Genomic DNA, 144,179 nt, shown 5'->3' with positions numbered 1-144,179 from the left:
CAAAGATTTAATATTGAACATTCAATTTGTTGTGGATATAGGATCTACTCACCCTTCCGGAGCGACTGAGGTCACCCCCAGTGTTTGCTGGGGTCCGTGTTGCTTATTCTTTATATGCTTTGTCATGTGTAATATTAGTTGTCTGTTCGTCTTTTTAATTTCTAGCCATGGCGTTGTCAGTTTATTTTCGATTTACGAGTTTGACTATGCATCTGGTATCTTTCGTCCCTCTGTTAAACCTCTAGAATCAGTTAATTTGAAGGTTGGTGAAGTTTACTAGGATTGCAATAAATGGGTGGGCTCGTTTACACCATCACTATAAAATTAAGGATTTGCTATTCCATAAAAAGGTCACTTGTCCAAATTTAAACACACAGTTTCCAGCATGGTTTATTTTCAAAAGTCATTTGTTATACATGCAACATGTACAATGTTAACTAATGTTCAGTTAGTCATGTTAATTGATAAATTGAATACAAACATTCTGGCAAATATCGCGGAATATAAGCTCAAGCTTCTCTAATGGAACCATGCTTCGGTACACAATACCCTTCAGTAAATACAAGGGTTGGTGACCTTCGTGTTGCTCTATGACTAACTATAGTTTTCTATTGTTTAATTGATATACTATAAAATATATAACAAACACCTTCACATGCAAACAAATATATTTTACCCGTACATTTATGGCATTTGAAGGTATATCATTAGTTGATAAACATGTTATACCATCAATATATATAAAGTGCATAAACATCTTTATTGTATCTTGTTGTTTTTCAGATAATGTCATGTTTGCAGTTTTGTTTATCTTTCGCGATAAACAGTATCCTATCCGAACATGTCGACACTATTTGATTTAAAGCAATGAAAAGTCTCACTGCTCACGTTTCGTTCTTAGACAAGTAGGAGAAAATTGATTTAAAGTTATCTTAATTAATAGAAAATCAAGATAAAGAAGGATAAAAGTGACAACTGATCATTTATCCGCTATTAAGACTGTAATGAAATCGATTGATTCACCTGACAAATGTTGATCATGTAACATCTAATAGATAACACCTTATTCGCAAATTCTGAAGTCTAATTAATTAAACGCATAAAAGAAATATAGATGCTATTGATTAATATTCATCGTTGAGATCATTTTCAATTTTGATTCTGACGTTGTCAGTCAAATCATATTTTAATATTCGATAGAGTCACGTGGAATAGACTTCACGTTCGCTACAATTTTTAATTCCTATTAAGGGTTAAAATGCATGTACACTGTAAGGATTGTTTTTAGAATTGACGTTGAATGGAACATTATAGGATAAAAAGTGTCATTTTTCGATATTGTGACAAATAAATATAATACTTTTGTCATACATGTCTATTGATAGAAAAGGATAAAAAAATAATCATTCCAGTATTTCAGATTATATTCTCTAAACTGTCGATATAAGATACATCATATGGATGGAATAGCGTTAGATGATAAATGTACAGAGATTTAATTATAGAGATGTAGTTCCAACTGAATTTATTCACGAAGAAAATTGGCGAATCTTCGTTGACAATTGTTTGAGACTAATTAACGACAAAAGCGAAACTCTTATTTGGTTGTAAGAAATAGTGGCTATGAACTGCACACACAATGACACCGTTCCAACAGACAACGGTGTTACATTTGCACAGTTTCTAGTATGGACTATGGCGTTAATGTCTGTGATGACATGTGTGACAAATATTTTGGTTGTTGCCACCATTCTAGGAACCAAATCATTGCGAACTTTATCGTCCGTCTTTCTACTCAATCTTGCTTTCTGTGATTTTGCGATTGGCCTTGTTATAATGCCGTTAATGGTGAACAATCTACAGAATGATCGTTTGACATTAGACGAGGTATTTATCTTTATATAGTTTCCGAATATACATTATAATTATACTTTTTTCAAATGTGTTTTTTTTTTGTTTTTTTTTTGTTTTTTTTTTTGTTTTTTCAATTTGATTAAATTGTTACGTTTTGGTAAATCCATGGATTCTTTTCACATGAAATCTTTCGAGCATGTTGATCGTAAGCTTGAAATCTTGATGACTTGCACGAGCATTTTTTTTTAGTGTATGAAATGAATCACTGTATGTCAAGTCTCTTTTATTGTTCATTTATCATTTCATAAATCATTTTAATTGATAAATGTACTAAAATCTAAAATATCAGATGACAGAGGACCACACTTTCAGAAGTTTCGTGATGTTGGAATACAAATTCCGTCCTTACTTTAAAATCATTGAATTTCATAGTCTTTAAAAAAAGTAAAATCACAAAAATACTATAATAAAACACATCAAACAAATCGACAACAACTGTCAAATTTCTTACTTGATACATGCATTTCCAAATGTATAAAATGATGGATTGAACCTGGTTATATTATGCTAAACATCCCACTTTTATAAAAGCCGCATTAAATTCTGTTATATTTACAACGATGCACGAACAAAACAGACATAATTGGTAAAATAGTCATAATTGAACTTTTCTTATCTGGTATCATACTTTGTTTTTGCTCGATAATGTTTTTAACCTGGAGAAAATCTGGAAATGACTTAGGTAAATTTGAAAGACAAACATATTCCTTAACTTAAATACGATGTAAATTGTGGAAAGACATTTTGTACATTGCTCTAGTTTTGACTTAAATTCAATTTATCATTAAAACTTATAACTAGTGCCATATTTACGTATTCATATTTAAATAGAATGTGCTTAAATGTCCTGCCCCTTGCACGTAATAATTTGATAAATAAGTTTGCAAAAAATTAGAAAATGTATCTTCCTTCTGAATTGCCTTACAAGAATCTGATAAAGCTCCGTTTGATATTCGTATTCAAAAGATCATTTTAGGATTCTCGGATTTAGATGTAACGAAACATGTACATATCATGAAACAAAACAAAAATCGTATCCATAAAATCGTGTGGTCTAATTTTATTGAAATATGACAGTCATGGCCAATGTCTTTCTCTTTGTTAATGATCACCCTTTTATTCGGAATTCAAATATGGTCGCAACAGGTATAGCATTCATAATAAGGATACAACTGTAGGTTGCTGCTTTTATCTCAACGGTCAAGGCAATAAAAACGAAAATGATGAAAGTAAACATGATCATAAGGGGGGAAATATAACTATCCTGTTTCTGTTAACATAAATTGTCGGATATTGCTATGATTCATTATTCTAAACTACCTTTTCCTGAAAGAAAAAGAGTTAAAGCATTTCAAATTATATCACATAGTGAGTTATGCAATTTGTCATATCTTTTGTAATGAATCGATTATAAATTAATTGGAATACTATAAAAGCAAGGTTGGACTGAAAGGAAATTTATCTTCAAAGTGTTCATACTATAACTCCGGACGAATTAATTTGATTAGCTTAATTTATCTGTAAATAATAAAGACAAACTGTGTTAAATTTTTATTGTTCATTGAACCGGTCTGTCTGTCAATTTTTATAGAAACATAATCATCTCATTAATTGTTTTGAATTAATGTGTTAGACACTTGAATAAACTTCAAATGTATTGCAGTTAAACAAAAAAATAATGCAAACATATAAATACCTTAATTTTCAGATGTAGGTTAGAATTGTAGAACATGTATATTTAAAACAAGTTCCTTGTGCTAAATGGACCACATTTGATTACATAAACATAATCACTGTGTACTACATGTACATATATCTATTGATATAGTTACTATAAATATTTCCCGCCAAACCAATTATAAATGACGAAATTATAAGCACGACTAAGATTCTCCTTGACAAATTTTCCCTATATTAACATTTGAAAATAAAACCATGCATTTGTTGACATTTTGAAAAAAAAAAACCTTGATCGACTAGGAAAGTTAGTGTTCTTTCCTTTGGTTGCTTGTTTTCTTGCTCTAAGTTAAAAGTTTCAATGAAGGAAGACAAGAAACAGCTGCGTGTTAGTCTCTAGGTCTTTCTTCACCAATGAAAACTAATCATCACCAAATAGTAAATAGTGTTCAAAGTGTTTTTACGCACCAATCATTCAATCAGTTGAAGAAAATTATAATATTCAAATTTTCAAACGATAAATGACTAACCGTTTGCCCAAATTCTGCATGTTAAAGATCAGTTGAGGTGCAGTGTGGTTTTGTTTTAACTGGTGTAGGATACATGCATTTTTTTTTTGTATAAAAGGCTCGGTTGAGAAGATAAAATATCTAAGCCATGGCGTTTTTTATCTTGAAGAACGCTGATTGGTCACGAATTAGGTTAGCAGTTCTAGAGTATAGACTGATTAATCACTCCTGAAATACGGAAACAAGTTCAAGTGAACAATAAAGTATTTACCTCGTTTTCTATAAATTGATTATGAAGTACTAAAATGACCAAATCACATTCATTAAGTCATTAAAGGTGTTATTGGTGAAAGCGCTTCCATGTTTTTGCATGATGTATATTAGACTGGTGAAATTGTTTCTATTTTCACTTTATAAACAAACCATTATGTCGCTTTATCGGATAGAATTAAACATTAACGTTTGAAAGCAGTGCAAAATGCCGTTTAAACATGATGGACATTAGTAATAAGATCACGTCAACCTTTAATTACCCAAGTATTGTTTATGTATTGATTCAAATGTTTTACTCTCGTTCGGGGAAGATCGGTTGGGTGTAAAGAAACATTGACAAATGTAGTATTAAATCCCATAACACTGTTATCAAAATACATGAATATACATGTATATACGTAGTTGCTGTAACAATGTGTTCATATAAATAAGCAGATTTAGTATGAGTGTCAATGAGACAACTCTCCATCCATGTAACAATTTGTACAAAGTGAAAAAAACAATTGAATTAGTTTATTATAAGGATTTGATTGAAGAAATGAATGTTATATAAAAATAAAATAGTATTATCTCACGTATGCTTGTATCAGAATCGTTCAACTTTTCAAACACTCATTTAGAAGTTTTAACAATTATCACGTACTAATGTGTCAGAGGTCAGTTTTTTTACGAATTACAAATACTAGAAGCCTCTTTCTTCCATGATTTGCATCCTCAATTCATATTCAACCCGCATTTAAATTCTTGCAACATAATTTTATTAGTGAACATGCGCATGCATTCATAGAGTCCTCTTAATACTACTGTTAAGTATAATTTCATACATTTGCTATCAGTATTGTTAGAGCCGAATATTGCAGTTGTGTTATGTTAGAGTGAAATAATTTTTTCGTGGGCTCTCTATTTTATTGTTTCTGTACAATTTTTGTCTGTGTCGTTTGTTTATGTATCATTCTGAAGTCCGAAAAATCGACAATACTGTTGTTTCTTCTTAATTAAATCGGGTTTTTTTTCTTTCTAGTAACTGTTTTGTTATTGTTTCTGTGAAGGGAATATTTCCTATCACGATAGGATAGGGTAATTATATGTACAGCTGAAATATTTCCCTAAAAAGTATTTCAAAAATAATACCGCTTTTTGTTAAGCATGTTAATGATGACATATAAAATTACCGCTACGAAGACGACAGTTGCTACATTTTTGCCGTACCTTAAGTGTTTCTATGATATATGTTTAATGATCTCCTGTTAAATGGTAAAAAAAAATATTCATTAATATATGATCGTAATAAGATCTATCTAATCTATATTTTTTTGTTTCAAAAGATACTCTTTGACTTGTTTGTACTCTGATATATATATAAAAAAGGAGATGATGGTGTATGCCAATGGGACAACTCCCTAAAAAAAAAATGACACAAAAATTATTAATAACTATAGACCACCATACGGTTTTCTTCTATGAGCAATCGCCTATAGCATAGCTATTTACAATAGACCCTAAACTGACAAATGTAAAAACAAATCAAACGACAAAACCAACGCGATTACTTTTTTAACAAAACAATATGCATCTGTCGAATAATTGTGAGGAGTTTCGCTTTATATGAACATAAAAGTTACTTGTTATTTTTAGAGGGGATGTTCCATAAAATTCCCTTAGTATAATTTGCTAATTGGATTTTTTACTAATGTTCAATAATGTTCCGTGTCAAATTGTTGATGATGTACATATTAACTTATTATAGAAAGAAAGGGCTTATATTTAACAAAAATATACACAATATTAATCGGATAGCATATAATAATAGAACGCACATGTGCGTAAACATGTGATTACCGAACAATACCATATGTATCACATACACCGTAAACAAAGGATCTGATTAACAAAAAATAATTAGTAATAGGCTTGTGTTAGTCTTGTATGATTTTAAATTTCATTTTTGGTGTATAATTTCGAGTTTAGGATGGCGTCCATAATCACAAAACTTGTATATATATTAAAAAAAACCGTTATGGGCCAGCTGAAGAACGCCTATGGATGCGAAAGTTTCTCGTCGCATTGAAGACCTATTGGTGACCTTCTGCTGTTGTCTGTTATATGGTCGGGTTATCTCTATGACTCATTCCCCATTTCCATTCTCAATGTTATTGTTTAAGCCTAAGGATTTTCTTATGATTAAATAATAAAAAAAATTGTATTTCTAACAAGCCAAATATCTCCATTCTGTTAGTATTTGTTTATTTTGATAAGAAGCAATGATACAAAGAACATGAAGAACAACATCCTGAATATAGGATTATACAATAATAAAAAAAAAAAAAAAAATTATTGACCAAATGAACAACAAATACAGTAGAGATACATGAAATGTTAAAGTGTTAAAAATGTGCAGCGTATATTAACTTCAATTATTTTCGAAAGGAACATAATTAAATATAACACTGAGCGAGACAAAATAATGTAAGACGTTTTGATACTTTAATGTGAGATACTAGTAGTTTACAAGATACAAAAAAAAACACGTACATCCTCTTTCTCTCTGGCTTTCCTCTGATTCCGTCACTGTCACGTGTCTTTGATCGTGCTCGAAAATGAAACGTGTACAATGTATTTATAGAAGCATTGTCCCACTACAATGTTTTATGTTAATAGCATTAAAATAATTCCGTCAATAAAGTTTATTTTAGTAACGGTTTAATTATAAGAAAACATGATGCAAACACCACACCTGCTGTTGGAATATAAGTCATTTGCAACGTCGCTTATTAGTCATTAACGCGAGGCATGACAAGTGAAAGATTTCAAACCTAGTTTATCCTAAATACCACGTCAAGAAAATGGCCATTGTTATATCATAGTTCATTTCTGTGTGTGTTTCATTTTAATGTTTCGTTTCTTTTGTGTCGTTGTTCTCCTCTTGTATTTGATGCGTTTCTCTCAGTTTTAGTTTGTGATCCCGATTTGTTTTTTCCTCGTTCGATTTATGAGATTTAAACAGCGGTATACTACTGTTACCTTTATTTGTATAAAATAGCTAAAATCGTCATCGTCTGATTCTTAGTACAAATGGGTGAAGATACTAAAGGGTTTATTTCTGATCATTTCTTCTTCAATGGTATGAACAACTATTAAGAATGCACGTTCATTGAAAATGCATGGCCTTAAAAAGTAAAAATATTGTCCTATGTAACATCTTTTATATTTATTCTAAAAAAACAGATGAAAGATTAATGAATATGTTTTCGGCTTCATTAAAGCGCAACTATGATTGATCTTGATGGACGCAAAGAACTGAAAATGACATACTGACCCAGTGAGCTAAATGAAAATGTGGTCAGCGAACGTGGTCATTTGATTTGATAATTTTAAGTAGTCAATAATTATTTTTTTTTGTTTTATTTTCAGGATGTTTGTTACGGATTTGGGATTTTAAACCATTTGCTACAGTCTGCTTCGATATACACAGTGACAGTTATATCAGTGGACCGTTACGTTACAATTATTCATTGTTTGAAACAATCGTCTTGGTCACAGTATAAATATATCTTGGTACTTCTCCTCTTTGTTTGGACAGCCTCGTTTTCAGTTACATTTCCGACACTTTATAAAGATTACGGACACATAACTTATGATTCAGAACGATATGTGTGCGTACCAAACTGGGAAAAGAAAGGGCATATTATACTAATTAATGCGCTTTGTTTGTATATAATACCAATTTTTATCATGGCATTTTGTTATATAAAAATAATAGGAGTTGCAAGAGACCATGCAAGAAAAATTAGTGACATGAGTAGACAAATTAACAAAAATGTATACGACAGAGGGCAAAACAACTCAGGAGTATTTGGAACAGAAATGATAGGTTCGGTTCATAAAATTTCGATGATCAGTTTTCCATTAGGCAAAAGCGTCAAACCAATCAATGATGGTTTTCTTCAAATGTCTCACAGAGTGAGCGAGAGAAGTTTGTCACGATTTGAAAGGGAAGCACGTGCAGCAGTACGCTTAGTAGGTCTAGTTATATCTTTTTTATGTTGCTGGACACCATATTTGGCTATAAACTGTGCCTTAGGATATGGTTATCCGAAAGAATCTATACCGAAATGGCTTTTGGGACTATCTGTTTGGTTATTATTTTTTCATTCTGCATTTAATCCGTTTTTGTATGCAATTATGAGCAAGAGATTTCGATTTGCATTGAAAAGACTTCTATCAAAATGGTTTCGTTCAATGATTCGAGCTGAGCCTGATTTAAATTGTTCTGAGGTAAGATCAAAATGGAACGATACAGAAAATATGTTTAAAACTGTTTCTATGGCGGCTCACGCCAAACGAATGACCAAGCTTAATACTATACACGAGGCTCCCAATAATAAACTCAGTATTACGAATTTAGACAATGATGAGATAAATGTCCATAGGTTGTCAGGAATGTCAAAATGGAAATCAACAACAACTCCTCAGACAGACTTGTATCTTTCTGTTCCACAAAAGTCATTCACAAATGGAAAGGGAGCATTACGTATTGAAACGATCAAGTGTGATAACAATGGCGATGAGACAATATCCTCCAGGATAATCAAAGTCCATGAATGCAGTACGCAAGAATTAGCAGACGCAAACAATGCCTCTAGTAATATAGGCATTGAATCAACATCTGCAAGAATCATTCGTGTCAGTGAATGTAGCAATCAGGAATCGTCTAAACCTTCGGATAGTACAAAAATAAGAATTTGCGTAGATTTTACACCTTGAGGGTTTAATACAGTAATGTATTCTATATAATACACATATAATAAAATGTTTGTAAATATTGCTCGTATAATTATATGAAACTTTTATTTTTGTAAAATAAGAAATACATAATTTGAAACAAAGATGACTTAAAGTTATTTTTTGGTTCAATCTAGTCTAAAAAAGGAAACAAAGCTTTAAAAAAAATTAAGTGCATGTTTCGTTTTGTTAATGTCTCAAATGTATAACGCATAGAAATGAAGAAAACATTTCCACGACAGTGACTCCAAGGTAGTATATTGTAAGTTTCAAGTGGTTTTATTAAGATATGAATATACTTAAATGTAGCGTATATGCAATATCAGAAAGACGGACTTTCTTCGTGCTATTTAAATTCATACCGTAGATATAGAGAAGCAAATTCGTTATTCAACTTCTATAATACTTAAGTCACCATTCGGCTTAGACGGCTTTCCGTTTCACTTTAAGATAATACGTTTTTTAACAACAAATGACACTAACATGCTAAAACACTTCAAACTTAAGGGAATAAGTGATAAGTAGCTATCCAAAACAAAATTTAAAATAATGATAAAATAGGGGTGCCATAAATGGGCCTTATGGTACCTAGTCCTTTATGCTGTTTGTTAACTGTAACACAATATACTGCAAATATACTTTATCATTTCTATAGTTGGTAATTAGACATGACGAGCAGTGTCTCAAAATAGTAACACCAACGCGATCTATTACACCTTTGGTGCATGCTAATTAAAATTGACACCATAATATGAAATTACAACCAAAATAATATTATATGTAGAACACTATAAATACTGTACCTTTTACCTAAATATCAAAACTCAAATTAATATTTCTAAATATAAATAAACCTGACAACTAATGTTACCAATCTTGATATAGGGGTCTGGGATTAGACAACATAAAATAGAATAATGAACAAAAAGTGACGATTAAATGTAAAATCAATGAGAACACACAGAAAGAAAACACAAAAAATAAATGTAGAAAAGAGAATGAAGAATATATAATCAGGGGAAAACAATATTAAAGTGGTACCCAACACTTTCACTAAAATTAATTTAGCTCGTTTAATTTTCATTAAATTTTGTCAAAGTAAATACTAAATAATTAAAAATAAAAAATTTGAACCAACCGTTTTGTCAGAAAAATTACATTGGTCATATAGCAATTTGACAATCACCAATTTTGATCATTGAGAAGCTTAATATTCCTTTTACAACACAACGTAATTGAACGTTAAGAAGACTTTACAAAGTTATCTTCCTGTACGTAATGTTAGGTACCACCTTTAGAACGGCGAAAATGGTCGGAAATAAATTCAAAAAAATCCAGACCATGTTTTATCTTATCTTACACTATATGATCAGTGTTTACTGATGTCCATCTGAGGCTCGTATATAAATCCTTAATCTATTATAATCGTCTTCATATCCTGAGGAAAATAAACGAAAAGAAAATTAATTTATATCATAATTGATTAATTTACATCGTTTTAGGATATTGCAGCTGTTACTTTCTGCTGTCGAAGACTTAATCAGTTTCTTGAACATTACAAAAGGAAGGTTGAGATTGATTTTGGGAGTTGAGGTCCCAACAGTTTAGGAATAAGGAGCCAAAAAGGGGCCCAAATAAGCATTTTTCTTGGTTTTGGCACCATAACTTTAGTATAGGAAAATAGAAATCTATGAAATTTAAAAACAAGGTTTATAACTATAAAAGGAAGGTTGGGATTGATTTTTTGGGAGTTTTAGTCCCAACAGTTTAGGAATAAGGGGCCCATAGGGTCCAAAATTAAACTTTGTTTGATTTCATCAAACATTGGATAATTGGGGTTGTTTGATATGCTGAATCTAAATATGTATTTAAATTTTTGATTATTGTGATTGTGCCAGTTTTCAAGTTGGTCAAAATCGGGGTCCAAAATCTAACTTTGTTTGTGAATAATTAGGGTTCTTTGATATGCAAAATCTAACTGTGTATGTAGATTTTTTATTTTTGGTCCCGTTTTCAAATTGGTCTACATTAAAGTCCAAAGGGTCCATAATTAAACTAAGTTTGATTTTAACAAAAATTCAATTCTTGGGCTTCTTTGATATGCTGAATCTAAACATGAACTGAGATTTTTTATTATGGGCCCAGCTTTCAAGTTGGTCCAAATCAGGATTCAAAATTATTATATTAAGTATTATGAAATAGCAAGAAATTTTCAATTGCACAGTATTCAGCAATAGTAAGAAATCTTCAATTGCACAGTATTGTGCAATAGCAAATATTTTCAATTGCACAGTATTGCGCCATAGCAAGAAAAATCTAATTGCACAATATTGCGCAATAGCAAGAAATTTTCAATTGGAGTTATCTTTCTTTGCCCAGAATAGTAGTTGAATCAACTTAAATCATTGTTTTATACAATAAACAATGTATATTCACTTTTACTACCAACTGATAAATTAAAACAATATTTACCATTCAGTGATAACAAGCACTTTTTTTTACATTTTAATATGTATTTAAATGAGTAGTTATTGTTGCATTAGAAATTTGAATTGGGATCAATTTTGGAATAAGGGAAAGGGGAATGTGAAAAAAAATGAGGGGAGGAGCGTGGTTCAATTTTTTTCATTTCAGATTTCATAAATAAAAAGAAAATTTTTCAAACATTTTTTTGAGAGGATTAATATTCAATAGCATAGTGAATTGCTCAAAGGCAAAACACAAATTTTAAGTTCGTTAGACCACATTCATTCTGTGTCAGAAACTTATGCTGTGTCAACTATTTAATCACAGTCCAAATTTAGAGCTGAATCCAGCTTGAATGTTGTGTCCATACTTGTCCCAACCGTTAAGGGTTCAATGGTCGTATAAAGCTGCGCCCTGCGGAGCAACTGGTTACAACTGTCATTTAAAAGACGTGTATATATTTTTATAATTATGAACACATATGTTTCTTTCCTCGGACTTATAACTTCCAGAAATGCAGAAAGTTATAATTATAGATATTGTTATCTTCATCACCTGTTTTCAAATTTATGAACAGCTTCAAAACAAGTTATGCATGGCATTAAAGAGAAACCAACAGAAAAGAATATAATGTCGGACGCCTGTATCACCCTAATAGACCACTTTCGAGTTCATCCGTCACCGGACAAAAACTCGTCAGTTATACGCGCCTTGGTAACGTCATTTACCAGATAGAGGGGGTCGCCTGTATCCCTGCACTATTTACGTTCATCAAGCGTCTTAGTTATCGTCATTGTGCAGGATAAACTAGAAATAAGGGTTGTTCTGTAGGCACTCAATGACAATTCCCTAATGACAGCAGGGCTGATCATTTTCAATTTTGAGAATTGAATTTGCCAAATAATCTGTACAATATAGAATTATTGTTTTTTAACCACTCGCTCAATATTGGATGGATGTGACGACGCCCCTAAACGCACACATGACGTTCACTAAAACCAGAATTGTTGACGGAAATTCATCGAACTCGAAAGTTGTCTATTGCCTTTGGACTGTCTTGTCTATTTTCATACGTTATTATGTGTTAAGTCCGGAAACCTGTAATAGTTCACTAAATATTACAAAGAGCTTAATTATTGCAAGTAAACGCAAGAAAATGACGTGTCGTTCGCAATATTTCATAATGATTTAAATTAATATTCCGACTAGTTAAGTGTACTAGAAACATCTTTATTTATCAACACATCTATAGCTTACATCGAATATCATACATTTAAAAAAAATACAGCGGTTTTTCTATTAGAAGAAGAAAACAAAAGGAGCATAATATATCAGAGGAACTTTCCAACTCATTTGTCGAAAATAATCAGACAACGTCATGACTAGAAAATTAAAATACCATTAGACAAACAATAGTAAATAAAACACAAAATAGAAAACTAAAGACTGAGCAAGACGCGTCCCATCAAAAATAAGGGGTTGATCTCCGGTTCAATAAACAGATCCTGCTCCACATGTTGCACTAAAATGTTGCTCATGTTATTACAAACCCAGTATTAAGTCTAATTCCGTAGGTCACGTTTCAAGTTCAGGTTGCTGAAGTGTTTGTTGTCAAACAACTCGTTAATGTTGTACTGCACGCGAAAAAAATGTACGAGTTGGGTTTCTTACTAAAAAATATTCGGTCGTACATTTTAGTCGATATCTACTAAGTAGATATTCAAACTCATAGTCAAAGTCTACAAAACAAATTATCAATATAAAAACCTAATAAAAGATATACCTGAACATTTCTATTTGTTTTGCATTTAAAGTAGTTGTATTCAGAGAGAAGGTGCATTTATTGATCATGAAATAAATAGTCACTGTAAAACAGAATGAAAAAGTGCAATATAACTAAATGATTCCACCAAAATAATGGGACATTCTGTAAGTTGTATATAATTTAAAACATCAAGAAGCTACATGTTTGGTACATGTCAGATGTGATTTTTGCATTGATTTTTCATATATATGTACCGTATATATCAGCAGAGTAAAAAGTAATGTCACAAAAATACTTAACTCAAATCGAAAAATCAAAAGCTCAAACACATCCAACGAATGGATAACAGCTGTCATATTTCTGACTTGGTATAGACATTGTCTTATGTAGAAAATGGTAGATTGAACCTGGTTTCATAGCTAGCTAAACCCCTCACTTGTATGACAGTCGCAACATAATACATTATATTGACAACAATACGGGAACAAAGCAAAAAGACATAATAGGTAACAAATACAGCAGTCAACATTGTGTTACAATCTTAGTCACTAACAAAAAAAAATATTAGCACTTGTTTGTCAAAGATATTCGTATTATGTTGTTCTATTTTTTATTTTTCATTTTTTTTTTAATCAATTACTGTATTCCAAAAAGCTCAACCATATAATAAATAATATCATATGATCATGTTTTTCGCTTCTTTTTTTTTCTTTCTTTCTCGGACCAATGTATTACTGCTTTTTAAGAATATAAAAACTGTATTATTCAGATTACAGATAATGCGACAAAAGTTATGTATCTCATACAAAGTAGAATATAATTACAACCCACATTTTGCTCATACATGATTTCGTTTCAGACATCTTGATATATATGCTTGTATGATCGAAGTCATGTATCACGTAGAAACAAAAAGATCTATGTGTTTACTCTGCGCAGGTTCAATTAAAAATTGTAAATATGCTGGCATGTCTTTGAGAGATACATGAATCTGCTATTTATCTTGATTATCACTTTTAACCCTTCAAGGATATTATGTGTTCATAATATGAATTCCCATGACATGGCTGTCCAATATCTAGACATATTAAGATGATTATGTCTTTAGATCTTTTACTTATAAACCAATAATTAAGGATATCATGGCATGTTTCTTAAGGTTAATCCAATCAAAGACAATCATGTCTAGAAAGTAGGTTTGCTGGAGACGGTGATCTTAACATCACTTTTTGTCGGGCGGTGTTTGAATGTCAGTATTATTTAAACACTTTCCCTGTAAATACTGAAAAAAATGTGTGTGTATCTTTTAATATGTATAGGGTACTTCTATATGTATTGATGATTTTAATTATCATTTGAAATGGCATCAGCACCAAAATGCCTTTTACCAAGTCAGGAAAATGGCCATTGTTATATTATAGTTCGTTTATTTGTGTATTACGTTTTAATGTTGTGTTTTTGTTGTGTCGTAGATCTCCTCTTGTATTTGATGTGTTTCCCTCAGTTTCAGTTTGTAACCAAGATTTGGTTTTTTTTCTCAATCGATTTATGAATTTTTAACAGCGGTATACTACTGTTGCCTTTATTTAACTCCTTACTTATCCCTTATAAGCATGTAACCATTTAGTTTTTTTGAAATTTCCGTGATCCACTGAATAAGCAATTCTGAAAAAGCTTCTGTGATTTACCTTTTCCATTTAGACAAATTAACCAATTTATCAAAATTAGTCGAATTATAGTATTTGGTATGTGGCATTTGTAGCCCAATAGTTTAACTATTTTGTCAGTAAATGTCTTAAAATTTGAATATTCGCCGGGTGTGTAAAGTACATTTTGATGTCTAATTTACAAAGTAACCAGAAAAATAAAACTATTAATTAAATATAACGCATTATATTCCAAATATACTTTGTAGTTGCCGTACGCGTTTATATGACGAAGACTATCTCAACATAACAAAATTTGATCTGTTACACTTTTAATACACGGTAATCAATTGACACCACGATATAAAAGCAGAACCAAAACCAGGATTTCTGTATTCCATTTCTCATACCTAAATATCAAATCGCAAAAAGAACTTTCCATATATAAATAAACGAGCAGTTATAATTGATACCAATCATGATTTTTTGGCGTATGGATGGGGTTTACAGAGTAAAGAATAATGGACACAAAATGTGCAGAATAAATGGCAAAGCAAATTGAAATATAGAAATACACATGTAGGCAAAATATATTAAATGACAATAATAGGTAAACAATATAGTCGAGATAAGAGAAAAATTGTATGAAAATTTAAAAAAAAAAGAAATAAAGATCAAATTGAGAATGGAAATGGGGAATTTGTCAAAGAGACAACAACCCGACCAAAGAAAAAAACAACAGCAGAAGGTCACCAAGGTAAGAACCTTCATCCAGCCCTCTAATATCCAATCTAACACAATGTAATCAGTATTTACTGATGCCCATTTGCGGCTCGTATATCAATCCTTAATCTGTTATAATCGTCTTCTCATTCTATGGAATACAAATGAATAGAAAATTAATTTCCATCAGAATTGATTATTTTACAATTGTATTTATAGTTATGAATTTTTGCAGCTGTTACCGTTCAGAATATCGAAGAATTGGCTAGTTTATCAAATATGCTTAATGAGTATCTTGTTCTTAATCTTCGATCATCTTCTGTTTAAGAGGAGTGCATAACATTTTGTCTTTAGTTTTCCTGGTGTGTTGTGAAGACTGTTGTTTCTTTTTAGTATTTTTTTTGTTGTTATCTTTTTTCGTTTTTCGATATGACATTGTCAATTTGTTTGCGACGTTTTAGTTTATATTATTCTCTTTGTCTATTCCACCCCTCTTTGATAATCAAAATATGGCATTTTAAGGGTTATAGGGTGTCTTCCTCCATCTTGGATTTTGAAATACCAGAAAACAAGGTCTAGATCTTTTATAGAATGTTCAAATTTTTAGAGAAGTAGGTAATTCAGGTATAAGAACTTCCACTTCGATATCATATGTATGGTTGTATTGTACGAAAAACAGAAAACTTTGGTTTGATCATGGAAGTATTATATTAATAGTCAATATAATACTTCCATGGTTTGATAAATGTGTTTCCAACTTTGTCGCATAAGGGGAGGCAACTCAAATACAAGGGCAAATAATTAAAATTAAGGTACTTTTACAATAGAATGTGTTAGGAATTTACATATTTTATAGCAAGAAAACGGGTCCGGTGTCCCCATTGTTTCTTTTTCTTAACTGAAAGCATACTATTAAAGCCATCTTCTCATATGTTAACTCAAATTTCTATGGTGTAGATTACGCTTAATTGCAGAAAATTGGATTTGCATGCATAATCTATACAAAATTTGTCAAAAATTCCAAATGGTGAAGTTGAAATCATTCCTTCGTAAATTGTACGGACGCCATCACGAGTTGGTTGACCGTTATAGAATGACCGTTTCACAAATGATATCGGATATGTTCCTTACGTCGTAACTACAATCCTCTTCCATTTCATGTATTTGACCTACCGAATTAGACTATTTACCGGATTTGTAATCACATAAGCAACACGACGGGTGCCGCATGTGGAGCAGGATCTGCTTACCCTTTCGGAGCACCTGAGATCACCCCTAGTTTTTGATGGGGTTCGTGTTGTTTATTCTTTAGTTTTCTATGTTGTGTCATGTGTACTAATGTTTTTCTGTTTGTCTTTTTCATTTTTAGCCATGGCGTTGTATGTTTGTTTTAGATTTATGAGTTTGACAGTCCCTTTAGTATCTTTTGTCTCTCTTTTAAACACCGTGTAGCGTAAAAATAAGCCCGGTGATCCATTATTTGTTTTTATTGATAAAAAGTATAATATAAACTACGTTGATGCAAATTATTTAAAGATTCTATGGATTATAATTTAGACAGCCCATCTTCCTTAACGTGTAGTATAATAAAATCGAATATTACTAGTAGTATTCGCAAACTGCAATGACATAATTATTAAGAAACAGTTTTAAAATAAGATAAGTATGGCTATATCGAAAAAAAATACCAAGAACATAATATCGTACTAACATGTTTCATCCTAATTACCTTTGAACTTCATTTTTTTCTCAAGTAATTATTCGTTTAGCCCGGAAACCATAATGATTTACTAGAAAGTACAAGGAGCTTAATCAACGCAAGTAAAAGCCAGAAAATTAGGGTTCATAACGATTTAAATTGCATTCCAACTAGTGTAGTTCATCAAAAACGACAAAACATACAAAAAGTATAAGATTTTCTAGAGCTACAATCGAAGATCAAAATAAAGAAAAAGGCTAATAACCAAGGCTTACCGCGGTTTTTTCTATTAGAGGTTTCCGGGAAAGTATTCTGTCAAATTACTCGTTAGTGCTGTATGGCACGTGATAGAAAAACAGGAAATAACACAAATGCAGAATTCCAAGGAAAATTCAAAACGGAAAATCTATTATCAATAAGAAAATTAAAAGCTTAAACACATCAAATGAATGGAAAACAACTGCAAGGACAAAACAACTTACAAAAATGAATGAAAATCATGTATCTATTACAGATAAGCTAATCATAGATACCAGGACTAAATTTAGTATGTACGCCAGACGCGCGTTTCGTCTACAAAAGACTCATCAGTGACGCTCGAATCCACAAAGGTTCAAAGGCAAACGATGTGTTTGCATTGTGGTAAGAAATAAAAGCATACATTTACCTATAACTTTTTCCAATGACTTGCTCATAAATTATTTACAATGTAGGTAAAACAAAATGACCTTAGACATTGATGAAAAGATAAGTTTTTACTCGAAAAGGTAATCAAAAGATACTAAAGGAAGATTCAAATTGATTAGTCATATTGACAATTCTTATTAATTAACTGTTTACAAAATTTATAATTTTTGAAATACTGGGGCTTTTCTAAGGATTTGGCAAAACTTGTAGGAATTTTGGTCCTCTATGCTCTTCAACTTCGTACTTTATTTGGCTTTTTTTTTGTTTTAACTTTTTTGGATTCAAGCGTCACTGGTGAGTCTTTTGTAGACGAAACGAGCGTCTGGCGTATATACAAAATTTAGTCCTGGTATCTATGATGAGTTTATTTGCATAGCAAAAACAACAAACGACTGGAAGACCAAGCGTTAACTGTCTACTTAAAAAAAACAGCAAAAAATTAGAGCAACTCGAAACTGCACATATATATATATGTCTTCAGTACATAGTTGCTTCCAACCTATAAGTATTTATCATTTTAAAAAAAATGTGGTATGATTACCAATGAGACAGCTATATTGACAAGAGACCAAAATAACACAGAACTTAACAACTGTGAGTCACTGGACGGCCTTCAACAATGACCAAAACAAATTAGGAAAGTCAGCTATAAAAGGCCCCGAAATTATAATGTAAAATAATTCATTCGAGAAAACTAACGGCCTAATTTATATATAAAAATGAACGAAAAAACAAAAAGGTTACACATAAAAAACGACAACCACTGAATTGCAGGCTCCTGACTTTGGACAAGAACATGCATACACAATGTTGCGGAGTTAAAAATGTAAGCGGGATCCCAACCCTCCCAAAACCTAGCACAGTGGTATAACAGTACAACATAAGAACGAGCTATAAAAATCAGCTGAAAAAGGCTTAACTCGTCAGATGAATAAAATACAAGTGGACGTGGATCTTCAACATATACATTTGGTATAGAATGTGTAAAATTTTCTAAACAACTATAAATGCGATTTCGCGGTTTGACCGTACCATACCCATATGACGGGTGGTACATCGCAAACATTAGAGGGAGGGAGAGACACGAGTAACACATCATTAAATTTATAACATGTCATGCCTGTTAAAATTTAGGTCATAAAAACTTATTCTATGATGTTTTATACGTTCAATAATATGTTTGGGAAAGTACTTTTGTGTACTGGAGACCCAATGATGGACTTCGGGAGTTTTCTGCACTTTGGTCGGAATTTCGTCTCATTTGCACATTTCTCACATTTCCATTTCCATTTACAATTGTGTCTGCATCACAAGTTTCACTCATGCACATTGTTTAATTCCAGAGATCTTGAAAGACATGTGTGTATGATCAAAGTCATGTAAAACAATAGAGTTATGTGTTTATTTTGCGTAATTTTCTTTCAAAATTGTAAACACTCCGTCACATTTTGAGATATATCCGATTCAGCCATTTATCTTGATTATTATTTAATCTCTTCAATGATATTTTGTATTCATAATAGGAATACCCATGACATGGCTGTCCTACATCTTGACATACTAAGATGATTATGTCTATAGATCGTCAACTCATACTACGTAATTCATGTTCTCATGCCATGTTTTTAAGGTTAATCTTGACAAAGAAATTACTAGAAGGGTACCGAACAGACTTATGTCTAGAAGGGTACTATACCTATATACATGTAGCTACATGTATGTATTTTTAAAAGATGTGTTTTTTTTTGTGTGTTTTTTTAATTACTTATTTTATTTTTTTTATGATGTGAAATGTTTAACATATTATCTGTATAAAAAAATCTGTACAGTAGACAAGTATGTGACCCTTTTATAAAATGAATTATCATTATTATGATTATAATGTAAATAAAAATTTCACAAAAACATATAAAGGACTTTGAATTATAAAACAAATAAGTGTACACAGAATACGTTGAATTCCAAATAGCGTCGTGATTTTTTTTCTCTCATTAGTCCTTTTTTTTTTTAAACACCACTAAGGACTTCCTTCATCCGCAACACTAGTTTTTTTCAGATCGATATCGAGATTTATTGAAAGGTCTATTAATATGTAAAAGAAGGAAGTGATAAATTAAGGAAGAAGACGAGTATATATAACTTCCCTTAACTTTTAATTATTTCATTGTGTATAACTTCCTAAGACGATGTTTTTTTGTAAGTATCAACTTTAATGTTGTTTTTTATTGTGTATTAAGCAAATGTATTATATATCAGTTTCATTTTGTAATGAAATGATCTTCAATACTTATGTCTTTTACTTTCATATTGTGTCACAAAATAAGTTTATATTTTTTTTAATTTAAGTTCATTAATATGTTTTGGAGTTTAGTGTTACGTCACTTTTCACTATATGACATGTATATAGTACACATTTTTGCTTAGGGGTCAGCTGAAGCACGCCTCAGGGTTAGAGATTTTTTTTTACTCGCTTTGCTGAAGATCCATTGGTGGCAGTGTGCTGTTTTCTTCTCTTTGGTCGAGTTGTTTTTGACACATTTCCCATTTCATCCTCAATTTTACTGTTCCTGCGTTATTAGTAATAAAAATATGAAAAAAGGAGAAATGTAAATACAAATATACTTTCTTCTTCACTTTTCCGGACAGTCAAATTTGTTTTGAATTAATCAAAGGAGGTTGGTGGTTTACGTCAATTTAGTATCAACATATTCAAATGAAGGTGAAAAATGCATCTACATATCAACATGCGTGTGATGTTTCATTAAGCTTTACACTGTATGAACTGTCTCGATCCCAGAAACCTGTAAATGCATTTCACAGAAGCTAAGAGGGATCTATTAAAACATCAAATTACCCACGACACAGATATTAAAAAAGCCATATGTATGGAACGCCGTAGCTGCCTTGTGTGTACTTGTTTTTAGATACGCTTATACTTTTCAATATATGCACATAGTTTTTCTATATATGCACATACTTTTTCTCTATATGCACATAGTTTACTTTATATGCACATAGTTTACTTTATATGCACATAGTTTTTCTATATATGCACATAGTTTTTCTATATATGCACATAGTTTTACTATATATGCACATACTTTTTCTCTATGCGCACATACTTGTTCTCTATATGCACATAGTTTACTTTATATGCACATAGTTTTTCTCTATATGCACATCTGTTACTTATTCGTTTTTAATGCGCGGAGTATACGGTTGCACTTTGAATTAAATCGTTTTTCAATTGTGTTCATGTCTCTGTTGGTAACAATGTGTTCTTAAAGATGAAATGACCCTATTATTGCGCACGCACCCGTTCCAGACCTCGGTTAATACCTGTTACTTATTCACTTATAATACGTTTGTTGTACGTTGCACCTTTTAAAATAGGTTTTTGAATTGTGTCCGTGTCTCTTGTGGTAACAATGTGTTCTTAGAGATGAAATGACCCTATTAGCGCACATGCACCTGTTCCAGCACTCGGTTAATACCCTGTTACCTTTTCATTACCTATTCTTTACCTATTCACATATATAACGTTTGTTGTACGTTGCACCTTTTAGAAAAGGATTTTCAATTTTGTCCATGTCTCTTGTGGTAACAATGTGTTCTTAGAGATGAAATGACCCTATTAGCACGCATGTACCCGTTCCAGCGCTCGGTAAATAACCTGTTACCTGTTATATAAAATTAAAGTATTTACATGTTTCTGCTTTTGCACATATTTTCCTTTGAAAACCCTGACAAATATGGTTGAAAATCAAATATGATGAATAAAAGATAAAAATTTGCTCTTCTTAATGAACATTTATCACTGTCATAGAAAATTGTAGATTAAAGCAATGTCCCTATTTTTTGGTGGCAGCTTTGTGACAAGTACAGCTTTCTCTTAAATGTTAAATTTACTATTCTTATAAATTCAAACTCTGAATGTTTACACATGGAATATTTAAACAAAATCATCCAAAACGTACAAACAAAAATAAGTCTGAACATACTACACTACACATAAAAAGTATTACAAACGTATTATAAGCGAATAAGTAACGAATAGGTAACAGGGTATTAACCGAGCGCTGGAACGGGTACATACGCAGTAATAGGGTTATTTCATCTCTAAGAACACATTGTTACCACCAGAAACATGAACACAATTGAAAATCCTTTTCTAAAAGGTGCAACGTACAACAAACGTATTATAAGCGAATAAGTATCAGATAGGTAACAGGGTATTAGCCGAGCGCTGGAAACGGGTACATACGCGCTAATAGGATTATTTCCTCTTTAAGAACACATTGTTTATACCATCAGAGACATGAACACAATTGAAAATCCTTTCCTAACAGGTGCAACGTATAAAAAATGTATTATACGCGAATAATTTACGAATAGGTAACAGGGTATTAGCCGAGCGCTGGAACGGGTACATGCGCGCTAATAGGGTCATTTCATCTCTAAGAACACATTGTTACACCAAGAGACATGGGCACAATTGAATTTTTTTTTTAAAAGGTGCAACGTACAACAAACGTATTATAAGTGAATAAGTAACAGGGTATTAACCGAGCACTGGAATGGTTGCAATCGCGCTTATAGGGTCATTTCATCTGTAAGAACACATTGTTACAACCAGAGACATGAACACAATAGAAAAACGATTTAATTCAAAGTGCAACCGTATACTCCGCGCATTAAAAACGAATAAGTAACAGATGTGCATATAGAGAAAAACTATGTGCATATAAAGTAAACTATGTGCATATAGAGAACAAGTATGTGCGTATAGAGAAAAAGTATGTGCATAGATAGTAAAACTATGTGCATATATAGAAAAACTATGTGCATATATAGAAAAACTATGTGCATATAAAGTAAACTATGTGCATATAAAGTAAACTATGTGCATATAGAGAAAAAGTATGTGCATATATAGAAAAACTATGTGCATATATTGAAAAGTATAAGCGTATCTAAAAACAAGTACACATAAGGCAGCTACGGCGTTCCATACTTATGATATAATGTAAACCACACACTTTTGCACTTTTCGGACTTGTGCTTATTTTAAATACTATATGTACTTGTGTTTATATTTTCAGTTATCATTGTTCCGTGTTGTTGTCTGAGGTAAGTACTGTACTCTTGTTTTCATCATCATCATTAAACAAGCTCTTAAAAATGCTAACTGTGTAACTTCTACTATTATAATACAAATATCGTTTCAAAACTGGTTAAAATTTTGAAATAAAATTAAGAAATAATTGTCCGACTTTTAGCTCTTAACCTTCCCTTTTTGAGGGGCAGTTGTGTTATGGCAGAACAAAAGAACAAACTGTAAACATCGGTATCAAATGGCTTAAATTGATAAATCGGTAGGAAGAACCAAACAAAAGAAGAAAAAAAAAGAAAAATAACAATCACAAAGACAAAGACAAAGACAAAGATGATCCTAGTATATAAAAGTATAATTTTTTTTTGCAGTTTTTCTTTTTCCTGTTCTTGATAAGTGCAACTGACCTAATTTCATAAAATCATTTATTCATTTATCTATTTGTATGGAAAGGCTTTAATGATATATCTTTCTTTTTTTTAAGGCCTCTTATTCAGAAAATTAGAGAAAAATGGAGGTAGGTACATTTCAACTGTGTTATCATTCGTTGGTTGTTAATAAATAATTCTTAAGATCAAGTTGAGGAGTTTACAAAATGTTTCTGTGTAGTGAAGTTGGGCATGTTTCAACTTTGATAAATTGCTACACTTAACCATTCAACCAAAAATGCTAAAATTACTCAGCTTCGAAACGATCAACCATATATTTCAAAATTCAAGATATGGGAAGAAAAGTTGAGGGAAAAACTACAATTACCTCTATCCTGAAATGAACTTCTACTTGCGAATGTTTTAACCCACCTTGTGGTTTTACAAATTATGATCTCTAACGATGCGATATTAAGATTTTAACTTTTGAAAAAATATGAAGTTTTCCAATCAAAACCGCCTTTTAACATAATATATCTATATATTGTTATGTCAATGTATGCATAATGTGGTAATAATGCTAGTTTATTGTTTCTTTCAGGGCTAGAAAAAGGTAAATTGTAAGACTTGTCGTAAACTTCCAAAAAAAAACATAGCCCCCCCCCCCCCCCCCCCCCCCCCCCAGAAAATCAAATAGTTGCTGCCTAAAGCCTGTGTTACCATCGGTCCATGTACATTTTTTGTAAAAAGATGTTCAAATGGTTTTATTATAGTTTATGTTCTATCTAAGAGACTTATTTGCTTGCTCTCAATATGCAACTTAATGACTAGATGTTTTTTTTATTTTGTTATGGTTGCAACATGGAATGTTTCTAAATTCGTATACCAAAAGCTATCTCTGTAAAGATAAACTTGTCTTTTCTATTTACTAGTGCATTTTCCGCAATCTGCTTTATGCAATTTCATAATTTTCTTTTCGCGTCATCTATTCCCATAAACGGTTCCAATTGAATGTATAAGATTTTCCATACATACCAGTTTCGTTATAGCTGTTATATATAAATAAAAATGGTATACTATATTCATGACGTATATACAGATTTAGTAAAAGTATTCACCCTTAGAGTAAAGGTAGGTATTTCAAACCTGTAATCAAATCTCCTGTGAGCCTACGATATTGTCTAAAGTATTTCGATGTTCATGTTTTCTTGTCTGTGTGGTTTCAGTAAATACCAAAAGCTCAAAGAAGAAGAAAAAGCGAAGTCGTAAGTTATTGAATGTAATTAAGATTATCAACGATCTTTATCCAGTGATTAGAAATTGGACCAAAAGGATATGAACTATAATAATTCCATAATGATAATCACACATTAAACCTCAGTGGTTGTGATGGATTTATAAGGACATGTACGTCACCCGCCAGTACAATTTATGATTGGCTCGTCTTAAAATAGTAATGTGCTCATATAAATATAGGAAGATGTGGTGTGAGTGCCAATGAGACAACTCTCCATCCAAATATGAATGAAAAGATCACACAAAATCAATTGATAAGGGTAGGCTTCGATTATAAATGTTCTGCTGCTTTGTAGCTTTTAATATATTTCCCGCTTCAGTTAATACTATTTTCCCATTTGTATACTGTCACATCCTTCGTTTCACTTAAAATTACCATTCTTATTCTATCATGCATAACATTTCCACGATAACACTAAGTACATTTGAAATGATTAACGAATTTCCCTATACACAAAAAAAAACCAGATATGGTATGCTTGCCATGCATGAAAACAAGTTTAAAGATACCCACAAGGAACGAGGATATAAACAGCGATATGGCAATGTACATGTACATGTATGACCTTCAACAATTAGAAAAACCCATACAGTATAGTTTAGTATAAAATATCTTTATTGCTGCATTTGACGATGTCGTATGTGGTTTTCTCTGACTGTTATAACCCGATGTTGTCTGTACTTTTTAACCTTAGATGTACGATTTGATTAGTTGTTAGCTTTCAGTGGTTGCACGTATTTCCAGATCTGTAAACTTTATGTACTGTGTGTTCTTGTTAGTAACTGTTGTGTTTCTGATTTGTGAACATAAATCAGGTCGTAATTTGTTATGTGTTAATAATTTTCCGTTTGCCATTTGGGTGACTTTTGTAACGGTCTATTTTGAAAGAAAAGTCCTGGAAATACAAATTGTAAAATAATTCAAATGAGAAAACCAACAGCCTGCTTTCTCAAAACACAACACACGAAAAAAATATAAGGGAGACAGCCAGGCATCAATATTATAATTAGATAAACAAATATGGCCAAGAATAACTTGACAAGGGTTTTACGGTGGCTTTTCTTACGGATTTTAACAATATTAGAGTATATGGAATAAAAAATTCTGGAAAAAAATCGTTATGTTTAGTAATAAAAAATGATATTCTAAAGATTTTAAGGAAATCAATGCTCATGCATCTAATAATAAAATACGATACGATCGATGTCTTCTAAACAACAGCTTCCATTATCAATTCTGCAACATGCAATAGTTGTGATTAACATGTAATATACCATAATGATTCGATATATAGTGCAATGCAAATTTAACAACATTATATATAAAAAAGAGATGTGGTATGATTGCAAATGAGACAACTCTCTAAAAGAGCCCAAATGACACAGAAATTAATAACTATAGGTCACCATACTGGCATACAGTCTTCAACAATGAGCAAATCACGTACCGCATAGTCAGCTATAGAAGGCTTCGAAATAGTTGAAGCTCTTTATATTGTATACAAAATTCAGTGTCAGTGAAAGGCCGTTAGATAAGTATAATTAAACACCATTATGACAACAGCCATTAATAGATGAAAGGTGAAAATTATATCTTGTTTTTTAATTAAAAAAAATCTTATGTAAATCATATTACGCGTTAACTAATTATTGGCATTTGCCATGTTCTTGCGTGAGGTTTTAATTTTACTGTACTGCAGCTTATATAATTTATTCTCAGAAACTACGACACATTTTCAGACAACAGCTGTCCACAAGAACGCAGTCATGGTACGAACACGTGAGTATTTGACCGTTGTCTCTTTGTATAACGTGCTCGCCTCGAGCGCCGAGTTCAATCTTCTACCAAATCAAACTAAATATTTGAAAAATAATCATTGCTTCATTAACACAGTGCACGATGTAAGTATATGAACAAAGTCGAAAACTGGACGACCTGCTGAGTCGAATAATAGTTTTTGTTTATTGGAAAGACGAGGTTGATAGTTATGAGTGTAAAAAAGGGGGTCATCATAATTTTAGGCTATTTTTCTATAAACTGTTACAGTATACTTTTTGTCCATTTTTTCTATTCATTATATTTTAGCATCTCATTTATAACTTATCAAAAGTTTCTGTTCTGATATGCAAATAATTTAAGTGACACATATGGAACGCCGTAGCTGCCTTATGTGTACTTGTTTTTTGATACGCTTATACATTTCAATATATGCACATAGTTTTTTCTATATATGCACATACTTTTTCTCTATATGCACATAGTTTACTTTATATGCACATAGTTTACTTTATATGCACATAGTTTACTTTATATGCACATAGTTTTTCTATATATGCACATAGTTTTTCTATATATGCACATACTTTTTCTCTATACGCACATACTTGTTCTCTATATGCACATAGTTTACTTTATATGCACATAGTTTTTCTCTATATGCACATAGTTTTTCTATATATGCGCATAGTTTACTATGTACAAATGTATACACATCGTTCTCCGTGTGTATACTCTTCCCTTATTTTCTTGATAGTTCTTCAAGGATATACTTGTATTCAATATACTTTACTATTTCCTGATTGATTATTTAATAAGCCTGAATTTTTGTATTAGTTAAAAAAAATACGTTTTTATTCCAATTACTATTGGAACTTTTACATATTAATTTGAGAGTTTAGTTATGTTGAGCTGTAAATGAACTTTACATGCATTTGTAACTTATAAACTTAAGCAACTTCTTAATGATATTAATCAGATTATTTTGAAAAAGTACGCATACGGTCCAGACCGCACGCGTACGGTCCAAATACTCATACGGTCTGGAACATACACATTTAGTGGAGAAAAATAAATATATACAAAATGTACATGAACCCCCAAAATGTGAAAGTAAATATTTTCAGACAATCCTTTCCTTAGGTACTTAACTCTTTTTGCTTAAATACTAAAAGGAAATTTTGGATCATTGTGATTCTTCCCCTGCGGAAAGTTGACAATACGTATAGTAACTTTTTCCCCATGCCAATCTTTCCCCCATCATAGATTTCACTATGTATATATAGAGTCTGGAAATTAAACCGAACAGTGTTAGAATTAGATTTATTTATAAATATACAAATTTGTTGTTCATTTACATTAACACAAATCTGTCTACAGGTTTATCAGTCTGTCTATGAGTGAACACGTCTGTCTTTCTGTTAAACAGTCTTTCTATGTGCCCCCTAGTCTTTTTTACATTTTTAACTCACTGTCTATTTGTCCGCATGCAAGGAAAAAACTACTGACTGACCAGAAGTGGTTAAAGTAATTGTATTTATTTGGTCAATGATACCAAGGGTCCACGAAAGAGAATGGATGTGATCAGAATGTGCTTCGTGTGAAAAAATATACACATGGAAAAAAGTATTGCAACACCAAATTGAAATCGAATCATCGCTTCTGGTTATTGTGCGATAATACCATTTCGAAGACCTTTGTTTACGAACAGACACACAGTTTTCCGTTTCCAATGGAGTGCAGAGTTCGCCAAAGTTGGAAATAAGCATCGTGGAGGAAGATCCATTGTTCCAATGGAATTCGGTTCATCTTCCTTGGCCAGATCGTAGCCCGGATTTGAACCATATCGAGCATATATGGGACACTATTGAGCGGAAAGTGCGCGAAAGGACACCCCAGTTCAAACACATCAGGAAATAAACAATGCCCTTTATCAGAAATGGTTGCGGCTACCTTAGCAACAAATTAGTTGATTTATGTTAGGGATCAGAAGACGTCTAGATGCGGTTATATATATCCGTTTGAATGGAGGCTGCGCACAAAGTACTAATTCTTAAGCGTATAACGATCAACCATGATGTGAACTGTCATCTAAAGATTAATTTTGATATGTCTGACATTGTAAAGTTCGACTACAGTAAAAGTTGTAAATGCATTTTTTTGTACAAAAAACACCTCATTTTGATATTTAAACTGTGGTTATATAATTATTTTTTTTTCAATAATTTTTTGTTCGTTTCAATGCCAATGATATCATAAACTATGTTTCAATAATATTATACAAATATTTTATTATATTTCATTAAAAAAAAAAGGTTTTCAAGTTTTAAAAAATCGAAGTGTTGCAATACTTTTTTCCATGTGTATATATAACATGTATATAGATATAGGAAGATGTGATATGAGTGACAATGAGACAACTCTCCATCCAAATAACAATTTATAAAAGTAAACCATAATAGGCCTTCAACACGGAGCCTTGGCTCACACCGCTATAAGCTATAAAGGGCCCCAAAATTACTAGTGTAAAACCATTCAAACGGGAAAACCAACTGTCTAAGTTTTATGAAAAAAACGAGAAACGAGAAACACGTATACATTACATAAACAAACGACAACTACTGTTCATAAGATTCCTGAATTAGGACAGGTGCAAACATTTGCAGCGGGGTTAAACGTTTTAATGGTACCAAACCTTCTCCCTTTTTCTGAAACAATAGTATAACATCACAACATAGAAAAACACAAATAAATACATATAAAATGTATTTTCACACGATGAAGCTTTGGTAACTATAAACTGAGAAAAAAGTTGCTATCATTTAAAAAAAATTTATCGCGACGTCGCCGACGTCATATTACAAGGCGGAAAATTTAGCTTATCATGCTACTCACGGAGGAAAAATTGGCCTGATCCTAGTTTTCCCCTTATAACGCTGAGGGGGAAAAGTGGGATCATGCCAATTTTTCCGGGCGGAAATATTGGATCGATCCAGTATTTCCCCCCGGAAATTTTGGCATGGGGGAAGAATGGCTATAGGACACCGGTTTGACTATATTTTTTTTTTAAAGTACCTGAGTTTCATTAGACCTTTGATAACAGTAGCAAAAAGATTATTTAAAATTAATTAAAATTTTCTGAGAGAAGGGACTATGTACCAGTGAGAAATATACAAGCCTTTCTACGGTATTTATTTGTACAATTCAGGTAGTCTTGACCTATTCATTTGTCTTAAAAAAACAGTCACTTCACACACACACATATATAAGAATATCAATTATATGCTTACAAGACATGTTGCATTGTTAAATTAATTACGGTATGTGAAAATCAAGACTTGCATAAAAAATATCCCAATATTAGAGACAGTGGCGTCATTTTTCCTCAGAGCTTTCAGCTCTTTGATTCTGCTATGTTTTGGAATTCTTCATAATTGCTTGATTCTAACAACATGAACAAAGACAGACACTTAATTAGAAAAATTTCTTTGGGAATTTTCCAATTTATTTATTTTATTTTGATAGAATCTTTAAATGTGTGCAAGGGCATAACATGTTAGCATTATTATTTCATTTAACTACTAGATCTATAAATACTCATATTTCCAATAAACTTTTGATTAATCCCTTAATAATTTGTTGGTTTTTTTATCACTCAAAGTTCAGGGACAGATTTAGGGAACCAGGCCCTTTGTGGAGCTTGATTTATGGTTAATCAAGATTTTATTATTTTAAATACACCCCCTGGATCCGTCACCAGTCCAATGTGATCCAGTAATTACAAATTTTCAAAAAGCTTGAACACAGACTTTGGCAAAATCAAGAATTCAAATATTCACAAAAATATACTTTTCCCTCAATCATAAATCTTCAAAATGAAATTCCCAGTACTTAAAGGATTTGATAAATAATATTGTTGTTCTTGCTAGAGTTGGCCCACAGGCACTTGTCTCAATTTTTTTCCCCCTATATACCTTAATATAACACAAGGTACTTAACTATTTTTTTGAATAATGACACCCAGTCCCAAATTCCCGTTATTTTTTTATTTCTCGGTTGTCAAACCTACTAAAACTTAATATGCCGTAAATCTAAATTGATTTATCTACACAATGGTATATGACACGACTATCATTGTTATCGTGATCATTAGTAGCAGGCATCAGAAGTCGGCCAACGGGATGTTTTTTTGCATTCGTCTCATTTTTTGGCAACACCTAGCCCGCAGTGATTGAATTATTATAAAAAAATTATTATATTAAGGTATATAGGAATTTTTTTTTGAGACAAGTGCCTGTGATTTGGCCATAAATTTAAATTCCATAGACTAGTCAAAAGTGTTTGATATTTATATAATGTTGTCTTTTATATGCATTGAAGACAATGACTTTTTTTTTAGTTAAAACATATTGTTTATTTATGAATTAGGGTGATTTTTGAGCTAATTGATAAATGTTTGTTAAGTGAATGAAAATGTCAAGGTGTGAGCAAAATATAATTGTGTGTATTTTTAATAAGCCAATAAACAAGAAAAAAATGTGTATTATTATTGTGTTGTACAGCGAAGAGTTAACAACCACATATACATGTATCATTCATGTCATTAATCCTCTGTCTTTAAGGTGGTACCCAACACCTTCACTTAAATTAATTTGCTTTGTTTAATTTTTTTTTCTAATTTGTTTTAAAAAGTATTTACTTTGACCAAGGATTTGTATAGTTCTAACTATACAAATCCTTGCTTTGAACCTTTGAAAAAAAATATAAAAATTTCAAAATATTTGAACCAATCAATTCCTCAGAAAAAATTGGTTGGATACAAAGAAGTTTGACAAACACTGATTTTAATCATTGAGAAGCTTAATGTTCCATTTACAAAACAACGTAATTTAAACATTTAGCTGATTTTACAGAGTTAGCTCCCTGTAGTGTTAGGGACCACCTTAAATGAATTTATGTGCATATAAAGTAAACTATGTGCATATATAGAAAAACTATGTGCATATAAAGTAAACTATGTGCATATAGAGAAAAAGTATGTGCATATATAGTAAAACTATGTGCATATATAGAAAAACTATGTGCATATAAAGTAAACTATGTGCATATAGAGAAAAAGTATGTGCATACATGTATATAGAAAAAGTATGTGCATATAAAGAAAAACTATGTGCATATATTGAAAAGTATAAGCGTATCTAGAAACAAGTACACATAAGGCAGTTACGGCGTTCCATAGACACAGGTTACTCAGCATTAATTCATCATCATCACTACGACTATTCTAATTTTCTATGGGGTTAATAAATTGTATATGGTATAGAAATCAGAAGTACACCTATGAAAGAAAACTTAAAATGAATTGATATCAAATTGTACGCGGATTCTTATATTATCCAAAAAAGAACTACATATTCAGCAAACTTAAAAAAAAACTCGTTAGAAAAAACACAAGTCGGTTTCCTGTTCTGAAATATCGTCCTGAAAATGCATTAAATATTTGTCAATCGACGTTAAGCGACCAACAATCTATATAATAGCAATAAAGAATGCGAATATACTAAACAAAAATCTATATATTAGTATTCAGAAAAGACAACTCATGAATATTGTTAATTTAATTTAAACATATTTATTTATAGTGGATTGGACAACAAGTTTTGCAACTTATATTAATCCCGTTCCACTTTGCGGGTACGAGTGCTGCCTTGTAGCGGCATTGGCCTACTCTTTTTTCGAAATGTACTAGGGTGTCTTTAAGGTGCAAGAGATATGGCTCTTTCTTAACACGGGTCAGCCTTTTATCATCCCCTTCCGACGGACTATCATCGTTTGCTCAAGACCATACTGGCAAATGATGTCAAGTGAGAGCCGAAAATTGAGTTCCTGAAATTTTCATCCCGAACGGGAATCGAACCAGGAACCTTTGTATTAGTAGTCCGATGCACTAACCACTACACCACGGCTCTCTCCTCAATACATCAATTATAATGATACAAAATCGTGTGGCGGCTTTAATCGCCTTTTATCGTACGACAGTCCCACGTTTGTGGTAAGATACTCTCACGACAGCCACAAGACAGTGACACAACAAAAAATCGTAGGGCAAAAAAGGTGAATGTCAAATTTTCGTTCCACGACACACGACAGCGCCACGATGCTAAAAATATCGTGCGCCACGATGCTACAAATATCGTGCGACTGTCGTACGACGACCACGGATTACCCGCGATTTGACAAAAATTCATGTCGTGGAGCTGCATAGATGTGTCGTGGGTTCGGGTATATATACAAAATGTATATCGAAGTGATTTTGAAATTTCAGAGCATCTTGTATTTGTAAAAAAAATAGTTTCAAAAACAAAATGTTTATAGGAAATTGAATTTGGAAAGACAAAGGGCAAACTATTTGATCCTAAATTTTGATATCAGTGGAAATAACCGAAAAAGATAAAAACACATATTTATTTTGTTTATATATCCTGGCATGCTCAAAGAAGCTCAAATGTTCTCCACAGTAACTGTTAATTGTACGTCTACATTTAGGAGATTTCATGTTGTTATATCAACAAGTGTATAATTTTATATATGGTGACATTCCTTTTTTCCACATTTATTTCCATGCATGTGATCAAACATTTTATATTTCAGGGATATTGTTTCCACGGAAAATCCAAATACAGAAAAAAACAACAAGCAACATTAAAAGTCGATCAAAGAGATACCGCTGATGTATTTATATTAATTATTCTAGAAGTTGTGAGAAATTAACGTCGCTGATGATTCTTTGGATGTTGAAATAAACAGGGAAAAAGTTAACACCTGCAGCTTACATTCATTTATTTTATAAAAAGTTATTTTATTCAATAAAAAAAATACTGTCAAGACTCATTTTAATTCATAATCATTTATACTTGCTGCTTTTCTTCTGACACTATGGCATTAAAGAATAAGATTAAAGACTGGTCATTTCGTAGTCAGAATGATGTATTTAGTTACTAGTTAGGATTAAAGTCCTTTCTACAGCATGTTTTCCTGTCAAGAAGCAAAGAAATAAAATATTCGCCTCAGCGTGTCGTTTTAGTAAAAAGAAGTTTTTATATTCATTTAACATTCGCTTGTGTCTTCTTTTTTTAATCATGTGCATGTAATGTTTGCCACTGAACATCGCACACCTCATTAACATCTAATTTACAGCTATGTACAACTGAACAACTTTATTGCAATTTATGTATGCATTTATATCAGGTTATATTTAAATGTGTATCGGGATTTCAAAGTTTATACGTGCAGATAAACAAATAAATATCATCAGACGATAAAAAATAAAGCAGTGCATGATGGACTGGATGAAGTTTTTTTTATCCTTATACAAATTGTCTTATGTAGTTCGATTTCCATAAATTGCGGGAACAAATTGTTTTAGCTACATGTACATGTAAATAATGGATGATACAAATAGAACAACGCAAAATATTCACTCAATCGATTCCGCCTTTGCACCTGTCCTTAGTCATGAATCTGGTGTTCAATGATTGTCGTCTGTTTATGTGGTTCATAAAGGTTTCTCGTTTTCTTTTATATATATTAGACTATTGGTTTTCCCGTTTTAATGGTTTTACACTAGTAATGTTTGGGGCCCTTTATAGCTTGTTGTTCAATGTGATCTAGGCTCCGTGCTTAGGACCGTACATTGACCTATATTGGTTTACTTTTATAAATTGTTAATTGGATGGGGAGTTGTCTTATTGGCACTCATACCACATGTTCCTTCATCAATTTACGAGAAAAATTCAAAACATTTGTTAAGCAATTTCTATTTCCAAAGCGCATAACTTACATAAAACCATCAAAGGGAACAAACTCAAACATGATTTAATATTTCTCATAAAATATTAAGGTATCGCTTTAAACAATATGTTGTCAATTTATTCATGCATAACAGATCAAGATGGATTGCGGAAAAATTGAATGCTTCTCTTATTTTCTAAAGCAAAACTATTCAACTTAAATCGTTTGACTAGTGGGTTAAACTTTGCGGCAGTGTAATCGCGCCAAGTGCAAGCGGTAAGTGGTTCGATCCTTTGCCAGTTCAAACTCAAGATTTAAACATAAGTATTTTCTGCTTCTCTGCTGAGCATGCGGCATTTAGAAGTAAGAACAAAGATTGGTCGGCTCGGAGTCATAATTATATGTCCGGGTATTGTTACATGACTGCCTGTGGACTGTTCCATGGTGAACTGTAGCCAGTTCATAAAAACTTATAGTTTCGGTCTAGTACAAGACAGGTCTAGGGTCCATAGTCATATCACTTCATCATGTTCTCGTCCTATCACATTATCCTGTTCTCGTCTTACATGTTTAAAAAACTTCAAACTGAGGAAAATAAAGTACGACGTATTTTCATACATGCCAACACAGCAATCACGGCATATTGTGTATCCGATATTTAATTGATGGATGTCTGATTTACGTCCCTTTGCAAACATTTCATATATATTAAGGGCAATCTGGTAATTGAAGTAACATATCTCTTGAATAAGTGTTATAAATGATTAGTTGTTGCACAGTCTTCGTCAATATTGAGCGTTCCTGATTAAGACTAACTTGTTCAGAAAAGCGCTTCCGACGCACTGATGAAATAAATTGTAAATTGTGGTTTAATTGAGTGTTTAATTAATTCACATGGAATCCATCAATTTTTAAAAGAGCCCAGTTCCAACCCAGGAGAAAGGCTTTTTAAAGATATGTCCCCCATGATTCCAACACATCGATCGTCGAAAAAGGGGGAGTTCAAAACACAGACTCTTCCCCTTCTGTATGTCCCATCTCTAAATTTTGTGTTTTTGTATCCATTACTAGCATGTGCAAGTATTTAAAGTTCAACTTAAGTAAATGAGTACATAATTATTGAGAATTGCTGCAAGTTTTGTTTCTCTAAAAATCGATTTTACATTTACCCATATTTCCAAAAATTAAGTTAAGAAATTAAGGGGTCAGTGAAAAAACAATGTGATATGAGAAGTGTTATATTATACCGTCTTATCGTCATCCATGAGGGTTTGGATGGGTTTAAATGATTAGAGAATAATGCCCTTAAAAAATGAAGATTAGAGAATAATGGGCCAAAAAATAAAGATTAGAGAAATGCGTGGTCTAAAAAAATAATGAATATTTAATTATTAATAAAAGAAAACGCTAAAAATTAAGTGTTAACAGAATTTTCCCTTCTTAAAATTTAAAGAAAATTATCAAAATTATCATTGAAAAAATATGATCAATGTTAAAAAAAACTTGGTAAACCTTTTTTGGTTTCAAGATAATAGACTATAGGATTCAGTTAATGTGAACTGGTTTCCGATACTTCTACTCGGACTTATTATTCAGTGGCGGATCCAGAGGGGGGCGTAGAGGGCATACTCGGATTTAAAAAAAAAATTAAATGATTAATCAGACTAGACTTCGTGAACATGGTGAACTTTGCCATTTCCCGTGTACTACTATTAAATTTTTATACGACAATTCTTGACTTATAAAGATATTTTTCGCTTGAATTTACTGATTATCAAAGTCATGTGATTTGATATGGTTGAGTTGACCTGCAGTGCGTCGAATAAAACGTCTCTCAGTCATTTTGAAATTCAAATAGTAACACATTGCGAAGGCTGAGGATGACAATCATGACACCTTCAAAGCGACACAGGATTTAGCAAGAACATATTGACTTCTATTTCACTATTCCACCAAACAGAAAGCAATGCTCTATAGACTATTACACTCTCATGAAAAAGAAGTTCCACAGCAATATATAGTATCTAACTACGGAAACATGTTTAAACCCAAACGCCCCAGCCTATTTTAATATAATATAGCTGAATAATGATCCCCAATTACTATAAGCTCTATATAGATTTAAAATCGTACGTACGAACCATTTGATTTGAGAACACAGTCTTTGATATTTGAGAGAAAAAAAATAACTGATTTTAGCCTTTAACAAAAATTCTAGATGCAAAACAAAAATCTTGTCCATTTTTTTGCTATTAGAAACGAGAATTCCCAACAGAATTATTTAGCATTAAATGAACATGATGAACAAAAGCGGGCATATTTTTTTGTGGCAGGGGTTTCCATGTCTAACCGGAATGTCTGTTTCGCCGAAATTGATATAAATGGAATACTTTTTTCAAGTCAAGACTGCAACCTGCTTGTTGGGTGTGGCCTTTATGTCTTCATTTGTTGCTCGGTCTTCAGTTGTCGGCTGGCGTTCATTAATTTGTTGTCCTTTCAGACTCATTCTTAGCCTTTGATTGATTTGGAACCCTTTACTTCCCTTAATGTTGTTGGGTGATTGAAACATATCAACCAAACATTTGGATAAAAATTACTTGTATGTCTTTTTTATTTAACTCGTGTCGGTCGTATTTCAAATTCAATCGAATAGCCCAGCGTATATCTTGTTAACAACAAGAACTCTGTGATGTTATTCTAACTTAACTTAAACAAACGTTCGAGAATTTTCCATGCCTATGTGTTACTGACAAATCACACATTAAAATGTATCAGTACATAAGCTCTTGGATCCAAACTATCATTTAATGATAGAAATTAATAGGGAGATACAGCATCTAAAATGTCCAACCCTTACACCTTACCATCAACTACAAAATATGCATGCCCACGCCAGGAACCGTTTAAAAAGTGCATATTTCACTTATTTTATGTTTTTAGTCCAAAAAAGAGGCAAAAATTTGTGTTTGCCTTGCTCCGCTCGGCGATCTTTACAAACTACGGCCCCTCTTTCAAAAAAACCTGAATCCGCCCCTGTTTATAGCTTACTATGCGGTTGGCTTTTGCTCATAGTTAAATAGCGTACAGTGACCTATAGTTGTTAATTTCTGTGTCATTTGGTCTCTTTGAAGAGTTGTCTCATTGGCAATTACACCACATCTTCTTATATGTAGTCAAAATCACTGGAAAGAACTGATGAGAACTTGGAGTTGTTTTCAAGGAACTAGCACTTTAATCATGCAGAACAATACACATCAACACGTAATTGCTGAGAAACAAATGAAAGCATTGCTGTTGTTTGGAATCACCTTTCTCATTCATTTAAAAGAATGTTTTCACTCTTCTTTTTTTTTAAAGATAAAAAAAAAACTGGGGAAAAAAATATTGAGAATAATGCGAAAAAAATCACTTTTAAAGAATAGACCTATTTTTTGAAGATTAGAGAATAAAGGGGTGAAAATTAAATGTTAACAGAATAACAGCCCCCCCCCCCCCCCCCCCCCCATTCAGACCCTCATCCATTTATATATTAATTATATCCGTGTAACATTTGGAATGTGGATCCTGACTCAAAATGTTCACTATTTTGAAGAAATTATCTATATGTTTGTGTACTTACAATGTAGCAACGGAAAATACTATAATTTGAAATACTTTATTTAGTTTATTTCCTGGTGGAAACTTATTTAAACGGTAGCTTTCGATAATAGTATATTTTCTATAAATAAACCTCTTCTACGTAACAGGTATGAGGAAGTAAATAAGATCCTACCATCATGACAGGTAATTCATATTTTATGATATCTACACTTTCTTAACCACATTTTGTTAGCGGTGTTGATGTGTATGGCATAAATTCGATCGCGATTGTAAATTTGAAGTCTCGGTGACAGAATCATGTGAATGTGTGTACTTTAGTTTTAAATACATAAAATATATATATACATGTATGACTCAATATGTATGTCGAGTTTCACACCATTGCGTACTTAATATATGTACTTCTGCGTACTCAGTGGTCGATCCGGAATGGTTTTTTTTTTATAAGTGGGGGCCTACTGACTGCTTAAGAGGGGACCCGCTCCGGTCATGCATCAGTGATTCCCTTAAACATGTTAAAACAGCCAAATGTTTCCCCATGAAAGGGTCCCCCTGGTATCCCCTTAATCTGCCTCTGGACTACTACACATCATTTTTTAAATGAATTATGTATAATGATATAAATGAAAATTTTGCTTGAAAAATGGCATGTTTGGATGTTGAAAGATAAACCGATGACAAAACCGGGGGATTAGTTGGACGTGTTACTTGTCTGTCTGTCTGACACTTTTTTCTCTATGTTTGATCTAAAGGTACTGATTAAATATTTGGTGGTTTTTTTTTCATGACGAGTTACAGATCACGTTCGATTTTTGTTCTGGTCTGATGTTTTTGTACACAGAAAACCAGTTGTGTATTTTTGAATATACACTTACATTTTGTATATTTTTAGATTCCTACCAGAAAATATTTTTTTCTGGGTGGAATTTTGAAAAATTCCTACCAGGTATTCTAGTAGGAATTTTATTTTCCTACCAAATTATTCCTGCTAATTTGCATATTCCTGGTAGGAATATACAATATTCCTACTAAGAAATTCCTGCTAATTTAAATTTTTCGGCTATTTTCCGTGTGGAATCCTACTACTGTCTGACTAGAATATCACTCTTTTCTGGTAGGAATTAAAAGCAATTTTCCTACTATATTCCGTGTACATTCCATACGGATTGTTTCATACAGGATGTCTATACATAATGCATTGGTGTTTAAATGTGTACCTAAATGTATATTCATTATCCTCTTGTTGCACAAAAGTTTCGTATCGGACAAATATATGTTTCCATTTGTATGAATAATAAAACCGTGTATAAAACGCTATGTAGAAATCAGCATGTCTACCATCGAACACAATTTTGAGTGTTGCCAGTACGGTAAAGATGCATACATGTATGTACTGAAACGTGTGAAGGGTTTTAAAATATGACCAAAATGACCATACATATTAGCCAAAATGGTAATGTATTGTGGTTTCTATATTTATATTTGCAATTTTCAAACATAAATTTTTATGCAACAACAACATTTCAACGCCTATTTGATCATTAAATTATAATATACATTTGTACGAGTTGTTATAGTAAAATTATGAATTGCCAAAGACAAAATTTTAATATAACACTTGCATATTAATTTAAGTAATAATATTTTCCGGAATCTTACTTAAATACTTTACTTAATATTTTAGATAATGAGGATTGCTGTTGTATGTGTACATTGGTATGTAGATCAGTGTATAACTAAAAATAAGTCTTTTTTGTAACTTATTAAAACAGAAAAAAGGTAGCATCAACGTACTAAGGGGACGACCATTTGATATTCTGGGGGGCCAGGAGGATTTGATAATCACAAAAATAAATGGTTTGTTCTTTGGTAGTTTGAAAATAAATTTCCTACAGTACTTTTGAAGGAGGCTAGATAGATAAAACCAAACTGTAATACTGTGTATGTATGTATGTATGTATGTATGTATGTATGTATGTATGTATGTATGTATGTATGTATGTATGTATGTATGTATGTATGTATGTATGTATGTATGTATGTATGTATGTATGTATGTATGTATGTATGTATGTATGTATGTATGTATGTATGTATGTATGTATGTATGTATGTATGTATGTATGTATGTATGTATGTATGTATGTATGTATGTATGTATGTATGTATGTATGTATGTATGTATGTATGTATGTATGTATGTATGTATGTATGTATGTATGTACAGTGGAGATCACTTCTAACCTCTCATTAAATCTGTCAGAATCTGTCAGGAGAACTGTTCTAGGACAGTACGTAGAACTGTCAGCCTGACACCTTTTAGTCAGTTCTAGGTTAGAACTGTTCTAGCTAGAACTGATTTGGTCAGTTCTACCTAGAACTGATTTGGACAGTTCTACCTAGAACTGATCCTGACAGTTCTACCCTAGAACTGATTTGGACAGTTCTACCTAGAACTGATCCTGACAGTTCTACTCTAGAACAGTTTTAGTCAGTTCTACTTCTAGAACAGTTCTGATTACAAATTCTACGGCTAGAATAGATTTATAAATTCTACGGCTAGAATTGATTTATAAATTCTACGGCTAGAATTGATTTATTTTTTTATTTTCTTCACCGGAACACAGTATTATTTTACTCTGTTACCTAGTCTTTATCTTCCTCCTCTAGCAGGAGCTTCGCTTCTATAGCGTAGTTCCAATTTGCACCCTTATTTGCACCCTAACCCTTACACACGGAGCACTCATAAAATCAGTATACGTAGGTAGTTATTATAATAATTTATATAACAGTAACATATATACAGCATGCGGACTAATCCAGCACCATGTAAACGTAGCCCAGCCCAAATTTTTAAATCCGACGGCTAAAATTGATTTATAAATTCTACGTCTAGAATTGGTTTATAAGTTTGAAGAACTCTTTGTCTAAATATAAAGGCTTCGGCAAAATAGCGATTAATATTATAAAGAGTTTTGCTATTTTGCCGGTTTTATTTCAAATTTTTCGTCGACAAGAGAACATGTTTAACCCCGTCATATTCTGCATGTATGTGGCTGTTCCAAGTCTGGAGCCTGTTATTCAGTGATTTTCTTTTGTTGATGTGTTACATAAATTATTTGTTTTTCTTTCATTTTTGAACATAGATTAAGCCGTTAATATTGGGAAAAAGGGGGGGGGGATTTTTATTTCAATTGTTTTACATTTGTCATTTGGGAAGTCAGGATAGCTCATTATACATAAAAAAAATTATCTGACCTTAATCTTTGTGTAATATGTTATTCTGGCCCAAACCACCAGGGACGGATCCAGCAGTTTTAAAGGGGGGGGGGGGGGTCCAACTAAATGGCCTCATTCAAATGCATTGATCGTAAAAAAAGGGGGTCCCCCCACCGCTCTGGATCTGCCATTGAGCCACTATTAACTTAAACTGATCATATTTGATTTCATCATATAAATCTAAATACATTTAGCTGCAAACTGCAGGAATCCAGTTTATCTTTAGGCAAGGATACCAATTATATTTGAAAACATTAATGATTTCAAAATTTTATTTGCACTCAATTTATAGTACCTAAGCATGTCCTCTTTTTATTTAAAATATTGAATTGTAAACAAATGTGATATCTTTTTACAAGTAGTTTTTATACCTCGGACGGACCTGTTATACAAAAATCTTTTGACCGCATCAATCTAAACTGACCTTATTTGCTCTTTCTTCCTGCAAATCTATATAGCTGCACAGTAATTCAGTTATAAATTTAGGTCAAGAGGAACTGTAATATACAAGTTACAGCAATATTGGAAAACAATGACCTCAAAATTTTGTTCACATGAATTTAAAGTGCTAGCATGACCTCTTTTTATTCAAAGTATTGAATCGTAAACAAATATCAGTAATTTTCATACTTCAGACTGAGTCGTGTAATAAAATATTTTGACCGCACCAATCTAAACTGACCTTATTTGCTCTTTCTTTCTACAAATCTGCTTAGTATATAGCTGCACAGTAATTCAGTTATAATTTTAGGTCAAGAGGGACTATAATATACAAGTTACAGCAATATTGGAAAACAATGACTTCAAAATTTTGTTTGCATGAATTTATAGTGCCAGCATATCCTCTTTTTATTCAAAGTATTGAATTGTAAACAAATATCAGTAGTTTTCATACTTCAGACTGAGTTGTGTAATAAATTCGTTTGACCGCATCAACCAAAAATGACCATATTTTCTTTTTGTTTATGCAAGTCTATATAGTTGGACAGTACATCAGTTAGAATTTTAGGTCAAGAGGGACTGTAGTTCATAAATAACTGCAATATTGGAAATCAACAACCACAAAAAAAATTCGCATTGATTGAGAGTGCCATCATTTCCTACTTTTATTCAAAATATCGCATCAGAAACAAACATCAGCTAGTTTTCATACCTCAGACTGACTCATGGAACAAAAATATGTGTCTGGGCAACAACAACCCAACCATAGAGCAGACAACAACCGATCACGATGGATTGTATAATTCAAATGACAGCGTGTCCTCTTTTTATTCAAAATATTGAATTGTTAACATATTTCAGAAGTTTCGATATATCAGACTGAGTCGTTTTAATAACAAAATTATTTAACTGCATCAACCAAAACTGAACATATGGGACCTTTTATAGCTTGTTGTTCGGTGTGAGTCAAGGCTCAGTGTTGAAGCGCGTACATTGACCTATAATGGTTTACTTATTTTCAAATTGTTATTTGGATGGAGAGTTGTCTCATTGGCACTAACACCACATCTTCATGATCTTCCTATATCTATATATTCTTTATCATGTAAATATATATGGCTTCATTGTAAACCAATAATATTTCTAAGTCAGGACAGATATTGTATGATAAAGAGGACACCAAATTTTATCCACATCAGAGCGCCATTATTTCCTCTCTGTATCGATAATATTACTATTTAAGGAATGACTGTAATATTTTTTCTGTCTATGAAGAAAAAACATAAAAAATTTGGTGCACACTGATAAATGCGCGTAGAGGGTTTTTTAACAGTGTGCACCACATTTTTTACGTTATATATATACATGTATAATATAATAGACAGAAAAAATATTACAGTCATTTCTTATAATTTAATTCTAAATTTCATTTTAACAAAATGTTTAAACCTTGGCAAAACATAAAAAAACGTTGATGATGTTGTGTTCACATGACTAACTTGTGTCTATGGGTGTTGATAACAAAATAACGTCAGAAGACCCGTTACATCCAAACTTAAATTATTAAAAATATTGAACCGTCACAAAAGTGACTTTTAAGACAGTAGTTCATGATGTTTTTTTTAAACAAAACTATTTAACGGCATAATCCAACACTCACATGACTGATTCATATACTTTATTTTAAAATGAAAAGTACATGTATGAGAAGTTCTCTTCTTAGACTTGGAATAGTATACTGACTATACTGTTAATACATAATTTGAAGAAGGACAAATGATTGGTTTTGTTTGTAGCCTAACGTCCAGTGGCAAATATTTCATTTATGTTCAATCGAGTATATTTTTCAGACTTTCAGATTGAGATATTATTCATAATCGTTATGGATAAGTTTGGCAACGAGCTAATGCAAATGTACATAGTTTTTTTTACGTTTAACAACACTGATTTCATTAATCCCATAATCCATCCACTGTACAATTTTCGTTTGAACATTTGTCAAAACAGAATCCTAAGTCATGAATGTAAATCCAAGGCAAACAAGGTAAATTAAGATTAAATTTCCATGAATTAAATCACAGGAATCGGAAGTTCTATCAATAAAATTCTGTAAATAATAAGGTCGACTATCAATAGAGCTTCTCGTAGAGAAGCGACAGGAATGCAACGCATTTTTCAAGGATTGTCCTAAATCTATATTAAAACACTTATCAGCCCGGTTTAAAGTTTTGAAATCGACTCTTGGGTAGTTACACTTAATAAATATCATGTTTTTATGTACTTACCCCGGCTTTTATAGAAGTTTTCCACAGTTATTCCCTTTAGAGCCCTGCCACAGAATCCATGATGTAGAAACCGGAAGTGTAGGACTGCAGTGAATTTTTGAGGTCAGTATAATGCACAAATCATTCCCGGACGAACTTTTCCGGACATTTTTCACGTTGTGTTACTCAACAACTCCCTTGTTAAAATTTCAACCCAGACTAAATAAATACAACAAACAATTGAAAACTATTTTCAAATTTATATTTTATTAAAGTAAAATAGTTAGATTAATTGAAAGGTGTTTAAATAATTTATTAAAAGAAATAACTTAATAATACTGACCTCAAAAATTCACTGCAGTCCTACACTTCCGGTTTCTACATCATGGATTCTGTGGCAGGGCTCTAAAGGGAATAACTGTGGAAAACTTCTATAAAAGCCGGGGTAAGTACATAAAAACATGATATTTATTAAGTGTAACTACCCAAGAGTCGATTTCAAAACTTTAAACCGGGCTGATAAGTGTTTTAATATAGATTTAGGACAATCCTTGAAAAATGCGTTGCATTCCTGTCGCTTCTCTACGAGAAGCTCTATTGATAGTCGACCTTATTATTTACAGAATTTTATTGATAGAACTTCCGATTCCTGTGATTAAATGCAGAGTTATATTTATGAAGAGACTGTTAAACACGGGGAACGAAGAAACGTAAACAATGATGTTTCATTTGCAATCTTATAAAAATATTTCTCCGATGAGTTGGATAACCTCCTATCCACTTCGATATTTGTACATGTAAATTTTGATCAGTAAAAATATAGAAAAATCCGCTATTATATATAGTAAAGTAATTGGAACTGATTTTTTCTTCTAAATTCTAAAGTGCCCTTTCTGCAGTGACGTCATTTAGAACTGTTCTTCAGTCCTGACTGATTTGGTCAGTTCTGCTGACAGTTATACAGTTAGAACTGATTTGGTCAGTTCTACCTAGAACAGTTTTAGACAGTTCTACCCTAGAACTGATCCTGACAGTTCTACCTAGAACTGATTTAGTCAGTTCTACCTAGAACTGATCCTGACAGTTCTACCTAGAACAGTTCTAGGGTAGAACTGTTCTAGCTAGAACTGTTCTAGGACAGGTTAGAACAGTTCTATGACAGATTATTCTGACAGTTCTTATGAGAGGTTAGAACTGATCTCCACTGTATGTATGTATGTATGTACATGTATGTATGTATGTATGTATGTATGTATGTATGTATGTATGTATGTATGTATGTATGTATGTATGTATGTATGTATGTATGTATGTATGTATGTATGTATGTATGTATGTATGTATGTATGTATGTATGTATGTATGTATGTATGTATGTATGTATGTATGTATGTATGTATGTATGTATGTATGTATGTATGTATGTATGTATGTATGTATGTATGTATGTATGTATGTATGTATGTATGTATGTATGTATGTATGTATGTATGTATGTATGTATGTATGTATGTATGTATGTATGTATGTATGTATGTATGAATTGAAATAATTCATTTCATGGAGAAATGTATTAAATACTTAATCTAATTATACCAATTGTCTTTTATAATATATATACTATGTATTTGTGTTTCGTTTGTCCTGTCTCGCTATGTATTATCTTAATATGTTTGTATATATTGTCCTCTTGTACACAAGTATGTGTCTGAGGTTATGCATAAAATCTTGAATCTTAACATATCTGCAGGGGATAATGATCAGTTTTGATTAAATGGTACACAATAACTTGACTATACAACATGTACAATGTATTATTCATAATTAACAAATATTTTAAAAATTGTATGTTTTTCGAAAATCATAAATATAGTTGTGAAACTGAATAATCAGTCCCTTGCTTTAATGAAAATGAAAAATATTGCTTCAATAGTGGAGAAACGAATAATCGGTCCTAGCTCTCAGTTTCCAAAAATAAATAACCGATCCAAAACAAATCCTCCTGCCCCCCCCCCCCCACCCCCCCCCAAATATCAAATGATTGTCCCCTAATGAAAAACAAAATTAATGCGGGTGTAATCTTGATATTACATGTATTATGCAACAGCAATTTATCAATTAACATGATAACCGATTGCAAAAAAGACATTATAGAGGATACAAACGTTTAAGAAAGAGAAAAACTCGATATGGACTAAATGTTATTAATGAATATATACTGTTTATTTAAAAAAAAAATTGTATTAACATTTAGATCGTTACAAAACCGTTTAATGTAAAAGTGCGGTTCAGTGGTATGATTGCAAATGAGACGACCATTTTTTTTTAATTCGTATGAAGTAGATGTTACCAAAATTATGGGCAATCGTATGACCTCCAATCGTGAGAACAAACCATATACATGTAAATGGCTATAGAAGGCCAGGCTGGTACAGGATTGGGGAAATGTTCGTAAATGTCGCCAACGTCGCCAACATTCTGAACAGTATCCTGTTCGCCAACGTCGCCAACATTTTGAACAGTACCCCTGTTCGCCAACTTCGCCAACGTCGCCAACATTCTAACCAGTACCCCTGTTCGCCAATGTCGCAAACGACGCCAACATTCTAACCAATACCCCTGTTCGCCAACGTCGCCAACGTCGCCAACATTCTAACCAGTACCCCTGTTCGCCAACGTCGCCAACGTCGCCAACATTCTAACCAGTACCCCTGTTCGCCAACGTCGCCAACGTCGCCAACATTCTAACCAGTACCCCTGTTCGCCAACGTCGCCAACGTCGCCAACATTCTAACCAGTACCCCTGTTCGCCAATGTCGCCAACGTCGCCAACATTCTAACCAGTACCCCTGTTCGCCAACGTCGCCAACATTCTAACCAGTACCCCTGTTCGCCAACGTCGCCAACGTCGCCAACATTCTAACCAGTACCCCTGTTCGCCAACGTCGCCAACGTCGCCAACATTCTAACCAGTACCCCTGTTCGCCAACGTCGCCAACATTCTTACCAGTATCCCTGTTCGCCAATGTCGCCAACGTCGCCAACATTCTAACCAGTACCCCTGTTCGTCAATGTCGCCAACGTCGCCAACATTCTGAACAGTAACCTTGTTCGCCAACGTCGCCAACGTCGCCAACATTCTGAACAGTACCCCTGTTTGCCAACATTCTGAACAGTACCCTTGTTCGCCAACGTTGCCAATATTCTGACCAGTACCCCTGTTCGCTAACGTCGCCAACATTCTAAACAGTACCCCTGTTTAGTACCACTGTTTGCATACTATCTAAACATAATGAAGGTTTGCCAACTAAAAATATATTTAATGTTATTTAAATATAACATCTTCTTAGTTTCGCTTGTGTTTGTAACACTGCATTTAGTTCAAATAAAAAAAATCTCTATTACTAAAAAATTATTACACCAGGGTTTTCATTATCACAAACCAGTCATTACATTAACTAAATTTCATCATTGATACAAAGACATAATTCAAAAATAAATCAACATGCAAACTTTTTATATGTAATGTTTAGGACAATAAGGTATTTGATAACAAACCTTTTATGGTAATATACTATACAAAACACAAAAATGTTGTCATTCCTTAAAGCTAACAAAACCTAGTTATTCAGAAGGAATATCGGATATAGATATATTTTCTTTTATTTTTTAAAATAAATAAGGACTTTAGTTTTCTCGTTTCAATTGTTTTACATTGTCTCATCAGGGCCTTTTAAAGCTGAGTATGTGTTATGGGCTTTGCTCATTGTTAAAGGCTGTACGGTGACCTTAAGTTGTTAATGTCTGTGTCATTTTGGTCTCTTGTGGAAAGATGTCTCATTGGCAATCATTATACCACATCTTCTTTTTTTTTCTTAAATAATCCCATAATCCTGTTAGCCAAATTCCACAACTTCCAAATGGTTTTAACAAGTACCCCTGTTTCTACAGTTTATTAAAGAGTCTTTCAAACAAGTACCACTTGTTTGCCTTAAAATTGCCAACATTCAATCATTAAAAAAACATATAAAAATAAGAATAAATAAAAAACTCATAATGACAATCAATACTTAAAAATATAAGGAATATATACTTGACCATCTTTTGTGAAATAAAAAATTCATGCAAATCTTATACCATCTCTAAAAAGTAATAGTTTAATCAAGTTGAACAATTGCAACCTATCCAGAAACTAAATAGTGCTACATTTTTTATGAGTAAATAGCTATAGCCCATAAATAGTTTCCAAAAAGGAATACAAAAATCTTCAAAAAACACTTACCAGCCTACTAATACCCATTTAAACATCATTATAAAATGTAACAAGTGCTTTAAAAATAAAAAGCAGAAACTCAACAATAAAAATAAGGTCAATAACATGTACATATGACAAACATTTATATCTTCGTAACATTATATATCTGTATAAAAATAAAATGTAAAAAGCATTCAATTCTTTAACTTTAAAATAACTATAGGCTTTAAAGAGCCTGTGCTGTTGACCTTAGTCTAAGTGCATATTCTACAGACTCAGAACACTTACTCTCCAACATTGATCTTGTCAGAATATCTCAATTCATTACAGTTAATAACTAGATAATAAGACAAAATTTGCATTTTACACTGTGTACTTTTTTTTACCATGTCTGCCATCTTGATTGTCAGGCGGACAGGCTCAAAAAACATATTTTACAAAAAAATACATATTCCAATTATAATTGTAGCCATGTCTGGTAAAATTTTACCTACAAGTTTCAGATTACATCTTTGTTAAAGTAAACCATGTAAATAGACAATTTTATATAGTAATTATATAAATTAAATTTATATTCAACTAAAGATTTCTTGCTGTTGTGCAATACACAGTGCAGTTGCAATACTAAGTATGCTGTTGGGCAATACTAAGTATGCTGTTGGGCAATACTAAGTATGCTGTTGGGCAATACTAAGTATGCTGTTGGGCAATACTAAGTATGCTGTTGGGCAATACTTTGTAAATCTTTTGTCAAAATTTCAAGATTTTTTTTTTCTTAAACACCATAAAATTACAATGGTACAAAGAAGTTCATCAAAAGTTATATAACATAACACAAACACACTATATCAACCATAAAAAAATAAAGTTTCAACATTTTATAAGAAAATTTATAAAAAAAACTAAAAAAAGGTTATCTTAATAATAATAAATAAAAATCAGTCATCAAATCTTAATAAAAACTTCTTTATGCACTTTAAGGATACTGTCCAAAACCTGAAAATCAACCCTTTTTATAAATAAAATCTCACAATTACTCAGAAGGGTAAAATCTTCAATTTATAAAAACCAAAAGAAAGCTTACATCAATAAATATAAAGTTTAAAAAAATGCAAAAAGCATTTTTCAGTAACTGTCCGAAAACTTAAAAATCACCCTTTTTGTATAAAATAAATCCCCATAAATCAAAAAAGGTATAGTATAAAATGTATAAGAAAGCTTACATCAATAAATATAAAGTTTAAAAAAATCCAAAAAGCATTTTTCAGTAACTGTCCGAAAAACTTAAAAATCACACTTTTTGTATAAAATAAATCCCCATAAATCAAAAAAGGTATAGTATAAAATGTATAAAAATCAAAAGGAAGCTCATAAAATCAAACAATTCACCACAGTTTCTTGCAAGTTGGTAAAACTATTTTTAAGGTTATAGTCCATAAACTGGATAATCTCCCCTTTTTTAATAAATAATAAATAAAAGTAGGAAAAAAAGCATTTTTCAGTAACTGTCCGAAAAACTTAAAAATCACACTTTTTGTATAAAATAAATCCCCATAAATCAAAAAAGGTATAGTATAAAATGTATAAAAATCAAAAGGAAGCTCATAAAATCAAACAATTCACCACAGTTTCTTGCAAGTTGGTAAAACTATTTTTAAGGTTATAGTCCATAAACTGGATAATCTCCCCTTTTTTAATAAATAAAAGTAGGAAACGGAAAATCAGGTATATTATTATAAAAAAAAAAAACTCATGGCAATATATATAAAAATAATTCACCAAAGTTCTTTTCATATTGGTTAAAGCGTTTTTAAGTTAATGTCAAACATTTTAAAAACGAACAAAACAAACATAAAAACAAACTTTTAACAATATACCATAATATGTCAGTCGAGTTATGTCCCTTAAACATAAAGATATTTTTACTTGTAAAAGAAAAAAGTCATCCTATCTTCTGTATTGAATTCTTATGATTTCTTTACTCTAATAAAATTTTAAATTATCTGCCCTTTACAAATGTCTTTACTAATCATTTAAGGTGGTACCCAACACTTTCACTAAAATTAATTTGGCTCGTTTAATTTTCATAAAATTTGGACAAAGTATTTACTTTGACCCTTTAACAAAAATATAAAAGTTTCAAAAATTTTGAACCAACTGTTTTATCAGAAAAATTACACTGGTTATATAGCAGTTTAACAAACACCAATTTTAATCACTGAGAAGCTTAATATTCCCTTTACAACACAACATAAATAAAATGTAAAGCTGATTTTACAGAGTTATCTCCCTGTAGTGTTAGGTACCACCTTAAGTGTAATTTCATAGACAATTAAAATCCCATTTGTCTGTTATCTTCAAAACACTGCTCATTTACAAGCCCCCAAGAAGCAATTTGTTTAGGCCTTGCCCAAATACTTTTAAAAGATCTTTGCCCAATCAGTTTCTTTGTTCAATTAATAAGATGAAACATTAAACTCTAATAAAAAAAAAATCAGCAGCATGGAAAAAATCATAAAAGGCATGAATTTACACCACAAAACTTAATAACTTTTCTGGGATTGTAAGAAAAATTTGCTTATACAAGTAAATTTTAAAGAAAATTAAGGGGAGATTATTCAAACATTATTTATTTACTTATATGTGTATATACATCTTGTCTTGTGGTAATAAAACTTTCGAGCACGTACTCAGACTCAAGGATCAACCAATCAAAATGCTGGATTTCAGGTTTCGAGCATGATTTTTGTGCTCGACCTTTTGACGCATACAACAATCACTTTTCCATTGTGGCGTCAGATATTTTGTTTTATGACGTAAAAATTTTACGGGAACCTGTGTAATATCCAAAAATGGCGGACAAATAGCGATAAGGTGTATTTCTTTTACTTCTTAAAGTAAATAAAGATAACTTGTACAAGTAGTACCCCTGACTGTATGTCCCATAAATGGGCGTAAAACAAGCATTCTGTGAGTATTGCATGGCAATGCAAAATCCCCTACGATTTAAAAAAATCATTGTATTGAAACAAAATTGTAATTTGATTTATAACTTGTAATTGTAAACCTTAAAACAAAAGTCAAGTTAATGTATTTAAGCATGACAAAAAAGTGTTTAAAACTGATTATTTCAGATAATTTTCTAAGCCCAACAACCATTACTCTGCACAAAATTATCAAACAAAATCAAAATTTAAACTTTAACTGTTACTTGGTATGATAAAGTTATATACTAATTATCAAATCCATATATTCAAATATAACAAAAAAGGTGAGGAAAACTGATTATTTCAGTGAATTTTCAAAAGTCTAAGGACCATAACCCTGCCCTAAATCATTAGACTGAAACAAAATTCAAACTTCTTTGTAACTTGCAATGATATAATAAAAAAACAAACATCAAATCTTCACAAATAACAAAAACAGTGAGTAAAACTAATTTGCAAAACTAATGCTGATTAAAGAAACAAACCAATACTTTAAACTTAAACTGTTCAGTGGACCGTGAAATTAAAATAAAAACTCTTAATTTGGCATTAAAATTAAAAAGATCATATCATAAGAAACTTGTGTTCAAAGTTAATTGCAATACAATTTCATCTAAAACTATTATAACCAAACCTTTTACCTAAAGAGAAACAAATGAACAAACGATCGCACAGTCCAAAAAACATAATGCCCATAAATGGGGCATACAAATTATTTTCAGGGGAGTATCCAGCCATTTTAAAAGGGAGGTTCCCAACACAAAACAAAGGGGGGTTCCAACTTTATGTCCCCATTCAAATGCATTAATCGGCCAAAAAAAAAATGGGGAGTTCCAACCCTGTAACCCTCCCCTGAATCCACCAATAATTTTAAATGGTCTTGCTGATAATTTTTGTTGTATACATTTTCTTTATCACTTTCAACCAAATTAAAAACCGGACCTAAAATTAAAATTTAAATTTAACAGTTAAATTCGGTATATCAAAGTACACCAAGAATTCAATTTTTAAGTTAAGGCCATAACTCTCAAAATAAATTTAATAAAAATAAAATGGTGCTATGAAACTCCCAAGATATATATGTTAAAAAAAATCTTCAATCAAAAGCAGGTTCAGCTTCACAATATGCTTTCATATAAAAAATGTTATAAATGGTAACAGTTATAAATGCAAAGAAAGTTGTTTCTGTGGTGTTAGGTTGATTACTACCCTAAAAAAATTGTCGTCAGAAAAATTAAATAAAATTATTTGATTTTTACCTGTTACATGAGGGTAGTAAAGGCTTTACTACCCTCATGTAACAGGTAAAAGGGGGGGTATTAAACACGCAAACACATGAAATAAAAATCTCAAAAACGTTGCACGAAAAATAAAGGTCGGAAAAAATAAAGCATGACAAAAATAGCTGTATATATTAAAGAAAAAAGTACCAAAAGTAATTATTGAGTCGTTCTTCAAGATCATGCAGCCTTTATTAATGAACATAAAAACCGAAAATAAAAAGGCAGAAAACGTTAAAAAAAACACCCTTTACCACCCTTTTACATGTATATCATTGCGGCATACCATGTATATAGGACATAGCCTAATATAAATACTGTATAAACTCACAAAAATCTCATTTATTATCTCAAATAAAAGTATAATACCTTAAATTTTATTATTAATAATTAATAGTAAATAGAACAGTTAATGAGCATGACTGCATTTTTAATCAGTTAATAGTCCCATTATGTCCAAGACCACACTTATTTTGCAGTGCATTTCTTTTAAAACAAAAATGAAAATAAAAAAAATCCCACCTGCGCTTTCTCAAAGAAACTTTTACAGTGTGTTGTACTATTTTTGTGACAAATTATAGAAAAATTATAGAAAACTTCATTGGCTCTAACTCCAAATATGGACAATTTCATGTTTCTGGCGTCTTGAAATCTTTTCACAGCTTCCAAAGTGCTAATTTTTAGTGTAATTTAACCCCCCTACTTGCAATTTGAGGCATTAAACATGGAAAATTATTTTGGAAGGCATATAAAAATTAATGGCAAGTAACCCACTGTAAAACACTAGGGACTATATTTGTAAACAACGAAAATCAAGAGACGACAATTGTGGTCTCAAACCTAATAGAATATAAAGAGTTGTAAAATTTTAAAAGAACTTGGTATGACCAAAGCTTAATAAATTATAGCACTAATTACAAAGTTTCATAACAATAGCATGTATATTATAATATACAATAAGGTAAGGTCTATACTCATCTTTGCGTGTAAAATTTTGACGTTAAAATTCAAAAATTTCAACTATCAACATTTTGGGCTTTAAAAATTAAAATAGTGCAAAAAAAAAGACTCTTTAAATGCCTTAATATATATAACTGGGCAAAGTCAAAAAAAATGGTCCAGATTTATTTTTTTTGGTCAAATTTCAACATTGTTTTAGTCCATTTTCTTTTACAGTATCTTGATACATATACATTTAAGTTAATAAATCCAAAAGGATATAAAAAAGTATAAAGAAACAGAAAAGTTCTGAAACTTTATTGACATAAAACAATTGAAAAAAAAAAAATCAAGTATACCTTTAGGGAATATGATTTCAAACAAATACTATCAAATATTAATATTTTTTTCGCCTCATTTGATTGCTGAAATCCAAACATGACTTTTAATGCAAAAATTAATAATCTCATCTTTGATTATAACTTTTTTTAATGTTTTTGGCTATTTTTTGTATCAATTCATTTAAAGTTGATTGCAAAAGTTTTAATTAAAAAATAATTCATTAATAAGTTGCTAAAAAACCTTCTTCTTATCAAAATTAACCCTTTTTTAAATTCACTGACGAAAAAAAATGATAGATAATTCTTTTAATAAAAAAGATGTATCAAACAGAATATACATCCAATTTCCCCTGTTTTTGTTGCACTCCTGACATATTATAAACCAAACTAAAATACAGAAACTAGAACAAAATGCTCATGATTTTTTAAATTTTTTCATCATTGTTGGATTATAAAGACCTAAATCTGTCATTTGAATGTAATTTCTGTTTTACCCTATGCATCTTATGCACTTCAGACCATATTTAAATTGATTTTTCTGACACATTCTTATACAATTGAGGGTAAGTTACCAAACTATGAGCTAAATTCCATTAAATATTCATCAGAATTGTTGTTTGACAGCTTAAAAAGAGATCTGCAATCTTCAAAAATTTTCTGAACTCTTATTTTTTTTTAAATTATTACCTATATAAGGTACTTTATTTCCCCTATCTTGTTGCACTCCTGACATTCAATATATATCAAAACAAAATAGTTTATACATCATCGAAACATACCATGATTTCTAGATTAAGTGTTTATATACATTTATGCCTTTCAGATTTGACATTTTATTTTCATTTAAACAATATTTTTTTGAGCTATATCATACATATCACTTATTGTATACATAAATTCACATCTCATCACATTTCGCTACTATATTTTTTAAATGGCAGTGATTGCAATGTTAAAATGGGCTGAATGTTGTGGCTTGATGTGTAGAATAATCCTGCTGAATATCTTTCGAAAATTTCAAGCATTAGAAAAATTACATTAAAAAAGATGTCAAAATTGTCAGGAGTGCAACACTTTTTTTTTGTAAGAGTTTTATTTGAAAGAGACAGAAACTTGTAATATGATGATATGTGCCATATGTTCTTATGTATATTATAACTAGTATGTCTTAGGGATGATTCCAGCTCAGAATGAAGCTTATCCATTGAACTGTTTTGATACAGATGTGTTTTGAAAAAAAGTTGTGCCATGTCAGGAGTGCAACACAAAAAATAATATTACTGAGGAATAGAATGATTTTTGCTTAAATTTAGCTCACACCTAAAAATAAACAAAACTCAATCCTGTATAACAAACATGTTCTTTTAGAATTTCAAACCAGGACTTGCAATTTTTTTTTTAAATATATTTGTCCCAATAAAAAAATCTTGAATGATGATTTATATAATTTTAAAAATTTAGGAAGCTGATTCTCATAAACTGCATTTTTATGAGAAATAACCATATTACAGTTTCAAAAGTTTTATAATGGTTTCATGAAATACTAATTATATTATTATAACTGTTATTACCAAACAGTTAATTTTGTTGAACCGACCTGACATGAACTTACCACAACAAAAAGGTTTTTGCACATATTCAATATTTTTTATCTTAGAAAGTTTTGCAAATTTTGAGTTCATCTAGCTTATCCAACCTTAAAATAAATAAAAGATGGGAAAGATAGTTGATGAAACTAAACTTACCAAACTTATTTGAGAATAAAATCAGACAGACTAAGGGACCAAAACACACCATCAAAGTCAACATCGACTTTAATTTTGATGAGCAGAAAATTGAGGAAAAAATCTGAAAGAAGATCCACCTCAAAGACACACTAGACATTATATAACCAAAGAAAGAACAAGAAATGTAAAACTTAATTACAAAGACCTTAACATAAAAACAAAAACATAGATATAAAAAATGGAGAAAAAAAAACAGAGAGACTGGCAACAGAAGAGAAAAATAAATGTACACAAGCCAAAAAAAAATCCAAACCCACAGAAAAATATCCAGTCGATAAGTAAAAGTACGGGTACAGATACATCATCTAGAGAAATCAGAAAGAAGACTAAGCAAAGGGAAAATTTGTCCTGACAAACCCAAATCTTGCCCTTAAACAATTGAATACTAGTACATCATAGCCACAGCTAAACCAAGGTAGTTGTAATAACTTATCAGTACTGATGGAAGTGTGCTAGAAATTGAGTGGTGCTGACATGGAAACAAAGTTGAGACCCTTAAAATAGATCTGGAAACTTGAAAAGAAACTGGCATATTCAAAAAAAATGGAGGCTACCTAAGAAGACTTAGAACTAAGGAACTCTTTGAAAATGTCATTTTCTTTTCAACAGTTTTCAGATATTCAAGGGGTTCCTCGTCTTTGTTTATACTTCAACATATTTAAGACTCATCAATTTCTTGTACACAGCTGCCACCAGTTCTAATTAACTCTTGACAATCACTTAGGTGTAGCTGTGGATATGATGCGCTCAATTGTTTTAGCACAAGATTTGGAATGGTCAGGCAGATAATGTCTTTTTCTTTGACTTCTCTTTCTGATTTCTTTAGGTATTGTTAGTGCATCTGTACTTTTGCTACATGACTGGACAATTTTCTGCTGGTTTTGCAAGTTTTTCAGCTTGTGCCAATTTCCTTCTTCTCTCTTGTTGCCACTTTCTCTGTTTTGTTTCCCTTTTCTCATATGTGTTTTAAGTCTGGTCAAAGTCTTTTGAATTAAGTGTTACATTGTTGGTTTTTCTTTCTTTATTCTTTGTTTATATTTGTCCAGATTGTCCTATAGATCATGTAGATTAGGATCTTATTTCAATGTTTTTCTCAATTTTCTACTCCTCAAAGTTAAAGTTATTGTTGACTTTGTATGCACTTAGCCTGTCTGATTTACTCTAAAGCTTAGTTTCACAACCATTTTTCCTATCTTTCATTCATTTACAGGTTGGGTCTTAAAATTGAACTCAAAATGTGATAAATGGTTTGTAATGGTAAATCCATGTCAGGAGTGCAACACAATTAATAGTTTGTTATAACAGTTATAATGATTTAATAAGTGTTAGATGAAACCATTCTATAACTTGTAAAATGAAATATGGCTATTTTCTAATCAAATGACAAAGTTTAAGACAATTACCTTCCATAATTTGAAAATTATTTGAATATTTAGCATTAAAATATGTTTGCCTGTGACAAAAAACAATTCTTGGATCTAAGTCCTGCTTTGAAACCTACCTTTAAGAATTTATTAAACCTCATACATGTAATCTAAATAGTTAGAAAAAATGTTTAGATGCAAATAAGTCACCAGGAGGTGATATTATCTTGAAATGTAAGTCCAAGAAAATGTCATTTTGAAAGTGTTGCACTCCTGACATCAAAGATTTGGTTCTAAAAGAAAAGTTCCTCGTCTATCAGACTCCTCTTTGGGTGCAATCTTGTATCTAGTATAGTATCTTTTAAAAAATAAAACAGAACCATATATTTGCTTTTGCATTTTTTAAGTGTGAGTCTTTAAACTTCAAAGTTGCACTCCTGACACTCATAGGGAGGCCTTATTTACTTGACTCTCACACATTATTTATATCGATAATCAGGTAAATAAACTATTTATTCTAGAAAGGACATATTTGTTTAACAGTAATGACTTTTGTTTATGTTTAGGTGTATGTCATTAGAGCAAAATTCATTCTTTTTCTCAGTAATACTGATTTTTGTGTTGCACTCCTGACATGGCACAACTTTTTTTCAAAACACATCTGTATCAAAACGGTTCAATGGAAAAGCTTCATCTTTAGCTAAATTCATTACTAAGATACAACAGTTTTCAAAGAAATAAGAATTTATGGCATATCACTCCATAAAACAATTTGCTGTGTCTTGAAAAAAAAGTATTTTTTCAAAATGTCACAAAAAAGTGTTGCACTCCTGACAATTTTGGCATCTTTTTTTAACATAACTTTTTTATTACTTGAGATTTTCCAAAGAAATTTTGCAGGAATATTCTACACATCAAGACACATCATTTGAAATCAAATTATCCAATAAAATTATCAGCATGGTTGATAAATATTGCTATATATGCAAGGAACCATTTATTTTGACTTTGCCCAACTATGCATTTAAATGGAAACATCAACTTTGACCCCACAGGCACTCATCTCAAAAAAAAATTCCTATATATATATGTATACATGTAGGTAAGGATTTTTTCTAAGACGAGTGCCTGTGTTGGACCCTCCCCCCCCCCCCCTTTTACCCTAGGTTGGGAACCCCAGTCTTAATGTTTATCCACAAGTCCTACAGCATTGATTGCAAAATTGCTCTCGGGCTTGTAAAATTCTTCTCTACAAGCCAACATAATCCAACCAGAGACATATAATACAATATTGTATTATACTGTTTCTAATCCAACTAAAATTTTCAAAAAAATAAGTGTCTGGCTTCAAAACGCAAAAGTTAAGCGTAACAATTGGAACCCCTTTTTAAAAATGTCTTAATTTGTCCCTAAGTGTTCTGATAGTAATAGTAGTAAAACGGAATACGTCTCACATTCTTATTTATAAGTTGAAACATGCCGGTCATGGACATTTGTCATTTACATGTAACGTTAGGGACTAATCACTTTTAAACTAAAATGTAATCCCTTTTTTAGTCGGTATTTAATGTTTAAAACTTACAAAAAATAAGGAACATACTGTATACCATTTCACAGCATTATAATGTTCTATATCACCTATTATTTTAAAATTAAGACTCAGTAAACGGTTAGCGGTCAATATTTCCAGAGAAAACGGATGTTGACAACATGTGTATTTCCAGAAACAAGGACGGATACAATCCGAATTTAATTTTTCGCCATAAAATTGTTACCTATAATAATATATGTATTTTTATATCTAAATTTAATGTTTACAAACATACTAAACAAAACGTAAAAATATTTTTTGCAAACTGTGCAAACAGTACTTCAGAAATAATGTTGGATATATTGGTGAATAAAACATACAAAAATAAATATTGGCAAACTCGGCTAAATTGGCAAACTTCAGTAAGTTGGCAAATATTACATATACACATTGCATGGCAAGCAGTAATGTTTTCCTGAATGTTTGCAACCAAGCGAACAGTATTAGTTTGTAAATGTTTGCGAATAGTAATGACTACATAAATACTGGCAATGTTAGTGACGCTGGCGATATTTGAATGAATTTGTAAATGTTGGCGAACAGAATTAAGTTTTGTAAATGTTGGCGACATTGGCGAACAGTTATGAGTTCATAAATTTTGGCGATGTTGGCAAACAGTAATGTTTCATAAATGTTGGCGATGTTGGCGAACAGTACAGTTTGTAAATGTTGGCAACGTAGGCGACATTGCTAAACAGTGATGTTTCATAAATGTTGGCGACGTTGGCGACATTGGCGAACAGTAATGAGTTTGTAAATGTTGGCGACGTTGGCGACGTTGGCGAACAGTAATGTTTCATAAATGTTGGCGAACAGTATTGAGTTCATAAATGTTGGCGACGTTGGCGACGTTAGCGAACAGTATTGAGTTCATAAAAGTTGGCGACGTTGGCGACGTTGGCGAACAGTATTGAGTTCATAAATGTTGGCGATGTTGGCGACGTTGGCGAATAGTAATGATTTCGTAAATGTTGGCGACGTTGGCGACATTTACGAACATTTACACAATCCTGTACCAGAATGTAGAAGGCTGCGACATGCAAAATATGAAACATTTCAATGGAGAAAAAAAATAACAACCGAAAGTATACGAAAATCAATTTATGAAAAAGAAATATTGCAGACATGAACAAACAACAACAAATGAAATACAGGCTTCTAACGTGGGATGGACAAATACAGAATGAGCAGGGGTAAACCATTTTTGAATATAACCCTCTCATAACCAGGGACAGTAATTTTTTGAACAACATATGAACAAAGTATTGCCACTCAGTTTAAAAGGGCTTAACTCACCATATCGAAACAATGCAGAAATACACAGCCTTATGTCTTAGAGTATGTTTTAGAAAAAGGCCGAACCATTTTCCCCTTGATTCTATTTCAAACTTAAGCCATTTTCAGAAAATGTATTGAAAAGTATACTTACAAAAATACTGAAACCGGAGGAAAATTCAAAATGGAAAGTATAATCAAATGTATAGTAATATGCAACATTTTTGTGTATTATGCGTCAATTGTCTTGTTTCCGGGTATGTACATGTATCATTTCTGAACAGTAATTGTTGTGATGATTGTTTTTGTTAATTCTTTCAGATCAAGACTATCTTTTGCTGTTTCTGTTGTCGGTAAGTTGAAATATCGAAGAATATAAAAGCTACTTGGTTTTCCACTATATCTTTAACTAGTATATGCTTACATTGACATTAGTACATTTGTACATGTTGATGTTTAGAGTTTTGTCAATGCTGCATGGCCAGTATTCACATGACTTGACATCTTCCTTTCTTTTAAATTAAATAAAAATGTAACTGGCTGAGTATCTCATATCCGTTTTAAACACAATAGCATACAAGAAAGACGTATCAGTAATTAGACTGAACATTATAATATTTATATTTCATATAAACTTTTTGTATATGACTGTGTACATTTAAATTTATCATAGATATATATCATAGTCAGTTGACTTGCATTTAGAATGTCAAGCGTTTTTGTAGAAAAACCAATTGGTAACGAAATGTATAACATCATAATATAATGACAAATATTTGAAATGATTAGAATTGTATATTTTTTTATTGTTTTTTAATATCATATTATAATACTAATATTAAACAACATAATATATTTCTATGACGAAATAAATAGGAAACCGTTGCAGAAGGCCGTTTTGAATTTCTAATCAGAACGAAATATATCGGCAACGCTTTTGCATTTTTTGGATCACTTCCTTTGTGCATTTGTATGTCTTATTTTAAGCATAAATTATTGTTTATCAATAGCAGCCAATTTTAATCTTAGTAATCAAAAATAATCATACAATTATATAAACTTTAAAAATAATAGTAACTTGTTAAAGTGTATAGCATTTTCTTAACATTGAAATCTCTCTTTCGTCAGTATTCAGCAATGTAGTAAAACAAGGCTTTTATACGTTTTGCTCGCATAAAGCAGGGTTTTATCATGTATAACAGAGAAGGAAGAAAGTATATAATGGTTTTTGAGTTTTTTTAAGAAAGGTTAATAACTTGATATCAATATTTTATCCCTCAAACTGCCTTCGTACATCTTGACTAGTGTTTTACTCAAATCGAATACTACTAAGCCTGCATAGTCTTTTAATTATCTCCGTCTTTCGTGGACTAACACCTGGTCGAGATTGAGAGTATAGTAACAAGCCAGAGGCAGCACTCCCTGTTCTATATATCTGTCGTAACTCGAATAGTACAGACGTTTCTTCTTATGAGTTGACACAAAAGCTTAAAACTAACAAATATTCATGTTTTCAGACCGTTCTGCTGGTTGACTAGACAAACCAGGTATGTGCCTCATGAATATGTCTGTTTTTTAAAAACCTTAACTTTAATACAAAATTTTAATGTTTATCAATAATTACTTTTCTCATCACTTGGCGTCCGTCGTCCCTCGTCTTCCGTCGTCGTTAACTTTTACAAAATGACCCGGCCAACCAACCAAGCTGGTTGCCAAGGCTAACAAATAAACATAGGGGTAAAATGTAGATTTTGGCTTATATCTTTAATCTCTGAAACCAATGCATTTAGAGCAAATTTGACATTGAGTAAAATTGTTTATTAGGTCGAGGTCTATCTGCCCTGAAAATTTCAGACAAATCAGACAACCTGTTGTTGGGTTGCTGCCCAAGAATTGGTACATTTAAGGAAATTTTGCAGTTTTCGGTTATTATCTTGAATACCATCATAGATATAGATAAACTGTAAACAGCAATAATGTACATCAAAGTAAGAACTACACATATTTCTTATTTTGTAAATTTTTGTAAATTTTTACAAATCAGTTTCATCTGTAACTTCTGGGCCAAATTATAGATAGATATAATTGTAAGCAGCAAGAACATGAAGAATGTCCAATAAAGTAAGATCTACAAACACATCACCAATACCAAAACACAATTTTGTCATGTGTCCTTAGTTTGATATGCACAACGACCAAAGTCCATTTAGAGCCTCTAGTTATTATTTTACTCTTGATATTTTATAATCACCACTTCGGTGAAATGTTTAAAATATTTATATAGCCTACCGTGATTTATCTTTCAAAAATGTAAAAGGTTTATAAATTTCCTCTCCTTCTTTTTTTTTAAATATAATTTATTGTGTTTAAAAAATTTATTACGATATAAAATGTAAAGTATTAATTGAATGAAATGACTGAACTGAACAGTTTGTGGATGGAATTTACTTTCTAAAATTTACGCTTTTTCACAAGAATATAGTTGATCTATGTTTCCAGGAAGGTTATGAGAGCATGTAGTCGATAAGGTTTGTATCAAGCATGTCCATTTAATCGTCAACATGTTTGCTACAGCATTTACTGTTACTTCTAATTGTGTTATAGAATGGGGGACTGTATTTGAGTCCCTTAGATTTAGTGTTCTGTGTTTCTGTCATATTTAAGAATATTTAGCCTTGAACAAACTCAAAGTTCGCGCAACACTTTTGACGAAATCTTTGTGAACCCGATTGATGAGAAATGTGGATACCTGCATCCAACCAATTCGATATCTGAAACAGGAGAGACTTTCGTTTTTTTAAAGGTTATTGACTAGGGTATGTCCGGCGGGCGGGCGAGCGTCTGCAAAATATTGTCTGTTTATTATCGTTAAAAACGCTTTGACGATTTATTTTTTAATTTCGATATGTCGTTTCCTGTTACTAAATGAAGGTCAAGTTCAATGTTTGTGATTTTTATGATTTTAGTGGATAGAAAATTAAATTCAGTGCATGTGGTCGTCTAGTGTGATAACATTTGGATAAACATTTTGCGTTATGATTTTAACACTATCGGACTATAAAAAAAATTAGTACTAATCGCACGTACAATGTATATGAACTGAACAAGTCTTTAAATTATAATTCAAACTATTTGAAACTTTTATACATGTTTATTCCAAGAGGAACCAAGTGCTTTTATACATGTTTATTCCAAGAGGAACCAAGTGCTTTTATGCAGGTTTGTTCCAAGAGGAACCAATTCAAGTGGTTTTATACGTGTGTACCAAGAGGACCAAGTGGGCATGGGCGATATATTTTTGCGCCAAAAAGTAACTCATTTGCGCCACAACTTAATTGCGCCAATACTTCTTTTGCGCCACCTAATTTTCAAAACTATAGGTATCATTTGCGCCAATAAAATAATCCTCTAATTGCGCCAATTTTATTTATTTTTACATAACAACTAAATGATTGACTAGGTACCATCAGTAAAAAATTCCTCTGACATTGTAAATAAACCTAATATATGTATAATACATATTATACTTCTAAAAATATATGTATAATACATATTATACTTCTAAAAATATATGTATAATACATATTATACTTCTAAAAATATATGTATAATACATATTATACTTCTAAAGTGTAATATATATATATAGTTCATGTCGCTTCTAGATTGTTATTAGTATGGCTTCTATAGTGTACATGTATATTAAAATTCGGACTGCTTGTCTGTTTATTTCCCCAGCTTATTGCATATTTTTCATATTTGTCTTATCTGGACGCAATAAATCTGCATCATTTTTAGAACGGGGAAAAAATAGATGTGTAATGTGCTGACCTTGCTAGTTGCTATAAGTGTCATCTGCATATTTCCGTAGACTCATGCATATATCAAAATACTTGAGAAGTAAATTGCATAAGGTGCCACTGAAAGAAAGGGTGGTTGGAGGATTTTTGTTTGTATTTTGTTCTAGTTATTCTGTATTTGATTCTTGTGTTAAATTTTACTTTGATTTTCTTTTTCAGAGTAGGACCTAAAAGGTACGTTTTATATTCTTTTTGAGAACATATCACTATTGACAGGCAAACAAACACACATCCCTTTATACATTTATGATGAAATCCTATTCAACCACAAAATATCTATGTATTTTTCATTCAAATTGTTTGCTCGTTGTCACAGTTCATAAAAGCATTAACATGTTGCGTTTGATGGATGGATATATACACATTTTGTTCATATACATATTAAGATATTGCAATGTTTTTAAAATTACTTGCATTATTATTCTCATAATGTAATAAATCATAATCGTGCTCTGATGAAAAAAAACTTAAGGCTGGAAATCCTGAAAACCAGGCAAAATTCAAACATTGGACTATATCAACCAACGGACCGAATGGAAAACAACAGTCATACTTGGTACATGCATTACCGAAGAACATTGTGGGCTAGACCTGGTTTAATTTTATAGCTAGAAAACCTCTAACTTGTATAACAGTTGTTTATAGTTATTATATATTTTTTTTTAAACAAGAATTTGATAAGAAATAAAAATAAAAAGTTTGAAAATATGGTAAATTGACCATTTTAGTTATTAGAAAAAGGGCTTTTATTATACTAAAGTTTATGCTAACAGATTTATTTAGATAATGGCAAAAAATTTCATGATTATTTTGTTTTTGCAGTGGCTATGACCAACTTGAAAGCAAAGACAGAAAGAAAAAATATCCAGCTAGGTAATTTTCAAATGAAATATGCTGAAATTGTTGTGTTAATAGGTACATTTTAATCATAAAAACATATTATTAAGTAAATCGCCATGGACGTATGACATTTGCGTCGATTTTGATTTTTTTTTATTCTTTCATATGCGCCGATTTTGAAAATTTTCATTCTTTCATATGCGCCGATTTCATTTTTTTTCATTTAACTTGCCAATTGCGTCGATTTTATATTTGCTCCTAATTAAATTTACAGGTAAATTATTACTAAACAGTCACGTACTGTACTATACCATTGGTAAAATCTGATTATTATAAATGTTGTTCATTTATGTCTAAGTTAATTTTGATTTATATTATTCTGGAACTTCGTTGTAACATGATGGACATATTGCACACCGAATCGAGCCGAGGAGTCAATTCTTTAATCATCGAGGGCCATACATATCGGAAGGTCAGTGTCCTGAAACATAACAACATATATCTTACTAATGTACGGTACCATATAATTGTGGAAAGCCAGTCACCGCGGATTCTCTTGTCAAAACACAGATCGAACATAACCATGTGGGAGATGTCCGAAAGACAGAGGCTAAAGAACTACGGGTACGGTCAGGGAAAAGTCTGGAGGTGTATCTTGTAGGCCTTCTTCCACCTCACGGTGGTGAGCAGGGGACAACAGTTATATACTTGTTATGATTGATCATTCATTACATTTGTACAAGTGGCTAATGAAAGAGGCCTATAATGATAAATGAAAAATAACATGACTTGGATGGAGAGTTCTTCCATTGGCACTCATACCACATCTTCTTATATATATATTCGCCTGTAATTTACCTGTAAAAAAGTCGGCGTAAATGAAAGAAAAAAACGGCGCAAATAAAATGCAGATCGTCCCAAACGCAAAACGCTGATTGCCATGTTTACTAAGATGAGGCACCTTTGTTCAGTGATTATAATATATCAGAAAGAGGGAAAGAGTGTGTATTGCGTTATTTTACTTAGTTCTTTTTTGTCATGCTAAACATGTCATACTGACCGCTATAGGATAGCAAATGTTTCTAAACAGTTTTCGTTGGTTAAAACCTGACACAATTTAACACTACGATCTACATGGTCAGACACAGATACTGCATGTAATTATCTGTAATTTTGCATTTTGTTTTTTAGTTTACGAAAATCAACCAGTTTGTCCTCCAAACGACGAGACTAATAACAAAAAGTCAAATAACTTTTATATTGAAAACTTGCAGCCACATTACTTTTATTTACGCTGCAACTTCAATAACACCCTTGATAAATTTTAAAACTTGCATTATAGTAAAAAGCTTTCAAATGATATTTTATTACATAGTATGATATATCAGCTACCAACACCAAGTTTAAATGTTTGTACATGTATTGAAACAGTAATTTTTTTTTCAGTAAAGCAGAGTGCATAAAGGAAATTGATAGACTGGATCGAGAGGTTGAAAATCTTAATTGGCGGTAAATGAATCTTGTTAACATGAATGTTTTTGGGGATATTGAATTTAATCCATAATGGGGTAGCACATGCACCTTAAACACAATCAGTAGATCTTGTCCATTTCTTTAAAATTTTATTTGATTAAAATTCAATTCATTTGAACTGATCAAGGATTGGTGTAGCATGTACACTTTTCAATTTCTTTCATTTTTATTATGCAACATCTTGTATTTTATAAAGGTTATAATGCTGTCAAATTGTACATGTACAATGTATGTGTACAAACGTTAATAACTCTAATGTATTTCAATTGCATATATAAGGCATGGGTCATTTGTCCAAAGACTAAAAGATCAAAGAATGGTGAACAGACTGTTATATCTTAAACATGCGCTTGCTTATTGATGGCACGAGGTATAATGAAAATATTAAGCAAAACGATGGATGACACTGGCGGAGCTGCGTCATAAACCGGCACAATAATATTAAAAAGTCAAAAGAAATAATATTAATAATATCAACAACAGTAAAAAAAAAATCAAACAAGCGGATTAATACAAACAATGGATTTCTTTAAATATTAATGTTTTTTTTTCAATTTAAACATTTTAGCCTCCAAGACAAGGACAACGATATTAAAGACCTAAAACAAGAAAAGGATGGTGCACTATCAAGGTACGACCATTTATTTTGTCCACTAAGTTCACTGTCATTTTTTATTTTATCTTACAATGTATGCACTTACAAGTCAGAATAGTTTGTGGTTGAAGCATCTTAAATATATGTGAATTATATACCATATAAATAAAGAAACTAACATTGGAGCAGAGAAATTACTTTGTATTTCACGCATTTTTTTTTAATTAATTTTGTTATTTCGACCATAAAATCGTTTATCTTTATCAAGGTTGAGTGAAATGATGGGATCTAAATTACGGGACAACAATCCAGCAATAGCTGATCTGAATGACCAGAATCGGCCAATGAAACTCGCTGAACAGTTTACAGAATTGTATGAAAATGAATGGACCGACGCCTTTACCGATTTACAGGAACTTACCAAAGACGGAAGTGATGAAAAATTAACAGATGTTGAAAGCATTCAGATATTACTGCATATGTTGAAGGTATGTGCAGTAATGATCGACACTTTTTACCACTCGGACAGTAAAATATTTTCCGTAAATATAATCATGATCTAATCCGACTGACAAACTGACTTGTCTTCGGGAAATGTTATAATTATTCTTTCTGTAGCAAACCATTTTTTTTTTAATTCTAAGGATGCATTGAAAATAATAAAAAATGGGAAATTGAATACTGTGCGGAAATATGACAACTTTTGGGTATTTTTTTCTGTTCTTATGACATTTTATTTAAATTATATTCAAAACACCAAGCCAATTATTGTAAAAGTTTCACAATAATATCTAAATTTTGTCTTCTACGGTAAGATTAACTTTCTCTGAAATGAATAATCAATCCCTTTTTTATATGGGGCTCATCTTTTAATTGAGTTTCTTTTATAATTGTGTTATGGACTCGTTTGTCTTTTTGATCTTTGCGGCCATTGTGTTGACCCTTTTTTTCCCCCATGTTGTTTTTGACTCCTTAAATTGTACATGTCGTCTCACTTGTCCTGCTTCTGAAAATACCCGACATATTTGAACCAGACTCAAGCTAGCGACCAATTCTAGCGACCAATCAAGCTAGCGACCAATTCTATCGACCACTAAAGTTAACAATGAGGATAAACACGTAACAGAACCATTTAGAGATATGCCTAAAAATCACAAAATGACATTATACTACAACGTTCTACTAATATTTCATACGTGATGTATCGCTATTAACAGAAAAATACATACTTTTAGAAAGGAAACTCTTATTAGTTTTGTTCGAATTTTATTTTGGATTCCAACAAATAAACGTGAGTAGCGTGCTTGCTCGAGGCTTATGTTATAAATCAGTTATTCAGTTTTTAAAGATTTTATATTACAGGACAGTATACATTTATATCAACTCGATATTTCTGTTCGTTTCCAAAAAGGAAATAAATAAAACAATAAATAAATAAAAGGCAAAAAAGAAAAATAAGTTCAACAAAATAAAAATGTCTGGAATGTTGTTTGTTTGCTAAACTAAGATTTAACGGTTAAATCAAGTCTCATGATTCAGAGGTGTGTATACGTAAGTTATGTAAAACAAAATAGAACAAATCTAAGTAAGTACAGAAGTTCAGATGTCAAATTACTGTGACATAAATAAAATGTTTTTAAGTGAATAAGGAACCAGAACAACATGTAACGACTTTCTATACCCTCGGCATTCTAAAATATCGAGTATTTCCATTAAAATCATTTAGGTGTGAGGAGAGTGGCTCTGGATACAGAATATAGTATAGTCCAAGGCACTTGAAATAATACTCAAAGCAATAAAACAAATAACAATTTAGTGAAGAGAAAGAAAACAAAAACATATTCAATATACCAAGTTAACCTAGCCATTTCTATACCACCAGTTTAGGGCTTATTATAACACATTGTTCCCAAATGTATCAATTTTCATATGCTTTGCACACTATCAGTCTTAACATCAACAGTCCTTTAACAATTTTCAAATATAATGATTATTTCATTTAAATAAGTTCTTTAAAAATGGTAAGCAAAAGTAAATAACATTACACATTTATAACAAACTTCAAATAAATAAAGGATCTCGAATGTCTTGTTCAATTGATAAATACTGAATAGAATAAATCAAATGAAAATGTATTATAATAATAAGCAAATAGTTAAACAGCTTGAAATAATGGATAAATGAAAAGGGAAATAATATATTTCTATTACATTGATAAAGAATTACTATATCGACCCGGTAAAAAAAAAGATGCAAAGTAGTACATGAAACAAAATAGTGCCTTTACATATTGATAAATCTTTGTCAATAAGTATACTACTAGTATTTAGTATATTTTGGTATCAAATGAGAGCGTTATCACTTAGGATAACTAAAGGATCTTTGTTAAATAATAATTAGAAAAAAAGATAAAAAGCAGGGCATATTTTCCCCGTTGTACAGTTTTTCTTAGTACCTCATGTACCTGTTTTGGTTTTTCCGAATGTCTGGGAACCAATAGATAGCAGTACCCAGTTTAGGAGTTTGGTTTCGCATTTTGGCCCCGGTGGTAAATGTTTGAAGAAATTTTCTATTTATTTATGAAATCTGAAATGAGAAAAATTGACCCCCCCCCCCCAATTTTGTTTTCACATCCCCCTTTCCCTCAGATATGAAATTTATTGTGCAATAAAATTCATTTTCAGACAAATGACTATTCAAAGATGGTTTATAAGAACATCAAGGTTATTTTTACATGTTAAATGCGCTATTTTCTGTTTGACCCTCCGTATTAACCCCCTGCGGTCAAGAACTTTGCCGTAGGGGGATGGAAGTAAAGCGACCGCTGCCATCACCCGTAATGGACAAAAATGATAATTTGGGTATGTGATTGTCAGCTTCCGGTGCACTTTCCCACCTGGGCATTTTCATGAATAGAAGAGACAAGGACAATCCCACCAGGTGTGGGAAAAAAACTTTGCCGTAGGGAACTGTACAGACAGTTTGAAAAAATGAGCCCATAGGCATTACTGTATATGTACCTCAGACTTTGGATGGACAGGGAAGTCTTCAGGTGCACTTTCCCACTCCAGAATTGTTACGAGTTGAAGATATGGATAATAGCTTTCATTCTAACCACCTGCAGTCAAGAACTTTGCCGTAGGGGGATGGGAGTAAAGCGACCGCTGCCACCACCCGTAATGGACAAACATGAGAATTTGGGTATGTGGTTGTTAGCTTCCGGTGCACTTTCCCATCCGGGCATTTTCATGAATAGAAGAGCCAAGGACAAGCTTTCAATCCAACTAGGTGTGGGAAAAAACTTTGCCGTAGGGAACTGTACAGAAAGTCTGAAAAATGAGACCATATGCATTACTGTATATGTACCTCAGACTTTGAATGGACAGGAAAGTCTTCAGGTTCACTTTCCCACTCCAGAATTGATACGAGTTGCAGATATGGATAAAAGCTTTCATTCTAACCACCTGCGGTCAAGAACGTTGCCGTAGGGGGATGGAAGTGAAGCGACCGCTGCCACATCCCGTAATGGACAAAAATGAGAATTTCGGTATGTGGTCGTCAGCTTCTGGTGCACTTTCCCACCCGGGCATTTTCATGAATAGAAGAGCCAAGGACAAGCTTTCAATCCCACTAGGTGTGGGAAAAAAACTTTGCCGTAGGGAACTGTACAGAAAGTGAAAAATGAGTTCATAGGCATTACTGTATATGTACTTCAGATTTGGATGGACAAGGAAGTCTTCAGGTGCCTTTTCCCACTCCGGAATTGATACGAGTTGAAGATATGGATAATTGCTTTCATTCTAACCACCTGCGGTGAAGAGCTTTGCCGTAGGAAGATGGGAGTAAATCGACCGCTGCCACCATCCGTAATGGACACAAATGAGAATTTCGGTATGTGGTTGTCAGCTTCCGGTGCACTTTCCCATCCGGGCATTTTCATGAATAAAATAGCCAAGGACAAGCTTTCAATCCCACCAGGTGTGGGAAAAAAACTTTGCCGTAGGGAACTGTACAGACAGTTTGAAAAAATGAGCCCATAGGCATTACTGTATATGTACCTCAGACTTTGGATGGACAGGGAAGTCTTCAGGTGCACTTTCCCACTCCAGAATTGATACGAGTTGAAGATATGGATAATAGCTTTCATTCTAACCACCTGCGGTCAAGAACTTTGCCGTAGGGGGATGGGAGTAAAGCGACCGCTGCCACCACCCGTAATGGACAAACATGAGAATTTGGGTATGTGGTTGTCAGCTTCCGGTGCACTTTCCCATCCGGGCATTTTCATGAATAGAAGAGCCAAGGACAAGCTTTCAATCCCACTACGTGTGAGAAAAAACTTTGCCGTAGGGAACTGTACAGAAAGTCTGAAAAATTAGCCCATAGGCATTACTGTATATGTACCTCAGACTTTGGATGGACAGGGAAGTCTTCAGGTGCACTTTCCCACTCCGGAATTGATACGAGTTGAAGATATGGATAATAGCTTTCATTCTAACCACCTGCGGTCAAGAACTTTGCCGTAGGGGGATGGGAGTAAAGCGACCGCTGCCACCACCCGTAATGGACAAAAATGAGAATTTGGGTATGTGGTTGTCAGCTTCCGGTGCACTTTCTTATTTGGACATTTTCATGAATAGAAGATCCAAGGACAAGCTTTCAATCCCACTAGGTGTGGGGAAAAACTTTGCCGTAGGGAACTGTACAGAAAGTGAAAAATGAGTTCATAGGCATTACTGTATATGTACTTCAGACTTTGGATGGACAAGGAAGTCTTCAGGTGCACTTTCCCACTCCGGAATTGATACGAGTTGAAGATATGGATAATTGCTTTCATTCTAACCACCTGCGGTGAAGAGCTTTGCCGTAGGAAGATGGGAGTAAATCGACCGCTGCCACCATCCGTAATGGACACAAATGAGAATTTCGGTATGTGGTTGTCAGCTTCCAGTGCACTTTCCCATCCGGGCATTTTCATGAATAAAATAGACAAGGACAAGCTTTCAATCCCACCAGGTGTGGGAAAAAAACTTTGCCGTAGGGAACTGTACAGACAGTTTGAAAAAATGAGCCCATAGGCATTACTGTATATGTACCTCAGACTTTGGATGGACAGGGAAGTCTTCAGGTGCACTTTCCCACTCCGGAATTGATACGAGTTGAAGATATGGATAATAGCTTTCATTCTAACCACCTGCGGTCAAGAACTTTGCCGTAGGGGGGTGGGAGTAAAGCGACCGCTGCCACCACCCGTAATGGACAAAAATGAGAATTTGGGTATGTGGTTGTCAGCTTCCGGTGCACTTTCTTATCTGGACATTTTCATGAATAGAAGAGCCAAGGACAAGCTTTCAATCCCACTAGGTGTGGGGAAAAACTTTGCCGTAGGGAACTGTACAGAAAGTCTGAAAAATTAGCCCATAGGCATTACTGTATATGTACCTTAGACTTTGGATGGACAGGGAAGTCGTCAGGTGCACTTTCCCACTCCGGAATTGATACGAGTTGAAGATATGGATAATAGCTTTCATTCTAACCACCTGCGGTCACGAACTTTGCCGTAGGAAGATGGGAGTAAAGCGACCGCTGCCACATCCCGTAATGGACACAAATGATAATTTGGGTATGAGGTTGTCAGCTTCCGATGCACTTTCCCATCCGGGCATTTTCATGAATAGAAGAGCCAAGGACAAGCTTTCAATCCAACTAGGTGTGGGAAAAAACCTTGCCATAGGGAACTGTACAGAAAGTCTGAAAAAATAGCCCATAGGCATTACTGTATATGTACCTCAGACTTTCGATGGACAGGGAAGTCGTCATGTGCACTTTCCCACTCCGGAATTGATACGAGTTGAAGATATGAATAATAGCTTTCATTCTAACCACCTGCGGTCAAGAACTTTGCCGTAGGAAGATGGGAGTAAAGCGACTGCTGCCACCACCCGTAATGGACACACATGAAAATTTTGGTATGTGGTTGTTAGCTTCCGGGGCACTTTCCCATCCGGTCATTTTCATGAATAGAAGAGCCAAGGACAAGCTTTTAATCCCACTAGGTCATGTACGTGTGGGAAACAACTTTGCCGTAGGGAACTATACAGAAAGTCTGAAAAATGAGCCCATAGGCATTACTGATTCTCAAGTAGTTGCCTGCAAACAAAAAAATAGTTTTTGTAGGCCCCATTACAAATCTGACAAAAATTCTTTTTGAAACACCCTTTTTGGCTCCTATTCCTAAATAGCTATGACAATTACCTCCAAAATTAACCCAAAAGTTCTTATTGTGATTTTGAATTTTTTGCTGAAATATTGATCAGAGAAATATCTCTTATATTCCGTTTTTTTTTTGTATCTAAAAACCATACAAATGATTGTGTCTGGCCCCTTTGTGATCACTGTGAACCTCCAAAACCAATCCGAAATGTCTTATCGAGGTATAGATCTTTCAAAAAATATGTTTTAATTCTATACAATTTTACTAAAGTTCTTGTCTTTAAAGCAATTCTTTTTGCATTAACCAGTTAAAGTAATATTTTTCGCCCCTTCTTACAAAACTGCTTGGAAAAATCCACTAGTAACATTTCCAACCATACTATAGAGATATGGAACCTTGTGTTTAAACTTCATATAGAGATCCATGAACTAATACTCATGCATTTGGTTGTCTTCCAACTCAGAGATAACCATAACATACGAGCGCAAATAAATGTTCAATTGTATAAAGTATAGATAAATTATTGATATTGAACTATATAGTATATATGTGAATGAGAGCATACATTTAAGTGAACAATGACTAAGTTTGAGGAGTAGAACGAGGAATGTTCAGGTTAATCCGTTAACGTACTCGAAGAGAAAGCAAAAAATCATTATCGTGAAGTAATAAAATGGAAGAAAATTCTGAATTAAGAGTTTTTAAATAACATGTAGAGAAGGCCTGGAATGAACAATATTTAGTCAGTTAAAGTCCGAAAGGTGGCATCTTTAATGTAAAACAGGTGTAAATAAACTCATCACAGATACCAGGGATAAATTTTGTATATACGAAAGGAGGTCTGAAGTGAGCAATTTTCAGTCAGCTAAATACCGAAAGTTGAAAACTTTGCACGTATTATTTTTGTACTGAATTTGTAATGTGTAACAAGGGGACATTTTTTAAAGGATCATTATAAGAAACAATAGTTTAAAATTGTCTAATAACAGGAATACTTTCTTAGACACTCGTTTCAAAATGAGGATCAAAATTTCTAAAGAAAGAACAACATTTTTGTCGAACAAATTGGATTAATAATTATAATTTAACAAAAAAATATGAGATGGAGCAATATGCGAAGTAATTCGTTTAATTTTGATTTAAAAACGAAACATATTTTAAAGCACTCAAAACAAAAACATGACACCAACATTCAATATTACAAACATCATTTAACAAATATGGTTTAAAAATAAATGCGTTGATAAATTAAAATAACTGGCCTTCAATTCAATAGATAGTTTGCTTTGGAGATTCCGTATATCGACAAATTATCGAAATTCCAATTGGAAATAACTGTGCACCACTTATTGTGGACTTGTTTCTGTATTATAATCAGGTAAATTCATCGATTAAAAACAGCAAAGACCCATCGAATCAACATCTGATACAAATATTTAATGATATTCAGTATGTTAATTAATGATTTTATGATTAAAGAGATGACTGTTATTTCCTTTTGGTAATAATCCATTTTTAGGTTACAAAGTATTAGATTTTTACCGAAAGAAATCTACATATAACTGTAAAATGTATTACACCAGGGTTTTCAATATCAAACATGTATTAAGTTTTATCATCGGCACAAAGACATCATACTTAGATATAAATCAACATGCAGACATCTTATGAACGTATTTCAATAAAAACGTGATTTCATGTTCGACCCACTTTTAAAGTAATTCTTTATGAAGTCAGTTCATTGATTTAGATTTAACGTTTTTAAGCAAAGAAACATACTATTTAAGAGGGATTGATTCCTGAATAGTTCAAAATAATAAAAATGGCATGTCCCTAGACTGCCTGTTCAGGATTAATACTCTAACTTATTGTAAAAAAATGTAGAACTAAATATTATTTTTACTTTATGTAGGTTTTTATGCCCCACCTTCGATAGTAGAGGGGCATTATGTTTTCTGATCTGTGCGTCCGTCCTTCCGTCCGTCCGTCCTTCCGTCTGTCCTTCCGTTCGTTCGTTCAGGTTAAAGTTTTTGGTCAAGGTAGTTTTTGATGAAGTTGAAGTCCAATCAACTTCAAACTTAGTACTCATGTTCCCTATGATATGATCTTTCTAATTTAATTGCCAAAATAGACTTTTGACCCCAATTTCACGGTCCACTGAACATAGAAAATAATAGTGCAAGTTTCAGGTTAAAGTTTTTGGTCAAGGTAGTTTTTGATGAAGTTGAAGTCCAATCAACTTCAAATTTAGTATATATGTTCCTTATGATATGATCTTTCTAATTTAATTGTCAAATTAGACTTTTGACCCCAATTTCACGGTCCACTGAACATGGAAAATAATAGTGCAAGTTTCAGGTTAAAGTTTTTGGTCAAGGTAGTTTTTGATGAAGTTGAAGTCCAATCAACTTCAAACTTAGTACACATGTTTCCTTTGATATGATCATTCTAATTTAATTGCACAATTAGACTTTTGACCCCAATTTCACGGTCCACTGAACATAGAAAATAATAGTGCAAGTTTCAGGTTAAAGTTTTTGGTCAAGGTAGTTTTTGATGAAGTTGAAGTCCAATCAACTTCAAACTTAGTACACATGTTCCCTTTGATATGATCTTTCTAATTCAATTGCCAAATTAGACTTTTGACCCAAATTTCACAGTCCACTGAACATAGAAAATGATAATGCGAGTGGGGCATCCGTGTACTATGGACACATTCTTGTTTAATTATTTAAAAGTATGTTTAGAGCCAACATATCTTAATAAACAGCTTTTGACAAAGGATTTCTTTTATTTTAGAAGTTGTGTCCCTAATATTTCTGACAAAATGTCCACTACGAAACGAAGTCATGAAATTTTGCTAATAAACAGTTCAGTAAAATTAAGGTTTGCAAGAGATATAAACATAAGAGTCTTACAAAAGAAGTGGTGCTTTTATAACAGCAGTTAAATTGTTGGCCAAAACAATTTAGCACATCAAATGGATCAGAGTGATATCGTATATTTGTTAATTTCCACTACGAAACGGGTCTAATCTCCTTCAGTATCTGTTTTTTCAAATTATGCAAATTATCAGTGCACAGCTTAGTACGCGCTTTGATGAAAATAATTATTTTTGTTACTATTGCAATATAGGGGTTGTGGGGAGAAAAAGACATGTGAATATGTCCACTACGAAACGGTCACCTACTAAACAAGTATGGGAGAAATAAGATGTGCTTTAAGAAACAGTTTCGTAGTGGACAAATGTCCCCTACGAAAGAGTATATAAGTATGAAAATAATATTATTTAAAAGAGTATTTAAGATTGCACTTTTTATTTACAAACAGGTCTATAATAGAGGTATTACAAATAACTCTTAAAATATAATTTTAGACAAGTTTGTTTTTCCATTTGTCCACTTCGAAACTGTTTTTTAAAGCACATCTTATTTATCATAGAGAAATGTTAGGAGTCCTTTGGTAATTCGTGTATCATTAATTGTCATTGTGCTTAGTTTGTTTTGTTATCTTTTCTGACATGGAACTCGGACTTATCTTAAACTGAGTTATACATTGCGTATTGTTGTGTTTTTTTATGGTTTAATTACTTTGGCTCGAGGTATAGGGGGAGAGTTGAGATCTCACAAAGCATATTCAACCCCGCTGCATTTTTTGACCTGTCCCAAGTAATTAGGTTGTCTTTGCTAGTTTTGTATGATTTTTGTATGATTTTCAACTCTTTATTGATAGCATTCGGAGTTTATTATGACATCCATTATCAATGTACTAGTTAAATTGAGAAAGGAAATGGGGAATGTGTCAAAGCGACAACAACTCGACCATAGAGTAGACAACAGCCGAAGGCCACCAATGGGTACATATTTTTGTTTAGGGGTCAGCTGAAGCACACCTCCGGATGCGGGACATCTCGTGGCGTTGAAGACCCATTGGTGGCCCTCGGCTGTTTTTTTCTCTTTCGTCCGGTTGTTGTGTCTTTGAAACTCACCATTTTTATTCTCAATTTCAAAAGTAAACTAGCTATGAGAAAGAAAAATGGAACAAGAGGTAACATTGCTTTGTCCATGATTTTGTATTTAGATTTAGAATCTGAGTTTGATTGTGAAGACAAATCAAATCCAGATCATGACAAGCAAAGGATTATGTACAGCATGTGGTACTGAAAAGTTAGTTTTGAGAAAATACAAACTTTTTATCCAATGCAGGGATCAACAGGTTTGCCAATTGACAATAATTATATGATGGAAAAAGTAAAAGAAAATATGAATCTATGTCAGCTTGGGCATTGGGTGGACATTCGAACGTTAAAAGCAAATTATCGCCAAAGAGATCCATTACTAATATTCATCTTAAGGATCAAGTATTGGACATTGTATCCACATAAAATAGTGCTGAGGTAACTTATAACAATACAATTGTTGGTAGATGAGTTCAAGTTTTGCGCATTTGCTTTTTAGATTCTGTCAAAATTTATTTTAAAAAGATTAAACATAGTCTCAGTATAAATTTTGTTTTTGCAAGGAGGAAGATGAAGCCTATCTCTTTAGAATAAAAAAAAGTAAATTATCCGTAATAGACCTTTTATCGATAATCAATGTTAAAGATCAAAGTCTTTTTCTTTAAATCACAAGTTTCAACTCATCGACACTTTTTGGTGGTGCACTATTTAAAACATTTTACTAAACTAAACTTTTACTAAAAATAGAAATATCAACTTACAAAAGTATTTCTTTTTCTTTTTCACAGTGGGTTAAACGCACATTTCTTTGAAAAAAGTTGACAATTAGGAAGGGAATGATTAATTTTATATAGAACGCTATTTTGTTAACAGAAAATAGAAAAGATAAATACGAGTATGGACTCATTTAGACTGATGCCGAATTCCTCAGACAGTCTGGCGTAAAACTGAATAAAGGGCCTATTAAAACAATAAATACAGAAATTGACGTACTTCATAATGTACTTATACAAAAGGTTGCATATCCACATGACTGTGTAGATAGAAAAAATCAGATTGAAAGAAACAAACTTACCACCAAAGGAAGATTTGCATAAAGGAATTTGATGCGACTGTCATACAAGTGGGAGGTTTAGCGCTATAAAACCAGGTTCAGTCCACCATTTTCTACATTTGAAAATGCCTATAGCAAGTTAAGAATATGACAGTTGATGTTCATTCGTTTGATGTGTTTTATTATTTGATTATGTCATTTGATTAGGGACTTTCCGTTTTGAATTTTCTTCAGGGTACAGTATTTTTTGTGATTTAACTTTATAAATGGTGAGCATATGAGTGTTGAAGATTTTGTATATGCTCACATGCTCAGTATTTGATTAATTTGATCAATACTTTCTGATGTAAGCGTCAGAACTACAAAATTTTAAATGGAACTGCATTCAGATAATATATGTGCTGCTTTTGTTTGAAAGGGCAATTTAAGCAAGAATTTCGATGAAAAAACAAAAACATGATAAAGCCTATAATCAATTTGAGGTTGGCCATGAATAAATATAAACAATTTAATACTTGTTCTGTTGTTAGCAATTAATTTGGGAGGGCTATGGCACAACCTTCACTTGCAAGGAGATTTTGATTGGGTAAATCTATATGAAAGGGAACAAATTTGAAAGTTCTTTAAGATAATAATTGAATGCGATCTTAAATATAAAAAAAAATTCTAGAAGCACCAAATGATTATCTACTTCTAACCAACATAAAAAAAAACGCAACAAGTATGTGCTCAATTATTGGAATCGTAAACAATATGTGTCATTATGAATGAAATGGACTTGTATTATATTTTTATTTTATGTTCTCTCATACCCTATGGCTTGATAAATATACATATCAAAATACAACTTCCAGATCAAAAGCCATGTCAGGATATGTTCATGATGTTGAAAGATCTATGTTTGCAAAAACTATAAATAATATATGCATGAGATCCGATTCATTAATAAAAATAAAAATTGTGGCTAAACCAACGTTTTACACCAGAGTTAATTGATAGCAGTTCATATAAAAAAAACAAAGCTGAAATTTATTTAGCCAATTTTACCTTGAGTATTGCATTTTTCATGTTTTCAAAAACATGATTATAAAATTATACGCAAATTATATGAAAATGATGTTAAACATTTCTTTACCGACACAGACAGTGTAGTTCGTATTATTCAAACGGGTGGATATCTTCCCACATGTTGGAAAATTGAAACAGGTGATGACCAAACTGAAATTGGCATTATTTATGATAGTTTATATAGTGACGAGTTTGTTGGTTTAAATACCAAAATGTACACCCACATAGTAGATGGTAAAATATAAGTAAAGCAAAAAGGTGTTAAGGAAAATGTCATTAAAAAACTATAAATTTTGAAGAAAAGAAACAATGTTCAGTATCACAGCAAATCAATTAATATTATTAAGAGACATCATCCCAATATTTTAATAATATTGACAAGAATGCTTTGTCAACTATAGATGACAAGAGATACATCTTGACCATTAAAATTCGCACGTAAGTATATGGACACTATAAAATGTATCCAAAATATTAAATACACACACGTTAGATTTCAAAATAATGATATTGAAAAATGGATAGGAAATAATTGGTTTACGAAATACGATTAGACGTCAAATATGTTAAACTTGGTAATTATAAGTTTGATCATCTTAATTCAGTAGACATTAACTGTTTTGTATAGGAAGTATCATCAATATCCCGAATATCGCGAAAAGATGATAAATTAATTTGTAATTTGGCTGCAGTAAATTTACGCCCTCACAAGTACATACAGCTGGAAGATACGTTTAGTCTTTCAAAAATAGAACATAGAGGGTGTGCAACATTATATACCCCATTTCATGACCCCTGAACAAGCCGATGAATTGATTCGTATTTCGGATACTTCGTAAATAAACTCATCATAGATAACGAAGCCAGTAGATTATCGCTTCACTGCTACATAGTAATTGTAGATATATGACGTCTACGGAGTATTAGTTTACTACGGAAGCCCTGGAGTGCCATGCAAAAAAATATTTTCAACTTGTGCGCACAAGTTACCAACTTGCGCGCACAAGTAACTAACTTGCGCGCACAAGTTACTATCTTGTGCGCACAAGTTACACAACTTGTGCGCACGAGTTATTAACTTGTGCGCACAAGTTGCGCGTATTCTTATAGACATGCGCTGTTTGGCTAAAGAGACTACTTTATGGAACGCCGTAGCTGCCGAATACAAACATATGTTTATATACATGAATGCACATACTTTTCAATGTCTGCACATGTTTTTTTTTCTATTTATACACATACTTTGCATATATAAGAACATAGTTTACTTTATATGCACTTATTTTTTATATATAAATGCACATACTTTTCCTGCATATGCACATCGTTTACCTTATATGCACATACTTTTCTATATATGCACATTTTTTATATATCTATTTGCACATAGTTAACCTCATATGCATATACTTTTTTCTTATTCTACATATGAATGTACAAATGTAGTTCTGCATGTGAATACTTTTCTCAGTATATATGAACATAGTTTTTCAACGTCATATTAATGTTATCTGGGTTTTTTTTCAAACTGAACTAAGCCTAAGGGTTCCAATACCATAAAATGAATGTTTATTAAGAATTTCATAATGTTGTATGTTGTTCAATTAAGCAACTGTTGGAATCATTTTTATATGAATTCAATATTATTTTGGTATGTATGATGGTATAGCGCTGTTGTCTTCATCTATAGTCACTTGGTTTTTATGTCAAAACGTTGAAGGAGTCGATTTGTTTTTATCGGACCACAGATGAATTGTCACGTTGTAATTGGTTAAACGTATGGGGTTAGTAAGTTTCATATGGGGTTCATGGCGCGTTAATGGCGACGTCATCTATTAATGTTGTTGTGTTTCATTGTTTATTTTTCAACAAAACGCCGTAGAAAAAGTCCAGCGTCCGATAAATCTTCCACCTTTCCATTTTATTTTTGCAGCACTCTAATTCAACTTTGCCTCTACTTAATTTGATAAAGCTCATACACAAAGGTAAAAAAACTATAAAACGCAAAAGTCACCTGCTGTACTACAGTTCTGCTCCTTTATAACTAGGAAAATTTCATTTCTTTTTTGTTTGTTTTTGCACTCTCACCTTAATCCCCAAATGCTGAAAATGTAGACTCAAAACAAGAAGTGCAGAGTAAATCAGACAAATCATAATTTAGAACTGCAGCACGTCATATCATATTTGATATTCACACCTTTTTAAAAGCTTTCAATACGTCTACTATATACATTTTATTTTTACGGCGTCGGCGTTGGCTTCGCAATGTATTAGTTTGTGATTAGGTCTAGTTTATGTTGAACCACAAGTGTGGTCGTGTGGTCTAGCGGGACGGCTGCAGTGCAGGCGATTTGGTGTCACGATTTCACAGTAGCATGGGTTCGAATCCCGGCGAGGGAAAACCCAAAAATTTGCCTAGGCAAATTTACAGATCTAACATTGTTGGGTTGATGTTTAGACGAGTTGTATATAATATATATATCCGATGGATACATCTGTTGTAGGGTTGTCACTGACTCAGACGTACTTATGAATATAATTATTTTCTGTGACTGTATCTTACATTAATTTGTAGGATCCTTTACTATAGATAATTTAGCTGATCTGTAACAATAACATCTTCATGCCTTATATTTAGCATGTACTGTAGTACGCCGCTAGATTAAAACTGACGTGGAAAGGTAACACATGCCCACCGAAAGCTCTTCTTTTGAGAGCCCAGGTGGTCGTGTGGACTAGCGGGACGGCGGCAGTGCAGGCGATTTGGTGTCACGATATCACAGTAGCATGGGTTCGAATCCCGGCGAGGGAAGAACCAAAAATTTGCGAAAGCAAATTTACAGATCTAACATTGTTGGGTTGATGTTTAGACGAGTTGTATATATATATTTAATCAAACGAGGTTATAAGAAATGGGACATAGATAAGGGGTTTGCGCGTGCTAACAATAACAGCCGCAAAGACCTGTTACAGTACAAAAAGAAGAGGCGCAGCAAAATAGTTCCATTTGTGTTAACATACAATCCCGCTTTTTCAAACCTTTCACGTTTGATCCGTGCCAATTGGCAAAGTATTGCCAATCACCCAAAATTATCCAAAATCTTTCCCGATCCTCCTGTCTTAGCTTTTCGGAGACCAACAAGTCTAAAAGACTTATTTGTAAAAGCTGCCGTCTCCTCTAATAAAAGCTGTTCAACTACAGGATGGTGCAAGTCGTGTGGTAACAAACGATGTCTGACTTGCCAACAAATAGTGAATACTCAAACATTTACTTGCCACTCCACTGGGTCTGTGTACACAATATTTTGTAATGTAACTTGCAAAACCCAGAATGTTGTATACATTCTTCAGTGTCGATGTGGCATGCAGTATGTTGGCGAGACAGAACAGCCATTCAACAAACGCATGAATGGTCATCGTAGCGACTACACATGCAAGCCCGACCTCCCCGTTAGTCGTCATTTAAGATCACATGGGCACGCCCAAGCTGATCTTAAAAAACTTACCATCACTATCATAGATCACAACGAGGATTGGTCAAAGGCCGACAGACTTGCTCGGGAAAGTTTTTGGATAAGAAAGCTGAGGACAGTTTCCCCAGAGGGCATTAATGAAAAAACATAGAAGAGTCACTCATTTTTCCTACCATCACTAATTTCCTGTCATCACTTGTGGCCAGTTACTACGGCTTCCGTACTGGACCCTTACACTTTTCAGGAATTTTTGAATTATATAAGTTTTGATTACAGTTGGCAATATATAAGTTTTGATTACAGTTGGCAAGGATGTGTAAGTACGCAGCCACGTTCTATTATTTAACCTTAGTAAACATTTATTACTCAATTTTCTTATCATCAAATTACTATATTTTTTAGATGTTTAAATACGCAGTCTCTGATGCAACTGCACTACCGTTGTCATATTTTAAATATCATACCAGTTTAGATCGGTCAGGACTGTTTATTGGGACTGTATTTCCACGCAGTTGTTTAACATCTCAACTGTCAACACCTTTGGGAATTTAAAGAGTTGTGCCAGTTCACATCGTAAATAACTTTTTTTATTTTTGGCATATTTTTGTAGTCTTTGCGGTGTGTTTGGAAATTTTAAAATTGTCCCAGCGTTCGCTTAAATTGTATAAATCAAGATTTTGATAGAGTCTTAATTTGAATTGACATGATTCATTTTTCATCGTGCAATTACCGAAGAAGGATATCTGTTATCCGAAATATCTAACATATTGTTCGTTTTATTGTGTTTTTGGTGATGTTGTATTCTTTTAGACTTGTTATATATATATATATATATATACAACTCGTCTAAACATCAACCCAACAATGTTAGATCTGTAAATTTGCTTTCGCAATTTTTTGGTTCTTCCCTCGCCGGGATTCGAACCCATGCTACTGTGATATCGTGACACCAAATCGCCTGCACTGCAGCCGTCCCACTAGACCACACGACCAGCTGGGCTCTCAAAAAAGAGCTTTCGCTGGCCGTATGTTACCTTTCCACGTCAGTTTTAATCTAGCGGCGTACTACAGTACATGATATATAAGGCATGAAGATGTTATTGTTACAGATCAGCTAAATTATCTATAGTAAGGATCCTACAAATTAATGTAATATACAGTCACAGAAAATAATTATATTTATAAGTACGTCTGAGTCAGTGACAACTCTACAACAGATGTATCCATTGGATCGCCATCAATGATGGTGATACATGGCTGTGTACATAATGTATATACAACTCGTCTAAACATCAACCCAACAATGTTAGATCTGTAAATTTGCTTTCGCAATTTTTTGGTTCTTCCCTCGCCGGGATTCGAACCCATGCTACTGTGATATCGTGACACCAAATCGCCTGCACTGCAGCCGTCCCACTAGACCACACGACCAGCTGGGCTCTCAAAAAAGAGCTTTCGCTGGCCGTATATATATATATAAAAGTCTATAAAAAGGACCAACCAGCAAATTTACTATGTACCGGATCGTCTTGGAAATCAGTTGAAAAGAATTCCAAACTGTCCAAGATTTTCCCTGAGCCTCCAATGATAGCTTTTAGGCAACCTAGTAGTCTACGGAACCTACTAGTGCGGGCTGAAGTGTCTGATAATAGAAGTACTCCTGGAGAATGTCGTTCGTGTGGAGAAAAACGCTGCAAATGCTGTTTACAGATGCAGCATTCGTCAACATTTCACAGTAAGGCAACCGAAAATAACTATAAGATATTTTGCAATGTTACCTGCAAAAGTATGAATGTTATTTACATACTAGAATGTTAGGTTTGTGGCCTCCAATATGTTGGTGAATCTAAGCAGCCTTTCCACAAACGCCTCAATGGCCATAGGAGTGATATATCTAAGAAGCCACTTCTTCCAGTCTCTCAGCACTTCAGACAGTCAGATCACAAACTTGATGACTTTAACCGCATGAAAATTCTAGTGATTGAACAGAACATTCACTGGAGTGATGCACAGCGACAGGTTCGGGAAAGCTTTTGGATAAAGGAACTTAATGTACATCACCCAAACGGCATCAATAAGAAATACTAACAGTTTTGTTTTCACTTATTTTTATTGTTAATATACACAGTCACGTATATTGATTTAAAGTGTTTTGTTTAAATTATGATATTCAGGATTAAAATCAATCGACCAAAACTTACCTGTATTATCACCTGATCTATTTTCACACCTTATACATTATGTATCAGTATTGTTAAAACTTGTGACACAAGAAGAAGGCCATTTGTTGAGCCGAAATATTTGTCAACACGATTTTATAACAACATTTTCGTTTAATAACACCTTATATCAGTACCGTTGTGCAAATCTTTAGACTGATATATATATATATATATATATTTGTTGGGTTGATGTTTAGACGAGTTGTATATATATATATATATATATATTTGACCTACTGCATTATTACATAGAACATATGACAGACGGAAACTTCGAAACATAAGGCTATTACAAACAAAGTATGAAGCATCGAGGTATTCTATCTTAATACCGAATACAAAGCTCTATAGAAATAGTTTTCGCCATCGCTGGACAGTAATACCTTTGTCTCACTCTATGAAATTTTACATTCATTGTTTATAGATTATTCCCACACCGACAAAGTGCATTCGGCTCTTACTAATGTTTTTACTAATAAAACTTAAAACCTTTATAAAAAAAGTTTTAAATCACGAATGCCCCCGCTTAAAATTTTCAATTTTCCAAGTTATAAAGGGGCATAATTGTCCAAAAAATTACTGCCCAAAATTCTAACTCGGCCTAACTTTGTGTGATTATTAACATTGTGTGTGAATTTCAATAATTTTTGATAAGGCAAATCAACGACAGAGTGCGGAAACCAAACTAAATAAAATTGAGAATGGAAATGGGGAATGTGTAAAAGAGACAAGAACTCGACCGTAGAAAAAAATACAGCAGAAGGTCACCAACAGGTCTTCAATGTAGCGAGAAATTCCGTTCTTCAGCTGGCCACTAAACAAATATATACTAGTTCAGTGATAAAGAACGACATACTAATTTCCAAATTGTACACAATAAACTAAAATTAAAATAATACAAGACTAACAAAGGCCAGAGGCTCCTGACTTGGGACAGGCGCAAAAATGCGGCGGGGTTAAACATGTTTGTGAGATCTCCCCCCTCCTCCTATACATCTAGCCAATATAGAAAAGTAAACGCATAACAATACGCACATTAAAATTCAGTTCAAGAGAAGTCCGCGTCTGATGTCAGAAGATGTAACCAAAGAAAATAAACAAAATGACAATAATACATAAATAACAACAGACTACTAGCAGTTAACTAGCATGCCAGCTCCAGACTTCAATAAAACTGACAGAAAGATTATGATTTATTAATCATATGAACATCAGACACAATCCTTCCCGTTAGGGGTTTAGTCTCATACCATCATGACATATATGAGAAGAACATAACCCGTGTCATGCCAACAACTTATTTTTGAATAAATGTGTTTAGTTCCGACGCAAAGACCCTACAAGTGAATCAATATTAATGCCAAAATATGCAATCTTTAATGACCTGACAACAGTATCGTAGCTATATCCCTTCTTAATAAGTCTATTCAAAAGTTTTGTTAGTTTCTGAGGTGAATATTGACACCTTTGTGCTTTATAAAGAATATTTCCATAAAAAATTGGATGTGAAATACCTAAACGTATAAGAAGTCTGCATGTTGAGCTATATTTACGAATGATGTCCTTATACCGATGATAAAATATAGTAAATGTTTTGACTAGTTTGTGAAATCGAAAAGCCTGGTGTAACAATTTTTCAGTAATACATAAACTTCTCTCGTTAAAATCTAAAACATTGTTACATACACGAGCGAATCGTACAAGTTGAGATATATAAACACCGTAAGATGGTGACAAGGGAACGTCACCATCTAAAAATGGATAATTAACGATAGGAAATGAAAAATCATCTCTTTTATCATAAATTGTAGTATTTAGCTATCCGTTAGTGATATAGATATCAAGATCGAGGAAAGGGCAGTGGTCATTGTTAGTATTAGCTTTATTTAAAGTAAGTTCAACATGATAAATTTCTTTAATATACATACTGAAGTCGTCATTAATGAGAGCCAAACTATCATCCAAAAATCTAAAAGTATTATTAAATTTATGTATCAGATGGTGATTCGATGGGTTTTTGCTTATTTTTGTCATAAATTGTAACTCATAGCAATACAAAAACAGGTCCGCAATAAGTGGTGCACAGTTAGTCCCCATTGGAATTCCGATAACCTGACGATATACGGAATCCCAAAAGCGAACAACAATGTTATCTAGTAAAAATTCAAGGGCATATATAGTATCAAAGCATGTCCAATTGACATAGTTTTTTTTGTTTATTGCTACTAAAAATGACCTAAAAGACTTTGAACATATATATTCACATTCTGACTTTTTAAATGCCCATTTAATTATGTGCGTGAAATTTTTCTTAATGAGAATGTGTTGCAATGTGGTATACAGGGTAGAAAAATCAAAACTTTGAACAGATTCAAAATCATCAATATAGCATGCAATTTATCAACTACTTCCAACGAGTTCTTGACACTCCAAAAGTAATTAATTCCACTTTTTTCGAAAGCCTTATTTGAATATTTTATTATCAGGTTTTTATTTGTACCAAGTGTGCTGGTAAGAAGAATAGACAATTTAGTTGTGTAACAATGGCTTGAAGACAAAACAAATCTATATTTGTAAGGTGTTTTGTGTAGCCTCGGAGACCAATACATAGTTGGAACGTTCATTGTATTTGGCTCTGCTTGTAAAGCGGTAGCTAAAAAGCATAAATACAACTTGTGACCCGTTATCACTGAATTGTTGGGACAAAAACCACTGAATTCAACACGCCATTAGTGATAATAATCCTTGTGTTAAAATGTAATACAAACGTTTCATACAAAATACAAAGTTATGGCATTAAAACAAGTGACTATAGATGAAGACAACAGCGCCATACCATCATACATGCCAAAATAGTATTGCATTCATATGAAAATGATTTCAAAAGTTGCTTAATTGAACAACAAACATCATTAAGAAATTCTTAATTTACATTCTTTTTATGTTATTGGGACCCTTAGGCTTAGTTCAGTTTGAAAAAACAACAGAAAAGCATAATATGAATTGTAATTCTCGCGTTGAAAAACTATGTCCATATATACTGAGTAAAGTATTCACATGCAGAACTACATTTGTACATTCCTATGTAGAATAAGTCTGTGCATATATAGAAAAAAAATATCGTCATACAAAGGACATGACAGATGAGCCGAGAGAAGTTTGCTATCGATGTCGTATGCAAACTTTATTATATCCTAATCGGGGGTGAAAGTGAGTGCTGATGAGTGTGTACTAGTATGTACACAAGTAAAAAATGGTATTCAATAGACAAAGTCGAATATGAATACCATTGTGTCGAGAAACAAAAATCAAATCCGCTGAAAATTATTTTGCGAAGTGACTATTTGCCATTTTCAAAATCCATTCCTTCCTTCACCACTGAAATAATGGCTCACGTGGAGAACCTCTTAGATCGGTGAGCCGTCAATCGTTAAGTTGGACTTTAAGTATATGATAAACCTACTGGAGACCTCTTAAATGACATTGAGACACACCTGGTCTTTCAATGTTCCAAAAATTCGATTACTAGTACAAAATGTAGTATGTATATATAAAGATGCAATCAAAATGAATTTCAAGAATGATGTCATCTGTAGTATCTACGGAGGGCTTAAATTGTCACTTTCTATCTTAAAACTGTCAAAAATTTAGGTTAAATGCATAAGGCGATGGTAAGATCCCTGATCTCCCAATCTTTCCATAACTATGCAGATAATTAGTTCTTATAAAGATAAAACAAGACTGAAATAAATGCGGGTAAACTTCTTGTTTTCTATAAGCCCTACAAAAATAAAGAAGACGAAAAGTGTAACCGATTTCTTTTTTATATCATAAATATCTATATACTAACAAGCTTAGCTTTGTGTATGAATTTTAGGAAGATTGATAAATCAGGGAGATCTAGCATACGCCCTGTGCCCTTCTATCTTATTTTTTACGGTTGTTATTTGAAAAGTGACACTGTAAGCACTTCGTATACATCGAAAATGATATTTCTCTTGGAAATCCTTTGCATAGCATCTGTATATCAACAAAAAATAGACAAGATTATCAAACTGTACGGATATTGAAAGAACAGGAGGGTCACACTGTTTTTTCAGTGGTCTCCGGTAGATTTTCACTATATATTTTGAATATCGAACTCGCACTTTGAGCCCTTCATAACTATAGAACGAGAAGTATATTCAAATTCCGTGTTATATCATGTATATCTATATATTAACCAACTCTATGTGTTATATAAGAAGATTGATAGATCAGGAAGATTTGGCCAACGCCTTGTACCCATCTATCTGTAGGTTTACGATTTTCATTTGAAAAGTAACATATTAAGCCCTCCGTACATATCGAAAATGGTATTGTCTTGGAAATCCTTTTGATAGCAACTATTTATATACGAAATAGGCAAGATTAACAATATGGTTATGTATAGTGAAAAACCAGGAGGTCTCACTCCAGCGGTCTGTGTTAGATTTTTGCTATATACTTTGAATATCTAATTAACACTTTGAGTCCTCCCGAAATATAGAAGACAAAATGTGTATGCAAATTCCTTTTGATATCATTTATATCTATATATCAATTAACTTTATGGATAATTTTAGGAAGATTGAGAGATAAGGAAGATCAAGAATTAATATCTAGTCAATCAAAAATATATTTAGGTTTGGCTTTCCATAACTTTTCAAATTATATTTTCTAGTCTTACTAGAGCGACGTTGCTGGGTTTTTTTACTTTTTGTCATAATATCATCTTTTAAATGAACATCTCAGGTTATATTTATGTTAATAAAAATATACATGTCATACATTATTAAGACGAATATCCGATGTACATAATGGTTTATATTTGAGGGCGAAAATATATGATAACGTCAGCTTGTCGGCAAAAAGGATTTCCTACATGTACATCTCTTAATTTGAATTCCTTTAACTATAACTATCATGCCATGTAAAATTCACTTATTTTCTGTGCTTAATCAACCTTCAATTTATTGATGATTCAGTGTAAATCATTTCACTAAAGGCATACTATCAATTGTTTTTCGATCTATGTGATTAGAGGCATCAACCTTTTATTTACTTTCATTTAAATGGTGTTATAAGTCAAAGCCCTTACAGAAAGTGCACCGGAAGCTGACAACAACATACTCAATTTCTCATTTCGGTCCATTACGGATGGTGGCAGCAGTCGCTTTATTCCCATCCTCCTACGGCAAAGTTCTTGACCGCAGGTGGTTAGATTGAAAGCTATTATCCATATCTTCAACTCGTATCAATCCCTGGGTGGGAAAGTGCACCTGAAGACTTCACTGGCCATCCAAAGTCTGAGGTACCTATACAGTTATGGGTATGGGCTCATTTTTCAGTCTTTCTGTACAGCTCCCTACGGCAAAGTTCGCCACCGGACATGGCTCAAATGAAAGTTAATAAATCAAAGCAGGGCCCACTGAAATGATTTTTTGAGGGTTAAAACCTTCTGGGAATTGAATCCCACCTAAACTTTCTCAATAATATCCAAATATTAAGGCAAATTCCAAATATGGTTAATTGTATGTTAAGGGGGGTCCTGAAATCTTTAGAAAGCTTCCGATGTGCTATTTTTTAACTTTTTCTTATTAACCGGACCAAATCACTACTTTATTTTAAAATTCATAACCCAATTATTTTACACTGTGCTTTAATCCCCCTACTGGCTATTTGAGGCATAAAACATGAAGAAATAAATTTGGAAGGGGTCCGTATAAAAAAAATTGGCAAGCAACTCACTGTCCACACTAAGGACTAGATTCGTGGACAACGAAAAATCAAAGGACGATAACTGTGTACTCGGACCATTTGAGGATGCCGAATGTATAGAAAGCCAGTATATAGTAATTCTTTCGAACATAATATATTTCTTATTTCGTTTATTTGAAAGCTTATACATTGTATACAGGAACGAGTTTAAGTCAACTTAAATTAAACAGTTATTCTATGCAATAGTAAAGACCATAATGTTATCTGATCTGTAGGTTTGTTCGTTAGTTCGTTTGTCCGTGTATCCATCCATTTATACTCTATTATATTGAATCTAAGACGACGTTGTAGTCAGATCAAGTTGAAACAAGGTACACATGTTTATTAAAATATGTTCTTTTAAAAATTATTTACTGTTCTCTGAATATGGAAAATAATTGTGCGAGCAAATCATTGTATATGTTATAGACAAACACTGTTGTTTTTTTTCCAATTCAATTCGTTTACTTTTTATTCTCATTTCGTATCCGTAAATAACTTGACGTGTATAATTATTATGTGATTGGGAAATGAATATACGCTCCGTGTTTTGTATTTAATTTGCAATCCTTGATTTTTGTTTACGATCTCGGTTAAGAGTTTGGAAAACCGAGAAAACGTAAAGAAGACCTCAAAATATAGTTTACATTTTTTGTCAACTAGTTCCCTTCTCGATAGAGTTGAATACGTAGAGGAGCGCACTTTCCATTCTATAAATACATATATAATAACATAAAGTATGTGTTTATGTAGGGGAAGAAAAATCGTTCGCTTAAAAGATTTTTCCTTTGCTTTTTGTGAATTTTGTGCTGTGCATTTGCTGATTAAAAATACCCTATCTCCTTTGTTTTTCTATTGTATTACGATATTTTGACTTTTTACGATTTTCTCGGACGTTCTCCCTTTACTGATTTATATTGATGCTGACATTTAGCAACCAAACTAGTCAGTACATTAGGCTACAGACAACTTCTGACTTGATATGATGGATATCTTTAGTTATTTAAAGGTTAAAAACAATATAAACCGTATTGGTAGCCAGATTTTATTTTTAACAGAACGTTGTTTCATTATTTTGTTTTGTGGTTTTCTCATGTACCACATTATGATTCTTTGACAAGTTGATACTCATTGTGTTCTTTAGTGGTCGCTAGATTGATTGGTCGCTAGGATTGGTCGCTAGCTTGAGTGATTGTAATTTTTTATGCCGATTTTATTCGATACATTTTATTGCATACAAAATACTCCATGTGTTCTGTTTGCCATACTAACAACATGTTGTGATATTTGATAGGAAATAAATGAAGAGTGTGTCAAAGATTCGTCCCTTCAACTGTCTGGACTGAAGGAAGCTTTCCAGGTAAATATGATATAATTGTAATACACTGTTAACTTTTGTGTGAAAGTAAATACATTGTATAATGATAAATAATATAATATTCCCGTGAGCAAAAATCTTGTTTTTAGAACATGAGACAGCAATCCGGCGACACAAAAATACAAAAACGTTTTGTGGGTAGCATTTATTCTGTCACCAACAATAAAAACGTATCCATATGTTGACTTTGAACAGGCACATGCACATGTAGTTAGTTTCCACCGTTATTGTCAGCCTATCACATCGATCTCTAGTGTTATTTGTTTTCTTCCTGCAGTAGTCTACTGCAGGTAGAAAACAAATAGCACGTGTAGTTGCTCAAAATTTTGTCGCTTGGTTGCTGTCTAAACATATTTTTAGCAAATCTCTTGTAATTCACCTTCAACTTGACATTTCAAAATCTTGTTTCAGAAAAATAGGAGTTTCTATAACGAGAACAGTTGTAGCAACTATCAATTTCAAGTAAGAGGCTTACAATTCTGAAATTATCTTTGAACAGTCTCCGGGACAAGTTTGCAATTCCGCTGAGTGCAAAAGTTGTCACCTTAATTTTTGGAGTTAAGTCAAAACAAAGTTGATAACTTGGTAGGTATTGGTTCCCTGATATTTGTCCTAAAAAAATTTGGCTCTAGCACCACTGTTGAAAAAGTTATGCCCCTTTTTTCAACAATTTCCTCAGAGGAAAAGTTCTTTTCCTCAAGGGAAATCAAATTTCCCTGAAGGAAAAAGATTTTTCCTCAAGGGAAATTGTTTTTTCCTCAAGGGAAAAAGATTTCCCTTAGGGAATTTGCTGCATAATTATTTCCTTTGAGGAAATTCTATTTCCTTAGAGGAAATTCTATTTCCTTAGAGGAAATTCTTTTTCCTTAGAGGAAATTCTTTTTCCTTTGAGGAAATTTGAAGCTTCAAATTTTCCTTGGAGGAAATTTGCAGCTTCAAATTTTCCTTTGAGGAAAAACTTTTTCCTGTGAGGAAATTTGTAGCTTCAAATTTTCCTTGGCGGAAATACTTTTTCCTGTGAGGAAATGTTTGACAAACACTTTTCCTTGGAGGAAAATTCAAGACAACAAATTTCCTCTGAGGAAATCATTGTTCTTCAAATTTCCTCTAGGGAAATTTCTGAACATCAAATTTCCATTAAGGAAATGTTTTTCCTCTATGGAAATTTCATAACAGTACAAACAGTATTAATATATTTTCTCCTAGACTGAACTATTGAAACAAAAGATAATTAAAACTTTAATACTGTAATACAAATTTCTATGGTGTGTATTAAACATACAGAAACAAAAGGCTGACTATTTAGCATGTTTAAGACAATACAATAATAAGCAAAACGCTATGAATATCATACCATTTGTGATGTTATTAATATTGTGCTCATATTTGAATAAAAAATAAAATAAACACTTTTCATGTCAAATTAACTTGTCTTCTGTTTCAGCTGCTGTGTATTCGACCCCCTACATAACAGTTCAGTGCATAAATAATTCAATCCACATGACATCTTCCTTCAATTTGTTGAATAAATTTTGGCAACATGTTCTTCAAACATCTTCTTTGTATATTTGATATGATGGAGCCATGTACATGAATGGATAAAGCAGGTGTTTATTTCGACAACAAACATGACAAAGATACTATTATTTTTTCTTAATTTCTCCATAATCCATCAGTGAATGAATGTAGGTTGTTACATTTTACACAATTGTGTTCTTTGATAGAACTCCATTTTGTTTATAGCAATTTTGTAGGATTTTTTCTATTTCTTTTTCCAGAAAAACACACAGTTGAGTTCATTTCACATTAATAATCCAATTAGCACATTATGTAGAAAAGTATAAACAATTAAAATTCCTCTTCAGTATAGACCTGCAGGACCTGTTGATGATCATAAAAACCAAGATATCTGACCTATAAATACACAAAATTAAAAAAAAAATGTTATAAATTGAGAAAAAAACAGCAATATAAATAAGCTTATTTTATCATGTTTTAATGAACATTTTGAGAAACTTTCATTTGATATTCTTACTTGTCATGCTTATGAGTTCTCTTATTTCAGTGCTTTGTGTCCAAGATTTAATATTCTTTGTTTAGTGCCTTGCAGTGATATTTAAAGTTGAGCCACTTGCAATAGTTGTTATAGAATGTTCATATGTTGTGTTAATATTTGAACCACTGTCCTATATTATGGTCAGGTTGAGTGCTCACAGACATGAGGCCTAAATTAATATATTGTTTGTTTCCCTAATCCCTATTCTGACAAGGCAGGTGTGGGTAGGTAGGTTGGTAAATAATTTTATTTTTCACAAAAGCCTGAATATTATCTGATGATCCAGTAAGCCCGAAAATCAGAAATGAATATAATAATATTTGGCTTAGTTTTGACAATAAAATTTTATGAGTAGGACAATTTTTGCAGGGTCAGTCGGGATTGGAGAAACAAACAATATTTTATATTAGGCCTGATTTTTTTTTTATTAATTGTTATTGCCTTTGAACATGTTGAACTAAATTGGATTGTTTAAATCTTTATATGTTGAGATCTTTAATGAATGACCTATAAAGGAAGTGTTTTCTCATTATTGAAGGCAGGCCCATGATTGGCCTTTAATTTCTTGCATCCGCTTCATTGAACTCTGGTGGATAAGTCACTCATTTACTATACCACATTTTCTTATTTTTTTATGAGTCATCATTCAAAGGCAATTTCTTTTATTACTGTCATTCAGAAATTATCCAAACTTTTTAGTAATGCGAATAATGTGACTGGGTGAGTATCGCAGAAATAAGAAATCATATTATGATAACAGAAACATATATATATATATCATGTAACTATATAGATCTTTATGCAGATTTTTTTTGTAATCACAATAAGTTGTCCATTCCCTGAAAAATCTGAATTTACAGTATATAGAAGTGGTCTTACCATTTAGGCCTTGTTGTATTCTTTTTATCTTGTTTTGCGCTCATTTCTATTGTAACTGTTTATATTTTATATTATTTTTCTATATTTCTTGTCCTATAAAACATAAAAAGGGTAAAAATTATTATTAAACATCAGTTTGTGTTTTTCTTTATATGCAGTTATATTTAAAAAGAATGGAATATTTGTGCTATTTCATTTCACAAACTTTTTGCCAGTCATGACTTTCAAAGACTTTCACCCTGGTCAATAGTTTAAAAAACAAACATTCCCATACTTTTTCTTTGTGTTCGTACTAATTTTTCATTTGACAAAAAAGACATGATTCAACTATTCTTCTATAATTTGTTTCGCTTGACTATGTTAAACTCTGAAATATTGTTAACAGTATAATCTGCATGATCTGTATGTGTCTCACTCGTCAAAATTTCAAATTAATATATAAATAACCAATAAAAATGCTATGCATGGCTCAGCTTGATACAAACGTATAGGTTGAACCCAGAACAGTTTGGGCAAGTATGGACACAACATTCAAGCTCGATACAACTCTGAATTTTAAATTTTTATTGTGATTCAATAGTTGATGCAGCATAGGTTTCTGACACAGACTGAATGTGGTCCAAGTACTTAAAAAAATTTAAATTGACAATTAACCTCTAAAATGGTCCAATATTCAAAATCTCAATACATGGTTAGATGCAGCATATCAACATGATCAAAGAATCCCATTAATTTATTTTTTGATGAAATCAAATAAAGTTAAATTTGGGACCCTTTAGAACTCAATGTAGACCAATTTGATAATGGGCCAAAATATAAAAAATCTTAACGAATGGTTAGATTCAGCATATCAAACAGCCCCATATAATCAATTTTTGTTGAAATCAAACAAAGTAAAATGTTGGACCCCGATTTGGACCAACTTGAAATTTGGGCCCTTAATAAAAAAATCTAAGTAAATATTCAGATTCAGCATATTAATCTGAACACCAAGAATTTAAATATTGTTAAAATCAAAATAAGTTTATTTTTGGACCCTTTGGACCTTAAGGTAGACCAATGTAAACAAGACCAAAAAACTAGGAATCTAAATGCACAGTTAGATTTGGCATATATATATCAAAGAACTCCAATAATTCAATTTTATATAAAATCAAACTAAGTTTAATATTGGCCCCTTTTGGCCCCTAATTCATAAACTCTGAACAAAAACTCTGGTCACAAACCTTGTGTTTGAATTTCACAGATTTCTATCAACTTGTACTAAAGTAATTAAGAGGAAACAACGACGACTACATGATAAAATTGAGAATGGAAAAAGGGAATGTGTCAAAGAGACAACAACCTGACCATAGATTAGAGGGTTGGAATACTTTTCTTTTACTGATCAATGCATTTGAATGGGAGATATTATAGTTGGAACCCCTCTTTACTCATGGTTGGGACCCCCCTTTGAAAATGGCTGGATCCGCCCCTGAGAAGCATTATAGAAAAATCTATAACATGTATAAGCTTTAACTCAAAATAAGGATCACTTTATTTTTAAAGGGCAGGCACAGATCCAGAGGGGGTTTCAAGGGATTGGAACCCCCCTTTTTTTGATTATCAATGCATTTGAATGGGGACATGTAATTGGACCCCCCTTCCCCTTTTGTCCTGGGTTAGAATCCCACCCCACCCCTTTTTAAAATGACTGGATCCACCCCTTAAGGGTCTATAATTAAGTTTGACAACATCAGACATACTACTTTAATAAAAATAAATGCCACATTTCATCCAATTTAATTTCATCTCTTACTTGCTATTTCATCCATAATATTTAAAGAAATATAAATTTGGGAGTAGTATGATTTTAATTTGCAAGTTATTAACTATCCAAACTAGAGACCTAATCATGCTAATAGAGTAGATATACTTGACTACTTTAAATCAAACTTGGGGTGACTGGGAACAAAGATTTAAGGGAATAGATGACAGTTTACCTACAATGACCTAGTTTCATAACAATAGCATACATTAATAAAGACTACATGGTCACTCTTATGTTAAAATTTTGGGTGTTCATTTTTTAATGTTTAATGCTAACAATTTCAACTACATACAAGTATCAAGATTTGATCCTACATTATTTAAATATTGAAAAAAATAGCTTTTTAAATTTGGATCTAATCTAATTATATATAATTGTGTATGTCACATGGATGTATTTTAATGTAAAGCATCTCAAAAATCATTAGCCGTCTCATATTAATTTCAGTTCTTCAAAAGGCAAATTTATATGACATGTATGAGCTTATGCTGAAAATAGAGATTTCTTATTAAGGAGAAATCCCTGCCCCCCTTTTTGTGTGAAAAATTTTGTTGATTATAGGCCTAAAGGGAATCACGGAAACACGACTGAGGCAAGCATCCCCCATCTGAACCCCCCCCCCCCCCAATGAAAAGTTCTGACTGAGGCAAGCATCCCCCATCTGAACACCCCCCCCCCCCCCCCCCCAATGAAAAGTTCTGGATCCGCCTGTCAACCTTTCACTCAGGTCATTGGTGAAGAGTTGTCACACAAAATAAATGATACCAAATGTTCATGTGAATATGTTTTTAGCTCTTAGAGTGAGTAGTGTAGGTGTAAGTCAGTCAGGAGGCAACCATTTGATTTGTAGGGTGAAAATGTGATTAATCTTGTTTGGTAAACTTGTGCTATAAATAAAAATTACCAATCCATTAAAAAATCCGTGAGCCCAATCTCATCCAATGAAATAGATTATTGTCTGTTTTCGAAGTTATATGGAAGAAAGTTAGTAGTCCAGATAATTATGACGCATTGCAAGGCATTTTTTCTGAGGAGAAGTGTAGAACGGGGGAATGGAACCAATAAATTGATCGGATCCGAAATGTCCTTCCCAGTAAAGGAGCACCTATTATTTTGTAGGTAATTATTATTAGTGTCGGTGGTCTCACAAGTAAATCAGAGTGAATATTGCATGCACATTAAAATTAGCAGAGAAGAGACAATTATCAACTTGTGTTTTATTCACGTTCTCGCAGTTATTTACGGTAAATCAGCTATATAGACCTGAGATACATGATACATGTATAGACATAGGAAGATGTGGTGTATGTATATATAACCCAAAACAGATGTTCGGTTCTAGTACTATATTATATATATAGTGGCTATGTGGCTATAGTATAGTATATGACTTTAAAATAACAATTATCAATTATATCTGTATTCTGTGGCGGGTCGAAGGGGATGGAATCCGGGGTTGGACTCCCCTAGCTTTTTGTGAGCAATCATTGCATACATGATAATCTCGGGAATCCTCTCAAGTTCCTATATACAATAAAATCAACGGTACTAATTTTGTTGCACCAGATGCGCATTTCGACAATACATGTCTCTTCAGTGATGCTCGTGGCCAAAATATTAGAAATCCAAAGCATATATGAAAGATATACAAGGTGATAGGACGTTCCGTTGGAATAGGTTACCTGTGCATCAGGAAAAGTTTTAATATAGGAACCTTAAAAATATGTGAACAGGTCGTGAAAAACTCTCTTTTGACACTCAAGTATTGCACTGTTACATTACACACCAATTAAAACGCAAACAATATGGGAAAAGATAACATTTTAACCTACACAATATATGAATAAGGTATACACTTTTGAAATGTAAATTATATGAAAAGGGTGGGGTAACAGAAACCTAGCGCCAATGACACCCCTTATTTAATGGAGACATGTAGTTGGAACCCCCTTTATCATGGCTAGATCCGACCATGATTTTTACATGTAAATCAAGCCTCGGGTATTTGTTGGCATAACGGTAACCACGAAAGGGGGGGGGGGGGCTAATTAAAAGCACGAGGAATTATAAATATACAATTCAACAGGGGTAGAGTGCATGGAGGAATGGGAATTAAAATTGTCTCTTCACGATAATCGAAAAAAGTATCTTGCACGTTATTTTCATCATCTTGTCTGAAATCCTCTGAATAATCGGAGCTTCAAGGCGAAAACAAGGCATGTGAAATACTAATAACATACACTTCTTTTTTTTATACGTTGTATGGATGAATGTAGGACAGAAAGTCACAGACAAAAAGTCACGGACAAAAAGTCACAATTTAGTTTTTAGAATATTTTTCTTTAAGCAAGAAAAAATAATTTAAAAATTAAAAGTTTTGTTTTTTTCTTGAAGTGTTAAACTTAAAGCAACTTTGTAACTAAAAATTATTCAATAAATATCAATAATGATCAAATAATTGTTATGAAAACAAGATGTCATCATGACATGGTACTTAAATGGCTTCATGGTGCCAAGAAATATCATTTTTGAATGATTAAAATTTACTATTTTTTTATTTAACAAAGCTTATGAACAATGTCCTACACTTCAAAATGAATAGATGTAATAAAAAAATAATATTTCAAGATCTTTCTTTTATATATTCAAACAATTGTCGAAGGATTAATTTTGACTTTTTGTCCTGTGACTTTTTGTCCTATCTAATTTGTGACTTTATGTCCTGTGACTTTCTGTCCGTTTACCGTATGGACAAACCCATAAATCCCTAAAAAAATGCTTGATTCATGTCAAATAAATTACAGCGCGGAAAGGTAAATTTAATTTTATATCAAACCTCAATTGTTGTTATATATTTTTTCAATAAATTTAAAAATCTTAATTAGGCATGCGTGAGTTCCATTTCATGAGACCTACACAGATTTCTATAAAACAAATAAAAAATTATAAATACAGTTTTTCAATTCTTTCCGGCATAGATTAAAAAAATATGTATATAATCTTTATACGAGTTTGGTTGAATTATTTCACTTCATTATAATGATAAATCTTTTAGTTCTTAAATTTTTAATTAAAAATGAATTTATCATTTTGATATTTAACGATAAACTTTTTAAATTAAAGTGACATGGTCAGTAACCCAATTAGTTGCATGGCTGATTATCATCTTACAGGTGACCCAGTAATTTTCCATATGACAGTAGCGTGTGCCCTCGGGGTTATAACGGGGTGTGTATAACTTATTTTCTGGGGAACATCCTGTCCACGTGTAGTAATTAGCATATATTGCAACAGATGACATTAAACAAATTTTCTTTGTAGCATCGGAGGCAATTTCATGTTCGACCACACAAAATATTTCACAAAAAAGATATGATAAAATCAAAAGAAAAAGATAAAGAAATATTAACAAATAAAGGTGAAATTGAGTAAACGGGGATTCGTGTTTTTATGAGCTTATTTTTAGTGGACAACAACAAATGCAGTTTTTAACGACCTTGTGTGACCTATAGATGTTGATGTTTGTGTCATTTTGGTCTGTTGTGGATAGTTGTCTCATTGGCAATCATACCACATCTTTTTTTTTTAATATTGACTGGCTATATACATGATATAATATATATAGCACTTGCACGGTCGGTCCAGTGGACATATTTCATACTAGATAACTTATACAGTAATTCTTTTTATATATATGACAAAAATTGTCCGATCTGATACACACGTACCTATAATGTACAGAATTTTGAACAGCTTCAAATATATGCGGTTCGTAGAAACACCGCAAAGGACCTCCTTAGTGCACTTAGAACAAAAATGTGCACTAAGGACCTGATGGAATGATACAACTGTCACAAAGAATATGGCATATAGAAATAGACTTTGTAAAAGGAGAAGGTCCGGTAAGACACCTTTTTGGCCCCAAAATATAGCAGTTTTACAAAATTGTTAAAAGTTAAATTTTAGTTATTTTTTGGACAGTAGAATGCTTCAGCTTCATTAATATGGGCTTTTTTTGACAATACATGGCACATATATCGGGTACTGGCACCATAAAGTCATGCTAAATGGCAAAAACCATCTGAAAAGTGACATTTTCCGGCATATTTGGTGGATTTTTCTTATTTGAGCTTGAATCGGATCGTTTTTAATGACAAAACCAGTGAAAATCTTCCACATACACTAATAGAATCAAACAAAATAGACACTTAAGTGTTTCAAAAGTGGTCAAAATCTTTCGTCAGATGAACCTGAAATTTGAGGCCAAAATCGGTCCTAACCAGACCTACTCCTTTATATCTTTTCTATAATGTTTTCTCGACACGTGCCTCAAAAAGTTGATTGTCACCGTTAGTACGATAGAAATTCATGTTCGCTCAACCTTGAACCGTGAATAATCTGCTTGTATACTGATTAAACATGTTCTAGTATATGGTATTTCAAATTGTTTCTATTTTTTTTCATTTGTTTGTTTCTGCAGTATTTATTCTGTCTGCTATATTTTTTACTTCTAAAGTAATAGCGTATTTTCAACTCTTTTCAGTTTGGGATTTTTTCATCCTTTTAATTTTAAAAATACAAATAATTGTGAACACTTCACGGAAAAGTGAGGATTGGTATTTGGTTGCTTAACGTCCAGTTGCCAATACTTCATTCATTTTTCTAATGTCAGGAACTATGCCATTTATCAATATTTCGATTAAATAATTAAACTTATAGAATTAATACTTAAAAGTTTATTTATAGTAACCATATGCCGGATGAACAAAAAGTGTGCCATTTATTGAAAAACATATGGTTTGGTATAACAAGAAAACTTCTCTAGTGTTCTAAACATTTCTCACATAACCCCTCCCCCAAACCCCCACTTAAAGCTCTGGATCCGCGCTTGCCCAAAGTGCTTATTACATTATAAAATAAAATGGTATTCATCTTCAATTGTTGAAATAAAGATGAATTGTAAAAAAAAAAGCATTGACACCAGTTTAAAGTTATCTTTCATAGAAGACAGTTATGATTTATTCTATAATTCTCTTTTTAAAACGTAAAATAATTTTACCTCTTGGAGTTTTTCTATATTACTTCTGTAATCGGATTTTGAAGAACCCCATGGACACCACATACTCTCAAATGTCTTTCAAGGAATAATGATAGTATGTGAACTCTTGTGTTGTTAGTAAGGAAATGAAATATCAAAAGCCTTTATTTCTCAATTTGTATCTCAAAATAGAGTTCGATAATTAAAAAAAAAGCTTGCATAGCAATTTCCTTAAAAACTAAATATATATAACAAAGGCAAAGTTTTAAAACACAAAATTTATTTTTTATTTTTCTTTCATAAACTTGAAATTATACCACGCTTATCCGTTAGGTTAACAACCATTGATTAATCAATAAGTAACGACCAAAAGACAATTGTTTATTGGATTAGGTTGATTGAACATGATAATTCGGGAATCTGCAATAAACCGTTTGTCACGTGGTGAGTGGCACGCGTTTATTAAAAAGTAATTTAACTTCAAAATTACAAAAGCTATTGATACCTAACTTTATAGATATGAGGTTTTTAATCATATCCTCTTATATTCATGCTCGCTGTGATCTTAAAACATCGTTTTAGTGTCCTTAATGCAAAAACTTTCTTCTTAGTGCACTAAGAAGTCTTTTGCGGTATTTCTACACACCGAAATATATGGCCTTATTATTGGTAATATACCATATTAGTGTCACTAATGGCTTAACGTGTTACCAAATTAAAAAAAAGAAATAGGCTCAAAACCGCATTTTTAACTTTAGATTTTTTTCAATCCCACAATAGAGAAGAGGTCCGGTATACAGACTAATTAAAAAGTCCAGATGAGAAGTTTAACTTTTAACTGTTTCTTGACGCATGAAAAAAAATGCAGTACCTGGTTACAGTTGCTCATTGACAAATTATCATCTTTCGATTAAATGATCTTAAATCTATTTGGTCTTAATTTTAAAAGTTCTTAAATCTAAATGTGAAGTGATCTAAAATGTTCAATATTAATGAGTATTTTCGCTGTGAAATGAATCTAAGGTCGTCTTAAAGTATAAACATGTGTATTTGACCCGACTACTGACTACATAGTAAACTATTCATTATGTATGTATAAGGGGGTCTGAGCGGGACTCGGGATTGTCGAGGCATATTTTTTGTAAACGTGACACATGAAAGTCAAATTATGACACGAAATCCCGAAATCCCGGGCTTAAAAACACGAAATCCCGAGGTCACGAAATTCGAAAAAAAGAATTATCGGATCCCGAAAGGGTCAATCCCGAAATCCAGAGCTTAAAAACACCCGATCCCGGAGTCCCGATCCCGGTCCTATATCCTCCCTCAAATCAGAGACATATATACACATGTGTATATATGTCTCTGCTCAAATTATTGTGCCGTGAAAATGCGAAATGAAGTTTAGCGGGACATGGGAAATTACAAAAATATCAGAATTGTTCACTTATATAGTGTAAGCGTAATGGCATCATGCGGGAATCTAACAAAATAAATAGTAACTCAGCGGGATCCGTGAACAGAACCCCCAATGAGACCCCCATTTGTTGTGGCTTATTTTTGGTCTTTTTAGTTCGTTTCTTTCCCCTGTACATTACTTGACCGTTTTTGTAAAACAACAGCACTCGAGGTCTGACAGTATTTTACCAAGAAATGCACAAAATATTCAAAAAGAAGGCCTAGAAAATTTAAATATTGGTATGCACACATACTCCTCTGTCAGCACAGACAATTATATTTTTGTAAACGCGCCAAACTCGTTTCTAATATTTATAATAGAACTGCAAAGAAAATTGAAATGGAAATGGGGAATATCAAAGAGAACAACATAACCAAAGAGCAGATAACAGCCATAGGTCACCAATGGGTCTTCATTGCAACGAGAAGATCCCAAAACCTGAGACTGGGGTGGATCCTGAGTCATATATAGGGGTTCCTAACGCAGGACAAATTATTTTTTTTTTGGGGGGGGGGGGTCAAACTACATGTCCCCATTCAAATGCATTGATCGTCCATTAAAGAAAGGGGGGCTTCCAACATATCCAACCCTCAGCCCCCCTGGATCCGTGCCTGTGAGTCATGCTTTAGCTTGCCATTAAACAAAAATGTATACTAGTTGAGTAATAATGGACGTCATACTAAACTCTTCAATACAAAAAAAAAGAAACTAAAATAAAAATCATACAAAGGTCACAAAGGCCATAACTTCTGGCTCCTAAATAAGAAAAAGTGCAAAATGCAGTGGGGATAAAAGCCTTTACTGTAAATTCCTGAAATTACAATTAAATAAATCATCTCACATCACTGTGCATTTTTTGAAATTGGTCGTATTAATAAATGCATGCAATATTTTCAGAAAATTTCAATATATAGGCTTTTAAAAGTCAATCTTGTGCATGATTATCAATGATTATACTCGCACAATTAACACATGTGGTTCTCAAAACTCAAAGGTGTCTATGCTATTTATGACAACTTTTCATACCCCCGCTTTCAAAAAAGGGGGGTATACTGTTTTACCTCTGTCTGTCAGTCCATCCGTCCGTCAGTCAGTCCGTCCCATGAATATTTTTCGTCGCATTTTTCTCAGGAACTACAATACAAGGATTTCTGAAATTTGGTTTCAGGGTTTATCTAAGTCATTTATACCGTGTGATGCGTTTTCAGATTGATCACTTGTCAACTTCCTGTTAACCGAACACTTGTATGATTTTACACATGATAGCCAAGTTGAAAATTTTCGTCACATTTTTCTCAGGAACTACAATACAAGGATTTCTGAAATTTGGTTTCAGGATTTATATAAGTCAGCTATACTGTGTGATGCGTTTTCAGATTCATCACTCGACAACTTCCTGTTTACCGTACACTTGCATATTTTTACACTATTTATATTATCCACTTGCGTCGGGGGTATCATCAGTGAGCAGTAGCTCGCAGTTTCACTTGTTAATCAAGTATAAATTTACAAAATATGTTTAGAACTATATGATTTTTAGGTTTTTAAGCATAGATATAGTAGGTCAGGATCTGCGAACTCTCACTGACTGACTGAGCACATAAATTCAACACTTGTTTTTTGGTGATGTTGGTGTTGCTAAGTGTTTTGTTTTGTTTTTCTTTTCTGCATCTTATGTTTTGCCTTGGCATTGTCAGTTTCATTTTCATTGCCTTTGGTTTTTTTTGTTATGTTAAATAACAAGTCACATATAATCATGATAATTAAGGTCCTTTTTAATTTTTAGGGATTTTAAATTTTTAATTTAAAGTTAGGGATTTTATTCATAAAAGGGGGGATTTTCCAGTACGTATACTATTAATAATGCTTTGAGCAATTTTCATGAAACTTGGTGAATTATTTTTGTATAACATAAACATGATAATTTTCCTTTTAATTTAAAAAAAAATCTGATTTATGTCATTGTACTATTATGACTTGGGATTAGGATAGTCTCAAGAATGCTTTCAGTAATTTTTATGAAACTTTGGTGAATTGTTTTTATATCTTGACATAAACACCCTTTTTATTATTATGACCCAAAGTGGAGGGGGCATAATGTTTAACACTTGATCGTTTGTCCGTCTGTCCCAAAGTTGTTTTTTGTTCTCTTACATTACTTTAGTTTGCCTCAACCAAATTCAATTAAACTTTTACAAAAGCTTGTTATCACAATACTCAGATCAAGTTTGAATTTTGGTGATGTCAGTGTTACTGTACTAGAGTATCAGAGTTATGCCCCTTTAGAAATGGGGAAAATATGCTGAATTTTTGGTTTCCTGTTTTCTAAACTTTAGTTTGTCTCAACCAAATGTTATGAAATCAATACACAATGCTTATCACCACAAAATACAGATTAAGTTTGAATTTTGGTAGTGTCTCTTTTACTAGATTCTATCATGTCTATAGCATTGTATAGTTATGTTCTTTAAAAATGGAATTTTTTTTTCTGCCTTCTAACTTAAGTTTCCCTCAACCAAATTTTATTAAACTTTAAAACAATACTTTTTATCACAATTTTAATCAGATCAATTTCAAATTTTGGTAGTAAAACTTTTACCGTTCTTCAGTTATGTTCCTTTAAAACTTTGAATAACATTCAAGCTGGAGTATCATTCCCTATTTATCATGTATATTTTTTTATAAGATGCAGAGTTAAGGAACTTTAGTTGTTGCAAAGTTATTTAAAATTTGTCCATTTTCAAAATCTTTGAAAGGTTTTAGAAATGTATTTGTTAAAAAATTGCAGCCTTAAACTTATAGTCACTTGAGAGATCTATAAATTGAGCCAAATTATATACATGTTTCATGTCAATGAATACCACTGTTTGTGCATGTTTTGTTTTTTTTGGAGGGCAGGGGTCTTATTTGCGCAGTGCTCATAGTTTTTTAGTCGATCAATAAAATTCATTTAAAGCTTACAGACCAGCTACAAGGGCAAGAAGCTTATCAAGCACTCATCAATGCTCATGGTTTAGATTTTTATTAAACACACATTAATATACATATAAATGTACATTAAACAGAAAAAAATATTGATGCAAGATGTCATTCAACTTTTACTCTTTTATGTATAGGACAAGAACTATAGAAGATACAGAGAAATAATATACAGCAGAAATGATAGGCAATGTAAAATTTGAAGAAGCCAACTAAACCTAAATGGTAAGGCACCTTTTAATTTTAAAAAGTTATTGAACTTGAAAGATGATTACTAGTATCATGATTACTATAAAAATTCAAAGTAGTGGTATATATTAAATATGAAAACTATCATGGCTTTGAGAAAGCAATTGTAGGCCTGTTACGACCTTCAATATTGAGAAAATCCATACCATATACTATAGTCAAAGTAGGCAGCTATAAAAGACCTAAAGATGAAACATTGAATCAATCCAAACTGTAAAACTAATCATGCTAATTGTCTAGTTTATAACAAAATAAATTACAAAAAATAAATATGACCGGTATGAAACAACAACAACAACAACCACTAAATTTTAGTGTCAGACTAAATTGACAAAAGCTACAGGCTCTGAACTTTGGACAGGCACAATAGGAATATGGCAAGGTTATATAAAAATAAGATGTGGTATGATTGCCTATAAGACAACTCTCCACCAGACAACCAATGATGTAAATTTCCTGCAAACATGGACTTGACTACTGTAAATCAACTAATTTTTCTTGAATACTTTATTTGGCATTTTATACTTTCTAGTCTACATTGCAGTTATTTCTCGAGTTCAAGTTTACTTAATGTATTTTAATAAGGAAAGATACACATGAAAAACATTTATTGCTGTTTCTCTCTCCATTTATAACATTTTATTTGTTTATTTTGTGTATTTATAGGTGACCAGACATCTTGGTTTTCATGATCAATAGGTCATTACTGAAGAGGAAACTTAAAGTTGAAATTTATTTACATAGTGCATAATTGGATTAATTTGAAATGGAATGTGTGCTTTCCTGCAAAAAAGAAATAGGAAATTTCAACATTATCACATGATAATGACCATATAAAACAAAATGGAGTTCTATCATAGATACACAAAAACACTATTGCATAGAAGCAACAACATATCTTAATCAAAAGAAAGGAGAATGCAGAACAAATACTATTTTGTTGTTGAAAAAAGGAACACCAGTTTTATCCACTCATTTACATCACTCCCTCATATCAAATATACAGAAGAAGATCATTGAAGAACAATTTGCAAAAATGATTTCTCTTAGAATTGAAGGGAATTGTTTAGTGAATGGAATAATGTATTCACTGAATTCTTACATAGTGGATTGAATAACTGTACACAAGCTGAAACAGAAGAAATTCTAATTTGAAATAACACGAAAAGTGTTTATTTTATTATTTAATCTGCAAATATATAAACAAATTCTTTAGATATAATGACATTCAAATTGGTTGCTTATTAATGTATCGCATTGAAACAATTACAAAGAAAACAGAAGCATTTGCTCCAAAAAAATTATAAATCAAAGTTAAATTTATATAAAAAGTATAAACAATACCTAGATCTAAACAGTCAGACTGTATTATTTTCAATGTCATTAAAATGTTGAGACAAACATTTATTAAAGTTTTAAATATCATTTGCATCAATTATACAGTCTTTTAATAATTATATTCATACTGTTTGTATACATGGTGTAGTGAAGAAATGTTTAACAAGTAAAAATAATGAAAAACATTTCCTTAAGGGAAATTTGATGTTCAGAAATTTCCTTGGAGGAAATTTGACGAACAATGATTTCCTTAGAGGAAATTTGTTGTCTTGAACTTTCCTCCAAGGAAAAGTGTTTGTCAAAAATTTCCTCACAGGAAAAAGTATTTCTTCCAAGGAAAATGTGAAGCTACAAATTTCCTCACAGGAAAAAGTATTTCCTCAAAGGAAAATTTGAAGCTGCAAATTTCCTCAAAGGAAAAAGAATTTCCTCTAAGGAAAAAGAATTTCCTCTAAGGAAAAAGAATTTCCTCTAAGGAAAAAGAATTTCCTCTAAGGAAATAGAATTTCCTCAAAGGAAATAATTATGCAGCAAATTCCCTAAGGGAAATCTTTTTCCCTTGAGGAAAAAACAATTTCCCTTGAGGAAAAATCTTTTTCCTTCAGGGAAATTTGATTTCCCTTAAGGAAAAGTACTTTTCCTCTGAGGAAATTGTTGAAAAAAGGGGCATAACTTTTTCAACAGTGGTGCTAGAGCAAAAAAATTTTAGGACAAATATCAGGGAACCAATACCAACCAAGTTATCAACTTTGTTTTGACTTAACTCCAAAAATTAAGGTGACAACTTTTGCACTCAGCGGAATTGCAAACTTGTCCCGGAGACTGTTCTTGGTTGTTTGTCGCTCATTATTTAATATTTTTGTTATTTTTCATTAGTGTTTGCCCGATGAAGATTACAAAGAACATTTTAAGAAGTTCAAAGATTTAACCAAATCCGAAGCTTCAAAATATCTACCCTTACTATGCAAGGTAAGTAACCAGCGACTCTTTTTGACAAAAAAAAACTCTTTAAATACGAAACTGTTGTAGGTTTTAATTAAATCATATTTTTTTTAAAAAGTAAACTAAAATGATTATACAATTTATTCGGATCACTGACAACAATTGACATCCATTTAGTACAACACGTCTGTTGTGTTTATAAATTTTCAAAACAAGCGTTAGAAATCTTTTTTTAGCTGCACACATAGCACAATGATTGATATGAAATTAGCTTCCTCCTTCTTGTCAAAGAAAGAGGGACGAAAGATACCAAAAGGACAGTCAAACTCATAAATCTAAAACAAACTGACAACGCCATGGCTAAAAAAGAAAAATACAAACAGAGAAACAATAGTACACATGACACATAATAGAAAACTAAAGAATAAACAACACGAACCCCACCAAAAACTAGGGGTGATATCAGGTGCTCCGGAAGGGTAAGCAGATCCTGCTCCACAACAGTGACGACAACTTTTATATTTTTGATTTTATTCTTTAGTTTAAACATATTTTATTTGCTGAATTAAAGCATAACTGATAAGACACAAGTAAATCATACTTATGAAGTCTTCTCCATTTGTTTCTTTCAAAATGATATAACCTTAAATTCGATTAATCCAGATATGTTTCGATTAAAACCAATGTCATTATATTTGTAACACTCAGAAACGTGTCCTTCCCCCCAAACGTGTCCGATACTCCCAAACGTGTCCACATCGACGTCACTGAACTGCAAAACATGTCTAGTTGAAAAAGGGCGTCAAAGCGTGTCATTTGTATTATTTAAACGCCTAAACGTGTCCATGTTTTTAATAAACACCCAAACGTGCCAAATCCGTCAAACGTGCCCAATCCCCCAAACTTGTCCTATAATATAAAGGGAACTAAAAGATTGTTACACTGATTTCCGTAAAAATAAAACTGTCCTTTTCCGCCCCCAAAAAAATATAATTTAATTCCGAGTTACGATTAGTGTAGATACCTAAAAACCGTAAAGTGTAAATTCTTATAACTGTACACAATTCATTCAGGCCTAATCCCAAATTCCCGGAATAATTAAGGTACAATCGAAGAGTTCCGGCAAATATTCTTCTGCATCTCATTATATAACTTATCCAAAGTATGTTGTCGTCCTGTCCATGCATGAAATATTTGCCACTGGACGTAATGTCTCTTGTTTGCGTGTATTTAAGTGATGCTCGAAACTAAAAGTTCATAATAAAAAACATTACTATCAGTTTATAATTTTTAGAGATTTTTTCCATTTTTTGAGAGAATCAAATAGTTTCTTAGTGAAGTTTTTAAAAAAATCGGTCTCTGTAGATTTTTAAGTTTAACTAAGGTTTATCCCGAATAATCGTAAACAAATTTAGGCCCAATCCTAAATCCCCGGTATGATCATAAAACTTATGTATAGTATTTATTGTTAATATGATATCGTTCAAATAATGCATGAAATATTTTGCACTGGACTTATGACTCTTGTTTGTATGTCTTCACTTTAGAAGTGATGCTGGAAATCTAAAATTTATTAAAATACCTGATAACCAGTTTATGATTTGAATATCTTTTAAAATATCAGAACTGTTGAAAAAAAGGAAGTCAATTCTTTTAAAATCATACCGTGCAGTATTCGCGGATTACAATTGATTTCCTTATGCTTGCAAAGTAAAACTTTGTTTGGCTTGCTTGCTTTGTTTGTGTAATTATTAATACAAGCTTTGTAAATAAGACTGACATCTTTAAACAATATGTATAGGCATAGTTTAACCTGAATATATTATATTTGAATTTAATTTGGTGTTATCCTATGGTAAACGCTTAATACAACTGAACAAGAATTGTTTGTACATGTGTGTGCGCTCTAAACGAGCATGATACTTGCAACTGGAATATAAGCAATTTCAGTCAAAAGTCGCTTTATATGTTACAGATTAAATTTGCAATAACAACCGGCATTGAACCAGCTAATACTAATAAATGATCATTTCATCAACTGTGTCCCCCATTATAGAATTGCCGTTAACGTTATTGATTTTATTTATGTATTAGCGCTAAAAGACGTGAGACGTCCTGGCGTTAAATAATGGACACGTTTTGGCGAATAACAATTATCGGACACGTTTCGTTTGGGGGTTATAAAATCAGACACGTTTGGGGAAAATTGGATATTACGGACACGTTTAGGGAGAATAGACACGTTTGGGGGAATCGGACACGTTTGGGGGACAGGACACGTTTGGGAGTGTTACATATTTACTACGCATTCTTTCAGAAAATCTTGGACGGAGAATTAAACTGTAAAACCGTTAAGAAATATAAAACCGTATGTCAACAATTCATCGAAGTATGTGTCAAAATATGTTACCTGTCAGCTGTTCAGGATCCACCAATGTTTCTAGACTTTGAACCAAATGACACATTTGATAAAAGTACTTTCAAAGAGTTCACAGTTTCAGGTTCAAGAAAGGACTATTTGGTTTGGCCTGCATTGCTTATCCAGAAAGATGGCGCAATACTTTCCAAAGGTGTCGTACAGCCCATAAAGGAGTCGGAGGATAAATGAAATGTGACTTAATAATCAAAAATAAACAAAAGGTGTATGTTTTTATGGGACATGCATTTTTTGGTTTGAACATCAGCTTCAAAACATTTGTATTCTGTATTCTATAACTTATTTATTTATTTTTATATATGTTTTTACAATTCTAAGCTTGTACATTCTAAGGTATACGATTAAACACAAATTAAAAATGTAATAAAGAGGATTCCAATTTTGCTTTATTAATCACCAATTAACTATCCTGAACGAAACTTACTCTTAATAAGGATAATGGTTTTATACGCTCTTTAGGCCTGCAAATTAGAAATGTCAACTTTGATAAGATTATTGAATGAATTTTATTTGCATATAGAACATGCTATGGCAATACATAATATATACATAATGTGACAAAAGACTGGTAACAGAGAACAATACAATAATAACATACATGTAGCTAACCAATAATATCAGATCTAGCTTTACATGCGCTCTTCAAATAGTTACAGAGCTTAATTGTTAGAGATCTAGAATTAACTTTCAACAAACAAGATAGTTTAAAAATAGTAGGCCATAAACAATAATAGCATGGCAAAAAAAATATTCTAATTGCCCTATACATTTGTATGCTGGACAAACCAATACAAAATGGAATTCATTCTCAACACATTTCATATTACAACATACACAAAGACTTAAACGCATACGAGAGAGTATGCTACAGTTTATGTTTTTAATGGACGCACGGACTCTTAGGGACCAATGCTCTTTTGTGGTACAACTGTCGTGGAAGGGGGGGCGCGCCCTGATAATACTTGATCTTGCTGCATTATGCGTGTGTGACCATCTGTCCCAATTTTAGAACTTTATCGTTCATTAAGTTGTCTTGTGTTGCTATATATTTCATATTAGTTTTTCGTTTGTTATTTTGACATTGATATGATCTTTCCCTTTTTAATTGGTTTTCATTTTATCTGGCCAAATCCTTGACGTATGCTTGCTATGCACTATTCGTTTTACTCGTTGTTGACTGATGGTTTGCCAGCCTCTATAAGTCTCTATGTCTCTATTGAATAGTTGTCTCCCTTGTAAGTAAACCTCCTCTCATTGGTCTCCCTAGCAAGTATACCTCCTCTCATTGGTCTCCCTAGCAAGTATCCCTCCTCTCATTGGTCTCCCTAGCAAGTATACCTCCTCTCATTGGTCTCCCTAGCAAGTATACATCCTCTCATTGGTCTCCCTAGCAAGTATACCTCCTCTAATTGACGAAATGGAAATTGGTATCTTAGATACATGATCTTTTGTAAGTTGTCATTGGATTGGAAGTAACTTGCAGTGATTGCCAGTACATTCAGATCAGGACTATGTTGATTTTTACTGGTCTGTTGATTTGAACCCTTTGGATAGAGTTAATTTATGTTATGTAGTTACAATGCAGTCAAAGATTCGGGAGAGGCATCAAAAGTCATGTTTAACCCGCTACACTCTGTGTGTGTCAGTTTGATGAGAGGAGCCTGCTATCCTCTGGTTGTCGTATTTGTGTTCGTGTGTTTTGTTTTAAATACATTGGACCGTTGCTTTTTTATTTGAATTGATTTACATTTATTACATTGTATGTCACGACATGTTTACCTTGGTACTCAGTATAAAGTTTCTAACATCTACGTCTTTGTTCTCTGGTCGATACTTTGCATCTTGGTAAATCATACCGCAGCTCCTAACTCTTGAATGTAGCTTATATTTGGATGAATTTAAGATTTTGGTTATAAAAACTGGTGTAAACGGGGAAAAATCTAATAAAAAATATCTTGATTCTTTTTAAATAAATGTATGAATGTGGCAGTGATTCTTTTTAAATAAATGTATGAATATGGAAGATAATAGATTTCTTGTATCATATTTTGAAAATAATTTAGAAGTAAATAATAGGGTACATAATACGCCTTTTTCCAGAATAAGAAATAAACTTCAAGAACTTGCAAAGCGGTTTGTGTTTGTACCGGCCGACAAAGCAGCCAACAATGTGGTGGTACACGGACGTTCTTGAGAATGAATTTTTTAAGTTCATCTACATCCAAGTCCATGTGCTCCACAGAGAGTCATATAGTAAACAAACGTCATAACCACATCAAGGCCTAAAGCATCTTCTGAACATTTGAAGGTCCCTAATACAAAGGTATGTATTGGCTACCTCAACTTCACAATAAAAAAATTAAATATCGTTTCATTTCGATCTCTAGTAAGTGTTTTACAACTAATCTTTCAGTGCGTTTCACAAGTTCGATTCATTAACTACTATTAAAGAGCTTATCATAAATTTTAAGTGTAAAATATTTTTTGGATGTTTTAGATAAATTATGTGATTTTGATTTTCTTTTTGATTCTGTTGACTTTTGATTTTTCTACTCTTAACACTACACTTCTACACTATCTTACCAAACAAAAGTTTTCCTATTTGATTAAATGGTCGTTTGGTAGATCTGAATTCAAACACATTTGCTGCAACTCATTTAAAGCCTTCATCTCTAATGAGATTATTCGTACCCTATTGTTAATTTTCCATTTTTAGATGGTGATGTTCCTTTGGCACCATCTTACGGTGTGCGTATTTCACAGCTCGTTCGCTATGCCCGTGTCTGTTGTGAGGTTTTTGATTTTAACGAACGTAATCTATGTATTACTGGTAAATTACCAAACCAGGGATATCGTTAAAATAAATGACTTTAAACCTTTACTAAAATTTCCATAGATATAAAGATTTGGTTTTGAAGTTTGGTTGTACCTGTAGAAAACTTATTTCAAAAGGGATAGCCCGTCCTCATTTGTATGTCCTTTAAAAAACTGATTCTAAAAGGGTACCAAATTCAACACTGTAATAAGATCATTGAATATTGTTTTTACTGGTATACATATTGATTTTGTTATCAGTAAATTAAAAAGCAAACTTATTTAAATATTACTAGTATGTTATTTGCGAATACACATTCATGGATCTACAATCTGTCGATACCTGTATCTAGACATTGCACAAGGTCATGTTTTCCTCTGACTGTTTATGACGTCTTTACACTAAATCCATTGGATGTTGGATGTGTACGGATTGATACATTAGTCTAAAATGCATGATCTTTTCTATTAGCTGTTAGTGGCTTTTAACTAGCTGTCAGGTAACTGCGAGTACTCTCAGATCTGTTCCTAGTGTCTTTTTGTTATTTGGATGTATAAGTACCCGGCCACGCCCACTTGTATTTTGTCCATCTGATGAATTTAGCCTTTTCAACTAATTTTTATAGTTCGTTCTTATGTTGTATTGTTTAAACACTGTCCCAGGTAAAGGGAAGGGTTGGGATCCCACTAACATATTTAACCACGCCACATTATGTATGTATGTGCCTGTCCAAAGTCAGGACCCTGTAATTCAGTGGTTGTCGTTTGTTTATGTGTTACATATTTATTTTCGTTCATTTTCATATATAAATAAGGCCGGTAGTGTTCTCGTTTGAATTGTTTTACATTGTCATTTCGCGGCCTGTTATAGCTGACTATGTATTTTTAACTTTGCTCATTGTTGAAGGCCGTACGGTGATCTATAATTGTTTATGTATGTGTCATTTTGGTCTCTTGTGGAGCGTTATCTTATTGGCAATCATACCACATCTTCTTTTTTTTAATGGGTTCTTTTTTTCTAAACACTTACGCTTATTATTGCTGAACGTTCTTGCTACTTGTAATGTTCTCTATCTATATAGACTTGGTCCTTTAGATACAGATGAAAATATTTTGTAAAAAATTACAAATATTTACCCAATTAATGAAAATTGTTAAAAATTGACTATAAAGGGAAATAACTCCTTTAGGGGTAAACTGACCATTGTGATCATTTTGACTTATTATTAGATCTTACTGAACATTATTGCTGTTTACAGTTTGTCTCTATCTATTATAATAGAATTCAAGATAATAACCAAAAACCGAACATTTCTTTGAAAATAAACAATTAGAGGGCAGCAACCCAATAACCAGTTGTCCAATTCATCTGAAAATTTCATAGCAGATATATATTGACTTGATAAGCAAATGTCAGATTTGCTCTAAATGCTTTGGTTTCAGAGTTATTATAAGCCAAACTCTAGATTTTATCCCTATATTCTATTTTTAGCCATGGTGGCCATCTTAATTGATTGGCTGGGTCACCGCACACATTTTTTAAACAAGATACCCTTATTATGATTTTAGGATAGATTTGGTTAATTTTTACACAGTTGTTTCAGAGGAGAATAATTTTGTAAAAGATTACAATGATTTACGAAAAATTGGTAAACAAAGACTATAAAGGGCAATAACTCCTTAAGGAGTCAAATGACCATTTCGGTCATGTTGACTTATTTGTAGATCTTACTTTGTTGAACATTATTGCTGTTTACAGTTTATCTCTATCTATAATGCTATTCAAGATAATAACCAAAAACGGCAAAATGTCTTTAAAATTAACAATTCAGAGGCCGTAACCCAATAACCGGTTGTCCGATGCATCTGAAAATTTCATTAAGGAATGGCTGTAATATTTTTATTATCTATGAAGAAATAACATAAAAAAATTGTTGCACACTGAATATCGCGCGTAGCGGGTTATTTAACAGTGTGCACCACATTTTTTTATGTTATTTCCAATAGACAGGAAAAATATTACAGTAATTTCTTATAATTTAATTCTAAATTTCATTTTAAACCGTAGAAAACCATGAAAAGCGCTCATGACGTCACGGTCACATGACTGAATTATGTCTATGGGCTCATAACTAAATAACGTCAGCCAATCAGGAGACGCGTTACATCCAAAATTAAATTATTTAGAGATAAAGTAATGAAAAAGTGAATTGAAGCAATATGCTAGTTCAGAAACATTGATATGATTGTATTTTGGTATCAAGTTCAAGACGACAGCCATTTTACGACGATAACGTACTGTATCAGAAGACACCCAGAGATCAAGAAACAGTCTGAACCCAACATACATTGGATGTATTACTTATTAAGCAATATCGGTTGTTTTTAAAGGACAACAAGAAAACAAAATAAAAAATGAACGAAAAAGAGACATGTTGTACGTATTAAATCCAAACACCTTAGACTAACCGTCTTATAAAGCGGATATTATACCTGCTAATCGGATTCTCAATGTGTGATTAAATTTGTTTTGTAAAACAGTTACAAATTTTTATATGCAATACAAAATTAAAATCTGCTTCAATTTTTCAATAAAGTGTTCCGACTATAGATCGCTAACATTGAATTAATGTTCGCAGAAATAAAATTGTAGAACAGTAAAAAAAAAAAAAGAAGATGTGATATAATTGCTAATGATACAACTCTCCACCAGAGATCAAATGAAAAAGAAGTTAAATACTAAAAAGTAAAATCACAAAAATACCGAACTCAGAGGAAAATCGCTCATTCTCTCTTTTTAAAAGGCACTGTATGGCCTTCAACAATGAAAACAATACATACCGCATGGTCAGCAATAAAAAGCCCCGAATGTTAATAATTTGTTACAGCATACGCATACTTAATACATGTACAGTAGTTGTCGTTTGTTTATGTAATTTATACGTGTTTCTCGTTTCTCGTTTTTTATATAGATAAGATCGTTTGTTTTCCCGTTTGATTGGTTTTAAACTAGTAATTTTATGGCCCTTTATAGCTTGTTGCTCGGTGTGAGCCAAGGCTCCGCGTTAAAGGCCGTACATTGATCTATAATGGTTTACTTATATAAATTGTTATTTAGATGCTCATTGGCACTCACACCACATCTTCCTATATCTATGAAGTCAATAAATCGTTAGTATATCACAAATCATGATTGAATGTGTAGTGTAAAACAGTTATAAAATACAATATCTAATTAAAATCAGCTTTAATTCTTCCATTAAGTGTTCCAAATATCGAGCATTTGCATCGAAGAAATGTTTTCAGAAACAAAATTATAGAACATGTATTTAATAATAAAATGAGGTATAATTACCAATAAGACAATTCTTCACCAGAGACTTCAATTCTTCAACAAAATGTTTAATATAGATCATTAAAATCGAAGAAATACTCTCCGGAACGAAATTATGCATATTTATGAAAATAAGAAAATGTGGTAGAACTGCCAGTAAGACAACTTTCGACCAAAAGTTAACAACTATAGGGAATCGTATATGAACAATGAGTAAGATACATGCCACAGTCAGTAATAAAATTTGAAAATTAATTACGCATACTAAGTACTTAAGTCAATTAGTCCACAGTATATATCTCTTTCTTGAGACAGTTTTTAAAAATTAGAATTACATAACGGTGTCTATCATTGATAACAAGCCAAACGTATGATTTGCAGACTTTTTACCTTATTTATGTTTTCTTTCACTAACTAATTTTGATTCGCACCTACCTTTGTTACTTCAGCATTCATCGTCTCTCACTGTTATTTCATTCACAATCCCGTACTTTCTCTCTCTCTCAAACTCTCCGTCTCCCACTCATGTATTCTCTCTCACTAAGTTATTCTCTCTTTTCACTCAGGCATTTTCTTTCTATCTCTTGCCCATTTTCTCTTATTCACCCATTATCTCTCGCTCTGTCTCTGTCTCTCTCTCTCTCATCCATTCTCTCTCTAATCCATTCTCTCTCTCACAGTCTCACTCATCCATTCTCTCTTTCTCACACTCTCATTCTCTCTCTCTCTCATTCTCTCTTCATTCTCTCTCTCTCTCATTCTCTCTCTCTCTCTCATTCTCATTCTCTCACTCTTTCTCTCATTCTCTCTCTCTCATTCGCTCTCTCTCACTCACTCTCTCATCCATTCTCACTATCTCACTCATTCATATTCTCTCTCTCTCATTCTCTCTCTCTCGCACTCACTCTCTCATCCATTCTCACTCTCTCACTCATTCATATTCTCTCTCTCTCACTCATCCAAATTTTCTCTCTCTCACTCATATATTCTCTCTCTTCCATTCTCTCTCTCTCACTCATCCATTCTCTATCTCTCTCTCTCTCTCACTCATCCATTCTCTATCTCTCTCTCTCTCTCACTCGTCCATTCTCTATCTCTCTCTCACACTCATCCGGTCACTTATTCAATCCAATCACGACTCACTCATAATTCTCATTCACTCACTCATAATTCTCACTCACCCACTCATCATTCTCACTTACACACTCATCATTCTCACTCACTCTCCCACTTACCTTTCTTGTAAAATCAATTCTAACCCCGAGCGGTGACAAGGCAAATGCATACAGTCCAACTAAGACACCACTATCTACCAATGCATGAGAAAGGTTAGCAATCTTCCTTCTGTTACCTTCATTAGGCAAGAATGCAATTTGTACAAAACATATATATGGAAGTGTTTAACGACCTTGACTGGCTTTTCAGCCCTCGCACGGTCGGCTCGGTGCCCGAAGACGATTGGTGAGCATTTAAATATTTTGTGCCGTGGGTCAGGAACGGGTAGCAAAGGACGCCGAATGGAGGCCGCCATCTTGGTTTTGGTGAGTTGTTTTTTACTTTTTGACTATTTTGTTGTTTTCTCTACTTCACAACGGCTGCTTTCAGGGCCAGTTTGGTCAGCTTGGCAGCCCGCTAACCTCGATGATGGAGTACTGGTAGATGATCTCGGACGTAGTTCAGAAGATGACAGGAAGCGTTATCAGGACCAAAGCCGTGAGGCAGTGAAATGAAGGTCGTATCACCCAACAGCCTAGGATACAGCCCTCGGACGTTAATCGGCATGACACTCCCCATAATAGACAATGGTTTTGGAGGCATGTTAACGCGGGTACGCCAACTACTACGTCTCTCTGTACGGCATGGATTGGTTTCTGTCATCTTAAGTAGTAAGTCGTTGAACATCTAACTGTAAACCCTCATCGAAGATAGCGGGTAAAGGAGAGGGTGCTAACTGCGTTTGATATAAATTTCATTAAACACAAAACTTTTAAATCGTGTTAAGAAACTAACATAGTACACGTATGTAATATGGCTGCCAGCACAATTAAATCATAAACTAATATTATAAAATCAGTTCACTTGTAATCAGTGAAGTGTAAAGTTATCTACCTAACAGTTCATATTGGAAGGCAAGCAAGATTTTTTTCTCTTAAAAAAATATTTATATTTATTATTCTGTTCTTCATTTTATCCATTTGCGTACTAATTAAATATCAAAATGATCCCCAACGATGGGGATATTTACGTAAAGAAGAAGAAGATTGTAAGGATTGACAAATGATTCCGATACAATATGTTCCACAATTTAGATTTTGGGTTAGCTGCAAAAACTCAGAATTAGAAAAGGATCACATTAGATGCATTTCTGCATAATTTGATTTTAGTATGCGATAAAGTGTCCGAGAACCGGCATGCATGAAATATTTGTTTGTTCTATATTTATGTTTCCTTGAAATGGTAAATTTCTTACTAAGAATAAAATAAAATTAACGGTACCAATTTTCTTGCACCAGATGCGCATTTCGACAATTCATGTCTCTTCAGTCATGCTCGTGACCAAAATATTGAAATCCAAAGCTTATATAAAAGATGAAGAGCTATAATCCAAAAGGTCCAAAAAGTAGTAGCCAAATCCGTGAAAGGAATCCGAGCTTTGTATGAGGGAGATACATTCCTGAATTTATAATAATTTCTAATATTTTGTAACAGCAAATTTAAATAACACAAAAAAATCCGTATTTTCATGCCAGTTCCGAAGTACTGGCTACTGGGACTAATAGTCCACCAGCAGAGGCATCGACCCAGTGGTAGTAATTGTTCACTTACAAATGTATAACTAAAAATGTGTTAAGGATCTTCCCAGTACCATTAGTAACATATTTTAATTCAATGTGGAAATTTTTTCAATGAACTTCAAGGCATATAATGGTTAACTTGTAAGTAACGATACTATACCAGAATATGACAGATATCAATACAGATGCGCATGCCTCCTACACGCTGATTAAAATTCTATAAGATATGAACATAATTATCGGTCATAAGGATAACAAAAAAATATGGATAATCATTACCGGTTAATTATTTAAAAGTGAATAATCATTTACACACAAGACTCAACATCTTGCAGCACAGATGTTTAAATTGTAATAATGGGAAATACAAATCTTTGATTTTCTATATCAATCTTGTTTTCGAACAAAAAAAGTGAAAAACAGATAAGTTTTAAAGAAATTAAAATCATGTAGTTTTCAATTCGCAATTGCAAGATGACGAATTGCAGGATAGCTTTTTATAAAGATAATTGCAGGATGAGAATAGCTGGATACTTTGAAACGGGTCCTTTATTCCGATATGAATGAACAAAATCGAGTTTATCACCATTAATCTTTTAAACATAATCATTGCTAATTTAAAAGGGGAGACATGTCGTCTAGCACTTTTATATTTCCTGTAAATGTTATATATCAATTTGTATTGTTTATTGTTTATTCATTTTGTGAAAGTATTTTCATAGCAATCCGTTTGTTTAAATTTCATAGTCTGATAAAATATCTTATCTGGTCTTAAATTATCTTGTTTAAATTTACGTTAGTTTTAATACACACATACTTAATCTGGTCAATCAAATAAAACTACAAAGTAAGTATCGATTCTTCAGTAACGCCTAGATACTTTATTGTGTTTTTTTCGAGTGCATTCATGCACATGTACATATTCTTCTATCAAAGATATATAAATATCTCATTGACCTGCAATGACTTTGACCCGGAAGTGTATTAATTTGTGCATTTATAAACAATATATAAATAGCAGTTAGATGAACACGTAGACTAAAAGTAAGTTATCGTATTTTTCATTTATAAATTATAGATAATGAATTTATATAACAGTACTGTTATTAATAAAACTATAGTTTATTTCCCGGAGAAGCACAGTACGTACTTCCATAATAAACAGCTGACAATCCACTCAATTCATTTGAACCGTTTATTGAATCGTGATACATGTACATGTAGTTGTTGCATAATATGTACACATCTCCTTATTTATAATAACCTATTCAAAATATACATTGTATGTGTGAAGTTTTTTTCTACCGTATTATGTAAAGTTAACTTGGAAATTATCATTGCAACAGTTACACTTATCAAATCGAAGGTAATATGATTTGTTACTGTTTCGTTTATTGTGTATTTTTCATGTTGCATTATTTAGTATGTAAATCAAGTCTTGCAGATAGGCTATTGCTGCAGAGAATAATATTTTTTTTACAGAAACGACGGAATGTTTACATGCTTTCTCCATTGGACTAGCATATAATGAGGGGTACTATTCAGTAGCGGATCCAGGGGGAGGGTTCCAGGGGGTTAGAACCCTCTTTTTGTTGGACGATGAATGCATTTGAATGGGAACATATAGTTGCCCCCCCCCGCCCCCTTTTGTCCTGGGTTGGGAACTCCCTTTTTTAAAATGGCTGGATCCGCCCTTGTTATTAGTTACATATAGTGTGCTATTGACCTAATACGGTATATATGGGATCAGTAAATTCCATATGGGTTTGAGAGCGAAGCACACTATACATGTAACAAATTCATCTGACCGGCTATCTTTAAGTGAGAAATTTAGACTAGTGACCTATCAAAATGAACAAGTCTGCAATACTGTTAGCATTATAAAGAAACTACTTCCATTGATCCTGCAAAAACAGATATGCCAACAATAACAACTGGTAAGAGTTAAATGTGTTTTATGAATTTATTGTAATCAAAATCATCAATTTCGTCTTCTATTGAAACCTTTAAGATTTTTTCTTTGTACCGTTTTATTTTTATTAAGGGACGTACATTGTAACACCACTACTAACCGTGTAGGAAATAAGCCCTGCCTCCCTTCGGACCTATTATGGAATATAAAGGGACGCACCGCAACTACAAACCGTGTATGAAATAAGCCCCGCCTCCCTGCTAACCCAATATGAAATATACACCGTCGGTATCCACGCGGACGATTTTAACCAACCATATTCCTAGAAATTGTTTATGTAAATGAGGTACGATAAAAGGAATTACCAAACATATTGGACACAACATTTATTGAACAACATCGTCATGATCGTACTATATCAGTAAACATCAACAAACTCCGAAAGAAAAGACGCACACAGAAAAACAATATATAACGTACGAACAATTAACAAAGGGTTCAGATTAGCGCAAAAAAGGGCATTTAACATTTTAAATTCATAATTCGAGAAAAAAATAACTACACCATTGCTAAAAAGGAAAAAAAAAAGAAAACACACAATGTCAATGAACGCATTGAAGAATGTTTACATACTTTATCACCAACATCAATTGTTTTCTTCTTTAGATGGGCGATTCCTGGAATCCTATCTTCTCTGATAGCGATTCAGATGATAATCAGATATATGTCGCCAGAGATCCCAGAAAAGACAAACATTTTGATCGTAAACAAGAATTGCTATGGAATTGCAAGGGAAAAGCCGGTAAGGTAGGACAAGGGAAACAACCACTGGTGATTGCTGTCATTGGACCTCCCGGATGTGGAAAATCGTCATTTCTTAATACCATATTTGCTGCTTTCAGCCATGATCATTGGTCAGAACATGCCAGATATGGAGAATTCGGTAGGAGAGGGAAGCAAGTAACAAGAAGACTAAAAAGGTTATATATTTGAGTAATGAAATTAATGCTTATACAACTTTTTTTTAAAAGGAAAGAGTTGTTGATATATTTGTTTGCAGGGGAGGATCCAGCCATTTAAAAAGGGGGTCCCAACCCAGGATAAAGAAGGGGGTTCCAACCACTTGTCTTCATTCAAATGCATTGATCGTTCAAAAAAGGGGGCTCCAACCACCGGACAAAAACATGGTATCGGACCGCTTTGAGATACTATAAAGTAAAACATGGGCTTTGAAACCTACCTGTTGAACCATCAGTATTGTGTTTGTAATATTTTGTTATGTTCTATTTTTAAATGTACACGTGAAACCAAGTTAATATGATCTATTGACTCAGAATATATTTATATTTCAATCACAAACCAGTGGTTGCAAAGAATTATGTCTCTCGAAAGTGACTTAATTAAAATAACTATGATTTCAAGGTTAATAATTATTGGCTAGTTTGTGTTTACCTTACGACAATTGTCAACAATTTCATGCATGTTAAGGACGAGCAAAAAGTATGTACTAGGTGTTACAATGTACATGAAGTATACAAGTCTCAGATGCATGATTTCATATTAGTTATCTATTATTGGATTTCAACTAGCTGTCAGGAACTGCGAGTACTCTCAGATATGTACTTTTGGGCATTATTTTTCTTTGAATGTACAAGTACCCAGCCACGTCCAAAGTCGGGAGCTTGTAATGCAGTGCTTGTCGTACGTTGCTGTGTTACATATTTGTTTTTGTTTATGTTTTTGTACATTAATTAGACCGTTGATTTTCTTCCTTGAATTGTTTTACATTTATTATTTCGAGGCCTTTTATAGCTGACTACGCGGCATGGGATTTGCTCGTTATTGTAGGCCGTACGGTTACATATAGAAGTTAATTTCTGTGTCTAATGATATTTTATGAAGAGTTTTCTCATTGGCATACTACATCTTCTTTTTTATAGGACGAAAAGCATATAATTTTATGTACATAATGTCAAAACACACGTATGATGTTGAATTTAAAACGACCTGTTCATGCATTTCAATTGTTATGTTTTCATTATTTAAATGTATATTGCAGCTATAGCTTCTCTTTTTATACGTTATAAATCAAATACCCAACAAAAAAGCTACCAAAAAAATCTACACACAGATAAACACACAAAACAACACACAAGCAAACCGGTTTCTGAATGATCCGAAGAAATATTCATTTTTCAAATATTTATCCCTATACTTTAGTTTCCAAAAGAAAGATTACTACAAAGACAGAGATGAATATCTATTGCCAACGTTTCTTGATATGACAGGATTTGAAGACGACGACGCTCCTTTGAATAAAGAACTTTTAAACATTGTTTTATGCGGAAAACTGAAAGAAGGAGAAGAACTTCATAATGTTATAGAATATGGACAACATTTTGGTGTAAATGCTGTCAATGAAAAGTATTTTGGCGGAAAATATTTTGGTAAAATTCCAAAGCAAGAAGGCATGCCGAATCTTTTAGATTATTTCGTGATTGAAAATAGGGAAGAACATCATCGAGTCAATAGAGTTGTTGTTGTTTGTTCGGCAAACCCAGACCAGCCTTTACCAGAACATCTTTTTGAAGCCATCACTGATATAACCAACAGAGAGAGAGGTGAGTGTTTCATTTCCCTTGTAACATATTGACTTTTTAACAACATAGCTCATTTCAAAATTAATGATTTCTAAAAATTTGGAAAATTCTAGAACTCCTAGGTAGTAGTTTAAAACTTCCCGGAACCTGTGTGCTGACCTTCTCTGTGCTACATGTATATTCATAATTATAGACTTAATTAAAATAATCCAAACAATTAAGAATAAAGAAAGATAAGTTTGTAGAATACCATTATACACATTAAGTACAGTGACATTGTTAGTTTAAAAAAATGCTGTGGGTCCACCAAATGTAAGACTGGAAATGCCATTTTTGAAGGATTCCAGGTGGTCAGACATACATGTACCTATCTATAAAGACCAAATGGCACAGCTGTGACCAATTACAGGTCCCAGTTCGTCCTTCAAATATGCACACAACTCATAACGTATAGTGAGCTATAAAACCCACACTTCTGTCAAAATATGGAACGTAAGTCAAATAAAAAGTTCTGCTTTACAATACAATAACGATAAAAATATAAAAGTCTTTAAGATAGCAACACTTTAAGATAGCAAAAATCAACAATTATTGGTTGACATGTTCCTGGCATGACACTTACACAGAAATGTGATGGGATCAACATATGTTTGTTGTGCTTACTAGTCCCTCTAGACTGGAAGTAAAAATCCCACATACGAGCAAAACACAAAAACCAGTTGGAAATGGAGTTACTCATCATATTGATACCCTGTACAAGAAAATATAACAAAAAGACAAAATACCGACACAAAAAATCATTTGTTTTTAAACACTGGACATTAATTTGCAAAACACTCATTTGCAAATCCGCCGCCACCTAATATAAGAGCTACAGGATTCAATAATTGTATTAGTTTTCTACTGTTACTATTACATTTATTTTGCTATTTGATTGATGAAAACATGGGATTTTTAAATTATAACTGTTGTTTTCTTCTTCAGATATTACCTTATATGGTGTACTAACGCAAGCAGACAAATACAAATCGAGAGATCCAAAAGTTTTGAAGAGAGAAAAAGAATTTATGAGGGCGCTTGGAATTCCAAAGAATCGTTTTGCAAGAATCAAGAATTACTGTCCAGATATCGATCCGAACATGACATATGAAGATACTATCATACCTTCCTTAGATGTACCTGTATTGCGGCTCATGGGACAGGTGAGATTTTTCAAATTGCATTAATTTGAATTTGTGATTTTCTGACATCTCTAATGTACGTGTATATGTGAACTACTACAGGCTGGCCTATTTTAACAGTTGTGTGTTTTCATAGTGATCTGTTTATCGCGGCATATACGACTTGACGCTAATGTTATTAAACACAAAACACACATTGCACGCCATACTTCATTTCTTGCTTTTGTTTGCTAATTCTAAATAAAGAATGAACATGCTATTTTTGTTAAGTTTTGTATTATGCTGTGTTCACCACACTTAATTCGAATTAGTTAAATTCTCATTCGAAACGTTTTACATTCGATGGTAAGTTTTAATTCGAATTGCAATGCGCGTCAAATTCGCTTTACTGTCCGAACGACGTTAACTTTTAATTCGTATTTATCGTAATTTCCCCCTCAAAACCATAAATAATCTTATAAATTCCACACAATATATCAACTGAATCAGAGCTTTAAAGTTATTTGTATCCTTCAAAATCAAGTTGTTGATTAGTTTAGAACATGTGGTGTCAGCCGGACACGTACAAAATCTACTTGTTTAAAAAAAAAAGTTAAGATTGGTAAATTTTCATTTTTTTTCCTTTAAAATTTATTAAGTTTTACATTTATGCAGCTTTATCTCCTAATAATGTTGAAATTCTTCCTTTTTTTTTTTAAATATAACTTGCAACAGTTTTTATCGTGTTGTTTCATATGCCCACTGTATGCTCTTTTATAGGTTTTGACTGCAGAACCAACAGATCAGGACTATGAGCATCGTCAAACCAAGAACGGGAAATATGTGCCTAATCTTTCCAACCCAGGCGTTGCAGTAATAACAGTAGTAACTGCTGCATTAGTATTATTTGTATTGTTTAAATTATTTGTGCTTCTTTTAAGAATATAAGTTGATGTGAATTGAATAACAAGGACAATTTGACACTCATACTTGCCTGTTCTATATAAAAATGTGTGTAAAATACAATCATAGAGAAAAAAACTGTCTATTTTCTTCTGTTTACAGTTTATGTATATGCTATGCATGTGCAATTCAAACTTGAGAAGAGAATAAAAAAACTGTTAAATTCGAAATCTTTCCTTTTCAATGAATAAATCTAGCAGTATCCAATTTTTTGTGGAATTTTAGTAAAAATTTAGGACATACATTTATGTATGACTAACAAAGTAAAACGTCTTTAATGGCATTGTCAGTTCGTTTCAAACAGATGAGTCTGCAAGTACTTTTGGTTTTTGTTCTCTTTCTTCAAACATTCGAGACAATTTCTTGATTTAGATAATTTTCCTTTTTGGAATATTTTAATGTTTGCATTTTAGCTCTTGATCTTCCTATTGTTATCAAAGGTACCAGGCTTTCAATTTGATACACCAGACGCGTTTCGTCAGTGATTTCCAGATCAAAATAGTCATAAAGCCAAACAAATATAAAGTTGAGAGCATTGAGGGACCAAGATTCTAAAAATATACTGTGCCAAATACGGATTAGGTAATCCATGCATGTCTAGGATAAGAAAATCCTTAGTATTTTGAATAATAAATACATTTCCAAATACCTAACAGATGTGAACAGTAACGGTAAAATAAAAAAAAGGTGTCAATATCAGTTCAGTATAAGTTAACGTTGAATATTACGTTGGATTTTAGAGGACAATTTGGACTCTCTAACACTTGAACAAGAGGGTATATCTGTTTAGTTAACGCATCATTTTTTATGAGTTTGATGAGACTGTCATCAAAGTGAGAGGGTTAGCGCTATAAAACCAGGTTAAATCCACCATTTTCTACATTTGAAAAAGCCTGTACCAAGTCCGGAATATGAAAGATCTTGTCAAATCGTTTTTGTTTTTTAATTTTGCCATGCCATTATGGACTTTCCGAATTGATTTTCCTCTAAGTTAAGTATTTTTAAACAGGAACAACAGTTTAGTCTTTCGGCAGGCCACATACAGACCATTCAAAAAGTTGTGAAAGGAATCTTTACGTGCAGAGGTCTTGTAACTATCGCTACACGAAGCATCGAATTGAACGTTACGTCTCCAATCTGACTGTACAATGCTGCTCATTGTTGAGGGCCGTACGGTGACCTATAGTTGTTAATTTCTGTGTCATTTGGGCTCTTGTGGAGAGTTGTCTCTTTTGCAATCATATCACATCTTTTTCTTATATATATACATGCATTCTTCACAACTAAACACACGCCCTTTTTTGACGACGGTGTTACTGTCGGTCGATATTGGGCTCTTGTGAAGAGTTGTCTCTTTTGGAATCATACCAAATCTTTTTACACGCCCTTTTTTGACGACGGTGTTACTGTCGGTCGGAAGAAGACCAACAGTGACCATATTGCTACTCAACAGTCCCCTGTTTTTTGGTAATTTTAAATGTTATTCATAATTCCTCACAACAAAGACCGACGAGGAAGATGATCGTTTTGTCAAAATTAATTTAAATCCGATATTTCATTTATCAGACTTTCAAGCATTACAATTTAATGTTTCATAATCAGATAAGCCTATTTGAATTGGATTTTCGATTGTTTGTCAATTGTAAATTGTATGTTGATATTCTAACCTATTGTGTAAAAATAATATCATAATTTGTTAATAGATGTTCATAGCCTTTCTATACATTTTTTGTTCTTGAGCTAATAGCATTTCTGGAATTTTGAAATAATATTCCTAACACAAACAACAAGAACAATAAACAACAATGATGGTGTATCTGATTAATTTCTTGTACAACCTGGATACAAAACTTATAGCTAGAAACCTGCTTACAGCCATGTCTATTGATCATTCTAACATACCGTGCTTCTTTGTTTTGTAAAAAAAACCATTCTCTAACTCAAATAAGAAGTGTTTGCAGATGCGGATATTGACTAAATAATGAATATCATTAAATTGTTATGCATTTAATATATTTCATTAACATAAACTTAAAACTATTCCAAACTCTTACAATATGCACATGTTGTTACTAATTCATATTTATTATGACTGTAATGTGTTGCAATTCGAAATTGACATAATTGACAAAATTGACATAATTGACAACCGTTCATTCTGACTGTCCAAAACCACCCTCTAAAAAATCACATTGCCAGTCGTTTTCTTGTTTACTAACAAAAAAGGGAGGTTCACGGAAGAACCTACACAAACGCGCTACACATATACACATCGGACATATAAATAACCTTAACTGTTTGAATCAGAATCGAAATAATTGATGCAAGCTATACTTTATTTTGGTTTTAACATGGGTAGGCGATTTATTCGTTTTATTTTTTCCTTCAATCTCGCTTGGGCAAAAATAATCACGAATGTAATGCCAGCCGTGTTAGAACTACAATAAAGTATGGATTGCATCAATTATTTCTGAACTGGTTGGTAGTTATCTCATTGGTAATCATACTTTATTGTCTTAATTTACAATCAACCCAGGATCAGGTTGATCAGCTAGCTGTGTAGCCCTCTAGAAACGTCGTTGTTTTGTGGGTAGTTGAATCATGAACTCGGTAATGCATATTTGTAGGAAGCCTGGTACGGACAAGTTTGGTAGGTATCCGCAAAGTATAACAGCTGTAAGAACATACAATTTAACTGGGTGGAATCCCAGGACTGAAAATTGTTCCATTTATACCCAACACCTCATATACAGGTTCCTCGGATGTCTGCATGGTCTGCACCCAAACATACATCGAAATATCTTTTATTCTATGATGCCGATCTAGCCGTTTACCTGACTGCAATGTATAGTTCGTCTAACTCGAGTTATATGGAACGCCGGAACTGTCTTATAGTGTAAATATTTAATGTGTTCTGAACACTGGACACTTTTAATTTGCAAAACACTCATTTGCAAATCCGCCGCCGCCTCAAACAAGAGCTACAATGTCATGAATATAACCAAAATGTGCGCAATTACATGGGATTCAATAATTTCATTGGTTGTCTACTGTTACTAGCATATTTATTTTGCTATCTCATTTATAAAAACATGGGATTTTCTATATCCCATGGGACAGGGCAAAATCCCATGGGAGTAACCATTATCCCATGGGATTTTGGTTAAATCCCATGGGATTTTTTTTGGTCCCATGGGATATTTGTAGTCCCATGGGATATTTGTTGTCCCATGGGACAAAAAAAATCCCATGGGATTTTTATTATCCCATGGGATTTTCAATATCCCATGGGACAAAATAAAATCCTATGGGATTAAAATTATAAATATATATATATATATAAGTATAAAGTAAATATGTGTATGTTACAGTGAATGCTGTTTGGTAGTAAAATGTTTTAAATGTATACAAGTTTTTTTATATTTTTTAAATATACATATATTTTTTTTTTTAATTTTGTCACAAACATGTGTTTTTTATTTGTTTATATGACAATAAAGATTATTCTTATTTTGGAATGTATAATAATATTTACAGTCAAAGAATAAAGTCCGTTCACTGAAACAAAATGCTGAAATGTCTAAATAAATGAAAAAGTATTGTTTTGAAACCTTTGTCTTGTTTATTCTATTATGAAAAATAGAACTGAAAAATATTTTATATTCTCACTGAATAGTTTACTCTTTTCATGAGCTAAGATTTTCTTTTTTATAGTTTCAGTATTGCAAATGCAAACAATTTGAATTATATATAGACCTTTGTAGTGTACATAATAGTATGCTTATATTTGCAAATTTATAATATAAACACTTTTTGTTAAAGTTTTTGTTTTCTTTATTCACAACTTGCTATGTACAATTATTCAGTCCACTATATAAGAGTGAAGTCAATAAATAATTTCATTCATAGAATATTCCTGCAATTCTTAGACAAAACATTTTTTCAATCTGTTCTTCAAAGATCTTCCTCCGTACATCTTTATTGAATGGAGAGATTCAAATGAGAAGATAAAGCATGTTTATTTGGACAACAACATTCTAATATTTTGTTCATTCGTTCCATCTTTCAATTGATAATTACATTGTTGTATTTATATGATCAAGTTCTTTTGCATCAATGATCGTGATGATATGACTCCTTTTTGTTTAAAGTCATCATGTTGAAATTTCCTCTTTCAAATAAATGTAGGAAAAAACACGTTCCATTTCAAATTAATAAAAAAGTTGCACTATGGAGGAAAAGATCAGCTTTAAGTTTTCCATTCAGTATTGATCTGTGAATGATGACCATGAAAATCGAGATGTTTGACCTACAAATACACAAATTCAAAAATTATCAGTGAAGAGATAAATAAAATGGCTATTTTATCATGTTTATGATTATTATGATAAACTTTCATTTGAATATTCAAGTACTAAATTACAGAAATCGCTTAACTTTTATAATAGTTTATTTAAAGTACAGCTTATTTAAAAATTATAATAAACAAGAATTCGTCCAAAGTACACAAATGCCCTACTGGCACTCCAAAGTACACAAATGCCCTACTGGCACTATCATTTTCCATGATCAATGGACCATGAAATTGGATAAAAAATATTATAAGGCATTAAAATTAGAAAGATAATATCATAAGGAACATGTGTACTAAGTTTCAAGTTGATTAGATTTCAACTTCATCAAAAACTACCTTGACCAAAAACTTTAATCTGAAACATGCACTTTCATTTTCTATGTTCATTGGACCGTGAAATTGGGGTCAAAAGTTTAATTTGGTTTAAAAATTAGAAAGATCATATCATAAGGAACATGTGTACTAAGTTTCAAGTTGATTGGACTTCAACTTCATCAAAAACTACCTTTACCAAAAACTTTAACCTGAAGCAGGACAGACGGACGAACGGACGAACAGACGGACGGACAGACGGACGAACGGACGCACAGACCAGAAAACATAATGCCGCTCTACTATCTTAGGTGGGGCATAAAAATAAAGGCCATCGATGAGTTAAAAAAGATATTACATTTCTAATGCCAAAAAATGGCATTTTTGCACCAAAGGGAGATAATTTGGAGCTTTTTCAATGATATTTACATTTTAAAAGTCATCTGGGGCCAAACCGAATTGATTATTTTGAATGATTTGGTGTACCATATGATAAAGTTATAAATAAAATTAGTTATGAAAAAAAACTATTAAACATTTTTCTGAAATTGTTATACCCAAGAGCCTCCTTAAATGTCATTTGATCTCTATTGGAGAAATGTCTCGTTGAAAATCAGACTGCTAAGTGTTTCTTTTTTTTTTTATATCAACCCAGCCATATTATACCTGTCCAATATCAGGAGCCTGTACATAGTTCAGTGGTTGATGATGGTTCATATCCGTCATTTTTATTTTTCCTAATTTTTTGTTTTTATAAATTAGTCTGGTATATTTGACGTTTGAATTGATGCTCTGTTTCAAATTTGGTTAGTGTTGTCTTTTATAGATTACTATAACATGTATAGAGTATGGGTTTTCTTATTAATTACACATGTTACAGGTCATCAATGGCCTCTAATAAGTAATTACAATGCTTACATCCACTAAATTGAACTCTGATGGATAGTTTTCTCATTCATCATACCACATCTTATTTAAATAAATATTTAATCATTATTCAAGGAAAAAACTTTTATAACAGTGGACTTACCATTTAGGCTTTGTTGACCTCTGTAAATCTTATTTTGTTGATAATTTCTTCTGTTTATAGTTTCCCCTTTATCTTTAATGTTCTTGCCCTACACATAAAAGAGTAAACACCATTTAATGACAAAAATAACTACTATTACAACAATGTACATAATTAGTAGGCAACTGAAAATTTTGCCTTATTTGTATATAACATCAACTTACTCATCATTCTTGCTGTTCAATATCATGAATATTATCATTATTCTATGAATCAGAGGTCACAGTAAAATTAACCTTGGTAGGCAGACATTTTTTTTTATATGATACCTTGTAGTCATTCCATTTAACAACAAGTAGACCTATGCTTAGAAAAACTGATCAAATGACAAAACCAAGAAAACTTATCATTGACCAAAGAACAATAAACTGCGGTCATGGTTTATATATGAATCTGCCATTCAGACATGCACACCTTACAATTGTTTCATATCTACCAAATATAATCTACCTGTTACTTTAAACATATGATAAACTGACAAAACAATGCAGTGTTTCATTGACCAATGAACCATGAAAATGAGGTCAAGTTCATATAAAATATGGCAGACATTTTCAAAGTTCCTTATACCCTGCCAATTTGTTATGGATGAGCCTGTTCCAAGTCAGGATCCTTAATTCAGTGATTGTCGTTTGTTTATGTGAAACATATCTGTTTTTCATTTTTTTTTACATAAATTAGGTTGTTAGTTTTCAACTTTCAACTTGGCTATCATGTGTAAAATCATACAAGTGTTTTGAAAACAGGAAGTTGTGGAGTGATGAATCTGAAAATGCATCACACGGTATAGCTGACTTATTTAACCCTGAAACCAAATTTCAGAAATCCTTCTACTGTAGTTCCTGAGGAAAATGGGACAAAAAATATTCATTGGACGGACTGACAGACGCAAGGATGGATGGACAGACAGGGGTAAAACAGTATACCCCCCTTTTTTAAAGTGGGGGTATAGTTTTAATACGGGGGTATAAAAACCCTTGCAAGATGTCAAAACAAAAAGAAGTAACCTAATTCTTACTTGTTAGGGGCTATTTATTTATTGTCGGTTATGCATATATAACAATACAACATAAGCTCTGTAGAGCTTTTATCCGACATACATACATGACAAGCACAATACATTTATACATGAAACATAAAGCTCATCACTGAGATAGTAGTCTCAGATAGAGGGAGACGGGGTCAACCAAACTCCCCTATTCAATCTGAATGTAGGACAGAAAGTCACAGTCAAAAAGTCTCACACTGTTACAGGACAAAAAGTCACAATTTAGTTTTGAGATTATTTTTCTTTGAACAAGAAAACACTCTTTTCATATTTTTCTTGAAGTTTTATACATGAACATGATGTAGCAACTTTGTAATTAAAATTTATTAAAAACAAATTAATCAGTGCATTAGGTTTGCGCACATTACCATTACATTTGCACACAAAAATCATTACGTACAATGTGTGCAGCTTTTGATTACATTTGCACGCATTTTTTGACATGTAAATATAAAAAAAAAGATATGGTATGACTGCCTTTTACAGCTGACTATGTGGTATGGGCTTTACCTCGGCTTTGCTCATTGTTGAAGGCTGTATGGTGACCTATGGTTGTTAATGTCTGTGTCATTTTGGTCTCTTGTGGACAGTTGTCTCATTGGCAATCATACCACATCTTTTTTATATTGGCTCATTGTTGAAGGCCGTAAAGACCTATAGTTGTTAATGTCTGTGTCATTTTGGTCTCTTGTGGACAGTTGTCTCATTGGCAATCATACCACATCTTTTTTTATATTGGCTCATTGCTAAAGGCCGTAAAGACCTATAGTTGTTAATGTCTGTGTCATTTTGGTCTCTTGTGGACAATTGTCTCATTGGCAATCTTCTTTTTTATATTATGAACAATTTCCTTAAATTGAATATGTAAATTAATAAAAAGAAGATATTTCAAAATCTTTTTTCATTTACATTCAAACAATTGTCAACAAATTGTTTGTGACTTTTTGTCCTATCAACTTTGTAACTTTATGTCTGAGTCTGACTTTGTCCTGTGACTTTTTGTCGGAATGTCCGGTGACTTTCTGTTCGTTTACCTTCCATCTTAATCAGTGAACTGAATAATAGTTTTTTGCAGAAGTCCGGGGAATGTTAAAAAAATCACATGTGCAAATTGAGAGTCAACACTTACACAGGGACTACACAATACTTTTTCAGGATGTCAGCAAAAAGGATCACTGGTGACAGGGGAGTGTAACCGATGATCCTGAATCAGATAAGATTTTCCCGGTACGTCTAAACACCGCTCAGGATGACCTCCTGAGTGCACACATGTAGGGCATACAAAGTGCACTCATGACAGACCCTATATAGTCGTCGTATCTGCACACATGATGAATGCATATATTCGTTATAGATCGTTATACAGTTCCCATTTTAGAGTAAAATTTGCAAGTAACGGCCGGGGAACCTCTTACGATTTTAAAATAATAATGCTACTAAAAATATATTATTTTCCCCAATTTTCGCAATTTTTTCGCTATAATTATTAAATCTTTAGGCGACTGTGCTTTAAGTGAATATAAATGATGACGAGGGCCTCACAAATAAATATAAATATGAAATATACTGGAACATCGATTAGCATAGATCGAGCAGCAGAGTAGACTTCCACATACATCTCGAAGTTATTTATGCCGGATAATATAGACTGTGCTCCTGAATAAAGTTGTCAAAAGCATTAATTTGTGTTTTTTACTTCTACAAGAAATTTGATTCAAATGCTAATTACGCACCATTTGCTGAGCAGAGAATCATTCAAAGCCAGGAACCGTCTATACTAACTGATAACAGTAAGAATAGAAAGTCTCTGTAAAAAGGCAGTGAAATCCTAACAGAACTGTAACTTAATGATACATGTACATCAAGTTCCAGCACCTCACCAAGCACGCTTGCCTTGCATACTGAGATGGCAAACTGGTGTGTGTCAGTATTTTGATATAAAATACGTAGGTTCATATAGTTTGATTCAACGTTTGTTTGGTTATTTTTTAAGGATCGTTGAAAATTATATCTAAATCTTTGTTAAATACGATTTTAAATTGTTCAATTCTTTCTTTTTCATAATTTTGTCAAAGTCTACTTTTTAAAGTTTTAAATTTTAAAGAAAAAATGAATATTCCATTTTGATTTGAAAAAAATCTTTTTGAACTGTTATGACATGGTGTTGCAAAGGCTTAAGCTGATTACAGGTAACTATAACATACAGTAATTTTCCATTACGACTGCGTGTATTCTTGGGTGTGTATAACGTATAGTTTTCTAGAGAACATCCTGTCTACGTGTAATACAGATTGATGACATTATACAACATTTCTTTTGTTAAATGTGATAATAGGTATCTGTGTGACTGTCCATTCCCTATTTCAACACCACTAATTTTTCGACGAAAATAAATTAAAAAATAATTTATATGAAATTAAGAAGAAAAGTAGCAAATATAAACTTCAGTAATTACGCATTGAGTAAACATAATTTCAATATTGCATGAACAAATCCGTGAGAAAACGTATACATGTATGAATTAAGATGTGTTTAAAAAGACCCATTGGCTTTATTTCACACTAGGACCTAAGATAAACTAGAACTAAGCAATGGTTGATCCAGAAATTTTCATAAGTGGGGACTCATTGACTGCCTTAGAGGGGTCACGTACAGTTATGCTTCCGTGATTCCGTATATAATCTATCATTTGTTTCCCAAGATTTAGGGGTTGGGGGGTTGGAAAAAAAACGAAATCCGCCTCTGCTAATTGGGAAGTCATTTGGTCCGATACACACATATATATAAATATACCTCTGTGGCGGATCCAGCCATTTGAAAAAGGGGGGGGGGGGGGGGGGGTCCCAACCCAGGAAAAAAGGGGGAGGGGTGGTTCCAACCATATGTCCCCATTCAAATGCATTGATTGTTAAAAAATAGGGGTGGTTCCAACATCCGAAACCCTCCCCCTGGATCCGTCACTGATACCTAGTATGCATATAATCAAGAACAGCTTTAAATAAATGCATATAAAATAATGGTACGTCTAAAAACCGTTCAGGGTCTCCTGGTTGCACACAGGACATTAAGTAACTTAGGACATGTATATATAATAGTGAGAGTTCAGGATATACATTCGATTGATAACTTATTTTATAATTTTTGTTTTGATAAAATCATAGACATATAATACATGTATTGAGACATATATAATACATGGACATATAATACACGTGTTTCTGAAAAAATCAAACCATCTTTAAAGAATTTATTTCAGTTTGAATCGTTTGAATTGTCTTTTGCATTAGGATTCCAAAACGTTAATGTTATCAGAGATGTATTATATGTCTCTGATGTTATTTACAAATGCCAAAACCTGCAAATATATTTTAGGCAGAAAGAAACATTTATATTCGGTGATTTTTACACTAAACGCTTTCGTAATTTGTTTTAAAAATATTAAAAAGGACATGTACATCGTTTTTTCCAGATTTGTATAGTAACTGGTTTAATTAAGTCCTCTTGATGAAATTTAAATTGCGAGACGCTAATTAATAAACTATCTATCTATCGGCATGCGCCGTTATTTGGGATACGTCACGGATGACCGACGGTCATATTCAATACGATATACCAATCATCATTTGAATTTGGTCAATTGATCTTTAATAATTAGGACTAATTGGTGATGGCAGAGAATATGTCGCTGGTGATGGTTAAAAACATATAGAAGTAAACTTTGCAAAAAAAAGGTTTCCTTGGAAAAAATTATGAAAATATATATGCTAAATATTTTTTTCTTTCCGAAATAATAATTAAAGACGTTTAGAAATAACAAATTTTCACAGTTGGGAAAATTTCAATTCAATTTATTTCTTTTTGAAAACGTTGACAAATATAGATCTTATTCGATGTACAATGTGGGCCGCTTGGAGATCAACTTGTGAAACCCTGCTTAATTGGGGTTTGTCTACTTTCGTCTTTTTGTATTGCCAAACATTCTATAATCAAGGATTTGTACAAGGCCTTGTTATAATATAATGAATCTTATCGCCAATATCACCATAAATACATAAAGAACAGATACAATATTCTCCTAAAGAGTTTGCCATCTAACAATTCAAAAAGAAATGTTGAGTCGAAACTGAGGTACCAAATCTATAAAAAAAATTCCTATTTTAGTCGAAATTAAACTATATATTCTTTTTTCAAAACTCCTGAAATAATTTAGCATTATCTATAGAGAGCTTTTATATGCAAATCTTTTTTAGAAGTATGTGAGCGTAAATCAAATTTGTTTATTATCCCCCCCCCCCCTTTTTTCCTTTTATAAAATTTAATTGTAAACGATTTTCTTTCTTAATTTGTGCTGTCACGAAAAAAAAAATGTCTCCTTGTGTATGAGTTGAATTGAACCCGCCAGAAGAATAACGGTACGCCTAAACACCGCTTGAAGGACCTCCTGATTGCACTCATGACATATAAACGAAGTGCACTCAGGACCCTTTATAGTCGTCGCACACAGGATGGATGCATATATTCGTTATACGCTTCTTATTTTAGAGTTAAATTTGGTAGAATTTGAAATCGAACTTATATAGATATGTTAATTCTTATAAAATAATGAGGGCACGTGTCACTGATTACACAACTACTGAGCCATGAATTATCCAATCAAGGAGGTTCCAATCAACAAAATTGATTTGATTATCTTTATTGTTGTTTATAGATTGTGTTGTTAGTACAGTCTGACCATGCGGGAAGTAATATTGTGACGTTTAAAATGAAAAAAAAAAAAAAATATATTTTATTATAGTGTCACATATTGATTGACAATATTTACAAATCACAGTATACAATAAAACAATCAATACCCAGTCATAAATTTGACTTATGAGACACTTAACACATGTTATATACATTATTAATATAGTTTAACGGTAAAATTCATAAAATTATCATCAAAAAAGTTAAAACGTGTTTATGCATTTAAAAGCATATATACTTGAGCAAAAAAAAAAAAAAATCCGAAATGAATATTGTTAAAAAAAAAGTATGGGAATAAGTTAAAAAGAATAAAATATATATTCTTAGTTTTAAAATAGTTTCATCTAAATAATAACGATTACATATTTAATTATCTTATAAAAAAATTAATTGCAGTGACTTTAAAATTATAAAATAGACTTTGAATATCACGATGTTTTAAGATTTTCGTATTTTATTAAAATTTCGTTCCATAAATTTTTATTTTTTATTCTTAAATTTATTATCCTGTCCTGTCCTGGACCAGTAATTAATTCTTTTTACGATTTTGAAAAGGGAAATAAATGTTCATACTTTTAAAGAATTTATATTAATTAGAGTTTTGTATATGGAATCCGTTCTTAACTGTAATTAAAGCCGTACTTTTCAAACAATGTAACTCATATATACATGTAGTTAGATGTTATTTCTCATTTTATCGATCTTGTCCAGGAATTTTATTTTTGAGTTATACGATTGTTTTAAGAAATCCACATTTATTAAGTTTTTTCTCTAATTAAAGTCGTTTTGTCCAGTTTCACAAGCCTGAAATGAATTTCAATGTGAAAATAAATTCTGAAAATGAACATTTCTCTCCGTTTTCGTCTCCGTTTTTTGAAAATAATGATATTTTGGGTATAATTATTTCTAAACAATATGTAAGTATGTAAGTTAGATTATAGTAAGATTCTAAACTTTATTTAAAAAAATGAGAGAGAGAGAGAGAGAGAGAGAGAGAGAGAGAGAGAGAGAGAGTTTAATATATGCAAATTCATGTTAAAGGTAAAACTGAACTAACGATACAATTCCTAAAAAAAAAAAAAAAATAAAGATAATCCAATCAATTTTGTTGATTGGATAATTCATGGCTCAGTAGTTGTGTAATCAGTGACACGTGCCCTCATTATTTTATAAGAATTAACATATCTAAGTTCGATTCAGGCGGGGATCCAGAGGGGGGCCGGTGGTTGGAACCCCCCCTTTTTGGCCGATCAATGCATTTGAATGGGGACATGTAGTTGAACCCCCCTTTGTCCTGGGTTAGCCCCTCTTTTTAAAATGGCTGGATCCGCCCCTACGATTTCAAATTCTACCAAAATTTAACTCTAAAACAAGAAGCGTCTAACGAATATAAACATCCATCATGTGTGCAGATACGATGTCGGTAATGGGTCCTGAGTGCACTTTGTATGTCCTGAGTGCACTCAGGAGGTCCTGAGCGGTTGTTTAGACCAGAGACATATAATACAATAATTGTATTATATGTCTCTGTTTAGACGTTCCTCGTCCCGAAGAATAAATCATTTCCTGAACTTAAAATACATTTATCTGTAATTAAAGAAAATTCGCCTTAATTCTCTCATATATTTAAACAATTGTAAAATAATTAATTCAACGACTTTCTGTCTGTTTACCAATACTTTTCTTGTTCAGTTTTTGTTTATACCCATAATAGATGAAACAGAGACATATATGATATGTGTATATATGTCTCTGGATGAAATAAGTACTTTTTGAGGAAAATTTACAACTAGATGAACGGAATTAAGTACTTTTTTTAGGAAAATTTACAACTCAAATTTTTAAAAACAAAATTCTACACTTTTTACCATCTTTTTACCTGGATTTTTTCTCTGTCTCGAAGCCGCAACCGGTGACCCCGTATCAAACATAGCGACCAACACCTCACACGACGTATTCTCGATGTTGAGGTATTGACAATATACAATCACATTTATCGATATACAGCAAGTAAGACTAGTAATTTGGTGTTGAATGCTAGTAGATCAGAATTTTTTAATTGTACTTTACCTGTTTAAGGGGCACTAGCTGCCAAATTCATGTTCTTCATCGATTTTAATAAAATTCAAATAACGTGTATATAGTGTTGAATTGTTTATTAAAATGTTACGCACAATATTGGCTGATATGCATAAAACCATTATATTTCATGACACTGCATGGAAAAGAAATTGACTTGATAATACCAGAACATATATATTGCATCTAATATCTCTGCCAGAACTAAAAAATAAACTACAGTAAGTCCACATAAGAGGGTATGGATGTGAATTAACAGAATAGAGAAGAAAGGACAAAGAAAAAAAGGCATAAAGAATAGTGAAAGAAAGAGAAATATGGAAAAAAGTGTAAGTTATTAAAAATATAACTAAAAAAAAGAAGACAGAAAAAAGACACCCCTCCGAGACGAGCTTTACATGCACTGTTATTTGACGCTGCCGAGTTATTTTGAGATTAAGACATGTCTTCTTCTTATGTATTAGTAGCCAGCCCGTAAAGCCTCTTGCACCAATTTGAGGATTACCAAAGGTTAATTTTACGGCGGCTCATTTTATTTTGGCTTAGAGATAAACATAATTGACTAGTTTCCTTCCCCTGCACTCTCGATCCCACGTGTAAATAGCACGCACGGAATTTCAAATAAGACATTGATACATTACAACACTTGCCGTCAGTATTTGAATATATTGATTAAGAAGGTATAGAAGATTAATGCACGCACACTATTATCCACCACTGGCCTAAATAGTTAGTCCGCAAACAACGAGGGTCATAAAAACCCAGCACTTTGAACACAGCCACCGGCACCGGCATGGTGTGAATCTGAAAGCTTCCCACTATCCATTTCTACCATAGAAAAGTTTTGCCTTTCATTTATCAAAAATGAAATATGTTGATATTAAGGGTATATAAGAATTATTGGGCAATTCAAACCATTCCTATTGTAAGTGATAAAACTAAATTGATATCAGGGTGATTGAAATGAGGGAAAAAAAGGGGAGGATCAGGAGTTCAGGGCCACCTTTTTGGGAAAAAAAATGGTTGATTATATATGGAATCACTGAGTCATTGCAGTAGCAGGCCCCTCTTAGGCAGTCGGTGGGCCCCACTTATAAAAAATTCTGGATCCACCACTGTGGTCTTCAGTTGTATTATCTTTTAAAAAAAAAATTACCCCTGTATAATGTATATCAAGGGAAAATAATGTTAACTATCTGTGCATTGGGAACTATTAAAAGGTATTTTGGGGGGAAGAAAGAAGGGAGGGTGAGTCCATGGGAGGTAATCCACACTCCCTTCAATTTGAGAATATGCTATTATCTTGTAAACGGTCCAGATCCCCACCCCTAAATCATATATATTCTTGAATGGGACTATAAAACAAATGAAATGAAATAAAAAGGAGGTCTTTGAGGTTCCCCCACCCTGTTCAATTTGATAATGTGCTATTATCTTGTGAACGATCCAGATCCCCCCACCCCTAAACCATATATATTCTTGTCGGGGACAATAAAATTAATGAAATAAAATAAAAGGGAAGTCCCACCCCCTCTAGTTTGAAAGCTTGTAAACGGTCAAGATCCCCACCCCTAAACCATATATATATATTCTTGTATAGAACAATAAAACAAATCAAATGAAATATAGGGAGAGTCCATGGGGGTCACCCCCACATGTTTGAGAAACTTTTAAATGGTTGAGATCCCCAGTGGTTAGGTTAAAAAAATTCCAGATCCCTGATCCCCACCATCATACCATATATATTCTTGTATGACTATGAGACAATAAAATAAATCAAATGAATATAGGACCATTCCCTTTGTCTTGGGTTGGGAACCCCCGCTTTTTAAAATGGCGGGATCCGCCCCGGCATACCATCTGGCTAGCTATAAAGGCTTTAAAAATATGAAATCAAACAAGGAAATTAACAGTCATGTTGACAGTGTAGGCAACTGTTTTGAATTTAAAAAAAAGCCTTTTACATATATCATTATATAACAATGTTAAATTTTTTGTGCATTTATTTTTGCTTACCGTATTTTCAATAATGGACAAAATTGCATGATTGAATATTGTAATTTAAGAAAAATCAGCATACATGTTATAAAATGCGAAGTGGAAACTGGGAATTTGACAAAGAGACAACAACCCAATCAAAGAGCAGACAACTGCCGAAGGTCACCTATGGGTCTTCAATGCAGTGAGAAAATTTCGGCACTGGTCTTCAGCTCATAAATATGTATCAGAAATGAAAATGAGATACAGCTTTCAGTTGTATTAATGAAAACCTCACAATAAGTTCTGAATATCAGAATATATACAGTATTGCAAGATTCTCTCAAAATGTACACATAGAGCTGAAAAACTGTTAAATTAATCATGCTTATTTAACATTTAAGTCCATGGAGTCCATCTAAATATACATACTCTCGTACAAAGGAATATAAGTATGCAATAGATCGACATCAAGTTTTCAAAAATAAGAGTATCTATGCCATTAATTTACTACAAGATCTTCAATCAAGTAATAATTTCAGATTGTTTAAATATTTCGGAGGTTAGTATGACCTCCTTTTTGAAGATGATGTTTTCGTTTTAAAGTTGAGAAAATTGTTTGTACCAACAAAAATAAAAACAAAGTCAATCTAGAATTATGTTTTTATAAGTTTTTTATGTTTAGGTTGTCAGCAAGATGAAAAGGACAAGTATGCAGTTCAAAATTCAAAATGTGGATAAGCTGAGGTTCAAGGTCTTGCCTTTGCAGATTTTCATATTTCGCATGAATAAATTCAAAGGTTATATGATGGACTGCAGAGAAAGAAAAAAACAACTTTTCAATTATCCAGCTCCTGGATAAATGTAAAACATCTTGTTTTTAGGTAAGTTTTATGCTCTGTTTTGATAGCGTTAGTGCATTCATCTGTCCAGTCTTTCCTCTAAATTGTATCCTCTTTAAGATTTTGGTGACTGTTCGCCATGAATTTCAGTAAGTAACTTGTAGATTTACATGTATATACTCAAAATTTAGTACTTATATTAATGAGATTTTAGCATGACATCCTGCCAAATGCTTGCTAATCATGTTTATGTTCCAGAACATACAAGTATTTGGACTGTACGCATACAGTCTGCCCAATTTTAAGAAGTTGGTCAAGTTTATTAGAAACAAATGTACAGTACAGATCAACATAACTGAAATCTTTAATAGATTAATACAAATAGTTTAATTGCAGTTAAAATAAAAACACAGGTTTGGTCGAGCTGGTACCAGACAGTACAAGTATACTTAAATGGTCTGACTGTACACATATGGTGGGACTGTAATTTCTGGACAGTAAACTTAAGATCCAAATACTGATATGGTCTGGAACATTTATACATGTCTTAAAATTAATATCAAACACATTGGTGTTTTTGGTAATAAGTTATTTGATAGAACTATAATGTTTTGGGATATCAAAATCAAAAATATCCCATTTTTAGCTCACCTGGCCCAAAGGGCCAAGTGAGCTTTTCCCATCACTTGGCGTCCGGCGTCGTCTTCCGGCGTCCGTCGTCGTAAGCTTTTACAAAAATCTTCTCCTCTGAAACTACTCAGCCAAATTAAACCAAACTTGGCCACAATCATCATTGGGGTATCTAGTTTAAAAAATGTGTGGCGTGACCCGCCAAACCAACCAAGATGGCCGCCATGTCTAAAAATAGAACATAGGGGTAAAATGCAGTTTTTGGCTTATAACTCAAAAAACAAAGCATTTAGAGCAAATCTGACATGGGGTATAATTGTTTATCAGGTCAAGATCTATTTGCCCTGAAATTTTCAGATGAATCGGACAACCCGTTGTTAGGTTGCTGCCCCTGAATTGGTAATTTTAAGGAAATTTTGCTGTTTTTGGTTATTATTTTGAATATTATTATAGATAGAGATAAACTGTAAACAGCAATAATGTTCAGCAAAGTAA

General features: G+C 32.5%; 3 protein-coding genes and 3 long non-coding RNA genes across 7 annotated transcripts; 4 read left to right on the top strand and 2 right to left on the bottom strand.

The window, feature by feature from the left end:
• Nucleotides 1-1,780: 1,780 nt before the first annotated feature.
• LOC134697772 (5-hydroxytryptamine receptor 7-like) lies at nt 1,781-9,137 on the top strand. Its single transcript, XM_063560059.1, has 2 exons — nt 1,781-1,887; nt 7,785-9,137. Exons 1-2 carry the CDS (start codon nt 1,837-1,839, stop codon nt 9,135-9,137), a joined length of 1,404 nt encoding a protein of 467 aa, XP_063416129.1. The 5' UTR covers nt 1,781-1,836.
• Nucleotides 9,138-38,225: 29,088 nt separating this feature from the next.
• LOC134696584 (uncharacterized) lies at nt 38,226-111,236 on the top strand. 2 transcript variants are annotated; one of them, XM_063558443.1, is made up of 12 exons: nt 38,226-38,269; nt 39,771-39,802; nt 60,211-60,242; nt 61,407-61,436; nt 63,909-63,923; nt 64,572-64,622; nt 66,036-66,098; nt 66,691-66,753; nt 66,986-67,205; nt 91,779-91,844; nt 108,547-108,639; nt 110,930-111,236. In XM_063558443.1, exons 1-12 carry the CDS (start codon nt 38,263-38,265, stop codon nt 111,218-111,220), a joined length of 963 nt encoding a protein of 320 aa, XP_063414513.1. In that variant the 5' UTR covers nt 38,226-38,262; the 3' UTR covers nt 111,221-111,236. The 2 variants fall into 2 exon arrangements, with proteins under 2 accessions (XP_063414513.1, XP_063414514.1); XM_063558444.1 differs by lacking the exon at nt 61,407-61,436.
• On the bottom strand, nt 93,164-97,741 carry LOC134696558 (uncharacterized). The gene is made up of 3 exons (XR_010102971.1): nt 97,512-97,741; nt 94,798-94,890; nt 93,164-93,776 (listed from the first exon to the last, which is right to left on the bottom strand). It is a non-coding gene; the product is annotated as an uncharacterized LOC134696558 (long non-coding RNA).
• On the top strand, nt 103,230-107,743 carry LOC134696557 (uncharacterized). The gene is made up of 3 exons (XR_010102970.1): nt 103,230-103,343; nt 106,221-106,308; nt 106,999-107,743. It is a non-coding gene; the product is annotated as an uncharacterized LOC134696557 (long non-coding RNA).
• Nucleotides 111,237-121,292: 10,056 nt separating the features above from the next.
• Nucleotides 121,293-126,651, top strand: LOC134696196 (uncharacterized). The gene is made up of 5 exons (XM_063557864.1): nt 121,293-121,358; nt 122,571-122,884; nt 124,125-124,525; nt 125,489-125,706; nt 126,445-126,651. The coding sequence occupies exons 2-5, from the start codon at nt 122,571-122,573 to the stop codon at nt 126,610-126,612; spliced, it is 1,101 nt and encodes a 366-aa protein (XP_063413934.1). The 5' UTR covers nt 121,293-121,358; the 3' UTR covers nt 126,613-126,651.
• A 3,749-nt stretch (nt 126,652-130,400) lies between these two features.
• Nucleotides 130,401-134,641, bottom strand: LOC134697141 (uncharacterized). Its single transcript, XR_010103072.1, has 3 exons — nt 134,540-134,641; nt 132,324-132,411; nt 130,401-130,936 (listed from the first exon to the last, which is right to left on the bottom strand). It is a non-coding gene; the product is annotated as an uncharacterized LOC134697141 (long non-coding RNA).
• Nucleotides 134,642-144,179: the final 9,538 nt, after the last annotated feature.

This window comes from Mytilus trossulus, chromosome 14 (assembly GCF_036588685.1).
Source record: "Mytilus trossulus isolate FHL-02 chromosome 14, PNRI_Mtr1.1.1.hap1, whole genome shotgun sequence".
Lineage (NCBI taxonomy): Eukaryota > Metazoa > Mollusca > Bivalvia > Mytilida > Mytilidae > Mytilus > Mytilus trossulus.
This window is presented reverse-complemented; position numbering and strand designations above follow the sequence as displayed.

Coding starts and splice junctions, on each gene's coding strand:
- LOC134696584 (XM_063558443.1), top strand. Junction 64,623..66,035: donor AAGAAAAAATATCCAGCTAG/GTAATTTTCAAA, acceptor TTTTTTTTTCAG/TAAAGCAGAGTGCATAAAGG. Junction 108,640..110,929: donor ATCTACCCTTACTATGCAAG/GTAAGTAACCAG, acceptor GCATTCTTTCAG/AAAATCTTGGACGGAGAATT.
- LOC134697772 (XM_063560059.1), top strand. CDS start 1,837: ATGCCGTTAATGGTGAACAATCTACAGAATGATCGTTTGACATTAGAC. Junction 1,888..7,784: donor ATCGTTTGACATTAGACGAG/GTATTTATCTTT, acceptor TTTTATTTTCAG/GATGTTTGTTACGGATTTGG.
- LOC134696196 (XM_063557864.1), top strand. CDS start 122,571: ATGGGCGATTCCTGGAATCCTATCTTCTCTGATAGCGATTCAGATGAT. Junction 122,885..124,124: donor GTAACAAGAAGACTAAAAAG/GTTATATATTTG, acceptor CCTATACTTTAG/TTTCCAAAAGAAAGATTACT. Junction 125,707..126,444: donor TATTGCGGCTCATGGGACAG/GTGAGATTTTTC, acceptor GCTCTTTTATAG/GTTTTGACTGCAGAACCAAC.